The sequence below is a fragment of the Engystomops pustulosus genome, chromosome 2, assembly GCF_040894005.1.
Source record: "Engystomops pustulosus chromosome 2, aEngPut4.maternal, whole genome shotgun sequence".
Classification (NCBI taxonomy): domain Eukaryota; kingdom Metazoa; phylum Chordata; class Amphibia; order Anura; family Leptodactylidae; genus Engystomops; species Engystomops pustulosus.
Genome location: NC_092412.1, coordinates 174,361,436 through 174,505,614, shown reverse-complemented (window position 1 = coordinate 174,505,614; position 144,179 = coordinate 174,361,436). Strand labels below are relative to the sequence as shown.

The following is a 144,179-nucleotide window of genomic DNA, read 5'->3' as shown; positions in this document are numbered from 1 at the left end:
AATTTGTATGCAAGTCGAAACTGTATACTTTATAATTGTAGATCCAGAAAAAAAATGTTTTGCCACAGTAACAATTGGAGTTTCAAAATTTTTTGCTGTAATTGGACCAAGGATTACCAACAAAACTTCATTTCAGACACCTTACAGCTGATAATTGCCACCTGGGACTATAGTAAAGCATCCAGGGAGCTTCACCAGAGGTCACAGTGGGCTAAGGGGTCCGTCTTTAACTAGGGGTCATTTGTAAGTCGGTTGTCCTTAATTAGGGGATCGCCTGTACAGTGTTTGTTTTTTTGTTTTTTTTTATCAAAAGCTTGGCCTACTCAGGGCAGGGGCTGGAAGTCTATATACTACAGGGGAACTGGTTGGCTATATACTATGGGGCTAACAGGCTTTATACTACAGGGGGCCGGGAGGCTATATACAAGGGGGCTGGCAGGCTATATACTACAGGGGGCTGGCAGGCTATATACTACAGGTGCTGGTAGGCTACATACGAGAGGTGCTGGTAGGCTATATACGACAGGGGCTGACAGGCTATATATACTACAGGGGCTGGCAGGCTATATATACTACAAGGGCTGTCAGGCTATATACTGGGGGGGTGGCAGCCTATATACTACAGGGGCTGGCAAGCTATATGCTGGTGGGGAAGGGGCTGGAAGGCTATATACTGGGGGGGGCTAGCTATATACTGCAGGGACTGGCAGGCTATATACGGGGGGGCTGGCTGTCTATATACTGCAGGGGCTGGCAGGCTATATCCTGGGGGGCAGGGGCTGGCTATATACTGCAGGGGCTGGCAGGATATATCCTGGGGGGGGGGGGGGACTGAGATGAATTTCCCACCCTCGACTTATGCTTGAGCCAATAGGTTTTACCAGTTTTTTGTGTTAAATTTAGGTAACTCATCTTTGTATATACGGTATGTTATCTGTCTTTGTAATTTAGTACCTACCTGCATAATCTTGGTTGCTCTCCTCTGCACCCATTCCATTTCTTATATGTCCTTTTTATACACTGGTGCCCAAAACAGTACACAATATTCCATGTGTGGTCTGATCAGTGATTTGTGTATCTCTTGATGCACCCCATACTTTTATATGCTTTATTAGTAGCTGCCTGGCACTTGGCACCAAGTCTTCTTCAGTTGAAGTTTTACGAAGTAATTCAATGTTTAGAATATAATTGTACTTTTTTGTTTCCATGAGCCAAATGCATAACCTTACATTTGCAGCATCCCCCAGCCCTTTCTTGTGGCCTGGAGGCAGCTGGGGCCCAGAATACTGGAGTGGCTGGCTAGTGCAGGGCACGCTGTGTTCACGGTACAGGCGGTCCTCTACTTAAGGACACCCGACTTACAGACAACCCATAGTTACAGACAGACCCCTCTGACCTCTGGTCGAGCTTTCTGAATGCTTTACTATAGTCCCAGATTGCAATAATCAGCTGTAAGTTGTCTGTAATGAAGTTTTATTGATAATCCTTGGTCCCATTACAGCAAAAAATGTTTAAACTCGAATTGTCACTGGGGCCAAATTTTTTTTGGTCTGGATCTACAATTATAAAATATACAGTTCCTATTTACATACAAATTCAACTTTAGAACAAATCTCCGGACCCTATCTTGTACGTAACCAGGGGACTGCCTGTACTTGGTATGGGGATCGGAGGGCTCCAGCAGGTGGTGTGTGCAAGAAATAATGAGGGAGATGTTGATGCAGTGGTTTTTCCCTGGAGCAACCCATGAGGTGTCTTTAAGATGAATCTCTTGGTGATAGATGGAGAAGCCCTAGGTGGTAAGCAGCTGTATGCAGGGATCAGACGGAGGCAATGTTGTGTGGCTAAACTTGCAGTTCTTTATTGAACAGCAGGCAACGGCCAAAACCGGTAATAGCAGATTCTTAAGCTGGAAAGGTCATGGAGAGCCGGCCCGCAGGAGGGTACAATCAGCCCGATAGTAGATGCGGGCTGTGCTCATGCAAATTGAACTGAGTCTAAGTGGTGGAAGTCTTCGGACTTGCCCTGGATGCTAGGCAGTAGGCCTGAGGCACTTGAAGTTCCTGGGATTAGAGGCTGTGGCAGCACTGACTTGTGCTGCTCACTCTGGCTAACACAGACCTTCTGCTTCCGTCCAGCAAGGGTTATTTATTCCCCTGGTCAGGCCTGTAATTATTAATTACTTTACACAGCTGTCAGGAAACTAAAGCTGCTGCAACATGCTGTTGCAATTTATAATCACTGCTCAGCTCCTAAGGCTGGTGCCACACGTAGCGCTTTGTCTGCGCTTGCAAACGCAAACAAAGTTGCGGCCACCGGGGCGGGCCTCGGCCCGATCGCATAGGCGTTTCCATGGAAACGCCGATGCGATCGGGCCTAGGCCCGCCCCGGTGGGCGCGACTTTGTCTGCGTTTGCGTTTGCAAGCGCAGACAAAGCGCCACGTGTGGCGCCGGCCTAAGGCATGTTGTTACTTATGGCATTGAATTTTAACTTACAGTGCTACTTTAACCCTTTAAGGACCTTGCCCTTTTTTGTTTTTTCATTTTTATTTTTCACTCCCCACAATGAAAAATCTATAACTTTTTTTTACATCTAAAGAGTTCTGTGGCGGCTTGTTTTCTGCGTAACAAATTGAACTTCATAGTGATGGTATTTATTATTCCATGCCGTGTACTGGGAAGCGGGGAAAAAATTCTAAATGCAGTGAAATTGGTGAAAAAACGCATTTGCTGTGTTTTCTTGTGGGCTTGGAATTTACAGCTTTCAATGTGCATCCCAAATAACATGTCTACTTTATTCTTTGAGTGATCACGGGGATACCAAATTTGTATAGGTTTTATAATATATAAGGTTTTCATACATATACAAAAATTAAAAACTTGTGTAGAATTTTTTTTATCTTGCCATCTTCTGGCGCTAATAACTTTTTTATACTTCAGTGTACAGAGCTGTGGGTGGTATCTTTTTTGTGCGACTTTTGATGAAGTACGACCCTTGGCAAAAATGTGCTATTTTCGACTTTGGGTGCTATTTTCCATTACGGGTTAAACAAAGTGAAAAAACGTTATTATATTTTGATAGATCGGACATTTTCGGATGTGGCGATACCTAATGTGTTTGTGATTTTTACTATTTATTTATATTTATATCAGTTCTAGGGAAAGGGGGGTGATTTGAGTTTTTTTTATTATAATTTTTTTTACTTTTTTTAATTTTTACTTTTACTGTTTTTCAGACTCCCTAGGGTACTTTAACCCTCGGTTGTCTGATTGATGCTATCATATACTGTCATACTACAGTATTGCAGTATACGGGGATTTTCATGATGACGATCACGGGGATCGACGATCTCCAACAAGATGGCGGCACGTGCTAGCATCGATCGCGGGTGTTACTGGTAAATCTTTGCTGCGATATGCAGCAAAGACTTACCGGCTATTTAGAGGGTTCAGCCCGTGAGCCCTCTCCTTGCTATTATGTCACGGGTGGTGAAAGGGTTAATGGACAAAGTAAATTATGGATAAAGTTCACCTTTGTTCAATTACGAAAAGGATTAAAATGCTTCTATTTTTCATCCAGAATGTGTAAACCTATCCTACTGTCTCCTTCGAACTGCCCTGCAGAAATCACTTCTGGGAATCTGGGACAACAGGTAAGTATATATGTATATTAATTATATTTGTATGTATAATTAGAAAAAGTGTGTGATGCATTTGATGAAAATGTTTCAGTTGGCACCTAGAATCACTAATGGCATAATTAAGATATAGTGAACCTTGAAATAGCTGACATGTAACTCTGCCAAGCCTCCACCTACAGACAGGCCCCTTAAAATCTGCTTACTGATTGGACACGATTCTGAGGTGTGAATATGACCAAGAAAGATATCTTATCGGCTCAGCATACAGTGATAAGAGAAAACAGAGGGATGTAGATGATCCAGCTGGCTTCTGATCATGTCTACTTTTGGCAAAGCATACAAAATAAAAACAATCTAACAAAAATCAAACCTCATGTAATGCATTTTGCTACTCCAAAGTTCTGAAGTACAGAAACTGAAAGTTAAGCCATTGAGTCTTCTCCCGCATTCACAAGTGGCAATTTGGCTACTCCTGGTCCCAGTAGCCTCTGTAGTTAATTTACATATTTACTAAAATAAAGTTTTTAAGAAGTTAGGTTCTAAAATTATGAAATTACAGATATGGACAGAGGCAGGCAGGATAAACCTACCATTAGATCTACTTCTGATGGTAGATTTCTTTTAAATTAGTGTTCTCATGTTTAATATTTATGAAAAATCCAAAGGGGGAAAAAAGTTAAGCTAAGTTTTAAGGCCCCACAATGAAACTAATTTAAAGATACAGCCCCCGTCACCCACATGGAATAAGGCACAATTATAGCACATTATGAATGTATTGGGAAGACTCACTATGCAATTGTCAATTTTTATGGGAACAAATATGGTAGACCAGGGGAAAATGAGACAATATCCTAGACTGTGTGTGTGAACAATTAATACATATTTACTTTTACTCTGGCAATAAAACATTGTGTAATCTTGTCTGGGACATTGATTTATTTGTATCATCTGTGGACAACTTTCCTAGTACACAAGTTCCGGACGTGTCAAAGTCGTCGTGCGGGGGACGATCAATGCCTTGGATTGAATATCCCGCCCGATTTCCGTGCAGCTATCAGTACTGGACAGCTCACCGTCCCTGACCTTAGCGCTGTAGGACTACATTTCCCATGACACTTAGCGCAGTGACGTTGCATCCAAGATGGCGGAGACCTCAGTAGCTGTGGCCAGTTCTGGAAGCTCCAGCTCGGTAACGTTACATCTTCGTCATAACGGAGTTATGTTGGGCGGCACTGTTGTTTTATGAGTGAACCAGCTTTCATCGAGATTCTGAACTATTAGCATAGGAAATAGAACATGAAAAACTGCGATAGGCGGAAGCTAGTCACATGGTAGCGTGCTGCGGCTTCCTGATAACCCGGGATACACAGGGTTAATCGGTTTAGGTTGCGCGATTGTCCAGTTCATGGAGTCATTCAGCTGCGTGTTGTGTGACAATAGTGTATGCACAGGTGAAGGGTCAGAGGACATCTTCAGGATTTTATATGTTTTTTGTTGCGAAATCAGCACTATAAGTCTAAAATCAAGAGTGCAGTTCACACATTAGCTTCCATTAGGCTCTCTCATAACAAAAGAGCATAATGGAAACATAAGACCCCCATTGGGTTACATACATAGTCAGGTGATGTGGACAGCTGTGCTATTTTGACCAAGAAAGAAGCCCCCAAATGCAGATGTGAATTTAGCTTAAGACATGAATGTCTTAATCAATAAAAACTTAATCAATTGTTTTTTCTGGAAATTACTGAAAATCTCCTCCATAATACTATCGCTGTAGGTATGCATTCTTGAACTGAAAACAACACTCATGGCATGTGTTGTCATTGGTACACAAGGACTGCTCATAGACTTAGGCCAGTTACACACTTGCAAGTGTGATGCGAGTTCATCGCATCACACTCGAAAGTTTGGAACCGGCCTAAAAGTTTGCTGAGTAGGACCTGTTATAAAGTTGCCTCACACATTTATCAGACTCTTTTTTGCAATTTTTGATGACATTTCACAAAGTTAATTGTGTAGTTTTTTTTCAGTGGCGTACCTGATTTGTCATACGCTTACAGATGTAGACAGCTGAAAAAGTTGCAAATTTTGGTGAAAAGTTGCAATTTTGCACAAATCACAGCAGACGTAGGCAAAATATCCCAAAAGCTAGACGTGTTTCCAGACTAAAGATAAATGTCCCCCGTGGGGCCTCGTTAACCATGGCTGTGTGTGTTAACCCGTAGCTCTCACATGGTCTAAGACACGTCTAGCTTTTGGGATATTTTGCCTATGTCTGCTGTGATCTAGCGGATATTTGTGCAAAATTGCAACTTTTCACCGAAATTGTGACAAAATTGCGTGGACATTTAGCCCCAGAGATGAACCACACTCAGTAGGACCAGGTTTAGAGTGCACAGAATGCATTACAGTGGATAGAGCTACTAGACTCTTCACATTATTCATACAAAGCATATTCCTTGTTAAAAGCCAATACAAGTCCTGTCAATAAGTTATTCGGCAGTTATTGGGCGGTATGTACAAGACGGGTTCATATATGTCAGAACTGGTATACGTGTAACAACAGACAAAATATTTTTGTTGTCCTTATGACAATAGAATTTTCATAATTTTGGTTTGACATGGGAACAAGGACTAATAATAAAGAGTTCCTAGTGGCTACAGAGGTCAGTTTGTAACAAGGGATCATCTTTAAATCAGGTGTTCTTAAAGGGAACCTACCTATGACGCGTGGTGAGGCATTAATGCGACTTCTGTGGGGGCTCACTATACAGATACATTATGATCTCTCTAGTACTGTGAAATGCTGTGTGCTGACAATGTACTTGGAGTACAGGTTTATCTACACATTTATTTAGCTTCTGAACATTCACTAGTGTCTGAAAAATAGAAAAAGAGAGATGAGACAGATCAGAGTTGATGAGATCCATGAGATGGATATAAAACACAATGACACACTGAGCTCTGCTCTCTCACCTAATCAATAAAATACAGTCAACTCTGCTATAAAGACCTTATCTATCTATAGCTTGCTGGCAGGAAGTTGGTCTTGTAATGGAGGATGCAGTGAGCACTGCAGCGTGCAGAAAAGAGAAGCTATTCATGAGATAAATCCGACCATAGTCGGAAGATTTATGGTCTCACCTAGGGACAACCAGAATTATAAACACCAGGACTGAAAGAGACAGGTTGGAACTATGTTTGTGAAATGCTGTATTTTTGTTTATAAGAGTGAATAGGAGAATGTGTTATTCTGTTATCCTGAGTATATTTAAGAATCTTAAATCTTTGAAAGTTCTTTTGTGTGCAAATTGCATTGAACATGTGTTAAAAAACGTCTTGCAGGTGATGGTGAGCAGAGATACATGGCTTTAAGGGCTTCAGTCATATGATCTGGAAATTCACACTGCAGATCTATGCGACCCATATGGAGGCCATGAAAGACCTGAACAGTCCACATAGTTGAGGGGTGCAGTGCTCACCAAGACAACTAGTCATTGGTACAGCACAATGATAAAAATGTCACTTCTAACAGTGGATACTTTTAAGAAACTAGCTGCAGTTCTTTTCATCCTTGCATTACCCATTGGCCTGAAAAATACAATTATTAGTCATTGTAATAAAAGTTGAGCATTGACTGTTGTAAAAAAATAATCTCTTTCCTTTTTATCCTCAGCGTTCTTCTCGTGGTGCGTCCACCCCTGCTGATAACTACATTTTGGCGCGTCGAAGAACACTCCAGGTGGTTGTCAGCTCTTTGCTTACAGAAGCTGGGTTTGACAGTGCCGAGAAGGCGGCAGTGGAAACTCTAACCGAGATGTTACAAAGCTGTAAGTGTAGTCATGTGTGTCTGGGTTTTGCCATTGTCACAATACAAGAAATGTTTCCTATCTGAAACTTTGAGTATTCTCAAAGTTTCAGATAGGAAACATTTCTTGCAGGATATGGTACTTTTTTATTACTCTGGTCACAAGTCTTATTAGCAAGTGGTTATTACTTATAACTAGTGGTTTTCTATGCAGCAATCCCCTCATTTACATCAAAGATATGATCACGCTAGAAGATAAAATATTTATAGAGAAATACCATCACTGCCTCCACTGTTGACAATAGATACAGTCACAGCTTGCCTACACCTTTTTACACTGAGCATGCTCAATAAATGATGAATAGTTTCCTGAGAATTGCTGCACATGGGTTCATTTTCCAGATCTTAATAACAGCGACAGCCTCTGTAATCATGGACAGAAAATAACAGATTAAGGGTCATTTTGTAATCTGGTTTTCAGAGTGACAATTGGCAGCATATTGCTTGTAATCCGAGCTGTTGGTTCCCCACAGTTGACATTAATATTATGTGACATTTTATCCAATTATCCCAATGTCCCATGCAAGTCTACCAAAAGTATGTAAGATTTCTGTACGCCCCACAACAAATAATGGAATGTGCAGTGTACATTCGCCTCTATTTACTGCAGAATACAATAGACAATTCAACAGTTTATGAAGGAGTCCTTCTCAGAATCAGTGGTGCCCTGTGCATGCATCTATGATACATGTTGTGGGTGTGAAAGACTTGGATAAGGGTGCATATTTGTTCCACATATGTAGTCCCTTGATTTAATGCGAGTTTCCTGATTTTATTAGCTCATGTGGATTGTTATATAGTATTGTCTTGAAACAATGTATTTCAAGGCAATACTTCCAGCATGGTTGCTGGTGAACTTACATTGCTCTTGTTTTTACAGTGGGTACATTGTAATCTGCATTGACTCATTATACTACAAGTAAAAACATTATTATTGTTATTAAAAAAAACATTAGTTGGGCTAAATTGTCTTTTACACTGTATTTCTGTTGTGATATTGGTACAGAAAAATTGATATCATGATCTAGTGATGAAAATTTGATAAGCTTGTCTAAAGGTAAGTAACTGAAATGCTTTATGCTTTAACTGTAGATCTCACTGAAGTTGGTCGCAGTGCAAAATCCTACTGTGAACACACGGCACGTACACAGCCCACTTTACCGGACATTGTAGTTGCCCTGATAGAAATGGGTAAGTAACACATTTTCAGTTTCAGGTTACAACTTTCATCTTGCCACTGTATTCAGTTGCTTTTATTTTACAACTTGATTGCAGGATTCAATTTGGACACTTTACCTTTATATGCCAAGCGCTCTCAGAGGATGGTGATAACTGCACGTGAGTTTTATGTGTACGTTGTAATATGGCTTAACAGGCATATGACATTAATTGACGTGACCAGGTTTAATAGACTTCTATGGCAAGATGGCAGGTAGATTTGAAAACTTTATTTTTACGGAAACCACTCTGTGGTCTTTTTTTTTTTAAGAAGCTGTAATTAAGAAGCTAGGGGAACATGTCATTTGGCTAAAATATCAAAACCTGATGGCAGGTTTTCTTTACTCAGCTCTGTACACCAAAGTAAAGAAGCACTACACAGGAGAATTTTACCTGCAGAATCCAGTCGCTCATATGTCTCTTTATACAGAAAAATGAAAGGGGTTTTCCCACGAACACAAGTTGGGCCCTATCCATAGGATAGGGCCTAACTTGCTGATCGGTGGGTGTCTCAGTGATGAGCTCCCCACAGATCACGAAAGCGAGGGGTATGATGGGGACCCACGTCAGAGTAATGGAGAAGAACGGGCGTGCGTGACCGTTCTGCTCTATTAGTCTCTTTGGAACTGATGGAAATTGCTGGGCGCCGCTTTCATGGTCATACGTGGCCATCTGCTCCATTAGTCTGAAGGAGCAATGAGGAGTCCGATGGAGGTACGTGTGACCCCTTCGGACCCCTCATTTTCGTGATCTGTGGGGGTCTCATCACTGAGACCCCCACCGATCAGCAAGTTTGGCCCTATCCTGGGCTTTTATGTTCCTGGGAAAACCCCTTTTTAATTGATTATTGCATGTATTATAATGTAAACTCAAAAATGGAAATGGTTTGCGGCATTAAGGGGTTAACACTTCATCATAATTGTTAATACCTCAATGATGTTATAATTTTCAGATGCTTCTTTAAACCTTGTGAATGTACATATAATATTACATACTTTTTTCCCCTTTTTAGCCCCTGTGACAAATAATCCTGTTGCTCCAAAAGCATTAATTGCAGGGCAAAACAAGCCACATCCCGCACATATTCCAGGCCATCTTCCGGAATTTCCAGATCCTCATACATACATTAAGACACCGGTAAGAACAATGGCAAATTTAATGTTATTTCATTTTGTGCACAGTCCTGTGCTGTACACAGTTATGTCGTGTGAGATCCTGTACCTGTACCTTATTGCAATTGAGTGTAGTGCCAAAAGGGGCTTGTTACAGTGACATTGGAAAAGAAAAAAATAGAGACAATCACTCCCTAGTGCAAAGATTATCAGCTTTAAGCTGAGTATGAGATATAGTAAATAAGGGTAACTGCTCACCTTTTTGTGTTAAAGGGGTTGTCCGAGACTTATTAAAAAAACAAAAGGTGACTTAATAAGTCTCAGACAACCCCTTTAAGCTACAGCCACAACTGTTTCTAGTTTCTCACAACAAGCCGCTGTCTCTGTCCCATCCATGGGAAGCCATTTTCCTAGAGAAGAAATATTGCAGATTTGATTCCATGTTGGAAAACACTAGAAATTGGGGCTTATCTTGGTCACTGGCAGAAACATTTTCTTTTATTGCATAAAAAAGGGGTTGCGTTCCAGACTCTATGGAACATATGATTTCCGGCTTGTAAAACCCAAGGGCAGATTTAATTCTATAACAAAAAGGGAGATATGTGTCCAAAGGCTAAGGGCTTTCAGTCTACGGAAGCTTAGATGGGACATAATGAGAGTAAAAAATTTAATTGTTTATAAGCGTCTTGTGACCATAAGTAAAAATTTCTGGGCTATAATCACTAAATTAAGTGTCTTGCCAAAAATTGAATGGCTAGATTATGTGTAATAGATGAGTAAAGAGCCCAACTATAGGTTTTCTCCCATTCTAATTCCCTTATTCGCAACAGATGTTATGTATCTCTTAAAGGAGCTGGTCACGCTTTAACATAAATTACCTATGTGTCTTTACTGCCATAATATAAATCCCTGAATACTCATCATCCCTGATGCTTCATTGCTCTATGAAGACTCTCTGGCATAGACATGTAAACCAAGATCTACACTGGTAAATAGGAGGGACCTGCAGACGGATTGACTCATCCTGCTGCTCCCTCTACCTCCACCCTGTGTAAGTCAGTGAGACGCAGGGAGAGAAAATAGACACACTGGAGGCTGCCATGACAGACGTACTAAAAAAGTAAGAAACAGGAAGGTGCAGCATGTGGATAACAGGGAAAGGCTGAGGCAAAAACACAGCTACATATACATGCACAGACATGTCTAATGGAGCAGATTTATTGAAAAGTGGCCAACCCCTTCAAGAAACTCGTGGACACACAAGCCATGGGTTGAAGAAAATGGATGAACAAGTCTCTCCCCAGGGCTCCCCATCTCCGCTGCAGTAGTTCCTCTTATGAACCTTGTGGAGGGAGCGGAAGACATGGACAACTGGATCATTCATCATGAGAAAATCATGAGACAATAATAGAGACAAGACCACACATTGTACACATCTTATTAAAATCAAACGTGGCCTTCAATATGTGGACAGAACTTATTAAAATCAAAGGTGGCCTTCAATATGTGGGCAGAACTGTTTAAGCCGTAAATGGTCTTAGAGTGTCATGACTGTACAGTTTAGTTTACTTAGACCACTGAACCTTGCGCTCTCCTTTCCACACTCCAATTATAAAACCACTGCTACCACTAATTGAATTTACACTGAGATAAGTATCCACCGCTACATCCGCTCTTGCCTCTCAAGTAGACACCTTGTCATACCACTGGACATGCATGCTCAGCTCTCTAGCAGTCACACAGCTAACCACACTTTACAAGGCTATGGGTTTGTAGAGCATACAGGGACTAAAATTAATGTGAAAAGCTTTAATACAAAAGAGTTCAGTTCTTTCAAAAGGATGTTAAAAGTTACAAAAATAAAATGAGGTGGAGGTGGGAGAAATATGGAACACCCCAGCAGTAGTTCCGGCAGCCTCCATAAAGTGAACACTTTTTACCTGCATATCACAATGTTTTATGCATTTTCTATTTGGTTCAGGTTTCAGAACCTCCCAGTGATTAATTAAGTTAATTTTTTTTAAAATTGTCATGATTTAACAAATTGTTATTGAGAGGGAAAAGTCCAGGAATATGTCCGAGTCCTGATGGAGCGGAGGGGGGGGGGGGGATTGGGGTACCATGTGTTTTTTGAGGTCTGTACATAAGTCATCAGGTCAGAGTTTATCAAGCTGTAAAAACTGCCTGGACCCTTACAGTTGGGAGTCTATTCCTTCTGGAATAGATATACTGATTTGGCTTTAATCCCGCATCATGTCATAAGGCCTCTTGTAGGTCATGCTTGATGTCAAGGGAGCTGCCTTACAAGGTAGCTAAAAGAGGCGTGATTTTCCTTATCCCATCCTGGAAAACTGTGCATATTTTCCCTGGACCCTTCCAAAGATGCCAGTTGTCCTATAGTTCAACAATTCTACACTCTTACTACACTATTATTCCTATATATCTATCCACGATAGGTTTTAAACCTTATACAGATGTTGAAATATTTTGTATTTATAAACTAAATACTGAATAAGTCTGAAAGGTTAAAATGAGGTAACATAAACCATCGTATGGTCCCATCTTTTTTTAATATTTCATATCGTAATATACAAAATTGTATACATGGTTACTGGTACTAGTTCCCTATATCTCCTTTTCTCCTTCCAATATGTTTCCTCCCTATCAGTTATGTATCTTTTCATCATTTAGCATTGTGCACAAAGATCAAACTTATCCATATAGTAATGCAAAAGTAAATTATTTACAACACCAATATAATTTCAATTGATGAATACTTACTATCCTTATTCTCTGTTATTAGCCTTGCCCTTGAAGAGGTGTGTTAGGCCCTTTTTGTTAGGCCTCTTTCACACAGATGTATGCTTGCCCTCCCCTCTAACGATGCACGGCCTCCCCATAACGATGCACGGTGCCTGGCTGTAAACATAGAGCATGCTCAATCTTTATTCTATTCCCACTACAGTACTTGACACGTGTGTGTGTGTGTGTGTGTGTGTGTGTGTGTGTGTGTGTGTGGTCAGTGTACTGCAGCTGGGCGCCATAGGCGTCTATGGGAATTTATCTCAAAGATTAAAGCCCCCCCCCCCCCCCCAAAAAAAATAGGACTTTCTCACAGGCCTTTTTTTAGAATATTCGTGAAAAACACATATCATATGCGAACCAAAAAGCATAAGAGGAACAAGAAAAAGCAAATGCGGCTAACTAATCTTGTAAGGAGAGCAATGAGCGAGAAGGATAAGGAGTTTAAGGTGCTAAAACGCGAAGGTAGCTATGAGGCATTGCAGGATTAAAGAGATAAAAATAAATCCTGTAAAAAGCAGGTAAGGCCGGAAAAATAGAGGTGGTACTCCAGCAGAGGTGGCCGTTTCCACGGACACAGTCTTGTTTCTAAGGAACCATGAGACTAAATTTATGAGAAATTATCTTCACACAGGTAAAAAAAAATTTATAACATCTAATTGAAGAAATGTATATACATGGCAGTCCCCAGGTTACATACAAGATAGGGTCCATAGGTTTGTGCTTTAGTTGAATTTGTATTTAAGTCGAAACTGTATATTTTATAATTGTAGTTCCAGACAAAAAAAAATTTTTGTCCCAGTGACAATTGGAGTTTCAAAATTTTTTGTTGTAATTGGACCAGAGATTATCAATAAAGCTTCATTACAGACACCTCTCCGCTGGGATTATAGTAGAGCATCCAGAGAGCTTCACCAGAGGTCACGGTGGGCAGAGGGATCCTTCTTTAACTAGGGGTAGTCTGTAAGTTGGGTGTCCTTAAGTAGGGGACCACCTGTAATTATGTTCTAAACAGTCAATTACTTGGTAAAACTGGAGCTGATAAGGACTTGGGGGTATTGGTGGATGGTAAACTTAATTTTAGTGACTAGAGGCAGGTGGCTGCTGCTAAAGCAAATAAGATTATGGGATGTATCAAGAGAGGAATAGATTCTCATGATAAAGACATAGTTTTGCCCTTATACAAATCCCTGGTCAGACCACACATGGAATATTGTGTACAGTTTTGGGCACCAGTGTATAAAAAGGATATAGTAGAGCTGGAACAGGTGCAGAGGAGAGCAACCGAGATTATTAGGGGAATGGGGGTATTAGAATACAATGACAGATTGCAAAATTTGGGATTATTCAGTTTAGAAAAAAGACGACTAAGAGGAGACCTCATTACAATGTACAAATACCTGAACGGACAGTACAAGGATCTCTCCAAAGATCTTTTTATACCTAGGCCTGTGACCAGGACAAGGGGGCATCCTCTACGCCTAGAGGAGAGGCGATTCTGCCATCAACATAGACAAAGGTTCTTTACTGTAAGAGCAGTGAGACTATGGAACTCTCTGCCGCAGGAGGTTGTTATGGCCGACTCTATGTACATGTTCAAGAGAGGCCTGGATGACTTTCTGGAGAGAAAAAATATCACGGGTTATGATTGTTATAAACATTTATTTAAAGGTTGGACTTGATGGACTTGTTTTTTCCAGCCTTGTATACTATGATACTATGATATTACTATGATATATAAAATTAAATCCACCGTAGGCTTTTACAAGCCTGAAATCTTATGTTCTATTGAGTGTTGAACGCAACCACTTCCTGCTCTATTTATATTAGTTAAGATTTGGACTATAAATGAATTTATTAACTAACTTTCTAACTGTGCTTTTCTATTAACTTATGGGCAAGGTCATTACATCTCTTTTATGTTATTTTATCATGCCTTTTCTATGTTTTTATAACACTCTCTCTTCTCTCACACACAGCACAACACACACACACAAACAAAATTTATTAGTTTTTCATGTATAAATGCATACCTGTAAATGTAGTATGCTATGGCCTGATGAAGCCTCTGCTGGAAGACACAGATATGTTGTGTTTTATTTTATATGCTTTAAAACTTTCCTTTTATTCAATAAAATAATTTAATTCTACCAGCACCCAATTTTTACAGTTTGGATTTCCAACATGGAATTAATTCAGCAATTCATCTATATAGAGTATGATAAACAAATGTACATTTTCTATGTGATGTTACTTTATAGCTAAATTTTTCTTAAGTTTATTTACTAATCATTTTTTTTCTTCTTCAAGACTTGTCGTGAGCCAGTTGCTGATTACCAAGTCTTGAGGGAAAAAGCAGCATCTCAGCGTAGAGATGTTGAAAGGGCCCTTACTCGATTTATGGCTAAGACGGGCGAGACACAGAGTCTTTTCAAAGATGATACAAGCACCTTTCCATGTGAGAATTCCTGTTCAATGCCTACTATTGTCACAGTGATTATTATCTTGTCTTCTTCTACTTGCGCTTTTGTTTATGTAAATTAAAAGGACACTGTGACCATATTTTTACCGATTTAATTATGAGTCTCCTATAGGTAGGGTATGAAATTTCCTTTCTATAAAATTTCCTCAAAAGTCATGTGAAAATGAAAAGTTATATTTTGCCTGAGATAATTCAATTTTAAAAACTGCAATGGGAGTGTCACTCAGATGCCCCTATCTTTGGTGTGACAGTACCTAAAAACATGCTTTTAGTGCGGGGGCATGGCTAGGGTTATTAAAGATTCAGGGCGGAGGTTTAACCCCAAAACTAGTTTTCAGCTCAATGACCAGACTCGATTTTTCAAATCTGACATCTCACGATAATTGGTTATAACTTCGGAACCCTTTAACATATCATGGTGATTTTGAGAATGTTTTCTCGTGATACATTGTACTTCATGTTAGTTATAAAATTTAAGTGATAAGTTTTGCGATTCGTTCTGAAAAAAGTGAAAATTTGGCAAAAGTTTGTAAAAATTCTTCATTTTCCAAGTTTGAAATGTTCTGCTTTCCAGACAGGAAGTAAAACTACCCAAAAAGCTTGATAATTAACATTTACGGAATGTCTGCTTTATGTTGGGATGATATTTTATGCGTCCTGTCATTTTTCTAGGATGTTATGAGGCGCAGAACTTTAGGTGCGATTTTTCTCATTTTCATGAAAATTGCCAACACACACATTTTGAGGGACAACTCAGCTATCAAGTGACTTTGAGAGGCCTTAATAATAGTAAAACCCCATAAATTACCCCATTATAGAAACTTCACCCCTCAACGTTTGTAAAACAACTTCTATTAAGTCCATTGACCCTTTAAAGGGGTTGTCCGCGTTTAAAAAAAAATATATATGTGGCCGGGAGCAGGCTGACTAAAATAATAAAGCTGTACTTACCTACCGGTGCCCTCCCGTATCCAGCGCTGCTGTCGCTCCGGTCCCGGCGCCATGTAGCAAACATGGCCGCCGGAGCAGCGCTGCATTCAGCTTCCGGCCGCACACGACAACCTTCCGGCCCCCATACACAATGCTGTGTATAGGGACGGATAGCCGTGGCCGGGTACGCCTATCCGTCCCTATACGCTCCCGGCCACATATATATTTTTATCAAAACTCGGACAACCCCTTTAAGTGTTTCACATGGGTTAAAACAATATGGATCTGCGATTTAGAAACTATGGAATTTTTTTGGAAAATACATTCATTTAGGCCAAACTGACAGTTTCAGAATAAATTAAATAATGAAACGCACTGCAACGTTTGATGCCCAATTCCTCCCGAGTGTACTGATACCCCATATGTGGTGGTTACCTGCTGTATGGGCGCACGGCCGGGTATAGAATGAATGGAGGCAACATTGTGTATTGTCACATTGCACAACCTATAAATTTTTTTTTTGGTAATGCAAACATATGAGGGCTTATTTTTTACGGGATGAGATGCAATGTATAGATAATTCATTTTGGGGGTATATAGCTTATTCATGAGATTTTATTGACTATTTCAAGGGGGACACAAACAAAATCATCAATTATTTTTTTTCCCCCCTCGTAACATAAATAATATTTTATCTTTATTCTCTGGTTCACTACGATTGTGGTGATACCTCATTTATATAGTTTTTCTTATCTTTGCTCAATTTTCCTGAGCAAAACCAATATTGGAGAAAATCGCATTGTTTTTACTATTGACAACTTCTTAGGGACATAACTTCTGTATTTTTCTGTTGTCAGACCTCATTGAGGGCTTATTTTCTGCGAAAAGAGTTGTTCTTTTCAGTCGTATCATATTAGGGAACGTAACTTTTTTTGATCAGTTTTTAGAACATTTTTTGTGATGGTGTTTGATGAAAAATTGTATATTACGGAAAGTTTTTCGAGTTTTTTTTTACGTCGTTCACCGAGCGGGTTCAAGATTGACTTAGATTTATTGTACAGATTGATACGGACGCGGTGATACCAAATATGTACATTTTTCCTGTGTTTTTGTGTTTTATATACTTAATTTGCATTTTATGTGTAACTGGAGAGATTATGGGACTTTTATTTTATTTATTTAATTATATAATAAAATGATTTCATCTTTTTTTTTTTTTTTTTTTTTTTTTTACATTTTCTACTTCTTGGCTTGAACAAGCGATCGTCTGATCGCTTATTCAAGCCTTTACACTGCAATACACTTGTATTGCAGTGTATAGTGTATAACTTCGCATGCTCAGTTACTTACAGTCGGGTCCTGCCAGGAAGGCAGAACCCGGCGGGTAGAGGAGCAGGAAGCCCCGGGTCACTCGTCGGAACCCGGGGCTTCGGCAGAAGGGATCGGATCCCCCGGTAAGCACACAGGGGGGGTCCGATCCACATGAGACATGCTTACACGCCGCGGTCATGCTTGACCGCGGTGTGTAAGGGGTTAAACAGCCGGGATCGGAGGTTTTCAGATCCCGGATGTTAGTGCCGGTTCTGGGCTTTGATATCACACCCCGACACCAGCACTTGCAGGACCCGATGTCCCGAAATCTTCTTCTGACGCGCCGCTGTAGAAAGTTAGGTTATGTACATAACCCCCCACACATTTGCTTGTGGCAAAAACAACAGTACTTATCATATCATTTGTACCCCACAGCAAGTAATTTGAGCTGTTTTAAGCAGAAGACACGGTGTAATGTATCTCATGCTCTCTATAGTGCTCTCTATAGCTATCTATTTGGCTTCATCATAAAGTTAGGAATCTAATCTTGCTTCTGGTTGTGTGAGCTAGAGAAATGGAGTTAAAGGCAGTTAAAGAAATAGGCGGAAACTGGATCTTTATCTACAGATATTCCAACACCTGAGGGTACTAGTAGTTTTAAGTGATAACATCTGGTAACATTACCTTTTAAATTGAAATTATTGGCTAAATATAAACGAAAATAAACATGCACTTACCCAGCCGCAGTTTCTCCCAGTGTCCAGTGCTCTCTCCGTGTCATACTTGTTTGTTTACACGGGCTCCCACCGTCACCATATTCCTAATACAGTAATGGGACAGGGGCTGGGTGGGCATCCGGAAGCTGGTCTGAGCGCAGCTTCCGTGCCCCTGTGAACAAACAGGGGCTTGCCACAGAGAGAGTGCGGCGCGGGACATCGAGAGGGACCAAGGAGGTAAGTAGCTATTTTATTTTTTTAAGCAACCTCTCTGGCTATATTGCTCAGTTTTTTTATATCGCTCAGGCAACCCCTTTCATGATATTCGGTGATGTACTGTACATTACAGAATGTTGTCTGTTGGCTATTCTGTGCACCCTTAAAAACCCAGCCAATTAACAGGTATAAGAGCAAATGCACTTGTTCAGACAGCTTATTCTGTTTTGGATAGGCTTGTTAAGGCAGAGAAACTTGTTCTTGCTTGACTGATGTTCCACTTAACAGAACAAGCTATAGGACAGTGGATCCATGGACAGCCTGGAGCATTCTGGGTTTGTTCCATTGAGCCATAGTCGTCTGTCTACGAAATCTGCTTTCATACAGACCTTGTTTCCTGCCCTAACACTGCGCTCCAGTGGACAGATTCCCAGTGGATAAACCATGTATGTTTTAGGTAAAATATGTTTTTAAGTACTTCTGTAGGCCATATGTCCTGATTCTCATGTTTTGCTTCCTTCTTTCCATACTTCCAGTAATTGCTGCTCGTCCTATGTCCATTCCATATTTGAATGCTCTTCTACCATCGGAGCTGGAACTACAACAGGTTGAAGAAACTGATTCATCTGAGCAGGATGATCAGACTGATAATGAAAACCTTTCTATGCACCTTCAGGCGGTGTGTACAATGCTAAGGGTCATTTTTCATGTCCATATTGTTTGTATATTTTTGCACAACATTACATTTGTTTCTTATTCCTTGTATTACTCTTATGTATATTTATTTGAATTCTAGAAGTGCTGTGAGATTCAGACTACAAGTTTTTCTCAATAAATTAGAATATCAGCAAAAAGTTAAATTTTTTTCAGCAATTCAAAAAGTGAAACTGGGAAAGGGAATGAGTGAATTTGCTGTATAAACATTTCTGTTTTTAAAAAAAATTATACATAGTTTGTCTTAAAATTATCCGAATTTTGTTTTAGTTTTTTATTGTAATGTAAAATGAGTTTCACTGGATGAAAAAATGTTTTGTTTCTTGAGAAGCGCTATGTATGCCAGTTTATTTATAAAATTTCCAGGAAATTTCATAAATCAGACTTCCTTCTTCTGTGTGTATATTGGAGCAGATGTGGGAGAAAGAAAAACCTATTAATCCCATATCTTCCCTTGTACAACCTTCCAATAGCCCCTGGGTGTGATACAGTAGATGATACAGAGTATCATTTTATCAATCATGGAGGAAATTTAGGATGCATGTATATACAGGTAATCCCCGGGTTACGTACAAGATAGGTTCTGTAGGTTTGTTCTTAAGTTGAATTTGTATGCAAGTCGGAGCTGTATATTTTATAATTGTAACCCCAGCCAAATTTTTTTTGGTCTCTGTGACAATTGGATTTTAAAAATGTTGTCTTGTCATAAGAACAAGGATTAATAATAAAGCTTCATTACACCTGTGATAACTGTTCGAGCTGTTGATTGTAGCCTAGGGTTAAAGTACAGAAAATTAACAACATCCAGAGGTCCGTTTGTAACTAGGGGTCGTCTGTAAGTCAGGTGTTTTTAAGTAGGGGACCACCTGTATTTAGTAAATTTATTATATATATCATTTATAGTTTCCATCTAATATGTTCCATTTTCTTAGCATTTTTTCTTCTTAGCTTGTTCATGTTATTCTCTGTTTTAATATTTCAATTTGTGTTCTATCTTATAGGATGAGTCGGGTAATGAAAAAGAAAATTCCTCAGTTTTACAGCAAAATTCAATGAAGGGAAGTGAGGAGACACTGATAGATAATCCTTACCTAAGACCAGTGAAAAAGCCTAAATTGAGACGCAAAAAGTAACAACACAACAAGTTATAATATATATAGACTGATGGCAAAATGCTGAAAAGACTGAGCAGTGCTGCTCTTACTACCTCTCAGCAGTTGGTGTTCCACATTTATTTGGATTCTTGGAGATGGCTTTTCTATACTGTTCGGCAAAATGAAATTTATTGTTTAAAAAAAATAGACAGTCTCCCTTACATTGTGTCAAAGCATTTTTTTTAACTGGAGACCAACAATGATGTTCGTTTTTTTTTTTGTTTTTTTTTCCCCTTCTTATTTGTATTTAAATGTATATATATATTTGTCAGGTTTTTGCCACAATATACATTGTATGGAATTTCATAATAAAAGTAAAACGTAAAATTTCTTGCTGTGTTAAATATCAATAGGAATAAGAGAATTAGATGGCTAATAACTTTCTCTTGCCATAATCGTAGTTTGTTTGTCTTGCAAACTGTTACTAATGTACATCTATTTGTGTAAGTCAGTGTGTTGACACTCAGTTAGGAAATTGCTATTCTTCAGTGTTGAAACATCCTGATAGATACCGCAAGTAAACAATGCTGTAAATGCCATAATATCTTCTGTACACTACTAGATCCAGGAAGATCGCTTCAAGTATACTCATATATTTCAAGGAAGTAAAAAGGAATCTGTAAGCAGGCTTGATCATACAACCCTGCAGACAGTTTTAGATAAAAGCCATAGAGAGGTTTATAACCTTACCTTGTATGTTAGTAGCAGCAGAACTGTGAAAATTGATTTATAATACAGGATTGTAAATACACACCGGGGACTCTTATGCAATGAATAGAAACAAAAAGAATACTCATTTCAGCACTGCGGAGGTTAGGGAAATTTAAAAATTGTTATATTTTTAATATGTGTCTAATAAAAGTGATCACATCAAAAAGAGAAAAAACAGTAACATGTTTCATATGCCTTCATGTTTCTGTTCTATGCTTCTGTTTTGGAAATATGTTCTATCGCAGTGACAGTCATAGACCTGACTGAACCTGAGTGGAAGTTATTGAAATGAAGTGAAGCCGCACATATGTTATGGAGATAAGTGGAGATATAGTAGCGAATATGCTGGTGCAGTATGCTGCCTGTGCATAAGGAATACCAGGAATTGTGATTATTTCAAGGCTTGTACGCCAGAAAACTGGTGTATACACCTTGTTAAATTAACCCCTAGAGTTTGTGAGGAACATCCTATTTAAGAAAGATGACATTTGGTACACGGAACAAGATAAACTACTTTAGATGAATTCCAATACATGTATCGTCAAATGGGGTAAGTTTGATGAGAACGTAGTGCTCTTCTACATCTATAGACAGAGGTTACTTCTTCTACCACCACAGGGATAGTTTCCCTTGTATTGTAACCAAGTAGGAATGGTATGTTCAGAAGTGTATGGCCCAGTTAACACCTGCTTTTGAAGTTCTGCTATTATCTTCAATCACAAAAATTATAATGACAGAAGCCTAACAAATCCATTAAATGGTCCCGTGATGTCAAATGGAAGGCACTGCTTCCGTTAGGCTTTCTTATTTGAGTGAAAAATTGAATGTAACTGCATGACAATTTTATTCATCTAAAATATCAGAAGTCTAATGGAAGTTCTTCGGTGGACAATTGACATAAATTGAAATAAATAAAAAGCCAATGTTGATGCTAAATACAGAATGATAAAAAATAAGCAACCTCTAGGGCAGTGATGGCGAACCTATGGCACTAGTGCAGAGGTGGCACTTGGAGCCCTCTCTGTGGGCACCCAGGCCTTCACCCATCATGAAGTTCACCAGACAGGACTCAAAGAATCTTTCCACAGAATCTTCCTACAATGATATGTGAATTTGCCCTCCTTCTTTCAACTTTGTTGGTGTCTTTAGGAGGCTGAACAATTGAAAGTTGTCAAGGAACAAGGAGAAATAAATTACTGCTTCAATTGTTGTGCTGGCACTTTGCAATTAATAAGTGGCTTTTGGTTGAAGTTTGGGCACTCAGGCTCTAAAAGGTTCTCCATCACTGCTCTGGGATATATTATACGGACGATCCGACGGATTTAATATTTAAAATTGTGTCGCAAGCCAAGCACTGACATGCATCGGGAAGAAGGTGTACTCTGGCGGACCTGATCGGCAGATCAGAAGCGACAGATGCAGGATATCGGGCACACGCTGGTACTGAATCCCGGCAGACTTCATCCTCGTCAGACATTCCGGATCGGGGGTCGCGCAGGGACAGGTAAGTAAATGTGCCCGCAGTGCCATATAAAAGGAAGTAATACAATATCCCCTCATTACCCATAGAAACTAACTAAACCAATCTGAAGACAATAGGTAATATACATACTCAAAATAATTCTTACTACATATATAGTTTATCATAATGAATGTATAAAAATAACCAACCACATAAAATTAAAATGTGTGCCGGACAGAGAAGACACAAAAATAACGAGAAAAAGACATAAGGAAAAAAAATTGTAAGAGCATTTCATTTTAGCGTTTAAACCTAGAGGAGTCAGTGTTTTAATTCCTAAATCCAAAATCCCTTTCTTTTACTCAGTCTTAATAAAATTATCACCTCGCCGGTTATGTTAAATTGCCTTTAATACTAAGAACTGTGCGCCGTACAGATCTTTGTGAGATTTATTATAGTAGGCAGGTACTGAATGGTTTGTTTACCTTTCCTAATGTTTCTAAAATGTTAGTTGATTCTGGTTTTTCATTTTCGACATGTCCTTCCAGTAACTCAGGCATATTGGCATGTAAATGGCACCTATACTCAGGGGCGCACCTGCCATTAGGCGAGTTGAGAATCTTGCCTCAGGCGGCACGCCTCCTGCTGCACAATGGGGCGGCGTTGAGCTCCAGTGAAACTCATATTATATTACATTAAAAAACTAAGACAAAATTCGGATAATTTTAAGACAAACTGTGTATAATTTTTTTAAAAAAGAGAAATGTTTATACAGCAAATTCACTCATTCACTTTCCCAAGCTAAGAAGAAAAAATGCTAAGAAAATGGAACATATTAGATGGAAACTATAAATGATATATATAATAAATTTACTAAATACAGGTGGTCCCCTACTTAAAAACACCTGACTTACAGACGACCCCTAGTTACAAACGGACCTCTGGATGTTGTTAATTTTCTGTACTTTAACCCTAGGCTACAATCAACAGCTCGAACAGTTATCACAGGTGTAATGAAGCTTTATTATTAATCCTTGTTCTTATGACAAGACAACATTTTTAAAATCCAATTGTCACGGAGACCAAAAAAAATTTGGCTGGGGTTACAATTATAAAATATACAGCTCCGACTTGCATACAAATTCAACTTAAGAACAAACCTACAGAACCTATCTTGTACGTAACCCGGGGATTGCCTGTATATACATGCATCCTAAATATCCTCCATGATTGATAAAATGATACTCTGTATCATCTACTGTATCACACCCAGGGGCTATTGGAAGGTTGTACAAGGGAAGATATGGGATTAATAGGTTTTTCTTTCTCCCACATCTGCTCCAATATACACACAGAAGAAGGAAGTCTAATTTATGAAATTTCCTGGAAATTTAATAAATAAACTGGAATACATAGCGCTTCTCAAGAAACAAAACATTTTTTCATCCAGTGAAACTCATATTACATTAAAAAACTAAGACAAAATTTGGATAATTTTAAGACAAACTGTGTATAATTTTTTTAAAAAACAGAAATGTTTATACAGCAAATTCACTCATTCACTTTCCCAGTTTCACTTTTTGAATTGCTGAAAAAAATGTAACTTTTTGCTGATATTCTAATTTATTGAGAAAAACTTGTAGTCTGAATCTCACAGCACTTCTAGCATTCAAATAAATATACATAAGAGTAATACAAGGAATAAGAAACAAATGTAATGTTGTGCAAAAATATACAAACAATATGGACATGAAAAATGACCCTTAGCATTGTACACACCGCCTGAAGGTGCATAGAAAGGTTTTCATTATCAGTCTGATCATCCTGCTCAGATGAATCAGTTTCTTCAACCTGTTGTAGTTCCAGCTCCGATGGTAGAAGAGCATTCAAATATGGAATGGACATAGGACGAGCAGCAATTACTGGAATGATCCCGCCTGCTGGTCGGTACATTTCTCCTTTTCGACGCCCGGCACATAACCCCGCCCGCCGGTCAGCACATCCCCATTACCCCCGGCACAAGGACCTGCCCATCCCAGCCCATGTACAGTGCATCTACCTGCTTGCCGGCCAGCACATCCTCCTGCCCGCAAATCTACCCACTCGCCGACCGGAAAAATTTCCCCCCCTGGAGGCCGGAACATCTACCCCCCCACTTCCCGCATGCCCCCCTCTGCTCCCGGCTCCCTCCCCCCCCCCCCCCGCTCCGGCTAACCCTCTCCCCCCGCTCAGGCTAACCCTCTCCCCCCGCTACTGCTAACCCCCTTCCCCCTGGCTCCGGCATCCCCGCCGGAGGACAAGGCCGAACCTGCCAGGACTACATAGTGGTACGCTGTATGCATTGTATACTACATGGCGGTAGTGAGCGCCTCCTGGGCCGTGGTGGCACGAAGCACCCAGCACCCGGGTGGGTGGCAGACGAGACCTCCAGATGGTATGGTGACCCATGAGCAGTACGTCCCTCCACGTGGAGAGCCATAAGTCTGGGCAGGCATTTGCATCTTCATCGTGGATCTCCTTCACAGCGGCATAGGAGTCCGATTGAGGCGTAGTGGTGGCGAGTGACATCTGCGGTGGTAGCTGTCGTGAGCAATGTCCAGCAGGGTCTTCGGCATCCTCTCCATCAACCCATGTCGAGGGAAGGCTAGGCTGCGTCCGGTGGTCACCAGCTGCCGCTGGGGCCATCTCGTGATCACCGTAATGTATAGAGATCAAAATTTGTTAGTGTTAAATTATTCTTGTACCTACAGAAGATTGAAAGATAATCCAACACAATGCTTTAGTGATAAGCATTGTCACAATTATTCTTGCTACATCTCATTTCAAAGGATGATGACCCCACGCCAGGTCATGATCTGGGATGTGTTCAGCTGCTTGACAACAAACTGATACTGATACAGTTCCCGGGATCTAACAGATCTTGGATCTTACAGATCCGAGGATCTGTCCCCAAGGACAGTAAAAGCTCATTCAACCAGGACAATGGCTACATCATGAAGAGAGGAGCCTCAATTGATCAGATCTGATGGGCTGCTACCTGGTCTATTATTCTTACCTTTGTGAAACATTATAGACTGGACATTCAAAATACTAGTGATCTCTACTTTGGTAGAAAGATCTTACAGGCTGTGGCCCCTCCCTTATTTTGGATACCACATGACTTCACCAACCATGGATGCAACCGGATTTATTTGCATGTTAAATATCACATACAACTTGAACATGGTGTAGTCATTTGGTAACCTTTGGAATATGGATGCCGGGTTGGGGCATTTAACTTCTCTGCTTCCTGTCCCCACAGAGGTCATGGTGGTCTAATGGAAACAGAATTAACAGTAAGAATAATTCCCAATGTTTATGCATTCCCCAAATTGTATTATTACCTTTTGCACAGTGCAATTCTTTCTCCCCTTATCAAGCTCTTTTTCCTAAACAGGAATATTGAAATCTCTGCTAAAGTATGCCTTGATCTCCAAAGATGTACTGTCATCTCACAGAGGGATGAATATGTGTCAATAAAACTAGAGAAGGGGTCAGGAGCCTAGTGGGAAAGACACAGAGGCTGTTGCAGTTAATTGTGGGCATAGGCCTTTTTATGTATCCATCTGGCGGCCGCACCAGCAAGCAGAATTATTGCTTAAAGGAAACCTACCACTGCTGATGGTAGGTATTAGATGTAAACACCGGGCACCAGCTCAGGGTGAGCTGGTGCCGGAGCTTACCTTTGCTAGTGATTTAAACCGCTATATCGTGGTTTAAACACATTTTGATGAACAACCCCGAGGTAGCTTCATAGGAAGTGCCGGAGGCGTCACGCGCTGATGACGATACACTGTACCGCGATTCACTAAGATGGTGCACACAATATCCTGCATGTGTCGCTTCCCTGCTCAGGTCCAACAGAGTTCACCATCTTCACGCGCTCAGTTCCAATCAGTCAAAACCCGAAAACGTTATATTATTTTGACACATTGATGACACATGGACTGCAAAAATGGACCACAGATCATTTGTTTGCTGCCCTAGAAGAGCACAGTTAGTGTGAAGATAGCCTAAGGAGAAGGCACATACACTATCTTTTAAACAGTATTTGTACATATCAACAGTACATAAAAGGTAATGACTGTTTTCTCTTCTCATTATTAGTGATGGATCCATCAAAGTTTGGGTTTGGTGAGTTCAACCGAAATTTGTGAAAAAGTCTGGATTGGGCACCTGGACCTGACACAAATTTGAACCCCTTTAAAAATCAATGAGGACCCAAACTTTAAAGCCCCAAAATGGTGAGTAGTGACATCACAATTTCCCTCACAAAACAGACTAGGTAAAGTACTTAAAATGATGACAAGATAAAAAAATAAAAATAAAAAAAATAAATTGACAACAAATATAAAATGCTGTTGTTAATGTCAATGCACTATAAAATTCTATGGGTATCCAGAATTAGTTTTCTTCACTGGGTTATAAGCACCAAAAAGTGTTGGGAGTTGTACAGGAACGCAAAGGTGAGGGCTGAGAGCCTGGGACGGACTGGGAATTTAAAGTGGCCCTGGAAAAAACTGTAAAAGTGGCCCCATTCTGTGGACGGGGTCAAAACAAGTAGGTGTGGCCTTGTGATGTGGGTGGAGTTACTAAACTCCATACAAACTGTTTATAGATCAACATGTACACTACAGAGAAAGAGTAGGGGACCGCCTGTACTATAATACTGCCCCCTATGTACAGGAATATAACTACTATTACTAGTAGCCAGCCAACCACTCCTTTGCATATAGCCAGACAGCCCCTGCCCCTTTACATATAGCCAGACCGCCCCTGCTGAGAGCTGAGGAGTGAGATATCCGCTCTTGAAGTTACAAAAGGAAATAGAAAGCTGTACATCAAGATTTAAATATTTTGTACAAATTTAATGGTGAATATCTCTGGTTCTGTGAAGCATCCATAAAAGATATTTAAGATGACATTCTCCTGTTTAATATGACACCAGAATTGTGTTTCTAGGTGCAAGGATTCAGGAGATAAAGCTGTTTGAATTTAGCCACTGTCATGACATTTATAAATTTCCTTTCTGCATGGGGCTTGTGCAAATAGGACGTTTATAGCCATATGGTAGCCGTGAAGAGGTTAATCAACACAAAGATGTCTATGTTGGCTGTGGATGGGATGCTCTTGTCGATGATAATACCCACGACGGTGCTGAACACTTAATCTAACAGCACACTCTAAGACATAGAGGGAAAGCTGTGCCCATGTGTCCAATTTTCCGACCCAGAAATTAAACAGAGATGACACATTGTTCAGTACCAGTAGATGTGTTGACGGATACTCTTCCACCATATGAATCTCTGTCTGCCTTCTGGTACTACAGACTATATCCAATGGTGGTTGAAGAGAATTAAACATGATGCTCCACATTGTGGTCATGCTATCTCTCCCTCTTGAGCTGGTGTTGGAGCCCCTGGTGTGTTGGCACCTTCCTCCTGATTGGCCTCTTGCTGCCACTGAGCTCTCAATGTTAGGAAGACTGGCAGTAGTGCCTCCACTAAAGTGCGCTTGTACTCCCTGAATTTTTCTCATGTTCTAGGGGTGAAATGAATTCCATACTATCCTTGCCGTGTGGATGCAGCCACCCAGTAATTGGCACTGATGACTATCTGGGCAACTTGGTGGTTGTTGAGAAGACAATGCAGCAGGTATTGGCTCTTGTGAGCCAGGCTGCTCAGAGGCAAGAACAATCAGTCATAGATGGAAGCTTCTACTCCTCAAAATCCCCCAGCCACCCTCCAGTGACACCAGTGAACTCCCCCCTGCTGTGAGGAAAACTTCTCTTCCATTGTATCCTCCTCCAAAATAATACTCTGGTTGGACAGTGCAGTACCTGTCCACTGTTGGTCCAGCAAACCACCCTGTAGTTACTGTCTACAATCTCCACATAGCAGCTTCCTCGCTAATATGGCTGGCCCCAGTAGCCTCCCCTCCCTATTGTAATTACTACACACAAGAAGCTCCTCTAAAACTGCATCCTACTGCTGGTCTTCAGCAAGATGGCACTGGCCTTCACCTTCACTGGCATTGAGCAGTGCTTCGACTCTTACTGTGAACTGAGCATGCTATTATAGCACATTATAGAAGATAAAGTTGGGATCCGTCCATAGACTTCTAATTACTGGGGAAGCCACACTGCAAATGTGTATGTGTAAGACACATATACATTTCCTGTATGAACATGGCAACCCCCTATGTATTCTAATAAATTTTAAAGAATATGTATAATAATAAAAAAATTCACAGTATCCCTTTAAGGACCATGAACAGAGCACTGTGCCCTGCCTCCCATTATTATTTATCAGCGCCTCCTCTGGAGGCAGACCTCCCTTTTAAGATAAGGACATGACATGTAAAACTTTTTCTAAATACCTGGAATTTACAATTGCCCATAGCATAACCTTCACTACAGAACCCAATAGCTGTCAGATATTTATTAAAACATAAAACAAAACTCCTCGCCAACTGAGATAATCTGGTCTATTAGTGAGCAAGAGGCAAAGTCTACCCTTGAGTGGCCTCTGGCCTGGTGCTGCTCGTCGGGGCCTCAGCCAGCAATCTGTGGATTCAAGAGGATACGGGTGTTTGCTCTGATGCGCAGGAAAAAATTGCCAACCACCTGGTGAATTCCTTTATATACGGTTTACGCCTGTCAACTGAAACTCTTTAGCAGCACCTACTGTGGGATCCCCTTTTTCCTGGTGTACAACTTCCACAGTTAGATGAGACACAATATGCTGGGAGCAATAGTCCCACAATCTTGTAGCTGCACTTCATGCTAGGAGTTGTAGTCCTCCAGAAGCTAGCTTGCAGTTAATATAACTTTTAACAGCTTGTTACAATATGTGTACCAACTTCCAAGATCAATAAAACATGCTGCAATTGAGGATGCTTCAGTGTGAATCCTTGTCTACGTGTGATGATATAAGAGAACTCAAGATTTATATAATTTAATTTAAGATCATTCGAGCATGCTTTTTTAAACAAATAACTCAAGGAGTACTTATATTTGGAATGTCCATCCACCCCTCTTTCACTCCCTTCCCAGAATTCCCAAAGGGGATTTTCCCCAATTCTTCCTGGCGTTTTAATGCGAGACTAGGCCAGTGATGGTGAACCTTTTTGAGACCAAGTGCCCAGACTACAACCAAACCCAATATGGCAATTTAGACAGTGCCAATATGGCAATTTAGACAGTTACTACCTGTTTTGTAATGGCTTTTAATTGTATTGGCGTCCTGAGGACACCAATACAGTTGAAAGAAAGAGGAGAAATTCAGATTATTATTGTTGCTTCCTTCAAGGGTACCCTGAAGAGGAATAATTTTGGGGCCCTTAGCAGGAGTTCCAATAATAAAGCAGCCTTGTCTGCACCTCTTTGCTCCTCCTGTAGTCCTGGGCAGCTAACGATGTGATGTGATCACAGCACATCCTGAGTGGCCAGGGACTGCAGGAGGAGGTTTTGAGTCCTGTCTGGAAACTCTATGCTGGGGTGGTGGCCTGGGTGCCCACAGAGAGTCCTCAGAGTGCCACCTCTGGCACCTGTCCCATAGGTTTGCCACCACTGGACTAGGGGATTGGGTTGACTTCTACCTACAAACTATGGCTTGAGTGTCACCATGATATCTACAAGATAACAAAAACCGTCTTTAGGTTTAAAAGTAAAATGAGAGGAAACTATCAATTGGTCTCATTAAATTCCTCAATCCCCCTGACCTGGGGATATACTTTCTATGTAGACAACTTAGAGCAAGATTTTCCCCTCCATTTGCAAATATATATCACTCAGTGGGAGGAACTCATCTTTTTTGCCCAAAAAATCGATATTTAAAGTGGATCAAATGGTGGAAGATATTCATAGGCGACTGAATATGGTTTTGGATGGATGATGAACAGGAATTTGATTTGTTTGTATTATACCTCAATTAATATGAATCTACATTTAACCCATGGATTGGAAAAAAAAGTATAGTTTTCCTTGATATAAAGTCCATTGTGAACAATGACATTGTGGTATCAAGGGGTTGGATTATTAAACATTTTTAACAACAAGCTACTTTGGGAACGAGAAGTCTGTCATTTAATGTGGCGCAAGAAAAAATATATAATTTTCAATAATTACAATATTTAAAGGGAACCTACCACCCCGATTCTACCTATAAAGGTAGAAGGGGTGGTAGGTGGATGAATGGAACGTGAGGATAGCCCCAGTAGCCATATTACTCCGCCTACCATTGAATGTTCTGCATGCACAGAACGCAGGCCTTCGGCTGTGCGGCCGCGGCTCCGGGGACGGAGCTACTGCGCATGGCCAGAAGGCCGCAGAACGCAGGGGACTAGGACGAGGGCACGCAGCTACGAGGAGCTGCGGCCGAAGATTCAATGGTAGGTGGAGGAATGTGGCTACTGGGGCGTGGAGTAGCCGCGACTAGTAGCCTCATGTCCGGCTACTCCACGACCCAGTAGCCGCATAAATAAATTTGCATATGCCTGCAATAAAGTTTTCTAAAAGATAGCCGGGACGTGAGGATTAGCCCATTCATCCACCTACCACCCCTTCTACCTTTATAGGTAGAATCGGGGTGATAGGTGCCCTTTAATGTACATTATATTAACATTCTATTAATAAACCCTTTTAAATAAACCCTTTTATATCTAAAATTATTTAAATGAAGTGAAAGTATTCACTTATATATAGATGTATACATCCCCTCTACCCTTTTCCAAAAATGTTGTGTTAACTGCATACTGTAGATTTAGAAAATAGAACACATACAACACCAGAACCAAATGAAATATAGCACCAAAGTCAAAATCATACCTTAAACACAGCCTCATAACCAAGTTCTATAACTAGCTACAGCAGCGGAACCAAGCTCAATACTCAATACAAGTTTATAGATATTTACAGCACCAGAACTAAGTTCAGTCCATAAAAAAAATCTGAACTGTGATCAGAAGACCAAATACAGTACCAGAACCCAGTTCAGTAATAAATGCAGCACCAGAGCCCAGTTCAGTAAGTAAATGCAGCACTGGAAACCAGCTCAATACATAAAAATAGAACCAGACTCAGTGTACAAAATATTGACTACAGAATTGGGAACTCATGTGAACTGCCATTGTAAATCCAATGGCATCTGAGAAAACTTCTTCTTTACCTGGCTGCCATTACAGCTTCTTCCATAATGTGAGATGAGATGCAAAAAATGCACCTACTCTTGGACCAGAACTTTTGACCAGTCTATATACCAGTGAGGTCACAAGAAGAAATATGAAGACTTTCCAGGTAACTACAAATGTGGTCATCATCATTATAAGATGTGTGATAGATTAAAATGTGAGGATATGTTGACTTCATATGTTACACACAAAAGTTAACTGGTTAAAAGTTATATTGCTTGCAACACTCCCTTGCAGTGTACCTGGCTCCTTCCACATTTATTAAAGTGTCGTAATTTGCACTGAAAAGAATGTGCAAACTGTTTGCGCATGTATTTATGAGGTATTTGCATCAGTTTTGTTTCACGGCTGAACTACGTTAGACACGGCATAAACTTTTCACCTAAAGGGGATTCCTGTGCAGTCAGAGCCTGTGCCACATTTATTACTGCGACCCGGCAGAATTGATCAAATCCCCAAGGCTTTGTATGAAAAGGGATAGACTGGTTAAGCTTAAAAGTCCAGTGCTACAAGGCTACAAGGCTACATTCCCTTTAATTTTATCCATAAAACAATAGGAAGCTACTACATGGGCCTGTATAGGTGATTCCAATATAAGAGCTTGGATTGAGGAACTGACACCTGTGGGGCATAGTGGGATGGGATGTTTATTGTGTTTTGGTGGTAATCTTATCTTTCTTTGCTATTTCCTATATTTATAATGGTATATACCTAGGGCATCCCATTGATGTCCATGACAATTTCTGTCTAAGCATATAACATGTATATAGCTGTGAAAATGTAATAAAAATGAAAAATAAAATGTATTTTTGTTATAAAATCAGGATTTACATTAGAAAAAAATGAGGCAATAATTATTTGTCTTATGACTTATTTGTCATTTGGTCATGCTTTCCATGTACAGTATGTCATTATTATGTTCACAATTTTGCAACTTTTAGTTCCTTTATTTCTACACATATACATTTCCTTAAAGAAAATGTACTGGAAACAGAACAAGCAAAGGTTAAGGTATGTCTTTTGCTCACTGTGTATTATGACATTTTTTTTATTTATATAGTTTTTTTCTGCCTTCCTTTGTTTTCTTCTTCATACATGTATAAGCTTTACAAAATATGTAGGTATAGGAAGGTTTTGACAGTGTTCACTGCAGTTAATAAAATAGTTAGCATATTTATTGGGAGATATCCCCCTCTTGAACATGAGTCCAGTGTACCTCATTCTGCTTTGACACCATTACAAGGGGGAGGAAAATGGGTAGTCTTGACATCATATACACTTTCTCCATTATAGTCTGTGAGGGTTACGGACCTGTTTCTTTCTGAAACCTTATGTACTATAATACTAAAACTATTCCTGTCAGATTTTTGGCATATTCAATAAACTACCAAAATTAATTAAAATTAATACAAATGATGTGCTTTTCTGTTATTGTAACCCCCATAGACTATAAGTATCAAGAAATAGAATATTATCTGTATTTATTTGTGGATGATATAAAAGGACTTTAATATTTTAGATTTTAATTCTCTTACATATGTAGTAGGTAACATTCCTCTTGCTGCCCTGCCCTGGAATGAATAATATTACCCTACCTTTATCAGTCTTTAGAGTTCCAAAATATTTGCCAGTGTTCCTATTTAAACCCCCAGGTGCTTTACTTTTCCTGCCAAGAAGATGTTAAACATTTTTTGTATAAAATATGTGACTGAAGGTTTTCTTACTGTTGCCACCTGTCCAGCTCCCACACTGATAGAGGGCATTTCTTCCCTATAAAGTGCGATCAAACACATCTGAATAGTTCTGAGACAGACGGAAAAATGAGAAAGATGCTGCTTTGGGCAGGTAAGTGCCTTAAACAATGTTACTCTAATGTTCATTGATATGCTTTCTTTATTGATAGAGAATGCACTTAGTATGTCATTTTGGGGGTTATTGGGATGTTTCTTCTGTCCTCTGCTACAACTGTGATTTTGAGGGTTTGTGGATAAGTATTGTATTGTATGCAAATTATGTCTCTTTTTTCCTCTCTGACACAGGTCTATTCCTGCTGCTGCATGTTCAGCTAGGTAAGATATTACCATAATTAACATGTAGACATTTCAGTAGCCAAAAAAAGAACACCAAACCTAAAGTGGCAAATAGACTTTTTATAAGAAAGAAATATACCAAGGCAGTTATGGCTGTATTGAAATCTTCATCTACATTGTTTTACTCTGTTATAGGAGCCTAATACACAAAATGAAGGTGCTGCCAAATCTGTTATGTAACAGATACCAGTAGTCCCAGCAGATGCCATTGAATATGTATGAAGGGGTCTCTTTGCTTATTGTCATTTTGTTATAGTGGGCAAACAGAGCATCAAACCGTGTCCAGCATATTTAAAGTGGTATTTCCACAAAGACAAGATTCTTAAATATACTCAGGATAACAAAATAACACATTCTATAATTCAAATTTACAAAAATATAGCATTTAACAGATAATTCCAACCTGTCTTTATCAGTCCTGGTATATACAATTTCAGTTGCTTCGGGATCCAAATATAAATGAGAAGTCTAGGGTCAGGCAGGACAGATTCTTCTCCTGCCTGACACTGCAGTGAGCTGCTCTCAGCCCCTCCCCTTGCATTCCAAGACAAGCTCACACACACAGACTTTCTAACGGCAAACAGCAGTGTGAGTAAAGTAAATGCACAAGTTACTGGCAGATAAGGTCTTTATCTGGGGAGGGAGGCACAGCAGAGCTGACAGTGTATGTTATGGGTGAGATAACAGAACTGAGAATGTTATATGTGTTATATGCATCTCATGGATCTCATCATCTCTCAACTCTGATCTGTCTCATCTCTCTTTTTCTATTTTCTTTCATGGGCAAACATATACTCCTATAACTTTTGATGGAGATGTGATTACAGACTAAATAATTTTAATTTATATTATGGATATGTAACTACAGATGCAGATATTTGTAGATTTCTGTGACAAATGATTATATATTCCATATTCAGAATTAAATGAATGTTTCTATAATTTTTTCAGGTTCTACCTACAAGCTGGTTTGTTACTTCACAAACTGGTCACAGTATCGGCCTGACCTGGGAAAGTACATGCCTGGGAATGTTGACCCGCAGCTTTGCACTCATCTCATTTATGCCTTTGCCACCATGAATCAACATAAGATTGCGCCTTATGAGTGGAACGATGATGTCTTATACAAGCAGTTCAATGACCTAAAGAAGGCGTTAGTATTATATTTTACATATGCTTTCTGGAGTCACTTGCAAGCTTTAATTTTATTAAGCTCTTTAATATTTATGGCCAATGCTTAAGGTACTTCAGTTCTATGCGTGTCACTGCCACCTGCCAATCAGATTTTATTTAGGTTTCCATCAACCATCAGTGCTCATAAAACCATATGTTTCATGGTGGCCATTCTAGGTATTGCAGGTTTGTCCTATTTAGGTGGATTGGACAGTGCAGCAATACTCATAATTGCTACTATGGCAAGTAGGATATTCTAAATATTCTATTGCACAGCAGTGGTGTAACTATGAGCTGGGAGGGTTGGGTGGTAATGGCAGTAGGTCATTATATAGTAAAGTAACTGAGGCTATGGAGAAATGTGCTGCTTTACAGAATACAATTCTCCTTTTACTCCACTCTGCCTACATTGAAAGAAGAGGTCACAAGATGTAATAGGAGTACTATAACTTCTCACTGTATGTAGCTGGTATACAAGTCTGGTGTTGGGGGGGAGGGGATGGGGAGGCAAACTGGGGATTGGTTAGGCTCCCAACCCCCTAAAATATAGGACCTTTGTATTACCAATAATTTGAATGGTGTATCTCCACTGGTTACATTTGTAGTGAATCCTCTGCAGACAGTGAAAAGAATAAATAGGCAGATTATTGAATTCAAACCACCAGGCTATAATTGCATATAATCCATGTACCGATAAATACTTATAAGCAGGATACAGTTTTAAAATGTAACATTTAGTATTACTATTAAAAGTACATAGGAAAAAAAGTACACAGCCGCAATAAACTGTGTCCAGACAATATATGCTCAATTCAATTCTGAACAGGCATGATAACTCAATGTATAAACCCAAATCAAAGGGGTTACACAAGGTGTCAATACTTACGTAGAGACAGAGGGGGATATTTATCATACACCAGCGCTTGTGCACCACCATATGATAGCCCTGGCTATGCATTTTTACAGGGTGCTACACAGCGTTATGTAGATAAAAATGCAGTTGTGACTTTTCACATGTGAAAAGTCACCGGCAGCAGTGCATCGACGGGGTAAGTGCATCGTTGGGGTGACAGTAACGGATTGGGCCAAATAATCGCAACTGCTAGCAATAAGCACAGAGGCACTGATAAATATGCCCCAGAGACACGATCAGCTTCTTGCTAACATTGTAGGAATGGATCGCCCCGCCCCCCCCCCCACGCCCGACCCCCTGCCAGTGACAGTGTACAGCTTTACCCAATGGAAAGAGGAAGGAAGGTACAGGAGGCGGAGTCTTGGCTTTATAAAGGGAGAGTGGGCGTGCATACGGCGCACAAGCCATTGGCTATTAGCCCCTGCAACAGTATGTCTTAGTTTAGAGTGCAATGTACAGAGCCACAGACTAACGCTGCATATCACTACCCTGAGAAGCACTGCTGCAAAATACAGGACACTTTTTTCCCCCTGATGATTGCTAGAAGTGGTGAAAATGAAACAGACAGGGATGTCGCCTCCCTCACTTTTGCTGATGGGGTTTAATAGGATCATACAAGGGAGAGCTATGGGACCATCCTTGTAAGAGGTTAGGGTCTCTAAGGATAGGGTGTTATTGGTGTCTACAAACAAGAAATGGACGCCGACAGCCCTGGCCATATATTGGTGAGATCCAACCTGTTTTGTATATGAGCACTGGTATGATCCTTTGTCACTAAGTATTGATACCTTGTATCCCCTTTTATTGAGGTTATTCATGCCTGTTCAGAATTGAATTGAGCATATATTGTCTGGGCACACGTTTACTGGGGCATGTTTATATATGCATGTACCTGTAATTGTGTATAAATATGTGCTTGCATGTCTATATATATGTATTTCTATGCAACTGGAGGTTTGTGTGTGTATATATGCCATGCGTTGTATGTATATGTCTCTATAGGTATGTTTCTGTGTGTGTGAAATAGATTTAAGAATAGAAAAAAGTAGAAAAACAATTTACATGTGTTGTATTGTAAAGTGTTGTTACGACTTCTGTTTAAATTTCTGTGCAGATAATGTCTGTAAAGCATTGGTTCTCAACTGGACCCCAAACCATGTACAAGAATATAACGACTATAATACTGCCCCCTAGGTACAAGAATAGAACTACTTTAACACTGCCCACTATGTACAGGAATATAACTACTATAATACTGCCCCCTATGTACATGAATATAACTACTATAATACTGCCCCCTATGTACAAGACTATAATTACTATAATACTGCTCCCTATGTACAGGAATATAACTACTATAATACTGCCCCCTATGTACAAGAATATAACTACTATACTACTGCCCCCTATGTACAAGAATATAACTACTATAATACTGCTCCTATGTACAAGAATATAACTACCATAATACCGCCCCCTATGTACAAGAATATAACTACTATAATACTGCCCCATATGTACAAGAATATAACTACTATAATACTGCACCCTATGTACAAGAATATAACTACTATAATACTGCCCCCTATGTACAAGAATATAACTACTATAATACTGCCCCCTATGTACAAAGATATAACTACTATAATACTGTCCCCTAGTTCTAGTCCCCCCTCCTGCCCCCAGTTCTAGTCCCCCCTCCTACTCCCAGTTCTAGTTCCCCCTCTTTCCCCCAGTTTTCACCGTAGTTCACCGCTCGTGCCACCCGCTTCTAGTGCCCCTCCCCTCCTGCCCCAATTTTGCCCCCCCCCTGCTGACTCCAGTTTTGATTCCTCAGTTTGCTGCCCCAGTTGTAGTGCCCCTCTCCTGCCCCAGTTCCAACCGCGAATCACGGCAAAAACGTAATAGAGTTGCGACCCCTGTGTTTTGGTCGTTCGACCCCCAGGTTGAGAACCGCTGCTGTAAAGAATAAAACTACAGAAATTTCAAAGTCACTGTAACTTTTTAGGAATGTGGCTACTAGTCCTGCATTATTGAGTTATATAAGCCACTGACAGGTGGCATTAGGAAAAATTGCGTGGTGTGCCCACGATGAGGCCCATGAGCCATTTAGTGCACAGACATCCAATGTTAAGAATAAATAGGCTGCAATATTTGCATGACTTCTACAGCTACTTGAAACAACTGACCAAGATGGGTACTGGAGAGTCAGACTCCAACAATTTCTGTTATAATGGGATATTTATCAGAATTGTTTAAAGCAGAACTTGTCTGGCTTCTCATGGCAACCAGTCAACGCACAGCTTTAATTTTTCCACAGGACTTTATAAATTGAAATTCTTTTCTTGTTTTAGAAATCCAAAACTTGTGACAATCTTGGCAATTGGTGGTTGGAACTTTGGAACACAGAAGTAAGCACATGCATATACTTCAAAATATATGTACCTCAATCATATAAAACATATATACCTATAATACATGTATTTTTGGCACTTAGGTTCACAGATATGGTTGCTTCTGCTGGGAACCGGTCCATTTTCATTAAATCTGTCATTTCATATCTACGACAATATGACTTTGAAGGAATTGACCTTGATTTTGAGTATCCAGGATCTCGAGGTAGCCCTCCAGAGGATAAGCAGAGATTTACTATACTCATACAGGTAAAGGCTCTCAGTCAGAGATTCCTAGATTTAGATTCCTAACCTCATTTTCACTAAAGACAGATTGTAAAAGCCCATGACACCTGCAGTGCAAAAATTCCTCTCTGCCTTTTCTAAGCATTTGCATTACAATATAATTGTGTGTTGTAACTTACTCTTGCATCCTGACAAAATCCTGGGGTAGTCACAGAGGCTGGGCTTTGGTTTGGATCCATTTCAAAACAACATGTGACTTGCCTGAGCTGCAGTCTGCCTCCATCTTTGTGCTTCTGTACAGCTTTTCCTTCCCCCACTGATGTCAGGTTCACCAGGCTGTGATCTCTGAGAAGGAGCAGGAGGAGGAGCTGTACAGGAACACAAAGGTGGGGGCTAAGCTCTGAGGAGTGAGAAGCACAGGCAAGGCACATGTTGTTTTTTGGAATGCATCCAAACCAAAGTCCAGCCCCTGTGACTACCTTGGGATTTTGTCAAGGTGCAAAGTAAGATATAACACACAATTATACTGTAATGCATATCCTTAGAAAAGGCAGATGTGCACTGCAGGTGTGATGGGCTTTTGTAATCTGTCTTTAGTGAAAATGAGGTCCCTGGTGACAGGTTCCCTTTAACAGCTTTTTATTGCATGTACTACTCATTTACAACATAAACTCAGTTTTAGTTTTTAAAAAGTTGTAAAGAGTTGGAAAGAGTTATTTGGCTTTTTTTTTAAATTTTCATATCTTAAAACACTTTTAGTAATGGGTGAGACATTATTGTGTTTTGTTTAAATAAAAGGCAAAACACTCAGCCTGATATATTACAACACCAGCTTCCCCAGATGGACCACAAATGACTGGGAGAGCTGTTTGATTCTGCTGAGGTCATTTTCTGCTGAGAATATGAAGCTCCTAAGCCCACGACATAGATGTGAACAAAGCCGATTTTAAACCAAAACTTTTTTTTCACAAATCAATAGCTCTTGCCTACTGAATTATCTTATAATCCTTATGATTGTTAAATATTTGACCTCAAGGAAAGGAGGGCTACTGCTCCCTGCTCACAGAGTATGAAGAAGGACAAGGTCATGTAACACTGTGGGGCAGATTTTCTTACACGGTCCATTCGCGATCCAGCGGTGCGTTCTCTGCGGTGGATTCGGGTCCGGCCGGGATTCACTAAGGCAGTTCCTCCGACGTCCACCAGGTGTCGCTGCTGCACTGAAGACCATCGGAATGCACTGAAGTTCACTGTCCTATCGTGGGTAAAGGTTTTTTTAAAAAATGCGGCGGTTTTTCCGAATCCGTCGGGTCTTCGTCCGGCCACGCCCCCCGATTTCCGTCGCGTGCATGCCGGCGCCGATGCGCCACAATACCATCGCGTGCATGGTAAAAACGAATTGGCCCCTTAGTAAATGACCCCCTGTGTAGCTGAGACAAGTAACAGGGCTGAGTGTGTTGCTCTTTGGATGCAGAAGTCTCCTACACAGAATAGTGAGGTACAATATCTCCCTCTTCCCTATCAGTATCTCCATCCCAGTCTTTGATTCTACAGAGCTATTCTAGCTATTATCCCTTAGTGCTCACACAGCACTACTGCACTACTACTTATTACAGGCTGCATTCTTCTCCGTGTGAAGTAAGCTGCAAGGCTAGGTCATGTACGAGGCTCGTATGTACACTATGCAGTGTTTGAACACAACTTATCATGGGAAGTGAGGGCAAACTAAATTTGACTAAGCTTCAGGGCAGATATAGGAAGAGGTTAGTTTCTGTCCACTTAGTTTAGTAATATCCGATTATAAAATGTACCTGGTTCCCTGCCAGCTCGTGCATCATAGTCCTGGGGGCTGTCTGTCAAACGGGCGTCTGTTAATTTGAATCCTTCATATGCTTGTCCCCCCGCCCATTATTATTCACCCAAACCTCCTCCCACATCCTCCCTCTATTCTCCCTCCCACCCATGATGTGGGCTCTCCACACAAGCAAACCTCGAGCTTGTGCAGGGAGTAGTGAGGTGGTTTCCGTACCTCACTGTCACTGTGCTACCGTTGCTTTCTACTCCAGCTTTCTAGGCACTGAGGAGGTACGCTAACTCCCTACACAGTTTGCATATCTCCTCGGTGTCAGCTGTCAGCTCGAGGTTTGCTTGTACGGTGAGGTAGGTGGGGAAATAGATGTGGGAGGGGGTTTGGGGTGAATAATAATGAGCGGGGGGACGAGCGTATCAAGGATTCAAGTGAACAAGCGCCCATTGCAATTTGAAAGGCACAACCCACAGGACAATGTTGCGCAAACTGTCAGGGAACCAGTTACATTTTATAATCGGATATTACTAAAACTAAGTAACTAAGAGATATTGTAAAAACGTGTGATAAGGACTTTTCTGTCTCTATTGGAACCTGTCATCTTTGAAAAAGAGTGCTCTGGTGACAGGTTCCCGTTAATCTTATATTTATTATTTAACTTCTCTTGAACAACCAGTACAATCTCAGAAATAATAGTAAGAATTTGTAGTTTAATAGTTTTAGATATAGATCAAACCCCTTTCTATATGGTAAACATGGTGAAATGCATAGTACACATAATAAATGTGGTGGAAGGCTATTTTATTGTCTCGAATAATTTTTCCTTTATTTACTATTTACTAAGGAAATGCTTGATGCTTTTAATGAAGAAGCAAAATCCTCAGGTCTTCCACGACTTCTAATCACAGCAGCAGTATCAGCAGGAAAAGGAACCATCGATGCTGGCTATGAGATAGCTAAAATTGGACAGTAAGTCTAAAGGAATAATCAAAGAGATGTAGTAAAGGGAGAAGTTTTTAAAATTTTGTAATGCCCTGTATGGTATAGTCTGTCATTCTTTGAGTTTCATTGTGTATCTGGAGATCATAAGATTTTGTCAAGAAATAACTTTGCTGTGTTTCTTCTTAGATTACTAGATTTTATCAGCGTGATGACTTATGATTTCCATGGTGGGTGGGACACCCATTCTGGACACAACAGCCCTCTGTGCAAGGGTTCGAAAGACTACGGAGAATTAGAATACTTTAACATTGTAAGGCTAACATTCAGAATCATATTCCTTTATTTCTAGGTTCCTGTGGTGGTGTTTGGTGGCAGACATAATCTGCATCATAAAACTAGAGTTTGATTTTTATGCAAGTTTTGATATATTTCTTAGCATTTTTCAGTGTAAAAATCATTATGTCACATTTTAATCTCTTTAAATGGAAGTTTCGACTCTCTAAGAAAAAATGGGAGATCTCCTATTAAAATGAATGGGACACAGATTTGTTGGACCATTTTATATAGAGTACCATACTACCATCACAATTGTCATAAGTTTATATTGTGCCTAGAATTTTGCTATGAATTATTGGAAAAACAATGGAGCCCCTGCAGAGAAACTCCTTCTTGGATTCCCAACATATGGCCGAACATTCAGAAACCCAAATCCTAACAGCTGTGATGTGGGGATTCCAGTATCTGGCGCTGGATCTGCTGGACCATACACCAGAGAGGCTGGTTTCTGGGCCTACTATGAGGTGAAATTCAGAAGTATTATTTAATGTTTTACAAAGCAGCATGATAGCACAGAGGGTTACTGTTTTAGGGTGGTGTGAGTTTTTGTATTTAAATATGTGTTTTATTTGCATCTTATAAATCTATATAGCTGCTTGCTAAGTGGGACAATTATAAATAACAATTTTCAAGCAAATAGAAGTGAGAATAGTGCTAATGGCAAAAAATATATTGAGAAGAAAAACTGTATACAGGCGGTCCCCTACTTAAGGACACCCGACTTACAGACAACCCATAGTTACAGACAGACCCCTCTGACCTCTGGTGAAGCTCCCTGAATGCTTTACTTTAATCCCCGACTGCAATGATCAGCTGTAAGGTGTCTGTAATGAAGCTTTATTGATAATCCTTGGTCCCATTACAGCAAAAAATGTTTAAACTCCAATTGTCACTGGGGCCAAAATGTTTTTGTCTGGATCTACAATTATAAAATATACAGTTTTGACTTACATACAAATTCAACTTAAGAACAAACCTCCGGGCCCTATCTTGTACGTAACCCGGGGACTGCCTGTACAGTCAAAATATTGAGCTCTACATCTTTGTGTATGACTTAACTTTGTCATGGTTTAATGTTTTTTCCTTTTAAATATACTTAATTTAAAAGGAATGTCCAAAGTTTTTTTTACTATTTGCTATCATCAATCTTAAGAAGTATGGTTCCATTCCTACTAATGAATGGAGAGGTAGAAATGGCAAGAACTTCCAAAGAATATAAATAAGAGTGAGTTCTCTGCTCATCTATTTCAGTTACTTGTAACAGAGCTATGTAATGGCTCTTCTGCATTACAAATTGCACTTCATAGTGACGGTATTTAATATTCCATGCCGTATACTGGGATGCAGGAAAAAAATTCCAAATTCAGTGAAATTGGTGAAAAAACTAATTTGAGCCGTTTTCTTGTGGGCTTAGATTTTTACAGATTTCACTGTACGCCCCAAATGACATGTGTACTTTATAATTTGGGTCGGGGCGATTACAGGGGATACCAAATTTGTATAGGTTTTATAATGTTTTCCTACATTTACAAAAATGAAAACCTCCTGTACATAAAAAATTATAGATTTTAGATCTCCTGACGCTTATAACTTTTTTATACTTTAGTGTATGGAGCTGTGGGTTGTGTCATTTTTTTGTGACTTTTGATGATGTTTTCAAAGCTACCATTTTTAGGACTTTATGACCTTTTGATCACTTTTTATAGAATTTTTTAGATTTTTTAAAATGGCAAAAAAGTGCCATTTTCGAATTTGGGCGTTATTTTCCTTTACAGGGTTAAACGCAGTTAAAAAACGTTATTATATTTTGATAGATCGGGCATTTTTGGACGTGGTGATACCTAATGTGTTTATGATTTTTACTGTTTATTTATATTTATATAAGTTCTAGGGAAAGGAGGGTGATTTGAATTTTTATTTTTTTTTTAAACTTTTTTTATTTTTACTATTTTTCAGGCTCCCTAGGGTACTTTAACCCTAGGTTGTCTGATTGATCCTATCATAGTATGGCAGCTAATCGCACATTGTAATGAAAGGGTTAAAACGAGACAGCCTCAGGTTTTCGGAAGACCCAAAGCTGTCATGGTGACTGATCGCCGCTTCCCGATGACATCAAGGGGAGCGACGATCCTCGCCAAGATGGCAGCGCCCATGCGCCACCATTTTTTTTAAAGCCGCGCAGCTTTCCTGTAAGTGATCAGCACCGACTGTGGGTGTTACCAGTAAACCTTTGCAGCAAAGACTTGAGCCCAGCTATGGAGAGAGCTCAGCCCTTGAGTCCTCCCCCTACACCCGCACCCGGCGTGTGACGTACTATTACATCACATGTTGGTAAGGGGTTAAGGTCCCTAAAAAATTCAGACAGCTGAGACAGAGTTTTATGTTTAGCAGCTACAACAGAGATTTGCTTAAAATCTTTAAATAAGGGCCAGTTTACATTTGAATTATTTCTTCAGTTTTTTTTGCACCAGTGTAAGGGCTCATTTACCCAGTACTGTATACACATCTGTTTTTTAGGGTGGTTTGCAAAAATTAGATGTGTGGATGAGCCCACGTCAAGCTGCAAATCTGTACATTATGCCCTGCATCTGTGTATTTTACACCCTAGGGTTAGATTTATCAGGGCTACTGGTGCAAAATCCCTGATAAAGTTAAGCCATCTCTATGCCAAGTGGGTGTGGGTGTTGAGTAGGGTGTGCTGGACTGCAGAGTAGGCCAGTGGTGGGGGAGTTCCCAATTACCAAATGCATTTCCCAGTTTCATTCCATGTTAAGTACCAGCAACCTGGAAAAAAAATTCTATAAACAGTTCAACTGACAAAAAAAGCAGTTACTTAGGGGCTTCTTATTTATTTCCCTGTGTGTCCAAATGACACTTCTCCCTAGTTGCGGTCAGTACAGCCAAAAGTACATACTAAGTTTTTATAGTTTAAGTTAGATTTTATTGAATTCAAATTAAAACATTTCAAGGAAAATAACATTTTTATAATTCGTTGTATGTAGCTACATTAGTTGTAATTTCCTACAGGACAAACTGATGTTTTAAATTTTACCATTTTTGGGACTGTACGACCATTTGAATACTTTGTCTTAAAATTTGTTTGGTAAAAAAGTGGTGATTTGGACATTTTTATATTTTGATAGATCAGCATTTTGGGATGCACAATATAACATGTTTATGAAGTCTAACATGTTTATGATTGTATTTTTCATTTTTACATTTTCTTTTTACAAAACCCCCTAGGGTTCAGGTGGCAGATACAATATACTGCATTAAAACTGTATTGCATTTTGATTAGTTCTATATGGTGATAACATACTAAAACGTACCAATACTGCTTATGCCTTATGGGTATATATTGTTCAGATGATGGGTCATTAAAGGAAACAGAAAAGCGACCTTACACAAGTGTAAATGATATTGAAAACCTATACTGTTTTAAAATGGCAAAGCTGTTTGTATGTATTTTTATAATGCACTAAATGAAAATAAATAAAAATTTTCAGTTAAAAAAAAAACCTGTATTGCATATATTGGCTCATTGCTGGATGTGTATTAGACCTTGCCTTCTTGATCCTCAGTAAGGGTAGTACTTCATGAGTTGTTAAGGGGTAAAACTTTAAAGTTTATGCTGTGTAACGTGGCATTTTTTGTGGGAGCAGCTAAAATATTATTTATACTTTTTGAAGAACTGCATGATAAAAATTTAAAAGCACTTTTGGAATAAAAATTTTATGGATTTCATAGATTTATGTGATTTTTTTAAAAACTTATTTATATATGCCTTTGAATTCATATTGTTTATCTATATTACAAATTTTTTGGCATTCCAACAAAATTGTATCCAAAGTCATATTTAAATAAGCTGAAAAGAGACACTTTCTAGCTGAGATGAGGGTGATCATCACTTCAGACACCCCTACCTTGGGAACTATAGAACCTGAGGCTGGAACCATGTTAATGCTGTCATTTTAAAATGCTTTAACAGAACTGGAGATACATACACTTAATATTTATCTTCAAAATTTTTCCCAACTACTTCTTTATTTTTTGTGCAAAACCCCAGAATATTGATAAGTCAATTTGCTCCATACTGTGTAGTACATAAATAAGTGTGTTTTAGGACTGTAGGGCTGCATCAAAATGCTTAACAGGGAATGGATCTCAGTACTTTATTTCCAATTCAGCCATATGGTGTTCACTAATATAGGGTTTTTATATGGATTTGTTCTTGCGTTTACCTTAGATCTGCACTTGGCTCAAAGGGACCACCGTGAATTGGATTCCAGACCAGAGGGTGCCATATGCTTGCAAAAGCAATGAGTGGGTTGGATTTGACAATCAAGAAAGTTATGAATGCAAAGTAAGATGATGCTTATGAAGAATTGTTTTATTATAAGTATTCACTATGTAACTACTATGAAATCTTGAGTTTTCTATCTTTAGGGCAACCAATAAGAAATGGAATGATTTTCATAATTGTCTTCAAGAATAATCTACATATTTTCATGTGCTGTAGATAAAATTTATAGAATATTCATAAGTGCACTCTGCCATCAGTGGGAAATCTCTGCAGGGATTTCAGATGTAGTCTCCTCCGGTTTCCAACAAAAACTTTAGTAAATAGGTGGGCCTGGGGAAGGTGAGGGCAAGGACGCGGGACGGAAAACCAACGATAATGTCCGACATGGGGCTTTTTACATGCATGTAAAATTCCTCCTTTATATATTTGCTTAACTCCACTTCTACAACATGCTGCATAAACATAACACTGCATTTACACTTACACTGCACCAGTTAAGCTCTGTTCATTACAGTTTATGTGCCTGTTCCCGGACAGAAACATCACCTCCATTTCCAAGTTCTTTGTTGTCCCCTAGTCTAAGATTGAAAGTTCTGGTTAAATGTTTAAGGGATATTACCGACATTCACATTTAATTTAATTTATCTTCCATATACATAAATTTCAGTTAAATTATTATTAAACAAAATAGAACATTTTCCATAAATATAATCATATAGTTCATTACAAATAAAGGATAACCTTAGATACAACCTCCACTGCTGGAGTGATTGAGCAAAGAAACAAATAGTTTTTGCATATTCCTAGGCCGCCCTGTTGTAATGAATTTTGAATCCATGTGGTCAGACAGGTAACTATAATTCATGTGTAGCCATCGCTGCCAGAGTAAGGTGGTGGTCATATCCAAAGACAGCTATCTTGTTTTTAAAAGACAGCATGTCTACATTTATGAGAATTTATCTTCACACAGCTACAATAGTAATAACATACAACTGATGTATGTATACATACATCCCAACTTTTGTGACAGTAAAAGAGAGACAAAAGAGAAAGAGAAGCGTCCCTAAAGTCCCCCACTTAGTGAGCCCTTTTATTTATCTCCCCTCCCCATTGGTAATGCCCAAGATTTCACAGGACTTCAATCCCCATCTCAAATTGTGGCCCTTCTCCTCCTCTCATTGCTATATATTAAACAAAAAACAATTTCTCATCTCTCCGTATCTCTTCCCCTGCAACAGTCGTGCTTTTTACACTGCTGAAGTTGTGTGCAGTGACATCATCACTTTGCTTTATTGAATGAGCCTAGCAGTTTACAATCATATACACAACATACCATACATTTAGCATATACTGGGGCACATTTACTTAACCGGTCCAGTCGCGATCCCGCGGCGTGTTGTCCGACGAGGTTTCGGGTCTGCCGGGATTCACTAAGGTCGTGTGCCCAACATCCAGCAGGTGTCGCTGCTGCGCCGAGGTCCACCGGAGTTCACCTTCTTCTTCCTGGTGCATGTGAGTGCTTGATCTTGCGACACAAATCATTTTTTTAATTCTTACATTTACCATATCTCAGCTTTGTGTTTGCATAGTTTTATAAGTGCCTTTTTGTTTAATTACGATGCTGGAAAGATTGAAAATCGAACAGCACTTTATAAAACTTTCATGAAAATTTTACAATCAACTATTTTAGGGACCATTTTAGTTCTATAGGGGTTTTGGAAGGCCAGTCGCAACTGTGGAACGACCTGGTGGTACCCTGCCGCAGCAAGTTCATCCTGCTTTGCGGTGGGCTCTGCAGAAGACCAGGTGCCACTTAGACTCCAATGCCAGGTGTCGGCTAATACCACCTCCCGCGGTGGTCCAGTGGATCCACACATCCCAAATCCAGACATCCGGCCATGGATCCCGCCAAGGTTCCGCTTCTCAGTCGGCCTGACTTTGCCACCATCGTGGTCCAGCATTCCCGGGAGACTGCCACCCACTGCGAACAGCTGGAACAAGTTACCGCCATGCTGGAACAAGTTACCGCCATGCTGCCAACCAGCAACAGGTTCCTGAGACTGCTCCAGCGGCTTCCGCTTCCCTGTCTTGTCTTCCTCCCGCTGAAAGGCTGTGGCTGTCTATGCCAGGAAAGTATGATGGCGATCCCAAGATGTGTAGGGACTTTATAACCCAGTGCTTCCTGCACATAGCACTCATGCCATCTCAATTCGTCACGGAGTGATCCAAGGTGGCATTCATCATCAGCCTCCTCTCTGAAAAAAGCCCTGGTCTGGGCTACCCCTCTTTTGGACAGAAACGACCCGGTCACGGCTAATCTCACGGCGTTCCTGGCGGAGTTCCGGTCTGTGTTTAAAGAACCTGCACGGCCTCCTCGGGTGAGACTGAGCTGTCGAATCTGTGCCAAGGGAACACTTCTGTGGGCAAATATGCTGTCCAGTTCTGTACCCTGGCCTCGGAACTTTCCTGGAATGACGCGGCCCTGTCCGCAGCTTTCAAAAAGGGTCTCTCCTCTCATGTTAAGGATGCTCTGGCCGCTTGTGATCTGCCGTCTACTCTGAATGGTCTAATCACCGTGTCCACCTGGATTGATGTGCGGTTTATGGAGCATGCTGAAGAGTCACGCCTCCAGAAACCCCAAGTCCGTCCACAACTCCTTCCTCGCCTGGCTCCTGCTTTCCAAAGACTCCCTCTGGTTGTACCATCTGCAGAAGAGCCTGTGGAGGTGGACAGAGCCAAACTCTCTTCCCAGGAATGCATCAGAAGAAGAAACCTCTGGGAAACCTCTGCCTTTATTGTGCCAGTCCAGAGCACTTCATTGGGACTTGTCCAGTCCGTCCTCAGCATCCGGGAAACGCCTTGGGAGAAGCGTCCCTAGGTGTAAGCAAAGCTTCTCCACGCCTGATGATTCCGGTGCTTCTCAGCATTTGCATCGGCACCCTGATCCAGGTCTCTGCTTTCTTGGACTCCGGTTCTGCAGGGAACTTCATGGATGCCGCTCTGGTCTCCCAGCATTAAATCCCAGTGGTTCGCCTCGAGAAGCCGTTGGTCATCTCCTCTGTAAGTTGCCAAATTCTCTCTGACCCGGTCCAGTACTGTACTGAGCCTCTGTTCTTGTATGTCGGTGGGCTGGAGGAGAGACTGTCCTTTTATGTACTACCTCAGTCCATATCCTCAATCCTGTTGGGCATTCCGTGGCTGCAGCTCCATGCACCAATACTCAACTGGAAAACAGGGGATATTCTTCGTTGGGGTCCAGAGTGCCAGTCCCGCTGTATGGTGGTGCCTCTACCAGTACCCGTATTGGTCTCCTCCATGTCTCCCAAGCCCTTCGAAGGTCTACCAACTTGCTACCAGGACTTGTCTGATGTGTTCTCCAAGAAGCAGGTAGAGACATTGCCCCCTCATCGTCCCTACGACTGCCCTATTGAGTTGTTGCCGGGTACCTCTCCTCCCCGAGGTCGGGTGTACCCGTTCTCCGTTCCTGAGACCACAGCCATGTCAGAGTATATCAAGGAGAACCTGCAAAGAGGTTTCATATGGAAGTCCTCCTCTCCTTCGGGAGCAGGATTCTTCTTTGTTACCAAGATTTGCTCTAAGCTGGACCTTCGTGGGGCCTACAATCTCATCCAAATGGTAGACAGCCTTTAACACCCGAGATGGACATTTCGAGTACCTTGTGATACCATTTGGACTGTGTAATGCTCCAGCTGTCTTCTTTAGTTCGGTAATTACATCTTCAGAGATCTGCTGTATACGCAGGGCCGGATTAAAGGAGGGGCTCCCAGGGCTCAAGCCCCGGGGCCCCCACCACTTTCACTGTTAAAGGGGCCCCCACCAGTTTCCGACTGAGCCTGGCAGGTTATATACTACAGGAGCTGGAAGGCTATATACGGAGGCTGGCAGGCTATATACTACAGGGGCTGGCTATATACTTCCAAAAACGTTGTTGGAAGTGCTCCCACCAGTTTGCGCCCAGGGGCCCCCTCCACCCTTGATCCGGCCCTGTGTATACGAGTGTCGTGGTCTACCTAGATGACATCTTGGTGTTTTCTCTAGACCTTGAGACCCACCAGTCTCACGTACGACATATTCTTGGCCGCATACAGGCTAATTGTCTGTACGCTAAGCTCAAGAAGTGTCTGTTTCACCAACGAAGTCTTCCTTTACTTGTCTACATAATCTCCGACAAAGGTCTCCAGATGGATCCTGCTAAACTATCTGCAGTTCTGCAGTGGCCGCGTCCAGAAGGTCTTCAAGCCATTCAGAGGTTCCTGGGCTTCGTGAAATAATCGACAGTTTATCCCACATTTCTCTACTCTGGTCTCTCTCATCGTGGTGCTCACCAAGAAGGGCGCTTATCCACACCTCTGGTCTTTGGCGGCTGAAGATGCCTTCACTAAGTTAAAGTCGGCCTTTTCCATGGCTCCGGTTCTCTCTAGACCCGATACGGAGAAACCTTTTATTCTGGAGGTGGATGCCACTTCTGTAGGTGCAGGGGCGGTGCTCACCCAGAAGGGGCCTAAGGGCCGAACGCTCTCGTGCGGCTTCTTTTCCAAAACCTTTTCTCCCGCAGAGAAGAACTACTCTATAGGGCAGTGATGGCGAACCTATGGCACGGGTGCCAGAGGTGGCACTCGGAGCCCTCTTTGTGGGCACCCAGGCCATCACCCAGCACAGAGTTCACAATTCAGGACTCAAGACCTCGTCCTGCAGTCACAGACTGCCCAGGATGTGCCACGTTCAGCGTTATTTTAAAGTGACTTAAAGTGCAGGAGTAGCCAACTTGGTGAGAAACTACAATAATAATCCGAATTTCTCCTTCTTTCTGCTGTATTGGTGTCCTCAGGACGGCAATACGTTTGAAACCTGTGAAACTGTGGCACTTTGTGAAAAATATGTGGCTTTTGGTTGTAGTTTCGGCACTCAGTCCCTAAAAGGTTTGCCATCACTGCTATAGGGGATAGAGAACTTTTGGCCATCTAACTTGCCCTGGAAGAATGGCGATATCTTTTGGAGGGCAATACCAAATATGGTTGGTGACGGACCGGTTTTCGAAGATGTCTCATTTTGTCCCTCTTCCAGGTCTACCGTCTGCTCCACGTCTTGCCAGCCTCTTCTTCCAACATATCTTACGGCTACATGGTATTCCTCTACACTTCGTCTCTGATTGGGGAGTTCAGTTTGTTTCCCACTTCTGGCGTTCTCTCTGCAGCCAACTGCAGGTAAAGTTGGATTTCTCCTCAGCTTACCACCCTCAGTCCAATGGACAAGTGGAGAGGATTAACCAGGGATGTTACCTCCTTCATATTTTTTCTGCCTGTCAAGACGACTGGTCCGTTCTGTTGTTGTGGGCGTAATTCTCATATAATTCCCTGGATTCCGAATCCTCCGCTCCCTTCTTCATTGTTTATGGACAGCATCCACGCCCTCCTCTTCCTCTGCCTGTGTCCTCGGATGTCCCTGCTGTTGAGGAGTTGGTACGAGATCTGAAGTCCATCTGGGAGCAGACACGTCTTTCGTTGTTACAGGCTTCTGTCTGTACCAAGCTCCAGGCTGACGAGACGAAGATCTCATCCTGTCTTCTCTCCTGGTGACAAGGTCAGTTTACCCTCTAGGTACATCAGGCTGAAGATACCTGGGTACAAGCTTGGTCCACGATTCTTTGGTCCTTTCGAGGACTCGTATCAATCCGACAAGTTGCACCTTCCTCCCACCATGCGCATCCCGAACTCCTTCCATGTCCCCCTGCTCATGCCTGTCATCCTAAACCGCTTCTCCCAGCATGTACCTCCTCGCGCTCCTGTGGTTGACTCTACCGACACCTATGAGGTAAAGGAGATCCTTGACATGAAGACGGTTAGGGCGAAGCAGTTCTTCTTGTTCAACTGGAAGAGGTTCGGGCTGGAAGAGAGGTTGTGGGAGCTGGAGGACAATATCCTGGACCGTGATCTCCTGCAGAAATTCTTCCAACCCAAGAAGAGGGGGAGACCGAAGGGGTGGGGGGTACTGTCATGGCCGGTCCCGTGACATATTAACGGGTCGTGGGCTCACCCGTGCCCCTAGCTCCCCGCAGGCGCAGCTCCAGTGCCTCTCACCTGTCCCCGCCCCCGACTCCCGGCCTCGCTCCGCGCGCATGTCCCCGTGTCCTAGGGCGCATGCTATTTAAACCTGCCTCTCCCATCACACCCTGCCGCATCTTTGTGCCTCACAGCCTTAGAGAAAGCTCTCTAGTGATTATCCTGCGTTCCTGTGTCTCCTGCATTCCTGTGCCCCCAGCGTTCCAGTGTGATCCTTCTCCTGTGTCCTATGTTGCCATGTTCCTGTGTTACCAGAGTCCCTCTGTGTGCCTGTGTTACCAGAGTCCCTCTGTGTTCCTGTGTTACCCGTGTTCCTCCGTGCTGCTGTGTTCCTGTGTCTCATGTGCCTGTGTTCCCGTTCCCATCTTCCTCGACCTCCCGTTGCTGACCTCAGAATGTACTGGACCCTGCATCTCTGCCGCCTGCCCTGACCCTTTGCCTGGACCCGACCACAAGACTATCTTCTGTTACGGTACCTCGACCTCGGCTTCTACCGCGGGCTAGTTGCAAGTAGAAAATGCATCCATGAATATGAGGACACCCCACATGTGGATGTAAGCTGCTGTCTGGCCACATGGCTGGACGCAGAAGGGAAGGAGCACCATCAATCTTTTGCAGCACAGACGTTTGCAGAGCCCCTGAGGCAACGTTCACATGTAGCGTTTCGGGTGCAATCCAAAGGCGCCACCTGCAATCACATGTTGATGTGATATTGCATGTCCTTCACATTTAGTTAATGCATTAGAAACATAATGGGGCACATTTACTTACCCGGCCCATTCGCGATCCAGCGGCGCGTTCTCTGCACAGGATTCGGGTCCGGCTGGGATTTAAGATGGTAGTTCCTCCGCCGTCCACCAGGTGGCGCTGCAGCGCCGAAAATAATCTTAACGCCCCGGAATGCACCATCCCATAGAAGGTGAAGGTGAGCGCTCCCCAAGCGACACATTTTCGGTTTTTAAATGCGGCGGTTTTTCCGAATACGTCGGGTTTTCGTTCGGCCACGCCCCCCCGATTTCTGTCGCGCGCATGCCGGCCCCGATGCGCCACAATCCGATCGCGTGCGCCAAAAACCCGGGGCAATTCATGTACAAGCGGCGCAAATCGGAAATATTCGGGTAACACGTCGGGAAAACGCGAATCGGGCCCTTAGTAAATGACCCCCAATGTGATCTCAAAATGTGATCATGGTTGAAGCCTTTGGATTTCTTTTCAAAACGCAACCAAAATCCATTTTGTGGTGCGGTCTCAAGTACAACAAACCCGTTATCCCAGAGGAAGTGGGTAGAAAGGGTGGAGAGTTCATAGGCCCAAAGCTTTATTTAAAAATGAGTCTAGAAAGGGTCTAATTATGGGTCCCAGACCATGTCACAGGGAGGGTCCTACAGGCTCACAGATGGGGGGCTATCAAGTTGGTATTGACCTGTACTTCTTTAACGGATGCACTGTTGAAGAACATCGCTATTACGCTGCATGTGCAGTAACTGTTAGATTAGCAGATCCTTCTCTACCTTCAGTGTGCAGTAATTGGGAGATAAGTAGGTATGGCTCAAGTTGTACCAAATGTACCAAAAATGCACCAAAAGTTTTCAGAGCAAAGTTCTTGCATAAACATTTAATATTACAGTTGTTGGAGGTGCAACACATTTCTAACATCCAGCATCTGTGAAACTATGAAAAATCTGACATAACTTTGCAATACAAAGTTTATTGGAAAGTCATATTCACCTAATAGAAAGGTATTTTATTTACATGTCTCCAGTCATACAATAGCTTCCCAAAGCTTTAAAGAAGTACGTAGTGTATATAAAATGATGGACTTGTGATAGTTATTAGACTTTCTCTGTTTCTTTGCTTTAAGGTGCGGTTCTTGAAAGAAAGTGGGTTTGGTGGTGCCATGGTATGGGCCATAGATTTGGATGATTTCCAGGGAAGCTTTTGCAATGAAGGGAAATATCCACTGATCAACCACCTGAAGTCCCTGCTAGAAGGTATGCTGCCATTTTATAGTATAGATATACTGTATATCATTAACTGAGAGAATAATTTCTATAAATTACTAACATTACTAACATTCAGCAACTTGCATATTGAAATAGTAAAATAAAACAATTAGCCATAGCATAATAATAAAATATCCATTAACCAACCGATTTAAGGGAAGCTGGCAACAGGTTAACCTATACACTGTCCAATGTTAGGTAACAGCCCTGCAGCGCTGTGTAGTTTTAAGTATGTTAGTATGGTTTAAGTAGAATAAGCTTTAATAGAAATTCCATCTAACTTGGGTGCCTTGCCACCCTCAGAAGCAACCACGGCTTCTCTCACCTCCACATCCTCTATAACAGTGGTGGCGAACCTATGGCCATTTCTGTGGGCACTCAGGTAATCACCCCAGGACAGAGTTCACCAGACAGGAACAAATTCACTGCATCTTCCTGCAGTCCAAGGCAACTTAAGAGATGCTGCTCTCAGTGCTATTTTAAAGCGCTGTTTGGAACTGTGGGAAAAGTGAGAAGGTGTGGACAGGGCTGCATTATCTTTGAAGGTCATAGTGCTGGACCCTTCGATCTTCCTCTACAGAGAGACCCTGGAGGGAAGCTACAATGAGAGTGTGAATTTGCCCACCTCCTTTCAACTGTATTAGTGGCCTCAGGGGCTGATACGATTGAAAGATGTAGAAAAACAGGTAGCAGTAAGTTATTGCTTAAAATGCCATGTTGGCACTTCACGGTAAAAAAGGGGATTTTGGTTGTAGCTTGGGCACTCGGTCACTAAAAGGCTCGCCATCACTGCTCTATAAGATGGTCCAACTATTCATGCCTTCCTTCTGAAAGGACAATATGTCCTGAAGTCACAAAAAAATCTGCTTCAGAGTATTATTAAATAAATATAATGATGCATTTACTTCTGAGAAGGACTCAAAAAAATATTTCCTTAACCCTGTCTGTTCCCGCTACTAACTTAGTACTCACAATATACGTATATATACTCAAGTATTTACCCCTCCCCCAATTTTCATAATATGTCCCTTATGTAGCACTTGTGTGCGTCCCAACAGACTATTGGGTTGGATACAAACTCAGGTTAGAGGAGTAGTGTGTCAGTTCTCTTGTGACTTCCTGGACATATAGGGTATCTTGTAAGAGGGAATGATTTAGAATCACTTGTACCCATCGAGTAAGAGGGAGGGACCAGACTCATTGTGATGCAGATAGGGGAATGGTCGGATAACTGGTATAACGGGGAAGTGGGAATCTGAACATCCACCAGGTGGAAGTCCTCCAAAAGGAAGTAATCAATTCTGGAGAACATGTCATGTGTGGAGGAGTATTACGTGTAGTCACGTGAGCTTGGGAAAAGGGAACGCCAAACATCTGATCAGATGACTCAAGTGGAGCAAATCTCTGACTCTATGAAGCTGGGCTCGTGAGAAGTTCAGGGCGAAGTTCAGGTCGACCCCTAGTATCAATATCCCTTCCTGAAAGAAGCTCAGAAACCTGCTGCTCCAAAAATTCCCCCAGAGCAGAAGGTTGCCCACTATTAGGCAGGTAAATGTTTGCGAAGATGAAGGTCTGAGAGAAGATACTTCCCCTGCCTCTCCTTGTTACATCACTGCTTCAGCCTATACTCCTCATAATTTCTTTTTTTAATCTCCTAAAAAAAGGATTTAAAGGTGACCTATAAAGCTTGACAGGAAACCGTGTTTTTATGAGTTAATAAATATTCCAAAAGCCTGTCTCTTATAGTATCCAAAGATCCTATTATTTTCAAACAGCACCCATGATTAATCCTAAAAAGTTTTATATTCACATGACCGATAATGATGCAGGATCTGATGTACCCTTACCTTCGTATTTAAATTTATGTACCACTTCCAAACTTATTGCTGAAACAAAAATCACTAAGTGAAAATACTTTAAATCTGCTAAAAACATGAATATTCTTGCATATCTGGGGGACACTCATACCATACATCTATCCAACCAACCAAATTCATTAAAGGGGTTGTCCGAGAGTATGAAAATACAGCGAGTTGGCCTGGGAGGGGTTGCATATAAAAATAACCATGTACTTACCACTCGGAACTACCACACAGCTAGGCGCCCGTCTCCTGTTCTAGCGCTGTATCAGATGCAGGGACACAACGACAGGTAGGCATGCATGGCCACATGGAAGTTGTCCAAGTGGGCCTTCCGTGCCCCTGTAAACAGCACTGAGAGACAAGTTTATTTTTTTATGCAGCCCCTCCCTGGCACCCTTACAGTTTTTTCATACACCTTGACAACCCCTTAAAGTAACAGAGAAAATGGGGGATATTTATCAGGACCTCTGCGCACCACCACTGGTGCAGAGGCCCTGAAATAATCGCAAATGCTAGCTTATTGCTAGCTTTTGAGATTATTTTCCCCAATCCGCCACCTTCACGCCAGTGGGGCGTGAAGGAGCGTGAAGGGGGGGGGGGCGCGGCTGGACGGGAGTGGACAGCGTTACTGTCCCCGCGCCTGCGCACTCGCTGCTGCTGGCGACTTTTCATACGTGAGAAGTCGCCGGCTGCGTTTTTTCTACGCCAGGCCTTGCGTAGGTTAAACGCTGCGCTGCTGGCAGCCCGATACATCAAGAGGCAGAAGCCTCTTGATGTAATGGGCTGCGAATTTGCAGCGCCGCGGCATCCCCCAATATATTATTCCCATTACTATCTTTTTTTTCTTATGTCTACCCAACTTGTCCTCTCTATGATCAAATACATTATTAAAATCTTCCACTATGAACAAAACTGCATCTTGCTTATACACCAAATAAACCTAATATTTTGTAAAGGATCTGAGTGTTATAAGCAGGCAGAATATAGATCTTCTTATCATACAGATAAGTATGTACAAAGGTATGTATACAATACATTAAAACTTTATTCATCCCTGAGGAAATAGCAATGCACATAGCTTCCGCTTGCTATCATGGGATAATGAAGGTCACAAACATAGGTTAGAGATACAAGAAATGGTGGTTAGTGGGGGAGATATAGACCCGCAGCTAGGCTAACATGTAAGTAGGAGAACGTTTAGAATATTAATGATATTTTAGAATACTAATGTGTACCACAGTCTGAGCTATGTTTAGTGGGGGCCTCCAACAGTTTTTGTGCACAGGGGCCTCAACCTACCTTAATTCGGCATGGTGAATGAGCAACACCTGAGAAAACCAATGGCTGATTTTAGAGTGAGAGGTGAGGCAGGTTTGGATAGAGACTGAAATTTTGGCTTAGTGCTAGATGAAATGTGCTGCATCATGTCTGTATAGCCCTTTATACACTGCCTGGATATTATGTTATGCATTTTACTTTACTTACTTCTCTTCTCCTTATTTCTGGTCTCTGGTATAACAGTTTGTTTCTTACTGCCATCTGTATCTAATCTCAGTTTTATTGCAGCTACAGAACATGGTAATCTACTTGTGTTATTGTATGCCCCAAATCTTAAACTCCAGCAGTGGGTTGTACCTATTTCCACTGGGGTTTACCCCGGGTATGTGTGGAGTTAGGCCTCAGTCACACGACCACATTGGGGATGGTGATACGGCAGCACAATTTGTAGCCAGATCACGGCCCCTAAAGAGGTCTATGGCACTTGACGATGTCACTTGACTATGTCACCTGACGATGTCTAAACGCTCTGTGACTGAGCCGGGCCACCACTGGGCAACATATTGGAAATGTCATATATTTTGCCAAATTACTGTGGCTGACGATTATCTCTTATCCTTCCTCTCTCCTGCACACAGCCATGTGCTTGCCCAGGTAAATACTCTTTATGAGGAAGGGGCGTTTATAAAGGAGAAATTTTTTGGGAAACATTTTATTGTATGGTCCTATATGCTTATTGCTTTTGTTCCTCTGTAAGATCGACCAGTCTCCTCTGGCAGCTATGGATCTCATCCCCTAATTTGGTAATTTCTCTGGGCTATGCATAAACTGGAATAAAACTGTATGAAACTATAGATTTAAGAAACTGTTTGGAATGGTTACTGTCCCCATTTGAGATCATTGTTTTGAAATAAAATTACCTAAATATTATAGGAACTTCTTGAACTGTTTCAGTAATACAGGTTTACCTATGGATAGTAAAATATTTCATAGAATGTTTTCTATAATATTTTCAGGGTCAACTGTAAACTGTCCAGGGGAGATATGCGGGGGCAGTACTACTCCGACTATTCCAGGTACAACAACCACCACTACAACAACCACTACAACCACCACAACAGCCAATCCTGGAGGCCCTACACAAGAACCACCAGTTACTCCTCCACCTAATCCTCCTGTTGATGATGTAGACAATAATTTTTGTGTGGGTAAAAATGATGGCCTTCATGTAAACCCACTAAATGCAAACAAATTTTACATTTGTTCATATGGAATTACCTATTCAATGAAATGTGCTGATGGTTTAGTATTTAAGGCTAGCTGCAACTGTTGTGATTGGCCATGAATATTTATTTGCTATTAGCTCAGAAGCTAGCAGTGCATTCTTCCAAATAAATTTTCAGTTCATTATGCCTTTGTGGTATGTAGATATGTGTGTTTTTTTCTACAAAATTGGGGGCATTGGTGGACAGTGAGCTTATCATTAGTGAACAATGCAAGGTAGCTGGTGCAAAGGCTACATTCAGATCTTGTTTTCTGCATACTGGTGGTTTACACGTTTTTCACACAAAAAAAGGATCGTGTGCAAGGGCATATGCATTCATCTTTACAGGGCCAATTCTAGCCTTTTTGCTGCCTGAGGCAAAAATTTTAATACGGCCCATTCCCCCAGTAGTCTACTCCTAATCCCTGCTATGTACAGCCACAGGAGTCTTGATAGAGTCCTAAGAGATCTGGTGTACAGGCCCCAATTCATATTCATATATGCAGTGTCCAATCTTGTACATAACCCCAGACAAACATATGTGTTTGTGCCAAAAAGAACTGTACTTATATCCAGCTGCAGAAAACACAGGAGAAATCCCCATCTATTCCATCCAATGACTGATGACAAGTCCTCGGATTTTAGTTGTTCTATATTGTTTTCTATCAGGTCCATCATTGCCATGTCTCTTCCAGTCAGACATTGTGCATGTGGAGTTTACCACACAGATATCATATGTGCTTCAGAGTTATCCTGCTGATACAGGATAGCACTAACTTTGTCCCTCCAATACTGTAGTATAGAGGTACACAACATTTAACTCTCAAAGGGCCGCCTTGCTCTATTTGCTCAGATTGCTCAACTTCAGGGGGCAGCACTAGTAACCAGAATCCTAGGTGCACTAAATACCACAGTACAGCACAAGTGGCACCCCAGAGACAAAATACTGCATAATGCTGCATTTGTACAATAACTAATAGATACAAGAACAGACTACAATACAGTGGTCAAACTAGATGATAGTAAAGACACTGGGGGTCATTTACTAAGGGCCCGATACGCGTTTTCCCGATGTGTTACCCGAATATTTCTGATTTGCGACGATTTTCCTTGAATTGCCCCGGGATTTTGGCGCACGCGATGGGATTGTGGCGCATCGGCGCCGGCATGCACGCGACGGAAATCGGGGGGCGTGGCCGAACGAAAACCCGTCGGATTCGGAAAAACCGCCGCATTAAAAAAAAAAAAGCGTCACGAAAATTGAGCCCGGCTCGGTGTATTCCAGAACGTTCCGATGCTCTTCAGCGCAGCAGCGCTGAGGAACTACCTTAATAAATCCCGGCCGGTCCCGAATCCAGCCCAGAGAACGCGCCGCTGGATCGCGAATGGGCCGGGTACGTAAATCTGCCCCATTGTCTGCAGTTCCAGAGTGGACAGTAGAAATTATTCTGTTGATGTTCATCATAGTGTCTATGATACTGTTTATGATTTGGGTTTCCCATAGTGGTCAGAGATTTGCGGTGATCGGCCCTGGCCACATGGGTAATTGCCTTTATGTTATAGCCATGTGTGAACAGAGGCAGACTCTGAGGGAAAAATATTGGGAGATAACCTACTACCCAAGGTAGTGGCTCTTTTTGCCACAAATCTGCAATTATTGTTTAAAATTTGAGCAGTAATGTTGTCTTGTTTTAGAAAAGGCAAATAATTACATATGATGGAAACAATTTTACTGTACTGTAAGTGGTACCAAATGAACTTTTAATGCTGTTCACACTTAGAAGATGAATGGCTGTTAGAATTATCAAAAATATAATTTTGAAGAGATTTGTCGGATACAATTGATTTGGCATGATGTAATATAGGTTTGTGGCAGCCTCTATGTGTGAGTCTGGTATTTGTCATATGAACTACATTTTGTCATATGAACTACAGGAGCGTTTAGTGCTTAAATATTCACCTATAAGTAATTTTTTTGTAGTATGTTTATTATGGCAACTAGCAGCATGTTGTGTAGAATTGCCAGCGGTGGATTTTCTGAACAAAGATGTTTCAATTTTGTGTGACAGAGTGTTGCCAGTTAATAGGATCTCCAAAAAGGGTAATTGTACAAGATTGCATTCAAAAGTGAAGGACAGATTACAGAAATTCAAATTATTTATGTAGGAAAGGACATTGGTGACAGGACTTTGCCAAATTAACAGGCACCTTCCGTACAATTTTAATGATGAAAGAAAAGGATGGTTGGCGGTACATAAAAAAGTTCTTCCCACGTTTTTTTTCTTTTTTCTATTAAAGTGTCTAGTTTCTTTGGAGGTCGTAAATCGAGGCGTCGGCATCCGTTGATAACCCTCTGAGTCTGTGGGGACAGTTTCTTTTGATAGTATTGTAACTGTAGATGTTTTATGATGGGTAGTGAACAGAGTAAGGTGACTGAAGGGCACTGCGGACCAAAAAAAGGAAACTCAGATTATGTCTCACATGAAGGGATAGGCTAATTGCGTATAATATGTTGTTAAAATGCAATAGTAGAAAATCTCAGTGACGTTGTTGAGGGTGAGAGTTATGTAGAAATGATGGAAAAGTGCAAAGTTGACATGATGGAACATGAAGGCTTGTAGCATGTGGTGAAAGAAAAAGCAGGTGCATAGAAAGAACTGGCTTTTGTTGTATCTCAATATCCTGAAGTGTTCAGATGTGCATAGAAAGATTTTTTTGTTGTATTTGAACACCTTGAAGAACCTTGATAGATGTCTGGAATAAAAGCCGGCAGAAGGTGAATATTTCCTTCTATTGAAAGAATTCTCGGAGTTGGAAGTTTCGTTGTTTGTTTTGCTCATGATTCAGTTAAAGGAAACCTACCATTTGATTTGATGCATTATGAACTAAACATACCTTGAGAATGCTGCAGCAACACTGATGCAGGATCATATCTTGGTTAATCCATGAGCTAAGTTGTTTTGCTAAAAAAACAATTATAACATTCAGGACCTTGGGAAAGGTGGATCAGCATGGCTGCATCGATCAACACATTACACAAGGGAGCTTGGAATTACAAATGGCAGTTAGTCAAGCATGACTAATCAATCTGAGCTGGATCACTCATACACAGCAGTTGGGGGGTGGTGCAGCAATTGATTATTTTGTCTGGCAGGGAGAAAAGTGATTGCATCATCATCTCCTGCAGAGAAAAACTCACATGCTAGTAGACGCACCGAAGCAGAGCCATAGAAGGGACAGAGCTTCATTATCATAATGTTATATCTGTTTTATCAGCAAAACCACTTAGCACAGGGATCCCCTCCAAAGTTTCTCTTCAGTTCCTTGGACAGTGCTGCAATCTTCTCAAGGGCGTGAGTGATGGATGTATTGGATGTACGTGCAACAGGCCGCACCCACCATCTTACAGACTCCTCCCTTCTTGGCCACGATCATGCCCAGATCCATGTGGTTCTGGAACAACATGTTGGATGTTACATCCAACTGTTTAGCAACACCTTTAAAAGCATCTTGGGTATAATTCACAAATCTCTATTGGTTACAATAACAGTTAACCCAATCAACATTTTGGTTTATAGCTATCTGGGGAATAATGGGCTCTAGACCTGCCCATATTTGATTGTGGGCATTTTACTCATCTGGGACCCACCTTGGTACTCCTATTGCATCTCTATAATTTATTTATTTATTTACTTAGATCTTTCTATTCAGTTTATAAATGCACTTTTACACTGATTATGTTGCACCATATTTTATGTTATTAATTGTTTATGCCTTTGGCGCTAGTGCTTGATACTGGTGTGAATAGCTTTTACATACCTGCGATTTCTAGCCGGGCATGCGCAAGCGTTGCTATGTAATACAACAACAACCGCGACACCGGAAGTGACGTCTTCCTTCACTTCCGGTGTTTTCCACGCACTGCGAACTGCTACTTGCAGTTTACAATTTCCGGTGCTGGACACGCACGCAGATGCCCCAAATCTCCCTGGGTCAGCAAGACATTTGTCCTGCTGCCTGGGCATCCTCTCCTTTCTCATCATGATCCGTATCCTCTGGACATAGATCGTGATGAGAGTGCACACTGCTTCCTCTGCAGGACCTGTGATGTGATGATGTCACGATCACATGACCTGCAGGGGGAAGCAGTGCACAGATCTGCACGAGTGAGGTGAGAGGGATAACTGTATGGACACATTACAGGGCTGCTGTGTGTGGGGACATTACTGGGAACATTACAGGGGGACTGTGTGTGGGGACATTACTGAGGGACATTACAGGGGGGGCTGTGTGTGGGGACATTACAGGGGGGACTGTGTGGACATTACTGAGGGACATTACAGGGGGGGCTGTATGTGGGGACATTACTGAGGTACATTACAGGGGTGGCTGTGTGGGGGGACATTACTGAGGTACATTACAGGGGTGGCTGTGTGGAGGGACATTACTGAGGGACATTACAAGGGGGCTGTGTGTGGGGACATTACTGGGAACATTACAGGGGGCTGTGTGTGGGGACATTGCAGTAGGGCTTGGTGGGGACATTACTGGGAACATTACAGGGGGGCTGTGTGTGGGGACATTGCTGGGAACATTACAGGGGGGCTGTGTGTGGGGGCATTGCTGGGAACATTACAGGGGGGCTGTGTGTGGGGACATTACAGGGGGATCTGTGTGTGGGGACATTACTAAGGTACATTATAGGGGGGCTGTGTGGGAACATTACTTAGAACATTACAGGAGGGCTGTGTGTGGGGACATTACTGAGGGACATTACAGGGGTGCTGTGTGTGGGGACATTACTGGGAACATTACAGGGGGACTGTGTGTGGGGACATTACAGGGGGACTGTGTGTGGGGACATTACTGGAAACATTACGGGGGGACTGTGTGTGGGGACATTACTGGGGGCATTATGGGGGGGCTGTCTGTGGGGACATTAATGGGGACATTACAGGGAGGGCTGTATGGGGGACATTACAGGTGGGCTGTGGGGACATTTCCTGGGGCTTGTTCGCACGTGGCAGTAGGATGGGGCCTCGGTTTGCTCACATATGAGTTTCCAGTGATGGTTATGTGATGGATAACGAGCACCTGGTGTCTTGTGTTTGTTTAGATGCAAACGTGTGAGCGCAGCCTTACAGTCATTTGGAAGAGTGTTAGGGCAACAGCAGGATAACACTGTTAGGGTGCAGTCACAAGTTGCAGTTACAATCATCTTTGAGGTGGTTTTAGGTTCAGTTTTGTTAATTTAACAGGTGAAAGACCTGATCTGAACGGGTGAATTTGAGTTTGAAGAGAAACCTGTTCCACAAATGTTGTTTACTTAAAATAACAACTTCACCTAAAACCACCTTAAAACTGCAGCTTGTGAACGTGTCTTGAGAGAACCAAGATATTGTGACAATGAAAGACATAAGGGGGCACATTTACTTAACTGTCCCGTTGACGCTGCAAATCCAGAATGTCCGACGAGGATTTTGCCGTGATTCACTAAGGTGAGGTCTGCCGGAGTTCACCATCTTCTTCCCGGTGCATGTGAATCAGTCGGGTTGTCCGACAGCCACGCCCCCCGATTTGTGTCACATGAAAGCCGCTGCAGATGCGCCACACTCCAATCGCGTGCGCCAAAATCCCGGGGCAATTCAGCACAAAACGGAAACATTCGGGAAACCCGACAGAAATGCGTCGGATGGACCCTTAGTAAATGTGCCCCAAGATGTCTGTGTGGTGAACTCCACAGGAAGGAGACGTGGTGATGCCTAATAGTGAAGTGGCCATGTAACCAGCAGTCATGTATGTAACACGTAGGGATTTCTCCTGTGTTTCTGTAGCTGTATATACCCTCAGTAATGTTGTTATTGGCACAACCAAATGTGAGAGGGTTATATACAGGAGGGGGTATAACTGAAAGTGCGATACACATGCATTGGGGCCCGTGCCCCATATTTTTTACCACCCTTGCAACGCCCCTGCATAAGACACTGCTAATACATGGTTCCATGTGCTGTCAATGTTAAAGAAGATCTTGTTGCACCAACTGTGGGTAAAGTTCCCTGTTCTGGTGGCATTCTGGTCTGCTCTATAGATACAGAGATAGTCATGGTTGGGGCGTCCCAGAGCATAGAGTCATTCACAAGAAGAACATCTATGGGACTTACCCTGCTGGGTACAGGGCCTCTGGGCAGGCAAACCCTCTATCCCACATCCAGGTCCTGTCGGCTTGCATCTGAGCTCCAAATTTTCTCCACACCTCCTTCTCTTCTGATGAAACTAGAAGCCACCAGGGACTGGAACATCTGTGAATTAAACTTTTTAGGCTCAATACTCACCAATACTCTTTTTAATGAGAGTGCCATGCTTAAGGGAGGTCCCTAAATAGGCGAGGAGATCTCTAGCATGGGATCATAGCCATGTTTAGATGCCAAAACTATACCTAGAGCCTTTTATCTTCTGCCAGCTGTAGCGCTTTCTTGAGTGCCGTCAAGTCTGCCTCCCGTGCTGACCTGTGCTGACCTGCTTTACTGACTCATGTGTGCCACTGACCATTGCATATCCAGTTTAGAACCGTCCGTCTTCTCCCGTTGACCTGGAGTCATCCACAAAAAACTCAACATCTAGGTTAAGCAATCAACATCTGGGTTAAACAGTTCCTTATCTGAGAGGCTGTTCCAAAACAAGGACCCTCTTTCCACCCTTCTGAATCCGGTAAGGCTGGCAACAAAATGGCAGGATTCAGAGTGGTGCACCTTTTCAGTGTGACAATCTGGGGCATCAGGAGTACACACTGGAGTCTGAACTGTCTGGCTATGCTCAGATGCTTGGGTGAGGATGCTGTGTAAGTCATCTGGGGTTTGCACAGTGACTGGGTGATCTAGTATCAACTCACTGGCTTTGCTGAGTGGTGACTGCAGCTACTGCTCTGACACATGAGGGGCTTCCCTCACGACTGAGTCTAGCCAGGCTGAATAGGTCCCATCTGCGGAGGCCACCATATTCCTGGACAAGGACACCTCTGGCACAGTGCAAAACTGAGCCATTGCAAAACAAAACAAAAGGTTTGGTGTGCCTAGGGCCGGGGCAAACGGATTGCCAACTTAAGGCTGTGGAATGCATCAACTGCCTTTTGACTGAGGGCTAATGGGGAAGAGGCAACTCAGTCATAAAGGAGCTGCATCAGGCTGGAGGCAGCAGACCTTGTCCCAGGCCTGCAGTAGGTGGTCAGTCCTAGAAACATGTGAAGAGGCTTAGGGCCTCGGGACAGGGGTATATTTTTGGACTGCCAGCTTTCTTTCCATTGTCAGGTGTCTGCCTGTGGCTGAGAGGCAGTAGCCTAGGAAGACCTTCTCCTGATACCAGGCAGTACTGGAGTTTGTCTCTGGAAGCTTTGCCACCCTTCTGGAACAGAAAACAAATAAGGTCAAAAGATGCTTCCTGGCAAACCTGTAAAGTGGAGGCACACAACAGTAGGATTTAGGATACATATCTCGGCAATTTTTGCATTAATAGCTGTGTGTCAACTTTGCTGCGCCCCTGCTAGTTGGTGGGCGTGGCTAGCATCCGGGGACGATGTCACCTCTGGCCTGCTTCCTCCACCCGATCTACAGCATCTATGAAACGCACATGTTCAATATCCAAGGGTATCCCTTTAGAAAGCCTGTATACCAGGCGATACTCGTGGGGTTTTTCCACTCCCTTATAGTATGGCTACTTTCAGCAGGATAATGCGCCTTGTCATAAAGCTGGAATCATCTCAGACTGGTTTCTTGAACATGACAATGAGTTCACTGTACTCAAATGGCCTCCACAGTCACCAGATCTCAATCCACTAGAGCATCTTTGGGATGTGGTGGAACTGGAGATTCGCATCATGGATGTGCAGCCGACAAATCTGCGGCAACTGTGTGATGCCATCATGTCAATATGGACCAAAATCTCTGAGGAATGCTTCCAGCACCTTGTTGAATCTATGCCACGAAGAATTGAGGCAGTTCTGAAGGCAAAAGGGGGTCCAACCCTTTACTAGCATGGTGTACCTAATAAAGTGGCCGGTGAGTGTAAATGAGCAAGTTTCAAGGCTGTGGGCAATTGACAATATGGAGCGAAGTTTGCTGCTCCTGGAGCACAAACTCTCTGGGGAAGATGGGTGTGGGGATGGAGGTATGGAGGTGCAGAGTGAGGGGGCAGCTAGTTGGGTAACATGTAGAAGGCGGGGTAGAGGGAAGAGTTGCAGGGATTCTAGTCCTGATCTGGTGCACCCCAATAAGTTTGCCAGGCTGGTGGATGAGGGGGATATCAGCTCTGGGGTAGCAATGCTGCAGCAAGACGTGGCCTCAAGCAACCAGGGGACTGTCTGCTCCAGTAAGAAGGGTAATGGGAGCACAGGCCAGGACAGACAGGTGCTGGTAGTGGGAGATTCGATTATTAGGGGAACAGACAGGGCAATCTGTCACAAAGACAGTTCATACCGAACAGTGTGTTGTTTGCCGGGTGCTCGAGTTCGGCATGTTGCGGATCGGGTTGATAGATTACTGGGAGGAGCAGGTGAGAAACCAACGGTCATGGTCCACATTGGCACTAATGACAAAGTAAGAGGTAGGTGGAAGGTCCTTAAAGTAGAGACCTGGGGGGAGGGAAACTATACTTGTGCAGGGCAAATAGACAGTGTAGATGGGAGGAGTCACAGTCCATAGGGGAAGAAAGGGGCTGGATTAAGATTGGGGAATAACAACAAAAGGAATAGGGATAGGGAAAGCCATATAAAGTGTATGTACATAAATGCCAGAAGCCTCACAAACAAAATGGAGGAACTGGAACTCTTAATGTTGGAGCGCAAATATGATATAGTGGGTATAGCGAGACATGGCTGGACAGTAGCTGTGACTGGGCTGTTACTATAGATGGTTATAGTCTTTTTAGAAATGATCGTACAAATAAAAAGGGGGAGGGGTTTGTTTATATGTGAATTCTTGCCTCAAGCCTGTCCTGCGAGATGACATCAGTGACGCAAATGCAAATGTGGAGTCGCTATGGGTGGAGATAAGGGGAGGGAAAAAGAATAATAAAATATTACTAGTGGTTTGTTATAAGGCTCCAAATACAATGGAGGCAGCAGAGGAAATGTTGATAAGTGAAATGGATGCGGTTTCAAAGCATGGTGAAGTGCTTATCATGGGGGACTTCAATTACCCAGATATTGACTGGGGGGCAGAAACCTGCAGGTCATTCAAAGGCAGCAGATTCGTGTCAACAACAAAAGACAATTACCTGTCGCAACTAGTCCTGGAGCCAACAAGAGGTGGGGCACTGCTGGACCTTATCCTTACCAACAGACCTGATAGAGTATCAAAACTACAGGTTGGGTGGAACCTGGGTAATAGTGATCATAATATCATTGTTTTTGTATTACGCTTTACTAAGAGCATTAGTGGAGAGGCAATGAACACTCTAAACTTCAGGAGGGCAAATTATCAGCAACTAAGGGAAGACCTTAAAGGCATAGACTGGGACAATGTTCTCAAAGGCAAAAGCCCCCCCCCCCCAAAAAAAAAATGGGACTATTTCTCATATATTCTAAAAAAGTCCTGTGAGAAACACATACTATATGGGAAAAGGCATAAGGGGAACAAGAAAAAGCCAATGTGGTTAACTAGTCTTGTAAGGAAAGCAATAAGCGAGAAAGATAAGGCGTTTAAGGTGCTAAAACGTGAAGGTAGCTATGAGGCATTACAGGATTATAGAGAGAAAAATAAATCCTGTAAAAAGCATATAAAGGACGCAAAAATAGAGACTAAGAGAAATATTGCCAGGGAGAGCAAAAGTAATCCTAAATGATTTTTCAAGTATATTAATGATAAGAATTTAAAAACGGAGAGAGTGTGAGCCCTCTTAGGAATAACATGGGGGTCATGGTGGAAAGAGATGAGGAAAGGGCCAATCTACTGAATGTCACCTTCTCGACTGTCTTTACCCAGGAAAATCCCCTGGTGGAAGACACAATGAGGAATAATGTAAATTCTCTTTGGAGTGTCAACAGTTTAACGCAGGAAGAGGTACGGCGCCGCCTAAAAACCACTAAGATAGATAAATCACCAGGGCCAGATGGCATACACCCCCGGGTTCTGCATGAACTATGTACCCCGATAGACAAAACGTTATTTTTAATATTTGAAGATTCACTGAGGACTGGTTATGTTCCACAGGACTGGCGCATAACAAATGTGGTATCTATATACAAAAAAGGATCAAAAAGCGATCCTGGAAGCTACAGACCTGTGAGTCTAACTCCTGTGGTGGGGAAAATATTTGAGGGGTTTGTTAGAGATGCTATCCTGAAGTATCTCACTGTGCATATTCTTATAACACAACATCACCATGGGTTTATGAGAGATCAGTCATGTCAGACTAATCTGATGGCTTCTATGAGGAAGTAAGTTCCAGACTGGACCTGGGGGACGCTGTAGATGTTGTATATCTGGACTTTTCAAAGGCATTTGACACCGTGCCGCATAAAAGGTTGGTATATAAAATGAGACTGCTGAAACTAGGGGAAAATCTGTGTATTTGGGTAAGTAATTGGCTTATTGATAGAAAACAGAGGGTCGTCATTTATGGCACATTTTCAGATAGGGTTGACGTTACCAGTGGAGTGCCACAAGGGTCAGTATTGGGGCAACTTCTTTTTAATATTTTTTTTATTAATGACCTTGTAGTGGGTTTACACAGTCAAGTTTCAATATTTGCAGATGATACTAAGCTGTGTAAAGTAATAAATACTGAGGTTGATAGTTTAGCATTACAGAGGAATCTGTGGAAGCTTGAGGAGTGGGCAGAGAAATGGTTGATGAGGTTTAATGTAGATAAATGTAAAGTTATGCACTTGGGCCATGGAAACAAAAAGTATAATTATGTTCTAATCTAAACAGTCAATTACTTGGTAAAACTGGAGCTGAAAAGGACTTGGGGGTATTGGTAGATGGTAAACTTAATTTTAGTGACCAGAGCCAGACGGCTGCTGCTAAAGCAAATAAAATAATGGGATGTATCAAGAGAGGAATAGATTCTCATGATAAAGACATAGTTTTGCCCTTATACAAATCACAGGTCAGACCACCCATGGAATATTGTGTACAGTTTTGGGCACCAGTGTATAAAAAGGACATAGTAGAGCTGGAACGGGTGCAGAGGAGAGCAAACAAGATTATTAGGGGAATGGGGGGATTAGAATACAATGACAGATTATAAAATTTGGGATTATTCAGTTTAGAAAAAAGACGACTGAGGGGAGACATGATTATAATGTGCAAATACCTGAACGGACAGTACAAGGATCTCTCCAAAGATCTTTTTATACCTAGGCCGGTGATAAGAACAAGGGGGCATCCTCTACGCCTAGAGGAGAGGTGATTCTACAATCAACATAGACAAAGGTTCTTTACTGTAAGAGCAGTGAGACTATGGAACTCTCTGCCACAGGAGGTAGTTATGGTGGACTCTATGTACATGTTCAAGAGAGGCCTGGATGCCTTTCTGGAGAGAAAAAAATATCACGTGTTATGGGGATAAAACATTTATTTAATTAAAGGTTGGACTTGCGTCTTTTTCCGGCCTTATATACTATGATACTATGAAATGGCCTCTTAGGAATCTGGTGCATCCTTAAGAAGTCCAGCAGGTGAGGGATTAGCCCACCAGAAGGTATCTAAAGTTTGAGGTGGTTAATTGGGGAGGTTACAGGTCATGCAGGATTCAACAGAGGGGAATATGATGTGATGGATATCATATTTCTCTCCAAGCGCCATTTTGTTCACTATCTTCCATTTCATGTTGAGCTGTCATTTTAAGTAATCTGCCCAGTGATAACTTGTTTTCGCAGCCTCTGCTTTTGTTGTTGTTGTTGTTTTTAGTTTCTGGCGAACCTTTAAAAGTACATTTGTGGGAGGGATAGCGATAAGCTTATTTTCTGAAGTAGAAGTATTTGATATTCATACCGTTTTACATGTGCATAGGTGGATTAAATCAGAGATAAAGTAGAAGAGTTCTGTAACGCTGTGACAGCAGAAAAGCTAAGGATGCAGAGCTGTTGTATGATTTTATTTCTTCACATTTTTAAATCCACTCAATTGTAATATAGTCCGAGATATGCCACTCGATTTCTAGTTTTACGAAATTCTTGGTCTGTCATAAGCTGTAAAAGGAAGGAAAGAAAACAGTAAAAAGCTGGTTGCTTACAAACCTAAAAAACTATATCGACAATGCAAACACTCTTTTTCCCTTTAACCCCTTAAGGCTGCAGCGATTTTCCATTTCTCACTACCCATCTTCAAATATCTATAACTTTTTCACTGAACAATTGAACAATCATTGAACAATCCACATAGAGGTGTGAACATAGGAGTGTTCTTTGTCTGCCACTACCCTGGATTAGGAATAGTTTCCTGGCTTTCTGGCCAGTTTCCTGGCTTTCAAATATAAGAATTTATTATTAAATGCCTTGTACTGGGAAGTGGGAAAAAATTCCAAATGCATTGATATTGGTGAAAAAATGCATTTGCATGTTTTTTTTAAGATTTTCACTTTGCGCTCTAAATAACACCTCAATTTTATTCTTTGGTACGGTATGATCACAGGGATACAAAATCTATACAGGTTTCATTGTGTTTTAATAAACAAAATTAAAGCCTTAAAAAATTTCTGTTCTCAATCTTTTGAAGCTAATAACTTTTTCATACTTAAGTGTAAAGTGTCACTCTTGCAAGGTGACCTGGCGTTTCCATTGCTTGCGGACTGTATGACCTTTTGATCACTTTTTGTTAAATGTTTTATATTTTGCAAAATGGTGAAAAAGTAATTTTTTTTTTTAAATATTTTTCAGACCTCCTAGGGAACTTTAACCCCAGGGTGTTTGATTAATCAGACTATATACTACCATAGTACAGTATGACATTATATGTGATTTTTTTTCACCGCATCTATGACAATTGTAAATTGCACATTGCATTATATCTGCTAAAATGAGACAGCCTTCGGCCTTATAAAGCCCCAAGGCTGTCATGGAAAAAGGGTCATCACTTCCCGTGACATCACAGGAACGACAATCAAAACAAAGATGGCGGTGCCTTGCTGTAAAAACCCAGCACAGTCTGTATTCAGATTTTGGAAGCATGTAAGGGTTTTCACAGACGACAGTGGTTGGTACATTAATCACAGACAGTGTCCTGTTTGATGAACCAACCACAGTGTCCAGGACAAGACTCCTTGCATCATAGTTAAAGGGGTATTCCCATCTGGGCATTAACATTAAATTTAATTCATTTGCCATATGTAAACATTTCTTCAATTGGATGTTATTAAAAAAATGTTCCTGTGTGAAGATAATTTCTCATAAATGTAGCCTTGTTGCCCCATAGAAACAAGATAGGTTCCTCGGATATGACCACCCTGCACTACAGCAGTGGTGACTAGACATGCACTATTGAGTCCTGTCTGACCTCCTGGATTCTGCGATCATTACCACAGGACAGCTGTCGGATATGCAGTAACTTCCGGACATTTCATATATAAAAACTTTATGTTTTTTTGTGAAATCCCTCCAGATTTCCTTGGTCGTATCCAAGGACACAGTCTTGTTTCTAAGGGACCATTTGACTAAATTTGTGATAAATTATCTTCACACAGGTAAAATTTTTTTAATAACATCTAACTGAAAAATTGTATGCATATGACAGATTAGTTAAATTAAATGTGAATGCCGAGATGAGAATACCCCTTTAAATATGATGCAAAAAGTCTCCAATTGCTGATGGAATCATGACTACAGTTTACTGCTGCTGTTTTGTGAGGAAGAAGGGACTCGGTGCATAATATATCACTCAGATACAAGTAATACTGTGTGGGGAATGCTGAAAGAGTTTTATTGTAGAAATAATAGTGCAGATGAGGAAACTTAAAGTTTAAAACAGATATGTTTCTTGTCTTGTTCCTCTCTTTCCTCCTTCCTTCTTGTACTCACACTGACATATGAAAAATAAACTTGATAAAGATTATAATAACATTAATCTTTAGAGTTGGTCACTCAATGGTCTCATCTGCTTACAGAGCTGAGTTATCAAATAAAACATTCTCTGTGTAAAAGTTGAATCTTTAGTCTTTTGTTTATCTGTTGTGTACTGACTGGAGAAGGCTTTCAGAATCACTGTTTACATGAAGAGAAGAAAGGAGCAAAAAAGGATATACAGTGGTTGCACTATTTTTTTCAAGCAGATTAAAAATACTCCTTTCAACATTTTTGATGAGTATTTTAGTCAAGGAAGAGTACAAAATTTGTAACAATATGACTGATCTATTAAATTTATTATGAGTACACCCATCAAGAACTCCATCATAGAAAACTGCCTTGAGTCACATGACAGTAAAAAATGGACAAGTGGTATTCGTATTTTTCCTCATAGGGCATACGCATGAAAACAATACAATACTTTTTAAAAGGTTTGGCCACTTTACCTAGTGTTTTTTGTAATGTGAGTAAGTGTAAAGTAATAAATACTGAGGTCGATAGTTTAGCATTACAGAGGGATTTGTGGAAGCTTGAGGGATGGGCAGAGAAATGGTTGATGAGGTTTAATGTAGATAAATGTAAAGTTATGCACTTGGGCCATGGAAACAAAAAGTATAATTATGTTCTAAACGGTCAATTACTTAGTAAAACTGAAGCTGAAAAGGACTTGGGCGTATTGGTGGATGGTAAACTTAATTTTAGTGACCAGAGCCAGGCGGCTGCTGCTACAGCAAAAAAATAATGGGATGTATCAAGAGAGGAATAGATTCTCATGATAAAGACATAGTTCTGCCCTTATACAAATCCCTGGTCAGACCACACATGGAATATTGTGTACAGTTTTGGGCACCAGTGTATAAAAAGGATATAGTAGAGCTGGAACGGGTGCAGAGGAGAGCAACCAGGATTATTAGGGGAATGGGGGGACTAGAATACAATGACAGATTATAAAATTTGGGATTATTCAGTTTAGAAAAAAGACGACTGAGGGGAGACCTCATTACAATGTACAAATACCTGAACGGACAGTACAAGGATCTCTCCAAAGATCTTTTTATACCTAGGCCTGTGACCAGGACAAGGGGGCATCCTCTACGCCTAGAGGAGAGGCGATTCTACCATCACCATAGACAAAGGTTCTTTACTGTAAGAGCAGTGAGACTATGGAACTCTCTGCCGCAGGAGGTTGTTATGGCGGACTCTATGTACATGTTCAAGAGAGGCCTGGATGACTTTCTGGAGAGAAAAAATATCACGGGTTATGGGGATAAAACATTTATTTAATTCTTGAAGGTTGGACTTGATGGACTTGCGTCTCCTTCCAGCCTTATATACTATGAAGTGTAGGGGGCAGAATATGAGACAATTTACCAATATAATATTAAAAGATCTGCACCACTGTGTGTCTGTTCTTTCTTCACAGATGAGTCTCACTACAGTTCATGAAATTCAGTGAAAAATGGATGGCAGGTGGATGCAGACTGGCCAAAAGGAACCAAATTGTGGGCAATTAATTGTGGGCAATTCTAATGTGGATAACCTGAAACCAAACTGACCCATGTGTTTCCTGGCCTAGTGCTGCACTCACATGGTATGGTTGCACAACGCTTTGTACAGCAGTATGCGTTGCAAACACAATGGGGCACATTTACTAGAAGCAGCGAAAACTAATTGTGGCACCCGTTCTTCATCAATCTTGCACTCCATGCACTGCCCTGACAGAGTGCACTAAAAAAAGAGTTGTAAATGTGAGATGTTAAATGTGGCACATGCTCCAACTTTGCCCCGGAACACCCCAACTGAAGGTCTTGAATTACATGACTACACCAGCTGGGAGAAAGACAAATCCCCACCCATACATGCGGGTGGTGCGGTCCCACAGCTAGAATCCAAAAACAATAAAAACTGTGTATCATTTGTAATTTTATACAGACACATAAAAACAAATGCACAGTATAGATCAAGATGGCATATTCATTCCAGTATTATTCAAAAGGACTTCTAGAGTATAACCAAATATCTAGGCAATATATCAAAATATCAACATTGGTATGTTACAAATAATAAATTAGTGTATTCGTATTAGTGTACTCACCTAATCTAGATATATAACAAGGGCGGTATAAAAACTCACTCTGATAATTTATAATCTGTTTTACAGCTAATGAAATGGTTTACCTGAGTGGTAATGCTGCCAATTCTTATACTTTTCATTTAAAAGTGAAACCTGTGAATGTCACAAATTAATTGAGAAAATCTACTTTGAAGTGATATATAAATTGGTTTTATAAAGTCAAGGAGGCATAGATTTTAACACTGAAGTCAAGCTCTCTCTTCCACAGAAAGCCCCCTTCACTGTAATTGATAATCCTGCATCCTGCAATATACATTGTGACGATACAAATCTGCTGTGAATAGCGCTGCTTTCATTCTATGGCCGGCCGTGTGCCCATACAGAAGTTTATCACTACACTTGGGAGAAATTGGGGATCAAACGTTGAGGAGCGTTCCATCATTTAACTTATAACGGAACCGTCAGTTTTGGCCTAAATGAATATATTTTCCAAAAAAATTCTAAAGTTTCTAAATCGCAGGTCCATATTGTCTTAACCCATGTGAAACACTTAAAGCGTTAATAGACTCAATAGAAGTTGTTTTGCATACGTTGAGGGGTGAAGTTTTTAAAATGGGGTAATTTATGGGATTTTACTACTATTTAAGCCTTTCAAAGTCACCTGACAGCTGAGTTGTCCTTCAAAATGTGAGTTTTGGCAATTTTCATGAAAATGAGAAAAATCGCACCTAAAGTTCTGCGCCTCATAACATCCCATAAAAAAAATGAGAGGACGCATAAAATATCATCTCAACATAAAGCAGACATTCCGTAAATGTTAATTATCAAGCTTTTTGGGTAGTTTTACTTCCTGTCTGGAAAGCAGAACATTTCAAACTTGGAAAATGAAGAATTTTTACAAACTTTTGCAAAATTTTTACTTTTTTTCAGAATGAAACGCAAAACTTATCACTTAAATTTTAGAAAACAATCTCAAAATCACCTGGATATGTTAAAGCGTTCCAAAGTTATAACCATTTATTGTGACACATGCCCAATTTAAAAAATCGAGTCTAGTCATAAAGCTGAAAACTAGTGTCTGTGATAAGGGGGCCGGTTCCAGAAGTGGCGGTTGTGGGCTGTATATTATAGCCAAAACCCTCCTCTCACACCTGCTATTGGAGATTCCCCCGTGTAAGGGGCATCACAAGTGAATTGGGCCCCCCCCCTGAGGCGCTTACCAGGGGGTCCGCTGCCCTGGGGCTGCGCGATCATCTCCTGGGAGGTATGTCCTGCCTTCTAGAAGGACCTGGCTATAACACACTGAGCATTCGCGCTGTGTTACATAACACAGTGTATATCACTGTCTTATATGAATGGCGGCTTGAACACGCGATTAAAGCATCGCTTGTTCAAGCCAAACTATTAAAAATTAAAAAAAAAAAAAAAACTTAAAACACTCAATAAAAATGATCAATTAAATAAAGTAAAAGTCCCCTACAAACAAATATCCCAATACACATCTAATAAAGTAAAAAAAAAACCACAAAATCACCAAACCCCCCCCCCCAAATATTTGGTATTGATGCATATCTGTAACAATCTGTACAATAACTCAGAAATATTATTAGACATGCTTGGTGAGTGCCGCAAAAACAAAACCCGAAAAACTTGCCAAAAATATACATTTTTCATAAAATCCTTTCACAAAAATGTTCCAAAAAGTGATAAAAAAAAGTCATGTGCACCAAAATAGTACCACTGAAAAGGTCAAGTTAACACGTAAAAAATAAGCCCTAAACCGAGGCTCTAAACCATAAAAGTTATGTCTCCGAAAAGATAATGATACGAAAACAAATAAGCTTTGCTTTATACTGTATTAGTTTTTTCCAGTAAAACTGTAAAAATATACAAAAAAACGATATAAATGGGGTATCACCGTAATCATAGTGATCTGTAGAATAAAGATAATATAGTAATTTTAGTGTAGGGTGTACGACCCCCCAAAAAATACAAAAAGAAAGGAGACCAAAATTGACAGTTTTCTTTTCCTCCAAACATTCAAGAGCTAATAAAATCTCTTCAATAAGCTACAGACCCACTAAAATGAAGTATTTGTAAAGTCCAAATTCCATGTAATGTCCAAATTGCCAAAAAACTAAAGATTGTATAGCCAATAAAAACTGACAAAGCATAATATGCTCATTCCCTTTGATGCCCTAGCGCAGTGATGGCAAACCTTTTAGAGACCGAGTGCCCAAACTACAACAAAGACCCGCTTATTTATCGCAAAGTGCCAAACAGAAATTTAATTTGTGATTTATACTCCATTCTCTGTCACAGTTTTCATTGATACCAGCACCTGAGGACACCAATAAAGCAGAAAATAGTCCCAAGTAGAGCTGTCACTTTAAAATAGCTCTGTGCACAGCAAGTCCTGGGCTGTATGGGACTGCAGGAAGATACCTGGAGTCATCTCTGGTGATGGCCTGAGTGCCCACAGAAAGGGCTCTGAGTGCCACCTCTGGCACCAGTGCCATAGGTTAGCCATCACTGCCCTAGCGTGTGCTATGCAGCAGGTTACCACCACATATGGGGTATTGTTATACTCGGAAGAGATAGGGTATCAAACTTTGTGGAGCTTTTTGGTATTTTATCCACTGAGAATGTGTATATTTTATGAAATACACATTCATTTAGCCAAAAATATTTAAATTTCAAAATTGTATCCGATTTAGTTTTAAACCCTGTAAAACAATTAAAGGGTTAACAAACTTCATAAAAGTTGTTGAGGGATGTAGTTTCTATAATGGGGTAATTTATGGGGTTTTACTTTCATTTAGGCCTCTCAAAGGTACAGGCGGTCCCCTACTTAAGGACACCCGACTTACAGACAACCCATAGTTACAGACGGACCCCTCTGCCCCATGTGACCTCTGGTGAAGCTCTCTGGATGCTTTACTATAGTCCCAGACTGCAATGATCAGCTGTAAGATGTCTGTAATGAAGCTTTATTGATAATTCTTGGTCCAATTACACCAAAAATATTGAAACTCCAATTGTCACTGGGGCAAAAGAAAAAAAATTGTCTAAAACTTCCATTATAAAATATACAGTTTCGACTTACATACAAATTCAACTTAAGAACAAACCTCCAGACCCTATCTTGTATGTAACCCGGGGACTGCCTGTACTCTCATTTAGGTCAAAAGCATGATTTAGCATTTTTTATGAAAATATGAAAAATCACACCTAAAGTTCAAAGCCCCATAACATCCTACAAAAATAAGAGTATGCATAAAAAAACCATGTCCACATAAAGTAAACATTCAGTGATTGTTCATTTTTAAGTTTTCTTGCTGTTATGACTACGTGTGGAAAACCTAGAACATTGTGAATTTCAATAATCAAGAATTGTTCTAAATTTTCACCAAATATCTGATTTTCTCATAAATAAATGCATAACATACCACAAAAATTTTTAAACTTACATTACGTACAAAGTGTCATGGGAAAACAATTTCAAAATCACTTAGATATGTTAAAGCGTTCCAAAGATATAACCATTTATAGTGACACAGGGTGGATTTGAAAAAATGGGCTGTGTCAGGAAGGTGAAAAGTGGCTTCGGCGTTAAGGGGTGAATATCCTTAGGTGGGGGGGCCAACTTCACTCAGGTGAGAATAGAGGGGAAGAGAATGGAATTCTAACATCCACCCATTCTTTCATAAAAAAAAATCTGTTGTACTTTCTGCTAATGCATATTTGTGGAAAAAAAACACATCTCAGGTAACATCTTATGGTTCTTTGTGACTCTTACCTCTGACCTAAGTGTTCTCTTTTCCAGTGATGGAATCTCAGGGGATCCAAACCTTCCAGGCCAAGACACCTTCCTACCCTGATTTGTAGCATGTTCATATGTGCCCGGACTAGGAAGACATAAAATTATGTTAATCTACTGTAAAAAACTACAGTTATAAGTTTTATGGAGCATTTTTAGACTTGCTCTGTGCTCTGTGTAATTAAATCTTGACTACATCTGTTTTCAGTATTAATCTTATAATGGTGTTTTCCGTTAATATGTCATCTTTCATTATAATCCTATCTGTTTTGTATGTTATGTAAATAATGTGACAGCTGAACAGAAAATGCTTATCCAACAAGGAATGTTAGTCTCAAAAAAGATTAAACAATTCAGAGGAGATGATGGTACTAGCCGACACCTGAGACCAGAGTCTAAGTGGCACCTGGCCTTCACCAGAGCCTGTCACAAAGCGGGTGAACACCAGGTTGTTCCACGAGTGTGACTAGGCCCACGGTGGCAGCCAAGGCAGTACGGAGATGCAGGACATCTCGAGTCTGGGGTGACAGCAGGAGAACAGCTTGGAAGGATAAGCTGAAACTCACAGCAAGAACACAGGAGCTGGCGTGCAGTTCAGGCAGGCAAGGACGGACTGGCACACGAAACTCCAGGCAGGAACGGATGACGGGAACACAGCAGGCACGGGAATGACAGGAACATGGAGGAACACTGGAATCACAGGAACATGGAGGAACACTTGGAACACTGGAGGGCTTTCACTTAGCAGGAAAAATGCTGAAGATCCAGCAATGCAGGAAGGGAGGTGCCGGATTATAAGGCCGAGCCGGATTAACCAGCACCAGTCAGGAGGACGCTGGCCCTTCAAGTCTTGAAGAGCCGGGGCACGTGCGCCCTAAGAGCAGGGATGCGCGTGGCCTAGTTGGATGGGAAGCAGGCTTGTGGAGAGGTAAGTCCGGACCGGAGGCAGCGGGGGCCGTGACACAAAGTGGAACACAGGCAATATGGTAATGTCCCTCCCCCACACATCACCCCCAGGAATGTCCCCCACACATCCCCCGAGTAATGTCCCCTACACAGCCCCCCAGTAATGCCCCCACACAGTCCCCCCCGGTAATGTTCCCACACAGCTACCCCCAGTAATGTCCCCATGCATCCCCTTAGTAATATCCCCACACAGCCCCACAGGAATGTCCCCCACACAGCCCCCCAGTAATGTCCCCTGCACAGCCCTCCATTAAGTAATGTACCCACAAATCCCCCCAGTAAGCAATGTGCCCACACATCCCCCCAGTAAGTAATGTGCCCACAAAGCCCCCCAATAATGTCCCTCACACAGACCCCCAGAAAGTAATGTGCCCACACAGCCCCCCCCAGTAATTTCCCCACACAGCTACCCCCAGTAATGTCCTCACGCATCCCCTTACTAATATCCCCACACAGCCCCCCAGGAATGTCGCCGACACAGCCCCCTAGTAATGTCCCCCGCACAGCCCCCCGTAACTAATGTTCCCACACATCCCCCAGTACGTAATGTGCCCACAAAACCCCCCAGTAATGTCCCTCACGCAGACTCCCAGAAAGTGATGTGCTCACACAGCCCCCCTGTATTGTCCCCCATACATCCCCCATTAATGTCCCCACACAAAGTCCCAGTAATGTCCCCACACAGCTACCCCCAGTAATGCCTGCATCCCCTTAGTAATATTCCCACACAGCCCCCCCCCCAGGAATGTCCCCCACACAGCCCCACTGTAACTAATGTGCCCACACATACCCCAATAAGTAATGTGCCCACACATACCCCAGTAAGTAATGTGCCCACACAGCCCCCCAGTAATGTCCCTCACACAGACCCCCAGTAAGTAATGTGCCCACACAGCCAACCTGTAAGTAATGTTCCCACACAGCCTCCCAATAATGTCCCCCACACATGCCCCCAGTAATTAAGTGCCCACATTGCCCCCAGTAAGTAATGTGCCCACACAGCCCCCAGTAATTTCCCGCACACAGACCCAGTACCCCAGTAAGTAATGTGCCCACACAGTTACCCACCTTGTTCTCCCCCTTCCCCTGATATTATGTTTCCTCCTCACCTCACAGATGCAGCTCTGTGCATTACTTTCCCCTGCGGATCATGTGATCATGACATCATCACAGGTCCTTCAGCCTCCAGGAGTATTATTTTCCTGGAGGCTAGGACCTGCAGGGGAAAGTAATGAACTCGTTCTCATCACTATCCATGTCCTGAGGACACGGATCGTGATGAGAGAGGGGAGGATTGCCCTGGCAGCGGGACAAATATCCTGCTGACCTGGGGAGATCCGGGGCCCCTAACGACGCCCCTGACCACTCCTTCTGATCTAACCAACTAATCTTCCAATTACCAACTCTGAGAATGTGGACTGCTCAGATTGCAGGTTCGTTTCTCTCAGTTCACCTTAGGGAAGGAGATTGTTCTTGAAGGCTGCCCTGCTTCTGGTACCCCATTAATTGTCGAGCTAAGCTGCTGTGGTGCTGTCGGTTTGCACCCACCCAGGGCGGTTCTTGAGAAGGGAGTTAAAAAATAGTTGAAGGGAGAAGTGCTAGAAAGATAGCCCTCAGTTCCAGGATGCTGATTGGTAGCAAGGTTCCCTGTGTCGTTAGATTCTGGAACACCACTCCCCATTCAGAGAGGCTGGCATTCGTGATTACCCTCTCTTAATGAAGGGGGAAGGACTTCCCCAAGTAAATTACCAGAGAGGAAACCCACCAGTTCAAAGCCCCGAAAACAAAGGAGGGAGGGAGGATTGGTTGGTCAAGGGACAGGGGGGGTCTGAAACAATCCTTCCCAGAACTCTCATGAATCTGCCTTGGGGCACGCAAAAGTGATATATCCATCTTGTCCTCCTGGAGAAAGACTTTCCCTAATTTAGGGTTGAGTACCATGCCCAGCAATTGCAGATGCTGTTTTGGGAGAAACAAGGTAGTTGAAGTGCTGATGTGACAACTGGATGTGGAAATATAGGTGTCGCAAATGTCAACAAAAGGAAATCTCTAAACTCTAGGGATGCCACTACCAGGTGCAGGGGTTCCACCCAGAATTGTTGGACTTGGAGGAAACAATTCAAGCTTTTGAGATCCAGGATGGAGCTGGGGGGACCAGTAAAAAGATTAGAATAGAATCCTTGAAAAAGTTCTAAAGCTGGTACAGGCGCAATAACCCCTTTTAGGACAAGGGTTAGAGGTGGGCCTTGGTGGTGTTGACAGGAATAAACAGCCTGGGGACAGACTGAGCTAAGGTCTCAGATGCAGGCAGGCCCTTGGGCCATAGTGGGCCTGGAGGTTTGGGTTCAAGGCGTTTTGGTGCAGGCCTGACCTTAAATGATCTTGAGAAGTGGAGCCATGAAAACCCTGTAAAGTGTCTCAGGTGAGTGGGTGAAGGAGCTTGGCTACCTCTAAGATGAGTCTGGGGAAGAAGCTGCTCCAGCCCCATCTGGCAATGAATAGTGACTGTGTTGGCTACTTCTCTGCTAGCAGCTGTCCCGCCTCCAGGGAAGCATCACTGAGGAAGATGGAAAAAGACTGGGGGTGAATTAAGGGTTCTGGAAGATACCCCATAAGGTAAGAAAAGGGAAAAAAGAGGCAAGCTGAAAAAAACTGATTAAGAAATGCTTAAGAGGGCCAGCCCAAGGGATCCAACTTAACCCAGATAGGGAGAGGAAGAGATTGCACATACATCTCTGGCATCTTGAGGTGCCATGGGATCACCCCACAGAGACCTCACACTGTAGTGGGGCACTGGAATTTTCTCTGCCAAGGCAGGACAATACCTGCTACAAAAGCTAAGCTTTTGCACATAAAAAGGTAAAAAAAGTAAATAACAGAAAAGCAGCGGACCTATTTGCAGATCATGGCTGCCTCCTACAGACACTAGGCTAAAAACGGATCAGTATAAGGCCTGTGGAAAGAGAATAGCCCATCGAGGCAGAGCCAATACCTTCTTTTTCAACCTAGTGTCAGCCTCCTGGCAGGCCTATACCCATGGTACTGTGTCCCCCAATATGAAAATTTGGGTCTTCCTAACCCTTAAATAGTGTTTTCCTTAGAAATATTCCAAAAATTGAAAACAAGAATCTTCATTTAACAGCCCAAAGGGGAAAAATGTTTGTGTGTTGGGCACTTGCAGCAAGAGTGAGTAATTGCAGAACCAACATAGCAAAGTAGTAGTAGTCATACTAATCTCTGCTGCATAAACATGGGGGCACATTTACTTACCCGGTCCTGTCGCGATCCAGTGGTGCATTCTCTGTTGAGGATTCGGGTCTTCCGGCGATTCACTAAGGTAGTGCGGTGCACCCAATGTCCACCAGGTGTCGCTGTTGCGCCGACGTCCGTCGAGTTTCGCCAGAGTTCACCAACTTATTCCCGATGCATGTAAGCGCGTGTCATGCCACACATTTTTGCTTTTTAAATACCGCAGTTTTTCCGAATCCGTCGAGTTTTCCGACGGCCACGCCCCCGATTTCTGTCGCATGCATGCCTGAGCCGATATGCCACAATCCGATCGCGTGTGCCAAAAACCCGGGGCAATACGGCGCACACCCGACGAAAAAGAGCGATTCAGAGCCTTAGTAAATGTGCCCCATGGTCTTCCTATGTTTCACGGACCTGCATTTGTATTTACTATCAGATTTATGCACAAATCACTTGACCTACCTGAGTCTTTGTCAGATACCAAGATGAGAAACCCAAACCCATGTATTGATTTTACCACTCATTTACATACGGTCAGAGCTCTCAAGTCTGACAGCGATCACCCTATTTGTAACTAAGACTGCCACATGTTGTGCTAATAGGGGAGGTGCTGAGCAGCGGCTTTTGCGTGCACTTTACTGTCCCTGGATTAAAGGTACTTTCCATTATGTTGTATGGCGGTTTGTGTACTACCAATTACTTGAGATATACCAATACTTTTTCATCTTATGTTCAGTTTCATGCACTTTAGCACTTTGCACATTATGCTCCTACTTATTGAACAGTTCACTGAACTTTTTCTGCTGCTCAGCACCTTATGCTTGCTGCGTAATCACTCTGTTTTTGTTGTATGTTACCCCCCTTTTTTAATTATAGCTAATAAAATTGTGATTTTATTGATACCATCGGTGCTCATCTTTCTTTGTTCGGTATTGTATTCATTAACGAGTGGATGGTTGTACACTATTGTGCCCGTTTTACGTGTGGCACATGTCCACCATTTTTTGAGACAGGTCCTTTTTCTGTGATAGGTTTTGTGAACTCAATAAGGTGAGCAATTGTGTTCTAATTTTAGCAAGTACACATCTAAGGTACTACACATGAGTTATCTATCAGTTTTTTTTCTTTTATAAATTGTTTCAGTACTTAACAGTAATCTAGTGAGGTCTAAAAAAGTATCCCTCCAGAGAAACTGGTGACTGAGAACCACAAGTCAGATATTTAAAGTGTCCTGCTAAATAGGGAGAAATAGTTCTGGGATGGCCATGCCCACCAAACAGGGCACTGACGTTTGAAAGTTTTCTTAGTTATCATTTTCTTTTAGACAAAAAAAAAAAATATTACCTAGGGTTTAAGATATCATCTGTCTTCCTGTCTGGAAATCGTACAGCTTTTAAGTTAAAAGGTGCATAACTGGGTGAGAAAGTGCGCTCTCGGGACCAAAATGACTGATATTCTGCTGGGCTAGGTGTCTGCATCTAGAGAATAAATAAAAATATAAGTGAGGAGGGTTCCATAATGTCAGACATCTTCAAGGCGAAAGTCATTTATTTCAAGTAATTTCCTATTTACAAGATAGGAAATAACATTCTCATCAGTTGAGATCTGACTGCTGAGTCCCTTACAAATCATCATAAAATCTACTTTTGCTACTTTAGATGTTGCTGCTCTATTACTTCTGTGGGACTCACAGAGATAGCTGAACCCATACTCAAAAACAAAAAAGCAAATATGATTATGTCTGGAATTGGGTGAATTTGTTGAAATTCGTTTCAACCCGATTCGCCAAATTTTTCGAAAAAATTTGTTTTGACCCAAATAGATGTGGAATCACGTTAAAAAACAGGTATTTCCTGGCTGCAGAGAGCCTGTAGGATGTTGTAGAACGTTGTGTCATGCTCAAATATGCATAGGGAGCATGGTTTGGTGTTCAAACAATGCTGTATTTTAGTATGACATGCACATGACAGCCGCCGCTCTTAAAATCACTTCACTCTTCAATTCCATGTGCACTTACATAGGCCAACTTCACCAAATAAGCGAAGCGGGAATGCAGCCTGACAAGGTAACATTTGTGCCAGCTCTATAACAGAGATCCCACTATAACATCAAAGAGGGCACTCTTTTTACACTGACATCAGATAATTCCTTAGATTATGACACAACCTGTTCTGTTAAACGCGGATACTTGTAAAAACCCCCCAAAAGAGTGGAGAGGGTGTCGGCAGTAATTTTGCATTGATGTCACTGATCATTTTGCCCTTCATTTCATCCATCAGTGTCTGCTTTCAATCGGTCAATAATCCATCATCAGTATTGCTAAAGCCAAAAACAAACAGGAGTGTATCCTAAACAGAGATGACCAGTAAATGGGATCTTTGCATGTCCTCTGTGTTCTGTATCCACTCCTGTTTTTGGCTATAAATCCTGAGGCTTATCATTCCTTCTGACAGATGAAATGAAGGGGAAAACCAAACATAGTGACTTGCTGCCTGCTTTTCTGCCTGACGCGCAAGCTGACACCCTCTTCTCCCGACAATGATGATGAATCCCTGGCTTCACCTGGCTGCCAAATGCGATCGGCTACATCATCATCGATTTGTGTTTCCCTGTCACTGCTATTCTCCTCAACGGTCTCAGTATGCACAGCCCGACTACTTGCAAGTGCAATATAACCTCCCGTGCCACTCTCCTTATCTCTACTTTCCCGCCTATTGCACAAAGCAGCGGATGTCTGCCCCACCTCTTCACTGCCAAGCAGCTGCTGACTGTCCGCAAAGAATTCATCCTCATTGTAGAGTGGCGCTGAGCCTAGACCACCTAGTAGATCTCTGGCTGAGGGAAATGAACAGGACAGAGGCTGGTTGTGGACAGGTGAGCGCCGCTGACCTGCTCCTGGGCCATGCCAACTAAGGGTTGTATCTGACGAACCCACGGACTCTTGGCTGGGGTTGTCAGATGTCATTTGGGAGAAAGTGGATGACCTAGTCAACCAATCGACAACCTTTGGGTTGATTATCAACACACTGCCGCTAGATGACACCGGCAGTTCTGGCCTCACAGAGTCACCCCTGCTGCGACGTCCCCTTACTGTGCTGCGAGCTGTGTCTGCTCCACCTGCCAACTCTCTGTCTGACATATTGGTTAATCAACTATGTAGATTTAACACGGATCTACTTAATCTACCAAAAAAACTTGAAATATGGTGTGTACAAAAGCACAAGAACTGACACCCTGGAATAGGAGCAGAAATTACTACAGAAACTATGTTGAGTTTACACAGATTTCTTCCTATTCACTTCAGCAACAAAAAAGAACTGCTATTTGAGGTATACAGATCCCCTAAAATGGACACCCTGGGATAGGAGCAGAAATCACTCCAGAAACTATTTGGATTTTACACAGATTTCTTCCTATTCACTTCAGCAACAAAAAACCCCTGCAATTTGGGGTTATACAGATCCCCCAAAATGGACACCCTGGGATAGGAGCAGAAATCACTCCAGAAACTATGTGGATTTTACACAGATTTCTTCCTATTCACTTCATTAACGAAAAAGAACTGCTACTTGGGGTATACAGGGATTGGAGCAGAAATTGCTACAGCACAGTACAGAACCAGCAGTTAGACGCTGGAGACAACACATGCAGTGTGAAATGCCGCGATTGGAAATGGCTGACAGTTTTTATAGGGCTGTGTGACACCACATAAGCTTGCCGGTCGCTGATTGGCTTACAGGTCTGCAGATGTGATCAAGGGTGTTCCTTTCTTCTTCCCAGAGTTCTCTGCAACATGTAACATGTTGTGCTCACGCCCATTTTGGTAATAAAGGAGAGAAAAAAAAACTTTGTTCACACGAATCATCTTAAACTTCGGATTTGTGACTAATCGAATTTTCCCTGAAATTTTCCCTCTAATTATGTCTTATCCCAGGAGAGAGAAAGACCCTCAACAATTCAAAAACAGTATGCAGTACTTCACTAATGAGTGAAAAAATGAATTTATTGAACCATGCAGTACTCAGTACTAAGCTATTTCCTGTGTGAATAGAGATATGCATTTGATATTACGAAAATATCCTGTAAAAAAAATCTCATTTATACTGGAATCACAAATAGTATATATTACTCCATTTTGCAAACACTTAAATTAATAGGTGCCACATACCAGCTTACCTAAAACAATTCCAACTACATCCCAGGCCTTCTAATTAAAGATTAAGTACATAGTTGGGAACTAACTTTATACTGACCCAGGATTTTCTTACAGACCACAACCAGAACCATCCTAACAGACCCAGACCATAAACCATGTAAATGGATTTTACCCTTTCATGTTTGCATCCTTTGACTGACTTCTGTTGAATAGAATAGCATAATGGCTTATATTGTAGACAGGCCATATACTCCTTACAACTAAAGTTACTATATAAGGGAAGTTATTGTTGGGTCCTAGGGCATTTTAAAAAATAAGCCATTGATCACCAATGCTTAAGAAACTTTAGGCTTAATGTACCAGCTCCTCACCTCTACCCATTTTGTGCTCCCCACAGCTCTTGGATGCTGCTTCAAGCAACATTGTAATGTGGTGAACTGTTAATGTCATTCTGTGTTAGCAGTTGAAATGGTCCCATGGGGCTAACTACAGTGGTAGCTGTAATACTGCTGCTATAGGGCTCATAGTGTCAGGGGGCCCTGGCATTTGACCTCTCTCATCTCCAATTGCCTCTGCCTACTTCCCTGTGTGATCAGAAGCTCTTGGGACAGATCTGTGTAAGTATATAAATGTATATATAAGTTCATAAATGTCTGTTCATAAGTGTATAAATGTGTACAAATATATATATTTCCTGATGAGGAAGGGGGGCCCATTCTGAAATCTGCTAGGGGCCCTGCCTCTCCTAGTTAAGCCCCTGAATAGTCCATTTAAGGGCAAATTGCAGGGACCCAAGGAGGTGCCGCCATAAAATGTACCAGCTGTAGAAAAAGGAACGACTGCCTCTCAGTTTTAATGTTACCCCACTTGGCAGCAGTGTGCAGAAGCAATGAGCTCTTACCTTATTGTCTTTGGGAAAGCGTGGTGCTGTCCTGGCTCCCATTATGTATCCTTTCTTACTCATAGGTCTTCTTTCCAGCTGATGTTCTAGGCAGGTAACCTAGATGTTAAAAAACTTGATAAATAGTCAAATTAAGGTAGAATAGATTAGAAAAGGTAAAAAAGTTCATGTTTTACCAGTTTCACTATTGCAGTGGTTTAGAATGAATAAATCCAGATCGAAGGCAGATCTGTGAAATCTGTGAAATATTGATCTTCAGTAGTGTGAAGCTATACCTCTATTTTACAAGATCAATTAGAAGAATTTTGAATGTGATTTTTGTATGTTAATATGCTGAAGAATATCAGGGATGACAATCCTCCATGTATAATAGCTAGAGATGAGCGAACACACTCGTCCGAGCTTGATGCTCGTTCGAGCATTAGCGTACTCGAAACTGCTCGTTGCTTGGACGAATATTTTGGCAGCTCGAGAAAATGGCATCTCCCGCCGTTTTGATTTTTAGCGACCAGAAACAGAGCCAATCACAAGCCAGGAGACTTTGCACTCCACCCAGCATGACGTGGTACACTTACACGTCGATAGCAGTGGTTGGCTGGCCTGATCAGGTGACCCTGGAATAGACTAGCCCAGTGGTGGCGAACCTATGGCACGGGTGCCAGAGGCGGCACTCGGAGCCCTTTTTGTGGGCACCCGGGCCATTGCCCCAGCGCACCAGACAGGAAGAATCTAAGAATCAAAGAATCTTCCTGCAGTTCCAAGCAACTTAAAAGATGCTGCTTTCACTCATATATTGATACTTACTTTGCTACTTGGGGCTGTAGGAAGAGGGAGAATGAATAGACAGGGCCAAATTATTTTTGGAGGACCTCTTGCTAACCCCACGATTCTCTGTGTACAGAGGGACACTGGAAAGAAGCTAACATTTTCTATCTTTCTACTGTGTTGCTGTCCTCAGGAGGCCAATATGATTGAAAGTTGTTGCAGAGCAGGGAGCAATAAGTTACTGCTTTAATTTTTGGTTGGCACCTCACAATAAATAAGTTGGGTTTTGGGTTGCTTTTTGGGCACTCAGCTGCTAAAAGGTTCGCCACCACTGGACTAGCCCCTGCCCGCGCTGCTCGCATCATTCTCTGTCTGGATGCCGTTAGGGAAAGAGCTGCTGCTTCTGCAGGGATAGCGTTAGGGTGTTATATTAGCTTACTGTTAGGCAGGAGTAAGTCTACAAGAACCCAACAGCCCTTGTTAGGGCTAGAATATTTTTTTTTTCTTTGCTTGTGGCTGGGCTGGCTGGCACTAGTAGTGCAGCTAGTACCATATTGTGACAAATTTGCAGGGAGACTTGCGAACGTTCTATTTAGCTCTTAGTGACACACATATCCATCTCAAACACCTAAGTGGGACAATTTATTAGGGGTTTGATTGAATTAGGCACAGTCTGCCGATTTTTTTTTTTTTCAAAACTTAAAGTGACATGCACACCACAAAATCCAGTTGTGTGCTGTCAGTGTAGGTTAGAAACTAGGCATACAAGAACCCAACCGGCTTTCTTAGGGCTACAATAGCGTTATATATATATATATTTTGTTGATTTGCTTGTGGCTGGCCTTGCTGGCACTAGTAGTGCAGCTAGTACCATATTGTGACGAATTTGCAGGGAGACTTGCGAACGTTCTATTTAGCTCTTAGTGACACACATATCCATCTCAAACACATAAGTGGGACAATTTATTAGGGGTTTGATTGAATTAGGCACAGTCTAATTTTTTTTTTTCAAAACTTAAAGTGACAGGCACACCACAAAATCCAGTTGTGTGCTGTCAGTGTAGGTCAGAAACTAGCCATAGCAATCATCATCATCTTTTGTGGTTTCTGTGTGATTTCTTCTGATTGTTTTGTTAAAAAAAAAACACAAAAAAACACAAAAAAATTTTACAGTTTACACTTTAATTTTGAAAATGTTGAACCCAAGGGCTAGGGGTAGAGGACGAGGGCATGGGCGTCCAACTACTGCAGGGGTCAGAGCCCATGGTCCTGGGCGGGGTGAGACACAACCTGCTGATGAGGGAGCAGGGAAACGCCGCAGAGCTACACTCCCTAGATTCATGTCTCAAGTTACTGGGACTCGTGGTAGAGCACTGTTGAGGCCAGAACAGTGCGAACAGGTGATGTCGTGGATTGCGGACAATGCTTCTAGCCATTTGTCCACCAGTCAGTCTTCCACGCAGTCCACCCATGTCACCGAAATCAGCACTCCTCCAGCTCCTCCACCTCAGCCTCCTTCCCCCCAGTCTGCCCCCTCCCAGTCAAATTTGGCATTTGAACCGGCATACTCTGAGGAACTGTTTTCTGGACCCTTCCCAGAGTCACAAACCACTTGTCCGGTTGCTGCTGAGCTCTTTCCCAATGCCCAGGTTTTCCACCGGTCGCAGTCTGTGGGTGATAATGACATTGTTGACGTAGTGGAAGAAGTGTGTAAAGAGGTGTCGGACGATGAGGAGACACGGTTGTCAGACAGTGGTGAAGTTGTTGTCAGGGAAGGAAGTCCGAGGGGGGAGCAGACTGAGGGATCGGAGGATGATGAGGTGACAGACCCAAGCTGGGTTGATAGGCCGGGTGAACACAGTGCTTCTGAGACGGAGGAGAGTCCTCAACCAGAACAGGTTTGAAGAGGCAGTGGTGGGGCCAGACGGAGAGGCAGGGCCAGAGCAGGTGCACCAGCGCCAAAAGTTTCACGTAGTGAAGCTCCCGTGGCGAGGGCTAGATTTTCGGAAGTCTGGAGGTTCTTTAAAGAAACACTGGATGACCGACGGACTGTGGTGTGCAACCTGTGCCACACCAGGATCAGCAGGGGTTCCACCACTACCAGCTTAACCACCACCAGTATGCACAGGCATATGAATGCTAAACACCCCACTCAATGGAACCAAGGCCGTTCACCTCCGGCCGGGCACACCATTGCTCCTTCCCCTGTGTCATCTGCTTCCTCTGCTAGTCAGCCCCCTGCCCAGGACCCCGGCCCAAACACCTCCCGTGCGAAAACCACACCTTCGCCTCCACGATCCTCCAAAGCATCCACCAATGTCTCCATGCGCAGTGTCCAGCTCTCTATACCCCAGACGCTGGAGCGCAAGAGGAAATACAGTGCAACTCACCCACAAGCCAGAGCCCTCAACATCCACATCTCCAAATTACTGAGCCTGGAGATGCTGCCCTATAGGCTGGTAGAGACCGAGGCCTTTCGCAACCTCATGGCGGCGGCCGCCCCTCGGTATTCGGTCCCCAGTCGCCACTACTTTTCCAGATGTGCCGTCCCAGCCCTGCACCAGCACGTGTCAGACAACATCATTTGTGCCCTGACCAACGCCGTTTCTGACAAGGTCCACCTGACCATGGACACGTGGACGAGTGCTGCCGGGCAGAGCCGCTATATATCGCTGACGGCACATTGGGTTAACTTGGTGGAGGCTGGGACCGAGTCTGATCCTGGGGCTGGTCCTATACTGCCGACGCCGAGGATTGCGCGGCCTACCTCGGTCCAGGTCTCTTAGGCCTACTATGCCTCCTCCTCTTCCCACCCCTCTTCCACCTCCTCCTCCGAATTACCATCCGTGGGCATGGCGCCATCAGTCGGTAGCTCTAGGCACAACAGCAGTGCTGTCGCTAAGCAACAGCAGGCCGTGCTAAAACTGCTGAGCCTAGGCGATAAAAGGCACACCGCCCAAGAGCTATTACAGGGCATCACGGCGCAGACTGATCTGTGGCTGGCACCGCTGAACCTGAAGCCAGGCATAGTTTTGTGTGTAAACGGCCGTAACCTGGTGGTGGCTCTGCAACTCGGCAGACTGACACATGTGCCATGCCTGGCCCATGTGTTAAATCTCATAGTTCAGCGGTTCCTCAAGACATACCCCAATCTGTCTGATTTGCTCACGAAGGTGTGCCGCATCTGTGCGCATTTCAGGAAGTCCAGCACAGTTGCTGCCACTCTCAGGGCAGCGCAGCGCCGCCTCCAACTGCCCGCTCACCGACTGTTGTGCGACGTGCCCACGAGGTGGAATTCAACATTAACCATGTTATCCAGAGTTTACCAGCAGCGCAGAGCGATTGTAGACTGCCAGATGTCAACTTCCACCAGAACTGGTAGTCAGGTCAGTCAGCTTCCTCAAGTCTACAATGAGGAGTGGACGTGGATGTCTGATATCTGTCAGGTGCTGAGTAACTTTGAGGAGTCAACACAGATGGTCAGTGGCGATGCCGCCATCATCAGCCTCACCATCCCGCTGCTTGGCTTGTTGAAAAACTCTCTAGTCAGCATGAAGTCAGAAGCTTTGCACTCGTCACAAGAGACGGGGGAAGAAGATTCCCTTGTTGATAGACAAAGCACCCTCAGGTCTGTTTCTCAGCGTATATCGGAGGAGGTGGAGGAGGATGAGGAGGAAGAGGAGGAGAATGTTGGCGAGACAGAAGAGGGGAGCATTGCTCAGTCCTTCACTGTTCAGCGTGTATGGGCAGAAGAAGAGGAGTTGGAGGAGGAGGAAATGGACAGTCAGGCCAGTGAGGGGAGTGAATTCTTGCTAGTTGGGACTCTGGCGCATATGGCAGATTTCATGCTAGGCTGCCTATCCTGTGACCCTCGTGTTCAAAAAATAAAAGCAAAATCTTTACACTCTCATCCCTGGAGAGGAAAGGAGTGTGAGAATGCATGAATACCAGCAGGCCCTGGTGCACAAGCTGAAACAGTATTTCCCTTCTGACAGCGCTAGAGGCAGAGGGCGTACTTCTGCGGGACAAGTAGCGAGGGAGAGTAGGCGAGCAGGCAGCTTGTCCAGCACTGGCAGGGGTACGCTTTACAAGGCCTTTGCCAGTTTTATGTCACCCCAGCAAGACACTGTCACCTGTCCCCAGTCTCAGCAGAGTAGGGCTGATCTTTACAGAAAGATGGTGAGGGAGTACGTAGCTGACCATACCATGGTCCTAAATGATCACACAGCTCCCTACAACTACTAGGTTTCAAAGCTGTACATGTGGCACGAACTAGCGCTGTACGCCTTGGAGGTTCTTGCCTGCCCTGCCGCTAGCGTGTTGTCTGAGCGGGCCAACTGGCCAACTGGCTCTAGCTATAGTACTCTATGTATTTAATTTTTCTAGGACCCACTTGGTCCTCTGTTTTAAACAATTTTTGGGAGTGCCACATACAGGCACTCAATCTATTTAATTTTTATGGAGGACCACCTAACTGCTCCTCTGGTTTGAAAACGTTTTTGGACTGCCACATACAGGCACTATCCAAATTTAATTGTCTCCATAGCAGCCTCCACACATCGTCTTTTTAGCTGCCTACACACGTTGTCTCCATTGCTACCTCCACACATCATCTCCATAGCTGCCTCCCAAAGTTGTCCATATAGCTGCCTCCATACATCGTCCCCTTAACAAACGAGCTGTGTCAGGCAGAATTTTGGGTTGTTTTCATGGCTTCCACATCAAACTTGTTAACTTTGTCGCCACCCTGCTGTGTTATCCACAAAATATACTGGCAAACTTTTATCATTTACTGATATTATTTCAGCGCTTCTTGCGCATCTGTTTACATTCCCCTCACCCACCATAACCAAAACTTATAAGAACAGTACTACACTTGATCTTATACAAAAGGTTTTTAGAAGTGCTGTTTGTAGCCCCCGCGTGCTTTGAAAATTATAATTTTTTCAAAGTAAACGCTTCTGGCCCCCAGGCACATTTCGGGTGGGGAGGAGCCGAGAGACAGGGGCTTGGACAGGCAATCATAGCAGCGCAATATGGATGCCCCATACTGTAGCTCTTAATCATGGAACCATTTCCGAAAAAACTATTAAAAATAGAACCACTATGCTATTCCATTATTCCTAGATGAAATATTCAAACGACCCCACCTGCTTTGAAAATTATAATTTTTTCAAAGTAAACGCTTCTGGCCCCCAGGCCCATTTTGGGTGGGGAGGAGCCGAGAGACAGGGGCTTGGACAGACGAAAGCTCGCCTGGCAGCGGACCACCAGCTCCATCCCAAGATTAGGCAGCCTCAGAGGCATCCATGCATACTGCCCCTGCTGTTTCCTGTCCATTTTGCCTTCACGATCCTCCACAGCGTCCACCAATGTCTCCATGCGCAACTTTCAACTGTCTATACCCCAGACGCTGGAGCGCGAGAGGATATACAGCACATCATCCCCTTATCAAACAAGCTGTGTCAGGCAGAATTTACAGGTGTTTCACCAGATACATAATGGAAGTCGGAGCATCTGTCGCCGCCATGCTGGAGACCTGAAGTTTCAATCATAGCAGCGCAATATGGATGCTCCATACTGTAGCTCTTAATCATGGAACCATTTCCGAAAAAACAATTAAAAACAAAACTGCTATGCTATTCCATTATTCCTAGATGAAATATTCAAACGACCCCACCTGCTTTGAAAATTATAATTTTTTCAAAGTAAACGCTTCTGGCCCCCAGGCCCATTTTGGGTGGGGAGGAGGCGAGAGACAGGGGCTTGGACAGGCGAAAGCTCGCCTGGCAGCGGACCACCAGCTCCATCCCAAGATTACAGCCTCAGAGGCATCCATGCATACTGCCCCTGCTGTTTCCTGTCTATTTCGCCTCCACGATCCTCCACAGCGTCCACTAATGTCTCCATGCGCAACTTTCAACTGTCTATACCCCAGACGCTGGAGCGCGAGAGGATATACAGCACATCATCCCCTTATCAAACAAGCTGTGTCAGGCAGAATTTTCAGGTGTTTCACCAGATACATAATGGAACTTGGTGCATCTGTCACCGCCATGCTGAAGACCTGAAGTTTCAATCACAGCAGCGCAATATGGATGCCCCATACTGTCACTCTTAATCATGGAAGTCATCTCCATGGCTGCCTCCACATGTCGTCCCCTTATCAAACGAGCTGTGTCATTTTTCGGGTGTTTCACCAGATACGTTATGGAACTTGGTCACTATGTCGCCACCATGCTGTGTTATCGACTAAATATACCGTCAACCTTTTGTTCACATAGGAAATCATTTCAGTGCTTCTTGCTCACCTCCTTTGGTTACTCTCTGCCGCCTTAACCAGGCAAAATACTGATACATACAGTGCTACACGTTATCCTCGCCAAAAGGAATTTTTTAAATTGGTTTGAAGCCTGAGTCCATTTGGGGTATGTCGCTATGCCACTCTCTAGCCTGCTGCTGTTGCCACTGCCTCTGCATGCCGTCTTCTATAGTGTCAGGGTCAATTATTGGATGTTTTAGATGCTATCTAGCCTCATTCGGTCACTCTGTCATCGCCATGCTGTTGCCCATAATTTTGGCATAATGGTGCGATTAAGCAGCCTCAGAGGCATCCATGCATGCTGTTTCTTGTCCATTTCCGTGGTGTGTCCATCATTTTCTGAGGTTTCCAGGTGTTTGGCCAAGCTTCCTTGTGCAGAGCCTTGGTCCCCTTGAAAAATGCTTGAGTCTCCCATTGACTTCAATGGGGTTTGTTATTCGAGATGAGCACTCGAGCATCGGGAAAAGTTCGTCTCGAATAACAAGCACCCGACCATTTTAGTGCTCGCTCATCTCTAATAATAGCACATGCAGGGATAGCAGGAATCACTGAATCTTTTCCCACAAAATAATATTTCAATCTACTCCTGCTGTATATCCTGATGCATACACATTCCATTCAGTTCCATTAACAGCCCCACACACAAAATTCTATCCTTCAACATCCCACCTACTAACTAAAGACTCAGGGGGACATTAATAAGGGCTTCTATGTCATTAAACTGACCTACAAGCCCTGATATAATCGCAACTGCTAGTGCAGTTGGCATTGTTTTTGATAAATATGGGCCATTCCCATAAATGCCCCCATGTTGTCCTTAAAACAAGATTGCTGTCATTTACATTATGTAAATTCACATTGGGGGACATGTGCAATGGGTTTCTGCCTTTTTTAGTTACTCCCACCGCCTGTTATTCCTTTCCCATCCATCTATTAGTGGTTAGTACCAGAAAAAAATGGATTTTCCTTCTCCTCCCACAAGGTTGGTTTTTGTGGCACTGGAAAGTGGTGGAGAGTATACCAAACGAAAATTGGTCCATCCTGCTCAGCAAATTCTTAGACTGCTACACACATTTGTGGCGATAGAAAATGGTCTGGGGAGAGAAATATTGGGGCACATTTACTTACCCATCCGAGTCGCGATCCCCGATCCTAAGTGTCCGACGATGATGCACTGTGCTGTGATCCACGTAGATCCTGCGCCCGATATCCTGCATGTGTCGCTCCATGCTCAGGTCCGCCGGAGATCACCTTTTTCTTCCTGGTGTATGGCTTGCGACACAATTGTAAAGGTAAATCCTGTGGTTTGTGTTGCATTAAAGCCGGCGCGGACACAATGCCCTTCCAAATTCCTGTCCCGGCGACCTGATCTCCGAAAAGTCGGAAAACACAACGGGAATGCGGCCGCGCCACCCTTAGTAAATAAGCCCCAATATCTGCAAATTAAATATGTACCTCATTACCAACAGGTAGTCGGAAACCAAACTGGTGGAGGTAACGACACTTTCTATCCCCCATTGTGTTTACTTAAATGTGGTGTTACTGTAATGTTAAAGGACATCTACCACCAGATAACTGGTGCTAGAGTGTGCTAATTAGGCTGCTCATTCTGTAGGGGATGGGGGGACCGCATAAAGACCAATGAGTGCTGTCATCAATGTGCTCTGTCATTGGTACATGGACAGGACAGCTCACACTGCTGTCCTGCACACAGAGCAGTTGGGAAACTTCCTGTGCTGTTTACATGCTCTGTACGACTTTTTGGGGCTCATTTACTTACCCAGTCCCTGCGAGATCCCCGATCTGGACTGTCCAACGAGGATGAACTCTGCCTTGATTCATGAAGACTTCCTGCATGTGTCGCTTCCCCGATCAGGTTCACCTTCTTCTTCCTGGTGCATGTAAGTGCAAGGCTTGCGACACACATTTAAATGTTAAATCCCGTGCGTAGTTCGAATCCGTCGGATCGTCTGTGAAAGCTGGCGCCATTGTAGCACAAAACGATCGCGTGCGGCACAATCCCCGGAGCGATCCCCGAAGAGTCGTGAAAACCACCGAAAATGCGGCCGTGGGACCCTTAGTAAATAAGCCCCTTTATGTCTGATGCTTAGAGGGGTATTCGCATTTCAAGAAGTAATTGATATTGTTTGAATAATGAAAGTTATACAAATTTTCAATATACTTTCTGTACCAATTCCTCACAGTTTTCTGGATCTCAGCTTGATATCAATCTATAGGAAGCTTCATTAGGAAGTTTATTTCCAGTGGACAGAAATCTGACCCTGGTCACACAGGTGCACAACTCATTATAGCACACAGGTTTCATACTAACGAGCTGTACTAGTTTGTGACTACTTCTGTCCATTGGAACTAAACATAGAAGTTTTCTATAGATTGACAGCAAGCACAGAGACAAAAAACTGTGAGAAATTGATACAGAAAGTTTATTGGAAAATTGGATTATTTTTCATCATACAAACAATAACATTAATTTCACATGTACCGTATATACTTGAGTTTAACCCCTTCCCGCCGCAGCCCTTTTTCGTTTTTGCGTTTTTGCGTTTTCATTTTTCACTCCCCACATTAAAAAATCTGTAACTTTTTTAGTTTTCCATGTACAGAGCTATGTGACAGCTTATTTTCTGCGTAACAAATTACACTTCAAAATAAACAAATTTATATAGGTTTTATAATGTTTTCATACATTTAAAAAAAATTAAAACATCCTGTACATAAATTTTTGGGGGGATTTTGCCATCTTCTGGCACCAATAACTTTTTTATACTTTGGTGTACGGAGGTGTGGGTGGTGTCATTTTTTATGGATTTTGATGAAGTTTACAATGTTATCATTTTTAGGACTGTACGACCTTTTGATGACTTTTTATAGAATTTTAAATTTTTTTTAAAATGGCAAGAAAGTGGCATTTTCGACTTTGGGCGCGATTTTCCATTATGGGGGTAAACGCAGTGAAAAACTGTTATCATATTTTGATCTGGCATTTTCGGATGCGGCGATACCTAATGTGTTTCTGATTTTCACAGTTTATTTATATTTATATCAGTTCTAGGGAAAGGGGGGTGATTTGAATTTTTAGGTTTTTATATTATCATTTTTTTTTAAACTTTTTTTTATTTTTACTATTTTTTCAGACTCCCTAGGATACTTTAACCCTAGCGTGTCTGTACGATCCTATCATATACTGCCATATTACAGTATATTTTACTCCTCATACATTACAATGTGCTGATTGTAATGAATGGGTTAACCCAAAGTAGCTTCGGGTCTTCGTGAGACCCGATGCTACCATGGCGACGGATCACCACTTCCCGATGACGCCATGGGGAGCGACGGTTCCCATACGCCGCCATCTTTTTGAAGCCGGCGGCAATCAGCAGTATGCAGCAAAGACTTACTGGCTATGGAGAGGGCTTGGCCCGCGAGCCATCTCCATGCACCGGGACCCGGCATGTGACTTACTAATTTTACCACCAAAAACTGGGAAAACCTATTGACTCGAGTACAATGGGTAATGCATTGGTCATAGTCCCCCCAGTATATAGCCAGCAAGCCCCCAGTAGTATATAGCCAGCCAGCTCTCAGTGTTATACAGCCAGCCACATACTATGATGCGGCAGCTGATGACGTCAGAGTATGTGCCGGCCGGCTGATAACACATGGCCGCATTTCTGCCGGCTGTTACAGAATACCGAGGAAAGAAGAGGAGCCGCGGGGAAGACAGAAGAGGAGCTGTGCCGACATTGGGGAGCCGCGCTGAGCATCAGGAGCACCGGAGGGTAACTATGTAAGTTTATTTTTTTAACTGACTCATGTGTAAGCCAAGGTGAGGTTTTTCAGCACATTTTTTGTGCTGAAAGACTCGGCTTATACACTAGTATATACGGTACTTTATAATGTGTATTTCAAGTATTTTTGGTGTGTAGCATTAGGATTTATTTTAACCTCTTCAAACTCTATGCCCTCTCTAGCACAGACCACGGTTATTAACCCTTCTGATGCATTTAAAAGACAGCTACGCTGTCTTTGTTCTGATCGTCACTCCACGGGACATCATTGGGGAGCGGCTACCGGTTGCCATGACAGCCTCTGGTCTTTGTCAGAAGTCGGGTCCACATGTCAGGTATTGCCAGACTTGAGAGAAACTGCACATACTGGGTTTTCCCATTTTATCCTGCGTGAACATGTAAATCAGAAAATTTCGTATATACCTCCATTTTGTTTTTCTCATTTTTGATGTTTAAATGGTTAACAAAGCTTAACAACATGTTTTAAATAGTTTGAGCAATTTAAATATGGGATACTATGTGGAGAGTATTTAATAAATAGAACTTTTAAAACCCCTATAAATATGAATAGGCCTCTAAAATAATTGAATCTTAAAGCGTAACTGTAAAGCTATACTGATTTTATCAAATTATTATATGTGATTTCCCCCTTTGAAAACAAACAGAAACGTTGCCTACTTTGTGCTGCTCACCCTTTTCTTTCCAAAGTTATGGCATTTTCTGTTCTCAAAGTGTTTGACAAAAATCTTTCTTAGCAGAGGTGAAGTTGGCGGAGACTAATGTCTATCAGTTAACGGAGACCAGTTTGCTTGCCCACAGATCCCATGAAGCCTTGTGTATTGCAACACTGGGATAATATGAGGGCTATAGCAAGGAAATTTCTGCATATAGCAGCTAAGAAGGATAATAGGCAAAGTTGTTTACATCCCAAGAGCTAGTGATTTTCAGAAAAAAAACCTTTACAGCTAATCTTTAAATTTTTCGTGAAATCTGAAAAGTTGCTTATCGATTTGTAAGCCTCCTAACATCCTAATAAAATAAATAATATATTATACAGTATTATAAATAAAATAAAAAAATTATGTCAAGATAAGGCATACATATGGTTAATGTTAGTAAGTTAACTATTGGGGAGGATAGACTAACTATGTGATGTGCATAACATTTAGAAATCAGAAAATCGCAGATTTTTCTAAATTTTCACCAATTTTAAAATTTTTTTCATGAATAAATGCAAAACATTTAAACCAAAATATACCACTGAGATGAAGTACAACATGTCACAAAATCACCCTGGTAAGTTAAAGTGTTCTAAAGTTATACAAGCATATAATGACACATGGCAGATTTGAAAAATCAGGCAGGGTCCTTAAGGTGAAAATGAGATGGGTCCTTAAAGGATTAAATCAGTGCAATGTTCACTCTATGCAGATGCAACATATAAATGCAACATCACTTTCATATCTTGTTCACGTAAATATTAGAGATGAGCGAGCACTAAAATGCTCGGGTACTCGTTATTCGAGACGAACTTTTCCAGATGCTCGAGTGCTCGTCTCGAATAACGAGCCCCATTGAAGTCAATGGGAGACTCGAGCATTTTTCTAGGGGACCAAGGCTCTGCACAGGGAAGCTTGGCCAAACACCTGGGAATCTCAGAAAAGGATGGAAACACCACGGAAATGGACAGGAAACAGCAGGGGCAGCATGCATGGATGCCTCTGAGGCTGCTTAATCGCACCATTATGCCAAAATTATGGGCAACAGCATGGCCATGACAGAGTGACAGAATGAAGCTAGATAGCATCTAAAACATCCAATAATTGACCCTGACACTATAGGGGACTTCATGCAGAGGCAGCGGCAGCAGCGGCAGGCTAGAGAGTGGCATGGCGACATACCCTAAATGGACTCAGGCTTCAAACCAATGGGTGGCAGAGAGGAACCAAAGGAGGTGAGCAAGAAGCGCTCAAATAATATCGGTACATGATAAAAGTTTGCCAGTATATTTTGTGGATTACACAGCAGGGTGGCGACAAAGTTAACATGGAAGCCATGAAAACAACCCAAAATTCTGCCTGACACAGCTCGTTTGATAAGGGGACCATGTATGGAGGCAGTGAACTAGTAGTAGATTAAAGGTGCTGCAGTTAAAACTATGTTAGTTGGATCTTGGCATGGAGCTGGCGCTCCGCTGCCAGGCGAGCTTTCGCCAATCCAAGCCTCTGTCTCTAGGCTACTCCCCAAACAGCACTTCTAAGAACCTTTTGTATAAGATCAAGTGTAATAGCGTTCTTATAAGTTTAGGATATGGCGGGTGAGGGGAATGGAAACAGATGCGCAAGAAGCGCTGAAATAATATCGGTAAATGATAAAAGTTTGCCAGTATCTTTTGTGGATTACACAGCAGGGTGGCGAGAAAGTTAACAAGTTTGATGTGGAATGCCCTGTAATAGCTCTTGGGCGGTGTGCCTTTTATTGGCTAGGCTCAGCAGTTTGAGTACCGCCTGCTGTCGCTTAGCGACGGCACTGCTGCTGTGCCTAGAGCTACCGACTGATGGCGCCATGGCCACGGATGGTAATTCGGAGGAGGAGGAGGTGGAGGAGGGGTGGGAGGAGTAGGAGGTATAGTAGGCCTTTGAGACCTGGACCGAGGTAGGCCCCGCAATCCTCTGCGTCGGCAGTATATCACCAGCCCCAGGGTCAGACTCGGTCCCAGCGTGCACCAAGTTAAGTGTAGTAGCGTTCTTATAAGTTTGGGATATGGCGGGTGAGGGGAATGTAAACAGATGCGCAAGAAGCGCTGAAATAATATTGGTAAATGATAAAAGTTTGCCAGTATATTTTGTGGATAACACAGCAGGGTGGCGACAAAGTTAACAAATTTGTTGTGGAAGCCATGAAAACAACCCAAAATTCTGCCTGACAAAGCTCGTTTGATAAGGGGACCATGTATGGAGGCAGTGAACTAGTAGTAGATTAAAGGTGCTGCAGTTAAAACTATGTTAGTTGGATCTTGGCATGGAGCTGGCGCTCCGCTGCCAGGCGAGCTTTCGCCAATCCAAGCCCGTGGTCTCTAGGCTACTCCCCAAACAGCACTTCTAAGAACCTTTTGTATAAGATCAAGTGTAGTAGCGTTCTTATAAGTTTAGGATATGGCGGGTGAGGGGAATGTAAACAGAAGCGCAAGAAGCGCTGAAATAATATTGGTAAATGATAAAAGTTTGCCAGTATATTTTGTGGATAACACAGCTGGGTGGCGACAAAGTTAACAACTTTGATGTGGAATCCATGAAAACAACCCAAATTTCTGCCTGACACACCTCGTTTGATAAAGGGACGATGTATGGAGGCAGCTATATGGACGACTTTTGGAGGTAGCAATGGAGACAACGTGTGGAGGCTGCTATGGAGACAATTTAATTTGGATAGTGCCTGTATGTGGCAGTCCAAAAAAGTTTTCAAACCAGAGGAGCAGGTAGGTGGCCCTCCAGAAAAATGGAATAGATTGAGTGCCTGTATGTGGCAGTCCAAAAAAGTTTTCAAACCAGAGGAGCAGGTAGGTGGCCCTCCAGAAAAATGGAATAGATTGAGTGCCTGTATGTGGCAGTCCAAAAAAGTTTTCAAACCAGAGGAGCAGGTAGGTGGTCCTCCAGAAAAATGGAATAGATTGAGTGCCTGTATGTGGCAGTCCAAAAAAGTTTTCAAACCAGAGGAGCAGGTAGGTGGCCCTCCAGAAAAATGGAATAGATTGAGTGCCTGTATGTGGCAGTCCAAAAAAGTTTTCAAACCAGAGGAGCAGGTAGGTGGCCCTCCAGAAAAATGGAATAGATTGAGTGCCTGTATGTGGCAGTCCAAAAAAGTTTTCAAACCAGAGGAGCAGGTAGGTGGCCCTCCAGAAAAATGGAATAGATTGAGTGCCTGTATGTGGCAGTCCAAAAAAGTTTTCAAACCAGAGGAGCAGGTAGGTGGCCCTCCAGAAAAATGGAATAGATTGAGTGCCTGTATGTGGCAGTCCAAAAAAGTTTTCAAACCAGAGGAGCAGGTAGGTGGCCCTCCAGAAAAATGGAATAGATTGAGTGCCTGTATGTGGCAGTCCAAAAAAGTTTTCAAACCAGAGGAGCAGGTAGGTGGCCCTCCAGAAAAATGGAATAGATTGAGTGCCTGTATGTGGCAGTCCAAAAAAGTTTTCAAACCAGAGGAGCAGGTAGGTGGCCCTCCAGAAAAATTGAATAGATTGAGTGCCTGTATGTGGCACTCCCAAAAATTGTTTAAAACAGAGGACCGGGTCGGTGGCCCTCCAGAAAAATTAAATGCATAAAGTACTATAGCTAGAGCCAGTGGGCCCTGTCAAAAAATAGCCAGTTTCCTCTGCTTTACTGTACAAAGAGGAGGAGAAGGAGGAAAATGAGGAGGAGGAGGAGTGGATAAATTATTCAGGTTGAGCTTCCTTCACCTGGTGGAGATTGGAAATTATGAGAAATCCAGGCTTTATTCATCTTAATAAGCGTCAGCCTGTCAGCGCTGTCAGTCGACAGGCGTGTACGCTTATCGGTGATGATGCCACCAGCTGCACTGAAAACCCGCTCGGACAAGACGCTAGCGGCAGGGCAGGCAAGAACCTCCAAGGTGTACAGCGCCAGTTCGTGCCACATGTCCAGCTTTGAAACCCAGTAGTTGTAGGGAGCTGTGTGATCATTTAGGACGATGGTATGGTCAGCTACGTACTCCCTCACCATCTTTCTGTAAAGATCAGCCCTACTCTGCCGAGACTGGGGACAGGTGACAGTGTCTTGCTGGGGTGACATAAAGCTGGCAAAAGCCTTGTAAAGCGTACCCTTGCCAGTGCTGGACAAGCTGCCTGCTCGCCTACTCTCCCTCGCTACTTGTCCCGCAGAACTACGCACTCTGCCGCTAGCGCTGTCAGAAGGGAAATACTGTTTCAGCTTGTGCATCAGGGCCTGCTGGTATTCATGCATTCTCACACTCCTTTCCTCTCCAGGGACGAGAGTGGAAAGATTTTGCTTGTACCGTGGGTCCAGGAGAGTGAACACCCAGTAATCGGTGCTGGAATAAATTCTTTGAACGCGAGGGTCACGGGATAGGCAGCCTAGCATGAAATCTGCCATATGCGCCAGAGTACCAACGCGTAAGAATTCACTCCCCTCACTGGCCTGACTGTCCATTTCCTCCTCCTCCAACTCCTCCAACTCCTCTTCTTCTGCCCATACACGCTGAACAGTAAAGGACTCAACAATGGTCCCCTCTTGTGTCTCGCCAACATTCTCCTCCTCTTCCTCCTCATCCTCCTCCACCTCCTCCGATATGCGCTGAGAAACAGACCTAAGGGTGCTTTGGCTATCAACAAGGGAATCTTCTTCCCCCGTCTCTTGTGACGAGCGCAAAGCTTCCGACTTCATGCTGATCAGAGATTTTTTCAACAGGCCAAGCAGCGGGATGGTGAGGCTGATGATGGCGGCATCGCCACTGACCATCTGTGTTGACTCCTCAAAGTTACTCAGCACCTGACAGATATCAGACATCCACGTCCACTCCTCATTGTAGACTTGAGGAAGCTGACTGACCTGACTACCAGTTCTGGTGGAAGTTGACATCTGGCAGTCTACAATCGCTCGGCGCTGCTGGTAAACTCTGGATAACATGGTCAGTGTTGAATTCCACCTCGTGGGCACGTCGCACAACAGTCGGTGAGCGGGCAGTTGGAGGCGGCGCTGCGCTGCCCTGAGAGTGGCAGCATCTGTGCTGGACTTCCTGAAATGCACACAGATGCGGCGCACCTTCGTGAGCAAATCAGACAGATTGGGGTATGTCTTGAGGAAACACTGAACTATCAGATTTAACACATGGGCCAGGCATGGCACATGTGTCAGTCTGCCGAGTTGCAGAGCCGCCACCAGGTTACGGCCGTTGTCACACACAACCATGCCTGGCTTCAGGTTCAGCGGTGCCAGCCACAGATCAGTCTGCGCCGTGATGCCCTGTAATAGTTCTTGGGCGGTGTGCCTTTTATCGCCTAGGCTCAGCAGTTTGAGCACCGCCTGCTGTCGCTTAGCGACGGCACTGCTGCTGTGCCTAGAGCTACCGACTGATGGCGCCATGCCCACGGATGGTAGTTCGGAGGAGGAGGTGGAGGAGGGGTGGGAGGAGGAGGAGGCATAGTAGGCCTGAAACACCTGGACCGAGGTAGGCCCCGCAATCCTTGGCGTCGGCAGTATATGACCAGCCGCAGGGTCAGACTCGGTCCCAGGCTGCACCAAGTTAACCCAATGTGCCTGGACCGATATATAGTGGCCCTGCCCGGCAGCACTCGTCCACGTGTCCGTGGTCAGGTGGACCTTGTCAGAAACGGCGTTGGTCAGGGCACGGATGATGTTGTCTGACACGTGCTGGTGCAGGGCTGGGACGGCACATCGGGAAAAGTAGTGGCGGCTGGGGACCGAATACCGAGGGGCGGCCGCCGCCATGAGGTTGCGAAAGGCCTCGGTCTCTACTAGCCTATAGGGCAGCATCTCCAGGCTGAGCAATCTGGAGATGTGGACATTAAGGGCTTGGGCGTGCGGGTGGGTTGCACTATATTTGCGTTTCCGCTCCAGCGTCTGGGGTATGGAGAGTTGAACGCTGGTGGATGCTGTGGAGGATCGTGGAGGCGACGATGGGGTTTTTGTGGCAGGGTCCTGGGCAGGGGGCTGACTATCAGCTGACACAGGGGAAGGAGCAGTGGTGTGCACGGCCGGAGGTGAACGGGCTTGTTGCCACTGAGTGGGGTGTTTAGCATTCATATGCCTGCGCATACTGGTGGTAGTTAAGCTATTAGTGGTGGAACCCCTGCTGATCCTGGTTTGGCAAATGTTGCACACCACAGTCCGTCGGTCATCCGATGTTTCCTTAAAGAACCTCCAGACTTCTGAAAATCTAGCCCTCGCCGCGGGAGCCCTCGCCACGGGAGCTTCACTAGTTGACACATTTGGCGCTGATGCACCAGGTCTGGCCCTGCCTCTCCGTCTGGCCCCACCACTGCCTCTTCCAACCTGTTCTGGTCGAGGACTCTCCTCCGTCTCAGAAGCACTGTGTTCACCCGGCCTATCAACCCAGCTTGGGTCTGTCACCTCATCATCCTCCGATCCCTCAGTCTGCTCCCCCCTCGGACTTCCTGCCCTGACAACAACTTCCCCACTGTCTGACAACCGTGTCTCCTCATCGTCGGACACCTCTTTACACACTTCTTCCACTACGTCAAGAAGGTCATCATCACCCACAGACTGCGACTGGTGGAAAACCTGGGCATCGGAAAATTGCTCAGCAGCAACCGGACAAGTGGTTTGTGACTGTGGGAAGGGTCCAGAAAACAGTTCCTCAGAGTATGCCGGTTCAAATGCCAAATTTTCCTGGGAGGGGGCAGACTGGGGGGGAGGAGGCTGAGGTGCAGGAGCTGGAGGAGTGCCGATTTCGGTGACATGGGTGGACTGCGTGGAAGACTGACTGGTGGACAAATTGCTCGAAGCATTGTCGGCAATCCACGACATCACCTGTTCGCACTGTTCTGGCCTCAACAGTGCTCTACCACGAGTCCCAGTAACTTCAGACATGAACCTAGGGAGTGTAGCTCTGCGGCGTTCCCCTGCTCCCTCATCAGCAGGTGGTGTCTCACCCCGCCCAGGACCACGGCCTTTGATTCCTGCAGTAGTTGGACGCCCACGTCCCCGCCCTCGTCCTCTACCCCTAGCCCTCGGGTTAAACATTTTGAAAATGAAAGTTATAACTTTAATTTTTTTTTTACTTTTTTTTGTGTTTTTTTGTGTTTTTTAGTTTTTTTTTGTGTTTTTTAGTTTTTAAAACCAAACAATTCTATCCTATTGCTATGGCTATTTTCTAGCCAAGTATGAAAGCACACTGCTATGCCAGATGAGATGACGCTGAGTTATGAAAAAATAAACGTAAAATAAAAAGGAAATGGCAGACTGTGCCTAATTGAAATCCAACCCCTAATAAATTTTCCCACTTCGGTCTTTGCGATGGATATGTGCGTCACTAAGCGCTAAACACAGCGGTCGCAAGTCTCACTCCAAATTCCTGACAATTGGCTAGTATATGCACTGCAGCAAGGACAGCCACCAGCAGATCAACCAGAAATAAAATATATATAACGCTATTGTAGGCGTAAGTAAGCTGTTTGGATTCTCCTTTGGCTATTTTCTAGCCAAGTATGAAAGCACACTGATGAGATGACGCTGAGTTATGAAAAAATAAACGTAAAATAAAAAGAAACTGCCAGACTGTGCCTAATTGAAATCCAACCCCTAATAAATTTTCCCACTTCAGTCTTTGCGATGGATATGTGCGTCACTAAGCGCAAAACACAGCGGTCGCAAGTCTCACTACAAATTGCTCACAATTTGCTAGTAGATGCACTGCAGCAAGGACAGCCACCAGCAGATCAACCAGAAATCAAATATATATAACGCTACTGTAGGCGTAAGTAAGCCGTTTGGATTCTCCTATGGCTATTTTCTAGCCAAGTATGAAAGCACACTGCTATGCCAGATGAGATGACGCTGAGTTATTAAAAAAATAAACGTAAAATAAAAAAGGAAATGGCAGACTGTGCCTAATTGAAATCCAACCCCTAATAAATTTTCCCACTTCGGTCTTTGCGATGGATATGTGCGTCACTAAGCGCAAAACACAGCGGTCGCAAGTCTCACTACAAATTGCTCACAATTTGCTAGTAGATGCACTGCAGCAAGGACAGCCACCAGCAGATCAACCAGAAATCAAATATATATAACGCTACTGTAGGCGTAAGTAAGCCGTTTGGATTCTCCTATGGCTATTTTCTAGCCAAGTATGAAAGCACACTGCTATGCCAGATGAGATGACGCTGAGTTATTAAAAAAATAAACGTAAAATAAAAACGGAAATGGCAGACTGTGCCTAATTGAAATCCAACCCCTAATAAATTTTCCCACTTCGGTCTTTGCAATGGATATGTGCGTCACTAAGCGCAAAACACAGCGGTCGCAAGTCTCACTACAAATTGCTCACAATTTGCTAGTAGATGCACTGCAGCAAGGACAGCCACCAGCAGATCAACCAGAAATCAAATATATATAACGCTACTGTAGGCGTAAGTAAGCCGTTTGGATTCTCCTATGGCTATTTTCTAGCCAAGTATGAAAGCACACTGCTATGCCAGATGAGATGACGCTGAGTTATTAAAAAAATAAACGTAAAATAAAAAAGGAAATGGCAGACTGTGCCTAATTGAAATCCAACCCCTAATAAATTTTCCCACTTCGGTCTTTGCGATGGATATGTGCGTCACTAAGCGCAAAACACAGCGGTCGCAACTCTCACTACAAATTGCTCACAATTTGCTAGTAGATGCACTGCAGCAAGGACAGCCACCAGCAGATCAACCAGAAATCAAATATATATAACGCTACTGTAGGCGTAAGTAAGCCGTTTGGATTCTCCTATGGCTATTTTCTAGCCAAGTATGAAAGCACACTGATGAGATGACGCTGAGTTATGAAAAAATAAACGTAAAATAAAAAGTAAATGGCAGACTGTGCCTAATTGAAATCAAACCCCTAATAAATTTTCCCACTTTGGTGTTTGAGGTGGATATGTGTGTCACTAAGAGCTAAACACAACGGTAGCAAGTCCCCCTGCAAATTCCTCACAATATGGTACTAGCTGCACTACTAGTGCCAGCAAGCCCAGCCACAAGCAAACAAAAAAAAAAAGTATAACGTTATTGTAGCCCTAAGAAGGGCTGTTGGGTTCTTGTTGAATCACTCCTGCCTAACACTATTCTAATAGAACACCCTAACGCTTTCCCTGACCAGCAGCAGCTCTCTCCCTAGCGGCATCCAGACACAGAATGATCCGAGCAGCGCGGGCAGCGGCTAGTCTATCCCAGGGTCACCTGATCTGGCCAGCCAACCACTGCTATCGACGTGTAAGGGTACCACGTCATGCTGGGTGGAGTGCAGAGTCTCCTGGCTTGTGATTGGCTCTGTTTCTGGCCGCCAAAAAGCAAAACGGCGGGAGCTGCCATTTTCTCGAGCGGGCGAAGTATTCGTCCGAGCAACGAGCAGTTCGAGTACGCTAATGCTCGAACGAGCATCAAGCTCGGACGAGTATGTTCGCTCATCTCTAGTAAATATGGTTTGCATCAGCGTGTAAACTTGAGTAAACTTGAACTTATAAAATTGAGAAACCAGTGAAGCAATAAAATTATGGTCTGGATGGATAGGGTCACCGACTGGTATATAAAGTGGGTACAGAAAGTATTCAGACCCTTTTAGATTTTTCACTCTTTGTTTCATTGCAGCCAATTGGGAAAATCAAAAGGTAGTTTTTTTTACTCATTAATGTACACTCCAATGTACCATTGTACACATTAATGTGCAACCCATTTTAACAGAAAAAACTGAAATGTAAATATTGCTAATTTATTAAACAAGGAAAATTGAAATATCACATAGTATCATCATAATATCATAGTTTATACGGTTGAAAAAAAGACACTTGTCCATCAAGTTCAACCAAGGAAGGATTTGGAAACAATGCTACATAACATAACATACATAAGTATTCAAGGCCTTTGCTGTGACTCATTTTTTTAACTCACATGCTGTCTATTCTGTCTAACTTCTGATCCTCCTTGAGATGGTTCTGCTCCTTCTTTGGAGCCCAGCTGTGTTTAATTTAACTGATTGGAATTGATTAGGAAATGCACACACCTGTCTATATAGGACCTCACAGCTCACAGTGCATGTCAGAGCACATGAGAATCATGAGGTCTAAGGAACTGCACAAGAAGCTCAGAGACAGAGTTGTGGCAATTTCTGCAGCGCTCAAGGTTCCAGAGAGCACAGTAGCCTCCATTAATCCTTAAGTGGAAGACATTTGGGACAGCCACAACCCTTCCTTGACCTGGTCTTCCAGCCAAACTAAGCAATCGTGGGAGAAAAGCCTTGGTGAGAGAAGTAAAGAAGAATCCCAAAATCAAAATGACTGAGCACTAGAGATGCTTTAGGGAGAAGGGCAGAAGTTCAAAAAAGTCAACTATCACTGCAGCCATCCATCAGTATGGCTTTCTGGCATCCATCAGTCTCCCGACAGAAGCCTCTCCTCAGTGCAAAACATATGAAAGCACTGATACAGTTCTGATTCTCTGGTCTGATGAGACAAAAATTGAACTTTCTGGTGTTGCCGGTATGTGTGGCAAAAACCAGGCCTTCAAACACAATCCCAACAGTGAAACATGTGCAAGCATCATGCTATGGGGTTCTTTTTCAGCTGCAGGGACAGGACGACTGGTTGCAATTGAAGGAAAGATGAATGCAGCCAAGTGCAGAGAAAACCTGGATAAAAACTTCATCTAGAGTGCTCTGGACCTCAGATTGGTCCGAAGGTTCACCTCCCAACAAGACAATGACCCTAAGCACACAGCTAAAATAACAAAGCAGTGGCTTCAGAACAACTCTGTGACCACGCTTGACTGGCCCAGCCAGAGTCCTGATCTAAAATTAATTGAGCATCTCTGGAGAAACTTGAAAATGGCTGTCCACCAATGTTCAGCATCCAGCCTGATGGAACTGGAGAGGATCTGCAAGGAAGAATGGCAGAGGATCCTTAAATCCAGGTGTGAAAAACCTGTTGCATTATTCCCAAGAAGACTCATGGCTGTACTAGCTCAAAAGGTGCTCCTACTCTATAGGGATCAAAGGGTCTGCTTTCACCATCCAACCTAAGGGAACTGGAGAGGATCTGCTAGGAAGCCTCATGGCTGTACTAGCTCAAAAAGTAATAGAACATATTGAAAGATAAAACAGGCACCATCTCTTTACTGAAAACGGATATGACACATTATTTTTATATCACATAAATATATTGTATCTACAGAAAGTATCATAAAATATAAAAAAATAAGCAAAATAAAAAATCCAAATATATAAATGATAACATAGGCCAATAGGTCCTTGATAAAAATACACCAAATTGGATAAAAAACAAAAAACTGAAACTGTGCATTACCTCTCCATAGAAGGTCAGCTGACCAGGATGCTGGCAGCAGCCGAATCAACACACGCCGAGCGACCATAATCTCACCAACCGCAAGAGCAGTAATATGCAGTGGTGAAACACAGCTTATGGATGGATGGCGTTTAATGTGTAAAGGAAAGTGGATATTCTCACATATACAAGTTTTTAAAATGTACCCAGGATAACAAAATAACACATTTTATAATTCACTGTTATTAACAAAAATACAGCAATTCACTGATATAATTCCAACCTGTCTCTCTCAGTTCTGCTGTATACAATTTCAGTTGCCCCTTGTTTCCGACCTTCTGACTATAGTGTTGGCAGCCATCTTGGTTTTCTGTCTGACTCTGACTGCTCTCTCTGCATTTAGCCCCCTCCATGTGCATTTCAGGACAGAGATCTCACACTGATACACAGACACTGACTTCCTGCCAGCAGCATCGTGAAGAGTGTAAAGCTACAGACAGATAAGTTCTTTATCTGGGCAGGGGGAGGAAGGCAAATCAGATCTAGCAGTGTGGGGAATAGCAGAGATGTAGGAAAGCTGACTGTGTCATTCTGTGTAATAGGCATCTCATGGATCTCATCATCTGTGATCTGTCTCATCTCTCTTTCTATGTGTCAGATACTAATAAAATGTTCAGAAACTAAATGAAAGGGTATATACACCTTATATTAAAAGGGGTCTGAATACTTTTTTTGTACCCTCTGTAGATTATCCCCCGCAGTTTACAGTGGTCTGGGCCAGACTATACCCAGCAGGGCCACATCTGCCATGAGGCGAGATGAGCATTTTACCTCAGGTGGCAGATGCCCGATGCCCCAATAGGGCGGCAACCTGGGCATGTGTAATGTGGGTGATTTGGGCGCCCATTGGTCCCTGAATCACCCACCATGAAATTAAGCGTGTCTGTGTTATTAAAGAAACAAACAAGATTAATTTAATGGTGGGTGATTCGTTGGCTGTGCCGCTCTGTTGTTATGGAAGACACAGACAGCATGTGATGATGTCACGCCGCCTGCGTCCTGGCACAGAGCATTCGGCGGAAGAAGTGACGAGGATGCCAGTGGCTTTGTGGTGATTTATTATTTTTAATTCTTCAAGTATACTGGGGGAGGCTGTGTATACTAGGAGGTGGGGGGCGCACTGCATACTGGGGGCTTTGCATACTGGGGGGCCTGTGCATACTGGGAGGTGGCTTAGCATATTAGGGGGTGGCTGTGCATAGTGGGGATGGCTGTGCATACTGGGGGGGCTGTGCATACTGGGGGATTGTGCATAGTGGGGAGGGCTGTGCATACTGGATGGAGGATGTGCATACTGGGTGGGGTCGCTGGCGGGGTGGCTGTGCATACTGGGGACTGTGCATACTGGGATATTGTGCATACTGGGGGTGGGCTGTGCATACTGGGAGGGTGGCTGTGCATACTGGGGGGGCTGTGCATACTGCGGGAGGGGCTGTGCATACTGGAGGGTGGCTGTGCATACTGGGAGGGTGGCTGTGCATACTGGGGGGTGGCTGTGCATACTAGGGGGGTGGCTGTGCATACTGGGGTAGGGGATGTGTATACTGGGGGATTGTGAATACTGGGGGGCTGTGCATACTGGAGGGGGGTGGCTGTGCATACTGAGGTGGCTGTGCATCCTGGGCGGGCTATGCATACTGTGCGGGCTGTGCATAGTCTGCATGGCTGTCCATAGTGGGCAGGGCTGTGCATTCTGGGGGGCTGTGCATACAGGGGGGCTGTGCATACTGGGGGGGAGGAAGGTGCATACTGTGCCGGACTGTTCATACTGAGCGGGGCTGTGCATACTGGGGAGGTTGTGCATACTGAGTGGGGCTGTGCATACTGGGCGAGGTTGTGCATACTTGGGTGCTGTGCATACTGGAGGGGGCTGTGCATATTGGGGGGCTGTGCATACTGGGTGGGGCAGTGCATACTGGGGGGCTGTGCATGCTGGGGGGTGCTGTGCATACTGGGGGGGGGGGTGGCTGTGCGTACTGGGGGGGTGGTAGTGTATACTGGGGGGGTTGTGCATACTGGGGGGGTTGTGCATACTGGGGGTGGCTGTGCATACTGGGGGTGGCTGTGCATACTGGGGGGTGGCTGTGCATACTGGGGGATGTCTGTGCACACTTGGGGGGCTGGCTGTGCATACTAGGGGGGTGGCTGTATGCATGGGGGAGGTTGTGTTCGCTGGGGAGGCTTGGTCCTGTGCATGCTGGGGGGGGGGGCTGTGCATATTGGGAGGGGTGGCTGTGCATACTGGGGGAGTGGCAGTGTATACTGGGGGGGCTGTGCATACTGGGGGTGGCTGTGCATACTAAGGGGTGGCTGTGCATACCAGGGGGAGGTGCTGTGCATACCATGGGGGAGGGTCTGTGCACTCTTGGGGGGCTGGTTGTGCATACTAGGGGGGGGGTGGCTGTATGCATGGGGGAGGTTTGCTGGGGAGGCTTGGTCCTGTATACTGTTATGGGATTTGTATATAGGGGCTGGATTTTAATTAAACTGGGTGCCCTTATATGGAGTACTGTATATAACTTACTTGTGAGTGTGTATATGGTGACTGTTATAAATAAATTAGGGGAAGTGTAAATAAAAAGGGGGGGTGGATATAAATAACCTGAGTGCTGTAGTTCTGGGTGTTGTACATACTATAATTTATTTGAGGGACAATATAAAGGATGTTTTATGGTTTTCATGTAGTGAATAGTGGATAATATGTATTTAGGAACACACTCCATAATACTGTAAGTGACTTTTGGTTTTTTAGGAGCTGGAATTGTGCTTCATGGAGGTGACATTTAAGTGTTAATTCAGATAAACCATGGCCGGGAGAAATCATAAAGAAGTCCTCTTCCTGGTGGAGCAGATCATCACCTGTAAGGTACTAGATGTCACAAATGTCTGTGTCACTGACTGACTACTAGTGTGTGAGGTAGCATTTTTTGGTGTGGGAGGGGGGGCAGTAAGCAAAAGTGCTAGAATAGGCCCTGATACCCAGGCTCCATGTTAGAGGGTTATATTCTGGACTGGAGACTTGTAGTTTGGCCTAGGCTATTTTATACCCGGGGTATACTCAGGCCTAGGATATTTTCTCTCCCGGGGTATACTATGGCCAAGGCTAGAGTATGCCTGCATATAATCTGGGACAGCCTTATTCTGACCTTCTACACTAGAACCCCTTCAATGTTTATTTTAACCCCTTAACACTCTGCGCTGTAGCTCTACGGTGCAGAGGTACAGGGAATGTATGTAGAGGGCTCACGGGCTGAGTCCTCTTCATACAAGGGAGGGGGTTGTTGCATATTGTAGCAAACCCCCACCGCTAATAACCGCAGTCGGTGCTTGCCGGCGACTTTGCCGGCGGCATTTAAAAGACGGCGCGTGGGCACCACCATCTTTATTACGATCGTCGCTTGGTTTGACCCGAGGCTACCTGGCTTCTGCAGATTCGTGTAATGAGCCACTGGCTCATTACAATGAGCCAGTGGCTCATTGTAATGAATGAGCTGCAAAAATGCCATATACTGCAATACAGAAGTATTGCAGTATATGGTAGGAGCGATCTGACCATCTAGGGTTAATGTACCCTAGATGGTCTAAGAAATAGTGAAAAAAAAGAAAAAAAAAGTTTCAAAAAGAAAAAAAATTAATAAAATATAAAAAATTCAAATCACCCCCCTTTCCCTAGAACTGATATAAAACATAATAAACAGTAAAAATCACAGACACAATAGGTATCACCGCGTCCCAAAATGCCCGATCTATCAAAATATAAAAACGGTTATGGCCGGCGGTGACCTCCGAGACGGGAAATGGCGCCCAAATGTCTGAAATGCGACTTTTACACCTTTTTACATCACATAAAAAATCGAATAAAAAATGAGCAAAATGTCACACAGACCTCAAAATGGTAGCAATGAAAATGTTGGCTCATTTTGCAAAATATGACATATTACACAGCTCCATACACCAAAGTATGAAAAAGTTATTAGCGTCAGAAGATAGCAAAACATTTTTTTTTCTTTTTTGTACACATTCGTTTAATTTTTGAAAATGTATTAAAACACAATACAACCTGTATAAATTTGGTATCACCTCGATCGTACCAAACCGAAGAATAAAGCTGCGGTGTTATTTGGAGCGCACAGTCAAAGTCGTAAAAACTGAGCCCACAAGAACGTGACGGACGTGCAGGTTTTTTAAAATTTTTACACATTTGCAATTTATTTTCAGTACACGACATGTTAAAATAAATAACATTACGGAAAAGTAAAATCTGTGACGCACAAAATAAGCCCTCACACAGGTCTGTACACGTAAAAATGAAAAAGTTATGGATTTTTGAAGGTGGAGAGCGAGAAATGAGCGAAAAAACCCTGCGTCCTTAAGGGGTTAACATCCAAGACCTTAAAACAGTGATATAGTAATAAAATATAAAAAACATTGAAACAAGAAACATTGTACTGTTTTGCATATTTTGTTGGGTGCAGTTAACTATGTTTTCTTATGTAGTTGATAAAGAGGTAGACTGCTCCATACTAACAGGCAAACATAAAAGGGCAATCTTTGTCTAGTTCATGATAGACAACATTCATTCAGCGGCCAAATGCAGATACAGGCCATCCCCTACTTAATAACACCTGACTTACAGACGGACCTCTGGATGTTGGTAATTTACTCCAGTGATTTTCAACCAGTGTGCCGTGGCACACTAGTGTGCTGCGACAAATGGTCTGGTGTGTTGTGGGGAAAGTTCCCCAAACTATGGTGCCCCCTGTGTTTTGTTTCCCGGCAATGCGCAGCGATGCACAGTCACGGCTTCTTACAATGTAGGAGACGTGTACAATAACACATGCGCAAGCTTTGAACCTCGCGCAACAAAATGACATCACGAGGCCGGCGCATCATCCTGAGAGCGGAGAGACTCTTGCATTTGCCCACCGCCAAGGTAATGCCCACCAATAATGCTGACTATATGAGCTTTTGCCTGAGTATATGAACTGTTGGCAGAATACTCAGCATATGAGCTGGTACTTTTAGTACTTCAGCAATATACTGCATACAACAATGAGAAATGTCAAATGAGAAACACTATAGTCATGAGGCTGGAGTACTACAAGTACCAGCTCATATGCTGAGTATATGAGCTGGCACTTGTACTCTGGCCTCATGGCCATAGTACTTCTCATTGTACCCCTTTATTTTGCAGTATATGAGCCACATAATAATCAGCACCATATACTAAAAACAGGGAGAAACTGAGAACTGTTGCGGAAGAACTTCGTGTGTGTCTTTCCACCATTCCTGCCAGGATATCCCTTTTGTGTTTATCGTAACAGGCCCAGGTTTCACACTGAGTGAGTAAAATAAATTTAGAATCTATATTATTAGCTATATGTATAATATGACTATTTTAGTGTCATTGTGTGCTATTTTGGTTGGTGGTGTGCCCCAGGATTTTGTAAGTATAAAAAGTGTGCCGCGGCTCAAAAAAGGTTGAAAATCACTGATTTACTCTACTTCAGCCCTGGGCTACAATAAACAGCTATAACAGTTATTAAAGATATCTGCAATTAATATTTATTGTTAATCCTGGTTCTTATAACAACCCAACATTTTTAAAATGCAATTGTCACCAAAAATAAAATTAAGACCAAAAAAATTTTGGCTGGGGTTACAATTATAAAATATATAGTTCCGACTTACATTTACAAATTCAACTTAAGGACAAACCTACAGAACCTATCTTGTAAGTGACCCTGGGACTGCCTGTATATACTATGTGGGAACTTGAAAGCTAAACTAAAAATTATATTTACCTACCTGCTCATAATTGTAACACCCAGGTCCACGATTCGGAGCTCCTCTGATAGGAGCTAGATCATTACCAAGGCGGTCTGGAGCACAATAATGCGGGAAATGTTTTCTTTCTTGTGTACTGCCAAAGCAGACAATCTTCAAGTCGTCTAAATTGCCAAAAGAAATAACGGAAAACAGACACAAGCTAATAAAACTATATGACAAAATAAAATATGCACATTTACTTCCCTCATTTACTTTCTTTATAGGATCTTCCATGGTTAACTAGATCATGTCTTGATAAAGCATTACCTGGTTCATGCTCCATGCTCTCTTCCAGCCTGTGTACATTATGTTTCTATGGTCACAGAGCCTCTGCTTGGGACTATTTTAAGTTTTGGCTCCCCCTGCTGGTCACAGGCAGCAGATGCCAGCCATATTTGCTTTCAATTGTAAAAGATGAGTGCAATATTATTCATGAAAAACATTTCCATAAACAATTATCTATTCACTTCAATGTAAGTCAAGCCAAAAAGTTAGCACAAAATTCAGTCGTATCATTTGTTCGTAAATTTATGCGAACCCACTCTATTAAACCTTAACACCTTAGAAAAGCACATGAGTGAAATCTGGTTCATAGAAATCTCATTATCCTGTTTATTTAAAATTTAATTCATTTTATTTAATCATTACACTTATTTAAAAACAACAGTATGACAATATGATTTGTGAAATACAAGCAAAAGTTAAATTATCCTCGGGAGTTCCACTGAAGCGTCCACACTCCACAGAAACACAGGAATATATCCAGGTTACTGTCCACATATAAATTAATCAAAAAAAGTATTATAAAGTGCCAGTGCCCTGATATCCATACATAAATTTGTCACAAGAAGTATTGTAAAGTGCCAGTGCACTTCTGTGGAGTGTGGACGCTTCAGTGGAACTCCCGAGGATAATTTAACTTTTGCTTGTATTTCACAAATCATATTGTCATACTGTTGTTTTTAAATAAGTGTAATGATTAAATAAAATGAATTAAAATTTAACTAAACGGTATAATGAGATTTCTATGAACCAGATTTCACTTCAATGTAAGTGTAGCCAGCAGTCATGGCTCATGGTCTCTATGCAGAGTAAGGAGCCATCTAAGTGTAAACAGCAGGTAAGTGTGGGGGACAGATGTCTACTTAATAGCACAGAAATTGATGAAGGCACACACTATATCCACCCTTTGATTATAAAAACCTTTTGTTTATATACTGTATTTTTCGGCCTATAAGGCGCACCAAAAATCCTTTAATTTTCTCAGAAATCGGTGCGCCTTATATATGAACTTATACAGAAATGTACTACAGACAAGATGTACTGTACATTTACCAGTGTTTAAAAGCTCCATCCCCAGAAATGTCCTGCACCTTCCCACACAGTATACAGGGTCCCTAGCTCCTGAAGTGCCCTGGCACCACAACTAACATTGTGCCCATCCTGCCCTCCCCTAGCACGGAGAGACCAGAGCTGCCATAGTGCCGACCACGAGGCAATCATCATCATCAGTAAACAATCCCCCATACCTGCCACCCCTGTAACAGGGGAAAGAGAAGGAGCCACAGGGAACCCCACAGGAATAACACCCTGGCTGAGGAGTGAAGGAGAAGGGGCAGAGGGAGACCCTTGACCCCTGCTGCATCACCCTGCATTAACCCCCAGCAGCCCATACCTCTGAGATCGGAGCTCTCTGACATGCTGAAGACAAGTTTCCCGGGAAGTGTAGCTGGCTAGAACTGTGCACAGGTCTGCCACCTGCTGGTCGTTTTTAGGTACTGCATTTGATCCTGCGCCTTATACTCCAGTGCGCCTTATATATGAACCTAGATGTCTAAGCAGGCATTTATTAGAGGTGCGCCTTATACTCCAGTGCCTTATAGGCTGAAAAATACGGTAATATTTTTAAATTTTTGAGTGAGTTTTATTTATTTTTACCTTCTTAAAGACTATCTTATAGACGGTGACAATTACTAAGGCCCCTTTCAGGCCCCTTCTCCACTGGCGTTTTTCACGCGCGAGTTCTGCGCGTGCATTTGACGCTCAGAACTCGCATTGCACTCTGTCCCATAGTATTCAATGGGTCTTTCTCCATTTGCGTGGTTTTCAACGCGCGTGCTTGCGTTCGTTTGCACGCGCGTCAAAATCGCAGCATGCTCTATTTTTGCGAGTCACGCGCAATTTTCACGCCCCATTCAAGTCTATGGAGATGCATCAAGAACGCATTGCACTCGCAATCATTGCAAGTGCAATGCGAGTGCAATGCGTTTTAAACGTAAGGGTTGCTAGGTGACCAGAATAACAGTATTTCCCCTGCTCGCGAACGATCATTTAATTAAAAAAACACAATGAAGAACAGTGAAGAATAGAATAAAACCAGTGAACACAGTGAAAACAGTGACCACAGGATCATTTAAGAGAAAAACACAGTGCAGAACACAGTGCAGAATAGATTACAGATCTGCTTACTTGTCGGGAGATACGCGCGGAACGGTGCGGCCAAAATAGCATGTGCAGAACAATATATATGTGTGTAAAGAACACATTGCAGATGTTTCCATACATCTGCAATGTCTTCTTCACACATATATATTGTTCTTCACATGCTATTTTGTTCGCACCGCTCCGCGCGTATCTCCCGACAAGTAAGCAGATGTGCCGAACATCTGTAATCTATTCTGCACTGTGTTCTGCACTGTGTTTTTCTCTTAAATGATCCTGTGGTCACTGTTTTCACTGTGTTCACTGGTTTTATTCTATTCTTCACTGTTCTTCACATCTGCTAACTTGTCGGGAGATAATATACGCGCGGGAACAGTGAAGAATAGATCGCAGATGTTTGCAACTTATCAGAAGACATTATTTTTCAATTAAATAAAACATTTTATTCCCGAACCTTGGTCCCTTTGAAAAAGTCCCATTGACTTAAAAAAACGCGCGTGAAAAACGCACCGAAAACGCAAAAAAACGCGAACAAAAATGAAACAAAAACGCAGCAAAAACGTCAGTTTTTCACGCATTGCACCCTGACGTGAAACGCAACGCTAGTGTGCAAGAGGCCTCACACTTGCGTTTTTCACGCGCGTTTTCTGCGCGTGCTTTTGACGCGCAGAACTTGCATTGCACTCTGACCCATTGTAATTTGCATTTTTTTTCACGCACACACGCGCGTTTTTTTTAACGCGCGTTTAAATCTCGACATGCTCTACTTTTGCAAGTCACGCGCGTGAAAAACGCACCATACAAGTCTATGGAGATGCATCAAAAACGCATTGCACTCTGAGACACTTGCAAGTGCAATGCAAGTGCAATGCGTTTTTCACGCATCAATTGCCATAGAAAAGATAGAGCTCAGTCCTGAGTCCATTTCACGCGCGTTTTCTGCGCGTGAAAAACGCATTGAAATTGCATCAAAAACGCGCGTGAAAAACTGAGACACTGAACAAACTCTGACTGAAAACTGATTGCACTCTGATGCAAAATGCGCGTTTTTCACTGACCAAAAACTGATCGCACCCTGATCAAACTCTGACGTGAAATGCAACGCGAGTGTGGAAGGGGCCTAAGGCTGGAGCTTAGTGTTAGCACCAGATAATTACCCTGGCATCCACAGTCACCAGGGGTATCGGGAAGAGCCGGGCAACCCCAGGAACAGACCATCTACACAGCTGATCTGGCCCCGAGGCAGCAGTAGGCTGGTTTTTCTAGGCCGGGAAGGGCCAATAACAGAGGCTCATCCTGCCCTGGTACAGCTAGGCTGCTGCTGCTGGTTGTATCTGGCTGGAGAAGGAAAAATATGGGGGGGCTACATCATTTTTTTTAATCCCCCGATTCATTGGTGTAAATGTAGCCTTAGAGAATGCTAGTTGTGCATGCTTAACCCTTAGAGCACCGCTGGTATTCGAAAGGTTATCAAAGGCAGCAATGAAGAACCCTGCCCCACTGGAGGTGCCTTCCTGTCACAGGCACTTTCAGTGGGGCAGATATACCCACTTCTGCCTTCTACACAAGTGCTCTAAGGGTTAAAAAAAAAAAAAAAGCTTTTGCGCCATTTACTTGTGTTTTTTTTAACAGCTTTCACTGTGCTCTCCAAAAATATTTTTTTGTTACGCCATCTTCTGGCACTAATAACTTTTTCATACTTTGTTGTATGCAGCTGTGTGAGGTGTAATTTTTTGTGGAATGAGCTGAGATCTTCTTTGCTACCATTTTACCACTTTTGATCACATTTTATTAAAATTTTTTGTTGCAAAAATGGAAAAAAAAGTGGCATTGCAGACATTTGCCACTATTTTCCGGGATTAAACTCTGAGAATAACCGTTATTATATTTTGATCGGATATTTTGGGACATTGGGATATTGTGCATAATGTGTATGATTTTTACTGTTTATTTTGATATCAGTTCTCGGGAATGGGGGTGATTTGAAATGTTTTTAAATTTTAAAGAACATGTACCCCCAGATTAGCAGTGATAGACTGTCAATTAATGCTCGTTATCTCTAGGGGATGAAGCAAGAGTCTCCAGCTTAATCCAGGTTGCTCGTAGTCTAGAAAATAAGGCCCCTTCCACACTCGCGTTGCATTTCACGTCAGAGTTTGATCAGGGTGCGATCAGAGTTTGGTCAGTGAAAAACGCACATTTTGCATCAGAGTGCAATCAGTTTTCAGTCAGAGTTTGTTCAGTGTCTCAGTTTTTCACGCGCGTTTTCAATGCAATTTCAATGCAATTTCAATGCGTTTTTCACGCGCAGAAAATGCGCGTGAAATGGACTCAGGTCTGAGCTCTATCTTTTCTATGGCAATTGATGCGTGAAAAACGCATTGCACTTGCATTGCACTTGCATGTGTCTCAGAGTGCAATGCGTTTTTGATGCGTCTCCATAGACTTGTATGGTGCGTTTTTCACGCGCGTGACTTGCAAAAGTAGAGCATGTCGAGATTTAAACGCGCGTAAAAAAAACGCGCGTGTGTGCGTGAAAAAAAATGCAAGTCTGAAAAGACCCATTGGTTACAATGGATCAGAGTGCAATGCAAGTTCTGCGCGTCAAAAGCACGCGCAGAAAACACGCATGAAAAACGCAAGTGTGAAAGGGGCCTAAGATTTAAAAAATATGTAAATTAGCCTGAGGCGCTCAAGCTCACCTCACCTGAGCCCTCATGGCTCCTCTGCTCCTTAATTATGTACACCCCCGGTTCATTAATATTCACTTCCTCTGTCCGCTCGAGAAGTTATCCCTTGTGTTGTCGCACTGGTAAGCCGTGGGCTGCGCAAGGGAGACGTCCGGCTGTTTGTTCTCAATCGAGTGGGCAGAGGGGGTGAATATTATTATTTTTTTTTTAAATCGTTTATATTTTTATTTCATAATAACAATAAAACAATATAATTCCATTATACATATTTATCAGTATTACAATTTAACATGCAAAAAAAAATAATAATAAAAAAAAAAAATATACACACTTTCAGTCTAGCTTCCATTGGTCCCACAAATCGTTTAGTTTTCTACCCACTCTGTATCTTTTTTCATATGCACACTCATATTGTCTAATACACTCTACTAGATTATCCCATTCTCTCACTCTCGGAGGATTACGGTCTTTCCAATCTTGCTAAAAACAAGACTTTCAGAATCAAATCTCTCTTAGATCTTACCCCTAGGTAGGTGAGATTGAGCCTAAAAGACCCTGTTCGTAGAAGGACACATCCTGTCCTGGCCTCAATAGTCTCAAAAATCTCTATCCAATATTTCATAATCCCTGGGCAATCCCATAATACATGGAGGATGTCAGCATTGGGTCTATCACACCTCATACATTTAGAGTTATCCTTTAACCCAATCTTTAACATTAGTTGTGGTGAAAAATAGATTCTATATAAAATATGTAATTGAGTGCATCTGTGATTCAAATTAATAGTACTTCTAACCACATTCTTATAGACCTCCCCCCATTGTGATACAGAAATATCTCCAAGTTGATTCCTCCACTTAATTTGACTACTGTGACTTAAATTACAATCAATATTTTTACATAAAAACCGATACCATTTAGATAAATTATTAGGGACCACCCCTAATTCCAAAAATTTTGTGAGTTTACTACTCCCTTTAGTCATCAAACCAACCTTATTCTTTTCACTTCTATGTGCATGTGATAATTTCCAATATCTAAATAAATCCCCGTCTTTAAGAACACCCGTGTCTACCCAATATTGAAAAGAGGGTAATTCCCCATTTGTTGCCAATTGCTCCAATGAGACGATTCCTCTTTTTTTTCCCAAAATTCGACATCCTCCAGTTTAAACAATTCTGGCAAATTATGGTTTACCCATATGGGTGTGAATTTAAATCTGCCCTCAATCTTTAACAGGTTATTCACCTCCCTCCAGGTATTTTGCAGTAAAGTGGCCAGGGACAGTTTTCTCAATTCACAGGTCCCCAGAAGACCCGACTCAAGTAGTGCAAAAATTGAGTCGTATCTCTTCCGGGCCCGATTAGATAGTATATCGAAGAGGGGACTTTCCCTATTTATTATAAGTAGTTGCATCTGAGCTGCCAGAAAATAATGAAAGAAGGACGGAAGAGAGAGACCCCCCTTATCCTTATCTCTCATTAATATTTCCTGCTTGATACGTACCCTTTTCCTCCCCCATAAAATAATAATAATAATAGCACGGATGAGTGCAAACCATTTCTTATTAATCCAAAGTGGGCAATTACACAATACGTAGAGAATATAATAGTTTTAACCAAAACAACCCTCTCTGCTCGATTTAAAGGGAGAGAACTCCAGGTGTTCACTTTATGTTTTAGTTTCGTCAAAAGGGGGACCAGGTTCAATACGATGTAGTCACTTACCTTAGAACTAACCCTTAAACCCAAATATTCCACTGATTGAGAGACCTTTAAGTCTTGATGTTTCAAATTGACCAATGAGTCTTCATCTAAAGGTACCAGAACCAATTTCCGTACATTAATCTCAAAGCCACAATATCTTCCAAACTCATTAATCATACTAAGGACCATTGGTACGGATGTTCCCGAGTTTTTAAGGCAAAGCAGGATATCATCGGCATATAACATGATTTTATCCATAGGGCCTTCAACCCCTGCTCCTCCAATCCCTGTACTGGCCCTAACCTTAATTGCCAGCGGCTCAATAAACAAGGCAAACAGCAAAGGAGACAGGGGGCAGTCCTGTCTAGTACCTCGTGTCAAAGAAAAAAAGAATAAAAATCGCCATTTATCTTAATGCAGGCTTTGGGGTCGATATAGAACAATCTAACCCATTTCACAAACCTCCTGCCCAGTCCAAATCTTGCAAACACTTCCCAGAGGAAGTCCCACTCCACCCTGTCGAAGGCCTTAGCGGCGTCCAACGACAGGATGGAGCGGGACCCCCCCTCCCCCAGCTGCAGCCCCATGAAGAGCCGCCTCAAGTTAGTGCTAATATGTCGGCCTCCCACAAAGCCACATTGATTTTGGTAGACCAGATCTGGGACTATTAACTTCAATCTATTGCTCAATAATTTGGCCATCAGCTTAGCATCCGCATTCAACAGCGAGATTGGGCGATATGAATCACCCTCCACTGGATCATTATTTTTTTTCTTAATCAAAGCAATACCTGCCTCATACCATGAGTCGGGGAGTCTACTGGCCACCTGTGCCTTATACCATACCTCAACCATCAAAGGGAGGAGAAGGGAACTAAATCTGTCATAAATCTCCAGTGGTAACCCATCTAAGCCCGGAGACACGTTACGTCTGGAAGAAGACAGTGTCTCTTCCAACTCCTTTACCGAGATTGGACGAGAGAGCTGCGTTCTCCTATCTTCCGTCAATACCGGAATACTGATACCATCCAGATAGCACTTAATATTCTCTACGGTAACGGTAACATCTAGATCTGAAGAATAAATACCTTGGAACAACTGCAAAAATACATCTTTAATTTCCCTCTGAGTATGTACAATTTCTCCAAAATTGTTTTTGATTGCGTGGATTAAAATACAGAGTTAAAATCACCAAGAAGCAAAACAGGGCCTTCCCCTACCTTCTCAAGGAACCGAAGTAGAGCTAACAACACATCATATCTAAAGGGAGGGGGTATATATACCCCTGCGACAACACATTTGGTACCTTCCAATATACCATAAAGAAAAACAAATTTGCCGTCGGTGTCGCATTGACACTCGAGCAATTTAAAATTAATAGCATTATGGATCAAGATTGAAACCCCCCTAGAGAAAGATGAGAAAACGGAACTATAAATCTGATTTGCCCATCTTCTTTGTATTAAATACAAGGAGTCCTTTACCAAGTGGGTTTCGAGCAAGATTACAATTGAGGAAGAGAAGAAAAAATTGTGAGGGATTTGTCTAGAGCCAGGCGCCAAAGGTATGCACAAAATGGGGGAGAGAGATAATGGAGTGGAGTTGCAGCGTCGAAACCCCGGGGCTGGATGTGGATCCAGATATGTTGTGTAGAAATAGTTGTGTAGAAATGTTGTGTTGAAGTAGTTAATAGGTTAGTAAACATAAACATAGACATAAACATAAAATGAGAATTTAAAACACAAAAATGAATGTAAAAGGGTTAAAACAAGAGCTCATCTATCTCATATAATTATTTATTTGTTCATATATTTATATTTACTACTATTACCATTATGCTCATTACTAACCAACTATTTGACCAAATACCTGTCCAATCTCAAACTAGACTCCCGGTTTACATTTTACATTTTACACATACACACCTCCTTCATCCTAACCCTGGCTTTAACTCTTGTTTTAACCCTTTTACATTCATTTTTGTGTTTTAAATTCGCATTTTATGTTTATGTCTATGTTTATGTTTACTAACCTATTAACTACTAACTACTAACTATGATATTTTATGTTCTTTACTATGCAACCCCACAGTGTTTGACCTGATGAAGACGCCATTACGGCGTTGAAACGCGTAGTCACATTTCCAATAAAAATAATCAACAATACACCTCGGATGTAGCGCGTCTAACTCTTTGACCCAGTTTTTTCTCTAAGATTACAATTGAGGAGAGTTGTTTACATATATAGTTGAAGATAATACACCGTTTCAAACGATCCTTCAACCCTCTTACATTCCAAGAAACAAGCCTAATCATCCCCATCACTTAAGAATCAAGAAGAAGAAAAATAGAGAAAAAAAACCCCAGCTCCAGCAGCCCCCCTTCTCCCGCATCCCCCCTTCTACATGTCCTACCATTGTAGAACTCTTCCTACTAGAGCCACTTGCTCCCCCCCCCCTCCCCACTCCCCCCCCAATTGCTGGCCAGCAAGAAAATTTTCATCAACTAATCTTGGCCATAAATCAGAGCCCCTTTGAGTCCAACCAATCAGAAGCTTGCTCAGGAGTATTAAAGAAATGAGATTGGTTCTGATATAATACTCTTAATTTCACAGGATGCAATAGGGAATAAATAATACCTTTTTCTCTCAACCTTTTTTTTACTTCAATAAAGCCCCTTGAATTGTAAGATCTTTTTGATCACGGGCATACTGCAAAATCGTGTCTCTATCTCTAGAGAGAAGAGTTTTACAAATAATTGTTCGGGGAGAGTTGCCAGGTACTTTTAGCACCGCAGGAATTCTATGGGCTCGTTCAATTTCAGAATTAGATGAAAGATGTTCTCTGCCTATTTTCTCCAAAAGCCATTCTTTAACAAAGTTCACAATGTTTTCTCCTTCAGCTTTCTCTGGGACTCCAATTAATCTCAGGTTGGCTCTCCTCGATCTATCTTCCATATCGGCTAATCTATTCCTAAGGGTTTCGTTTTCCTTTTCTAGAGTAGTGGTAGTTTTTTTTCACCCCTCCAATCTCCTTTTCAATTTTTGACATTTTTCCCTCAGCCATTTTCTGTTTGTCTCTAACCTTGTTAAGATCTTCTCTAAGGAGGGAGACATCCCCTCTCAAAGCACCCATCTGGTCTGTTAATTCCTCAATTGCATTACTGCAAACCTTAATGGAGGCAAGGATTTAATTTAACACCTCACTATCCCCGCCAACTACAGGTTCCTCGCCTTCCGGCTCTTCACTATCTAAAGCAGAGAACCTTGAGCCCAGGGATTTAATTTTAGGGTCCTGACCATCAGGACCTTGATTTTTCGACCCTATACGTGTTTTGGTAGGTGGTGACTTCCAGAGTTTGTCTAACTTTGCTGTATTATCCCCTTTGCTAGCGCCCCCTTTCTCTTTTGGGGAAGAAGAGCCTAGGGATTTCCTTGATTAATTTTTGGGAGGCATGGTAGGATCCTGCACCTTCCTCTCACTTAACTAGACTCAGACCGTATATAAGATGATAGCAAATAATCAATATTGATGTTCAAACAATTCCTAGAGTGGGAGAGCTGACTTTACCCCTAAGTTTGCCAGGGATTAGAACGAAGCCAACCACATAAGTAAGGAAATTCTATCCCAAACACAGCATATTAAAAAAGACCATTATCATTATCAATCAAATAAGCTGCTAATAGGTGTACTTTACGCTGCAAAGAAAAAAAAAACATATACACACAGCAGATGAGATACAGCGTTAGTAGGCAGAATCCTGCATTAAGCCCAAATGACATAACATCTCAAATAATCGGTTAAGCAGCAAGCTAGTAGAAAAAAAATAGGCAAGTTAGTCATAGCACATCCTAGAGAGTCAGAGTTAGTGCATAGTTAGTGCGTAAAATCCTGCAGTGGGCTCCTATGGGAAGCAACAGGATAAGCGAAGCAGGGAAAAAAATAGTGTCATAATAGAGTCATAGCACGATGGATATGTATATATATCACTATTAATGAATCATCTCCTGTCGGTTTGCCGATTACAAAAGTAAGCCACTCTATGTTAGTGAGCAATGTCCTGCAAAAGAACATACAGCAATAAGACAATAAGCTGCGGTGGCAAAAATCAGCAATGAAGCAGTGAGTGAAGCCTACATCAGGGTATAGCAGGGTCTCAGAGGGAAAGCTGTGCTGAAGCAGATGGAAGTTGCCGCAATCTTAAAAAGTCAAAGCAGTCAATCCAGCTCAGTCGATTCTGACCTATGTAGTTAGCTTGAGCACTTAAAGAGCTTAAAGGTTAGGGGGCTGCCTCAGCCGGATTAATATTCAGCATGCCAGTTAACAGTTAAGAAAGCCATAAAATAAGTAGCTCAGCCAGACATTCACACCACATGGTCAGGACAAAAAAAGAGGAAAAACCTGATGGACACCAGCAGACTCCAGATATCAGGTCCAACGGAGGTCTAACATCCCTCAGAGGTTCGGAGTTGTATCCTCAGGTCCAGCCGCGCCATTCTCGTGGAGGCTGCTCCAGGAGCGTTGCTCCCACGCTGCGCCAGAATCTTCCTCCCTCCAGGTGGCGATATCCTGAACCAAAAGGTTGGTACCCCACTGCACTTCGGATCTTCGATCTTCGTAGTGAAGCCCCAGGAAACGCTGCTTCCTTTAAGTATAGATACGGCTCACCCGCTCTTCACACCAGCAGCACCGCAGCAGCCCGCGCCAGAAAGCCTGATTACGTAGGTTTTGGAAGCCACAAACATCCCTGCCCCGAGAGACACGGCCAGCACCAGGGGGTTTGAGGAGGAGGGCGGGAGCCGCTGCGTCATGCCGTTACGCTCCGTGAACCCAGGCCGAGGGTGAATATTAATGAACCCGGAGGGAATACATAATTACGGAGCGGAGGAGCCATGAGGCGCTCTGGTGACGTGAGCCTGAATGCCTAAGGCTAATTTACTAATTTACATAAATTTAAAAACTCATTTTCTCTGGACCACGGGCACCCTGGAGACACTTGCATCATCCCCTAGAGGTAATAAGCATCAATTACAGGACAGTTTACCACCGATAATCTGGTGGAAGATGTCCTTTAACTTATCTTCAGCAAATACACACACTCATACAGATCTTATAAAGACCCAAGGCTGTCATGTCGAAATTTCCATGATTGGTTATAACTTTGGAGCGCTTTAACATATCCATGTGATTTTGAAATAGTTTTCTCGTGACACATTGAACTTCATGTTAGTACAATTTAAGTGATAAGATTTGCGTATTATTCTGAAAAAAAGAAGAATTTTTCAGAATGTTTTCCAAATTTTCCATTTTTAAAGTTTTTAATGTTTTGCTTTCTAGATATTTAGTTAGACCACCCAAATAGCTTGATAACTAACATTTCTGGAATGTCTGCTTTATGATAACATGTTTTTTTTATACATCCTCTCATTTTTCTAGGTTATGAGGCTTAGAAATTTAGGTGTGAGTTTTCTAATTTTCACGAAAATCGCCAAGACTCTCATTTTGAGGGACAACTCAGCTTTCAAGTGAATTTGGAAGGCCAAAATATATTATACACTATACACATAGAAACTACACCCCTTAACTTATGTAAAACAACACTTACGAAGTCTGTTAACCCTTTAAGTGTTTTACAGGGGTTAAAACAATATGCACATGCAAAATTTTCGAATTGTTTTTGGAAAGTACATTTATTTGGGCCAAAAATGACACTTTCACAACAAATTAAATGATGAAATGTTTTGCAAAGTTTGATACCCGAGTGTACTGATACCGGGCATTGAATGGAAGCAGCGCCATTCACAGCAGATTTGTATTGTCACTTTACACAGGCTATAAATTTTTTATTGTTTTTGGTAATGAAAACATATGAGGGTTTATTATTTGTGGGATGAGATACAAATTTCTAAAGGTATAACTTCTTTTGATCGCTTTGCGGAACATTTTTTGTGAGGGTGTTTGATGAAAAATTATATATCACGGAAAGTTTTTTGTGTTTTTTTATGCCTTTTACAATGCAAGTTCAATATTGCTTTAGATTTATTGTACAGATTGATGCAGACACCAAATATGTATATTTTATTTATGTACCAAATATGTATGTTTTGTGTTTTATACACTTTATTTGGTTTTTATATGCAACTGAGGTGATTAGGGGACTTTAATTTTATTTATTTACTTTTTAATATAAAATTATTTTTACTTTTCATAAAAAACTTTTTAAACTTATTCCACATTTTGGCTTAAACAAGCGTTCGTCTGATCATGTGTGTTGCAGTGTATAATGTAAGTTACTGAGCATGCTGAGCATACTCAGTTAGTTACAGCTGGGTCCTGCCAGGAGACACTGTATGGAGCAAGGGGCGGAGGCTTACTCCATGACCCGAGGGCAATAGCATCCCGCTTTCATGATTTTTACGCCAAATTATACTCCCTACCAGACACCTTGCCCCGTGATGAGAATCGTAGGAAAACAGCTTTGGTTGATTTTTTAGAATCGTGCTCCCTTCCAGGGTTACCTCGGGAGGCGACTGAGGCCCTCAACTCAGAACTAACATCAGATGAGATAGGAGAGGTAATAAAGGATATGCCCAATGGGAAGTCCCCTGGCCCGGATGGACTCACATACTTATATTATCAGGTCTTCTCGGATGGGTTGCTGCCCGAATTACAAAGTTATTTAACACCTTCCTTAAAGGCGAACCCCTGCCTGAGACCCTCACTCACTCATACATTACTCTTATCCCTAAACCTGGGAAAGATGCGACTGATTGTGCCAATTATAGACCAATAGCACTCTTGAATACGGATTTGAAAATTTTCACGAAATTATTGGCCAATCGTCTGATTCAGTGGATCCCCCATTTGATCCATAAAGATCAGGTGGGATTCGTCCCTGGTCGGCAGGGGGGCGACAACACTAGGAGAACGATTGATCTTATCGATCTGGTTAATAAACGGGGCGATCAAGCATTGGTCTTGAGCTTAGACGCTAAGAAGACGTTTGATCGCCTTAGTTGGCCCTTTATGTTTTAGGTCCTAGAACAAATCGGCATACAGGGCCCCTTCCTTCAAGCATTGAAAGGGCTATACTTAAATCCCACAGCCCAAATTAAGCTCCCACATGCGTCTTCCCCACCTCTGCAGATTCGAAATGGTACGCAACAGGGTTGCCCACTATCCCCTCTTCTGATCATACTGTGCATAGAGCCCCTGGCCTCCATTATCAGGCAAGACCCCAATACACACGGTATTGCACTTTGAGACAAGGAATTTAAATTGGCGTTGTTTGCGGACGATATCTTGCTTACTGTAGCCCAACCCCTTATTTCTCTGCCCAATTTGCAAGCACGGTTACTACAGTATGGGCGCTTATCTGGATATAAGGTCAACACTTCCAAGACGGACCTTAAATTGACCTTTAAATATAACTGGAAAACGGACGCTATCAAATATCTGGGGATACTACTTACTCCTTCTTATGGCTTCCTTTATACACAGAATTTCCCTGGTCTCTTCCGGGAGATAAGAACCCTGCTGGACAAATGGAACCCCCTCCCCCTGTCTCTTTTTGGCAGGATAGCAGCGGTCAAAATGACGATCTTGCCCAAGCTGCTCTACGGTTTCGAGATGCTACTGGTGTCGATTCCGTTGAGCACCCTGCGATCTCTGCAGGCGATGATTTTGCAATTTATATGGGCCAAAAAGAGACATAGGATTTCCAAATCAGTTTTGCTATCCCATAAGTCTAGGGGAGGCTTGTCAGTGCCAGATATAACTAAGTACTATTGGGCGACCCACCCACTAAGTACTATTGGGCGGCCCACCTTGTGGGCTTTCTCCAAATGGATGGAGATTGAAAAATTGTGGTTAGCCCCATTTCACCCCAACTCCTACCTCTGGTCCGAGAAACCACCCCCGATACCTAGCTCCCTACTAGGTCCCATTGCCTTTACATTTAAAATCTGGAAAGCCTGTATGAACAAATTCTCCTTGGTGTCACAGTGTTCTCCAATGCAGTCCTTTTTACATACTCCTTCCTTGCAGTGTGCTGGGGCCACGCAGGATTTCAAGTCCTGGCATGAGAAGGGATTATTCAGATTTGCAGACATTGTGGACTACCGAGATAGGAAGGTTTTACCCTTTGAGGTCTTGCGAGATAAGTTCAATCTCCCGCCCTCCGCCAACTTATACTACATGCGGGTTAGGCACCTGTTGCAATCCCTGGAGAGCACTGAGACGGTCTCGATACCCACGGTATTTGAGCACATTTGTAAAAACGCTACCCACACGGCTGGTCTTATCTCAGACATTTACATGGTGTTATTGCACCCAGACCAAGTGGGAGGCCATAGTGGGGGAGACGATAACACAGGAGTCTTGGCAGTTGATTTGGCGGAGGGCAGCGGAGACATCTCATTGTGCCACGTATAAGGAGAACCAGTACAAGCTAATGATGCAGTGGTACCATACACCCTCCTTACTACATAGACTGTTTCCGGACACACCCGACATCTGCTGGCGCTGTGGTCTCGCTGGCGGGACCCTTCAGCATATTTTCTGGAGCTGCCCATGCATACAGCCCTTCTGGCAAGAGGTGAAGACCCTTATCCAAGCAGTCACAGCGGTAGACGCCCCACTTTCTCCTCTATTCTACCTACTGAATGTTTCTCCCCAGCCCCTGGCCAAGATAACCACCAAGATGTGCCTACACATACTTACTGCAGCCAGATGTCTGATATCACAATTCTGGAAGAGGCAGGCCCCCCCTTCCCGCCTTGACCTTCTCTCCAGAGTGAGGGGCATTCGCACAATGGAATCCCTAACTGCCTCCCTGGATAACCGCATTCCGGCTTTTGATAAGGTGTGGGACCAGTGGGACCGCTTTTGGGCAGAGGAGTTGGGGCGTGGGGAAGAGTGAGTGGGCACCCAACTGTCTGCGGAGGTTCTTCCTCTGGGTTTATATGTTTTTTGTCGTTGTTGTGGGTATGATTGATATCCCTGTGTCTCTACTACTGGTTGTTTTCTTCTTTTTTTGTTTATCAGGATTTCTGCTGGGAAGGTGTTAACGCATAGGCGGGTGTGTCTAATTGCAAGCCTTAGCAGTGAGGCCAACAACTTCTGACGCCATAGATGGTTCTTGGTTGCCTATATTTAGGCCTCAGTACTGTTTAGATTCTATATAGTATGGTTCCTCACCTTAGAATCGTTGTATAATTATTATGCTTGATGAAGGGTTAGTCCCTAGTCAAAGTGGCAGACTCTTGCAAACTTTTGCTCTTAGATCCGATAAATCCTGTCTTTCTTTATATGTTTACCGTATATACTCGAGTATAAGCCGACCCGAGTATAAGCCGAAACCCCTAATTTCAACACAAAAAACTGGGAAAACCTATTGACTCGAGTATAGGCCGATGGTGGGAAATGCATTGGTTACAGCCTCCCAGTATATAGTCTGCCAGCCCCTGTAGCATACAGCCTGCCCAACCCCTGTAGCATACAGCCTGCCCAGCCCCTGTAGCATACAGCCTGCCCAGCCCCTGTAGTAGGAAAAAAAATAACACTGTACTCATCTTTCCGACGTCCTCCATAGGTCCTCTTCTGTCTCAGACAGAAGAGGACCTATGATGTCAGATGATGTCAGAAAGGTGAGGTTTGACTTTATTTTTTTAGTTGACTCGAGTATAAGCCGAGTTAGGGTTTTTGAGCACAAATTATGTGTTGAAAAACTAGGCTTATACTCGAGTATATAAGATATATTGAAAAATTTTGACTGCATGTTTATATGCTGACATGTGTCACCACATTGTTTGTTAAACTTTTAATAAATATACAATTATATATATATAAAAAAAAACACAATCTGCAGGCGCTAATCTCAGATCAGCTTCTAGCAACCAATCACAGCTCAGTTTCTATTTTGCCACAGGTCATTAATATGAGCTCTGAGCTTTGATTGGTTACTATGGGCAATGAGTATAATAACGCTTATGTGTAAGGTAATATGTGAGGTAATATGCAAGGTCATATGTGAGGTGATAAGTGGTACTACATGAGGTGAGATGAGGTAATATGCAAGGTAATATGTGAGGTAATATGTACAGTGATATGAGGTAATATGTGAAGTAATATGCAAAGTGATTTGAGGTATGTGAGATAATGGGGCAGATTTATCAATCAGTCTGAAAGTCAGAATATTTCCAGTTGCCCATGGCAACCAATCACAGCTCAGCTTTCATTTTACCAGTGCTCATGAATATTTTAAAGAGGAGCTGTGATTGGTTTCCATGGGCAACTAGAAATATTCTGACTTTCAGACTGCTTGATAAATCTTCCCCAATATGTTTTCAATTACGATGCTTATATCATTTGTGATACTTTAGTTACATCAAGAGCTTCAATCATTTATCTACCATTAGATCATCTCAAATGCCTACAGCTGAGGCTGTGCCTTGATAATCCATCTGCCATTATCATTGTTAGTAGCTTTTTTTTTTTTTTTTTATTGTTAATAGAATATATATATTGGGTGTCTACTTATATAAATATACAAATTAGCATCATATACAGATACATCAATCCAATAAATATTTATTCTATAATTTCATCCCTTCCAGCGCCACCCCCACCCCTCATCCCTTCTTATATTCTGCTCTCGTGTCTAGAACCCACTAAAACGTTTCACTACAATCTTTCTTACTAAATTATGTCAAAGAAAACAGCCCTTTCTTCCTGGGAAAAGATGCGATTTACAATTGGCAACCAGTTACGTTTCTACTTAGTCTCATTCTCTCTTTTGTGCCTCCTATTTTTACTCAACCATTGAAAGTACAAATATTCCATCCACCCTGTACATTTCCTATAAACAATAATAAATCATCGGCAAACAAAGTCATTTTAACTTCTTTACTGCCCAACCTTATACCCATTACATTCTTATCATTATAAATCTTCCTGGATAGTGGTTCTAAAGTTAAATTAAATAGTAATGGCAAGAGGGGACAGCCTTGCCGTGTACCCCTCCCTAATAAAAACTGTTGTGAAATAACCCCCTGTGTTATTACTTGTGCTAGTGGCTTACTGTACATCATTTCAATAGCTCTATAGAAATAGCCCCCTATTCCCATTTTAAGCATAACTTTCTTGAGCCAGGGCAAGGCCACGCTGTCAAATGCTTTTTCGGCATCGACTGAAATTATTGCTTTATTTTTCTTTCCCGTTGACCTTGCCCTGGCAGTCCAGTACCGCCATAACTGTGCGCACGTTTTTTACTCCGTGATGACCCTTCACAAAGCCATTCTGGCAGGAATGTATTAATCCTGGGATCATTTCGGCTAGCCTATTTGCCAAGATTCTTATACAGGCGGTCCCCTACTTAAGAACACTCGACTTACATACGACCCCTAGTTACAAACGGACCTCTGGATTTTGGTATTTTGCTGTACTGTAGTCCTAGGCTACAATAAACAGCTGTAACAGTTATCAGAGGTGTCTGCTATTAAGATTTATTGTTAATCCTGGTTCTTATGAGAACCCAACATTTTTAAAATCCAAGTGTCACAGAGACCAAAAAAGTTCTGGCTGGGATTATACAATTATAAAATATACAGTTCCGACTTACATACAAATTCGACTTAAAGAGAACCCGTCATGCAAAATAACCCCCTAAACTAAATATATTTTCATAAACTGCCATTAGAGAGCACTGCCTCTATCCCTTCATTGTTCCTCTACTAGCCTGTAAACCTAAGCAATGAGGTCCTAAAGCTGTATGCAAATGACCTGTGAAATGTCCAATGAAGCATTAGCATATTCAAGCTGTCCACTCTATTCATGAGTGGGAGGCACAGCCACACCCCCAGTACATGACTGACAGCCTGTATAATGGTGTGAGGCTGTATAATGATGTGCTTCCTGGTGCTGGCGCCCCCTGCATCCTGTGTGTGTTTAGGAGAGATACAGCAGCTCCATGCAGCCATGTTACAGCAGAACATGTCAGATTCATGTGTAGCTGATGTCTGTGTCTCTCACCTGTATATTAGGAGGATGCAGCATGTCAGCAGATGACATACACACACTAGCCATGCTTTACTATACATTACACACAGACATGAGCAGGGGGAGGAGAAGGGAGGGGGAACAGGGGTGACATCACTGCCTCTGACCATGTGACCAACCCTTATTTACATGATAAAAAATATGTGATTTTACAATGATTAATGTATGAAATAACTAGATAAAGGCTGGGATGGGATCCTTGTGAGCTGCTCCAACAGGTAGTAGTGACAGGACTAGTGACACAGACCTGATGACAGGTGTCCTTTAAGAACAAATCCACAGACCCTATCTTGTATGTAACCCGGGGACTGCCTGTATATATTTTCATATCAATATTTATCAGAGAAATAGGTCTATATGAGCGTGGGTCTTTGGGGTCACCTTTGTTTTTAGGTATAATTTTAATATGGGCCAGGTTGCCTGTCTTAAATTCTGCCCCTTCTAAAGCTAATTGGGGATACATTATTTTATAATAATCAGAGGAGTAACCATCTGGTCCCGGGGCTTTGTTTTTGGCCAGATACCTAATTACCTTAGTAACTTCATCTAATTGTATAGGGAGTGATAGCTTTTCTTGTTGCTCGGGGGTTAATACATTCAACTCCACATCTTCTAAAAAGATGTCCATTTGTTGTTCATCCTCCCTCCTTTCTTTATATAATTTGTCATAATACTCTGCCATTATCTGGTTTATCCTGTTCCTGTCACTTGTCAATTCTCCCTAACCATCTCTCATTACGCCAATATAGTCTCTCCCTTTTTCCTTCTTTATCAAATTAGAAAGCATTTTTCGTGTTTTATTGCCATTATTAAACAAATTCCTTTCCTTAGCTCTCCGAAAACTCTTCTGAGTCAAATCTATATGATGTTCTAATAGTTCTTTTTTATCATACATTGATCTACGATTACTAACATTGGGAGCTGCCCTAAAAGCTAACACTGCTTCTCTATACTTCTTTTCTAGGTCTTTCTGTTTTATTGCATCTTTTTTCCTTATTCCTGCAACATATGATCTATTTTTCCCCCTTATAACTGTTTTGGCCTCTTCCTAATATAAAATTGGATGTGTTTTTTGTTCAACATTATCCTGGCAATAATTTTCCCATTCTCTTAACAGCATTTGTTTAAATTCTTTATCACGGGGGGGGCGTGTCCTAGCTGCCAATGTGACCGCACGTGTGGGGAGAGAGCTCTGGCCCAGCATCCTGACTATACAGTGTGGAGGTGCGCTGTGACCCCCAAAAAACACCTGATCCGGAGGCCTAGGAGTGTCGGAGGGCGCCGGTATTTGAATTCGGCTCCGGTATGGGCCCCAAGCGGCAGAGTGTTGCCGGTAAAACGGCTGATCGGTCCGGCCAAGATGGCGCCCGGAGCGGAGGCGGCGCGCGTCCTGCTGCGGGCCTGAGAGTGGAGACGGCGGCAAGGCTGGGAAGCTTCGCTAGAAGCCAGCATGGCGCTGCAGCACCGCGGCAGCCTCCTTCCCCGAGCGCTGCAAGGCAGGAACAGCACCCCACGGGCTCCAGGTATGCTGTGCTGGGGGAGGAGAGCAGTGGGGAGGAAGATGTGGAGGACTCCCAGCCAGAGCCTGTAGCAGCTGGGGAGGATGTGGGGGAGGACATGGATCCTGGCAGCAGCCCTGACAGGGGCCCTCAAGACCCTGAACATGAACCAACTCTGGCTGAAGTGCTGAGAGCTGTGCAGGGAAACTCTTCTGTATTACGCAAGCTGGCTGGTCAAGTAGGTGGCTTAAAGGAGGATATTCTGCTGCTTAGACATGATATGCAAAGAATGTCAGAAAGGGCGACTGCCATTGAAGGACGTGTACATGAGGTGGAAGAGGTTATCCCTCCTATGCGGCAGGATGTCCGAGAGCATACACGTGCAATAGCTGCCCTACAAGCTAAGGCAGACGACCTGGAAAACAGGTTGCGCAGAAATAATGTCCGCTTGGTAGGGGTGCCAGAGAGAATTGAAGGCGCACGACCGGATGAATACTTTGAAAATTGGCTGAAAGATGTGTTTGGCAGTGATAATTTAACGCCGCTATTTGCTGTGGAAAGAGCGCACAGAGTACCAACCCGGCCGGGACCACCGGGTCGCCCGCCGCGTCCTGTCTTGATCAAATTACTGCATTATAAAGATAGAGATCGAATATTGCGGCTGGCAAGGGAGCGGCAGGATATAACCATCAACGGGGCACGGATTGCCTTCTTCCAGGACTTTTCGGCCGAAGTTCAGAGGAAAAGGATGCGCTTTACAGATATCAAACGACGCCTGAGGGATGTTGCTGTACAGTATTCTATGATGTATCCGGCAAAATTAAGAGTGGTGGCGTTTGAGAGTACCCATTTCTTTGATGACCCCCAATCAGTGCTACATTGGCTGGACGCTAACGAGCAGAGACTGCGTAGACCAGCCGAAGACGGAGGAGCGGAGTGATTCCTTTCTAGGACTGCCGGCCCGGGAGGTTGTATGATTCTGCTGTGATGGGCCTATGCTGAATGCCGTTTTAAGGTTATAGTTGGGGGTGTTTTCTAGGTTATGCTCCTGTGTTATGTGTGTATATAGGGGTGTATATGTGTATACATGTATATATATATATATATAATGTATATTGCTATATGCTTATATGTTTCATGATACCTCCGACCATTATTATATACTGTGGAGCCAGAGCTCCTTATGTGATACCCAGTGTTTTTGCTAAGTGTGAGATAGGATGCGCGTTGATCGTGTGTTCCCTATTATTTGGGGGCTCGGACGAGATGTAGTAGCCCCGACTCTGGTTACAGAGGAGGTTAACATTTGTTCTGTTTCTGGTTGGGGGGGTGGGGGTGGGATAGGGAACTCCTTGGTCTGCCTGATAGGAGGTGTGAATGATTTATTCCGGCCTAGTCACGCTTTGGAAATTGTATGTGCATTAAAGAAGGGAGGGGGTGTGGTGAGCATTAAGGATACCAATGGGTGAGAGTTTTAAATGCATGACTTGGAATGTCAGGGGGCTAGCGGAGGCAAGGAAACGTAGAGCAGTATTTGCGTACATGAAAGAGCAGACAGCACTGGTGATGGGATTACAGGAAACACATCTGACAAGGGATACAGTACATCTATTACAAGGTTCATGGGTGGGTTATGGGGTACATTCCTTTCATACTTCATATTCTAGGGGGGTTAGTCTCCTTATACATAAGTCGCTTCCATTTCAATGCTTTAGCTCCTTTACCGATGCGGAGGGAAGGTTTGTAGGAGTACATTGCAGAATATTTCATTGGGTTTGTATTTTGGTGGTAGTGTACATACCTCCTCCATTTTCGAATGTGGTGCTTCGCAAGATACTGGAGAATTTGGCTCTACTGCCAGAGGTGCCTATAATATTGATGGGAGATTTTAATATGGTGTGGGATAGGGATATGGATAGGTTCTCCAGCAGAGGGGAAGGAGGGGCTGTAGGAAGAGGACTATCGCCTTTAGCCCGCTGGTGTGAGGAGGTAGGTTTTCACGATATGTGGAGAAATAGGAATCCTGGAGTGAGACAATATTCCTGTGCCTCTCAAACTCATGGCACGCTTTTAGACATGGTGCTGGGCACTAGTGGGGTTTTGCCAATGTTGAAGGGAGTGACCTATTTACCTAGGATGTTGTCTGATCATTCTCCGATTCTTTTACATATTGAAGGTAGGGTGGTGTCCAGGGATGAGAGAAGGATGCCGTGGAGAATGAATGCGTTCTGGCTTAAATTAGTGGATAAGGGAAAGGTCGCGGCCCAATTGCGGGAGTATATAGAGATTAATAAGGATGAGGTCCCCAGAGATGTGTTGTGGGATGGCATGAAGGCGTTCCTGCGGGGTGTGTTTAGAGGGGAGATTGCTTGGGTGAAGAATAGGTCGCACCAGGTGGGAGTGTCCTTAAGATCCATGGTGGTGGATAAAGAAGAACAATATATCTTGTTGGGTACAGAGGAGGCTGCGGCCGAATGGAGGGAGGCGCAAGAGCAATTGTCTAAACACTACATAGAACAGGTGGATAATAAACGCATGTTCCTGAAGCAACAATTTTATGCGGAAGGGGAACAGACAGGGCGACTATTGGCCAGAATGGCGCGGGCTAGAGCTGATAGCAATTTTGTGCATGCTATTAGAGATTCACAGGGTCACTTGATAACAGACACAATGGGAGTGGTGCAACAGTTTGTAGACTTCTATAAGAGCTTGTACTCCTCTAGGGCAACTCATACCCAAACACAATTAGCAGAGTTTTTGGAGAATATTGCAATCCCACGGTTAACGGTGGATGAGAAGGGGACGTTAGAGGCACCCATAACATTGGAGGAGTTAGAGCAGGCAGTGGTGGGTATGGCTAATGACAAAGCGCCCGGTATGGATGGACTCCCTATAGAGGTATACAAGGAGTATGCGGACATATTATTACCACAGTTACATGAGATGTTGCAGAATAGTTATGAACGAAAGAGATTGCCAACCTCCTGTTATGAGGCTTTAATAGTTGCACTGATTAAAGATGGTAAGGACCCTCAACTTGTGGATTCGTATAGACCAATCTCCTTGTTAACGTCAGATGTGAAAGTTCTAGCTAAAGTGCTGTCTAATAGGGTGTCTAAAGTAATAGGGTCGGTAGTACATGCTGACCAATCAGGCTTTATGCCATCTAAATCGACAGCCCAGAATTTGAGGCGTCTTATGCTGAATCTACAGATAGACCCTGATAATGCTGTGGGAAGAGCTATACTGTCATTACATGCTGCCAAAGCATTTGACAGTGTTGAATGGGAATACCTTTGGGCGGTCTTAAGAAGAATGGGGTTCGGTCCGGTATTTATTAGATGGGTACGGTTACTGTACTTGGTGCCGGTGGCATGTATTAGGGTCAATGGAGTAATTTCAGACAACTTTTATCTCAAGAGAGAGGAACTAGACAGGGGTGTCCGTTGTCGCCACTCCTGTTTGCACTGGCGATTGAGCCCCTAGCCTGTATGGTACGTCAAAGTGAGGAGTTGTCGGGATTTCAGTATGGGGCAAAGGAAGACCGCATAGCGTTGTATGCGGATGACATATTACTGTTCCTGACGAAAACGGACTGTACCTTGCCAGTGGTGCTGGATTTGATTGTACGATTTGGGAGATATTCTGGACTGATGATCAACTGGACTAAGTCCGCTCTTATGAAGATTGATCAGGTGACTTTGCCGGCCCTTCTTGTGGGAGATATTCCTATAGTAACGGAATTTAGGTATTTGGGTATCCGGATTACCGGGAGGGTAGAGGAATATACCGAATTAAATTTGCAACCGTTACTGGGGATTTTTAAAAATAAGATATTAGTCTGGAATAGGTTACCCTTATCAGCCCTTGGGAGAACTAACCTAATTAAAATGATTCTAATGCCACAGTTGCTTTATATTCTGCACAATGCCCCGGTGTGGATTCCCAAATACTGGTTCCGCCGATTTCACAATTTGTTTCGGGACTTGGTGTGGAAGAAGGGGGTTCCACGCATTAGACTAGAAAAACTGCAGCTCCCCAAACACCAGGGCGGTCTGGCATTGCCGAACACGTGGGTGTATTATTTAGCGGCCCAGTGCCAGCATATGAGTGGTTGGGCCAGAGAGGAAAGGGTGACTGACTGCCCGAAAACACTGTTACACTTGGGAGGCGACATGGGCCCGTTAGCCGCTTTGGAAGCAAGGAGGTTTCAGGGGATGGCTAGGGCTAGACCAACGTTGGGGTTGCTGCAGAAGGTGTGGAAAGTATATAAAGACTTACTGGGAGTAGAAACTACACTAAATACACGCCTCTATGGGACAACCCCGTCTTAGGGGAAGTGTTTATGCTGGAGGATATGCAAAGGTGGGGTAGTAAAGGGGTGTGTTATCTATATCAGCTGTACTCTGATGAGGTATTGAAGTCTTTCCAGCAATTAAAAGATGAGTTTGGATTGCCGCAGTCTTGGTTTTTTCAGTACTTGAGGTTGAGACATGCTTTACAGACACAAGCCCGGTCCGGTTCATTAGAAATTAGCTCTATGGTAGTGTTGGAGAGCGTAGTAAAAACTCAAGGGACTAGAGGGGTGATTTCCTTGATGTATGGTTTCCTTCTCTCCAAAGTATTAGGAGATCCTATGGCTGAGACCAAAAGGAGGTGGGAGGAGGAAGTTGGGGAACTGTCGGAGGAAGAGTGGGCGGAGGCGACGGGTTCTCCTAGTGTCTTATCTATGAATGTCGCACAAAGGAGGTCTCAGCTGTTTTTACTGCACAGAGTATATAGGACGCCTTATGTCCTATGGAAAATGGGGCTGAGGGAGAATGCACGGTGTCCCAGGTGTCAAGAAGAGAGGGCAGATGGATGGCATATGTTTTGGTCGTGTGCAGCATTAGAGAGCTTGTGGAAGGAGGCAGAGGACTTGATGGATCGGATATATAACATAAGGCTTCCTCATGATCCTAAGGTTGGTCTACTGAGCTGTATGGATGGACAACAGGGGACTCAGAATGAACGCTTGGCTGTGGCAAAGTTTCTATACCAAGTTAGGAAAAGCATTGCGAGGCACTGGTTAGATGCGGATCCTCCAGGGTTGGGAGAGGTGATAGCTATGACAAACAAAACTGTGTGGATGGAAATGAAGGTGTACCAGAAAAGAGGTAACCTTAAACAATTTGAGAAACAGTGGCTTGACTGGGTGGAGTTTCCAGGATTAGCAACTGAGGAACTACGGAGAGGTTGGTCCAGGTTAAATTTGGGGAGTATACTGGGGCAGTAAGAGTTATCTAAATCTATTGAGGGCTACAATGGTTGCGTGATGACTGTATGGATCAAGGAAAGGGGGCAGACCAGGGAGCTGTTGGGTGGGGGGGGGGTATGGGGATTGTTATATTTGTTTATACTGAATGTATATTTATATTATTGCACATTGACTACTGACAATTTTGTATTGTGCATATTCATGTTATAAAGGAAAAGCAATAAAAGTTTTTGATTTAAAAAAAAAATTCTTTATCACGGCTAACCCCCCTAGGAAATTTCCAAAATCCCCATCCCTGGTTCTTTCCTGGTAACCGCAGTGACAGTTGTATGGGTGCGTGGTCAGATATCACAATATCTAGTATTTCTGTGTGAAAGATCTCTCTTCCTAGAGAAGAGGAAAGAAACAAATAATCAATCCTTGACCATACATTGTGTACCCCTGAAAAATAAGCATATTCCTCCCCCGTGGGATTTCTAGTTCTCCATGAATCAATTACTCCGGTGAGTTGCAACAAATTTAACATTACAGGGTCTTCCAGGTAATTTTCATTCTTCTTTGTAGCTCCTTCTGTTCTATCCAGCATATGATTAATTATTCTATTAAAGTCTCCTCCTATTATTTTATACTCTGTATCATCTTTAACAATCCAATTTACTAGCTGGGATATAGAGTTTTCATTCTCTTTCCTGTCATTAGGGGCATAAATATTATAGATCATAATAGAATAGGACTCATAATTTAATAGAATTCTCATTGCTCTACCCTCAATACCATATTCTACAGAAACAGTCTCAGCTGTCAAATATTTATTCACCAAAACGATCACCCCTTGTTTCCTTTTCCTTACTCCTTGTCCTATAGCCTTTCCTACCCATCCCCTTTCTAATATCTGAATTTCTTTATCGACTAAATAAGTCTCCTGGAGTAGTACTATATCAGAATCTAATCTCTTTAAATGGTTTAACATTTTTTGCCTTTTGGCTGGGGTTGTAATACCTCTCACATTCCATGATGTCACTCTTAAATTTGGTGGACTCATTTTAGTGCTGAATTTTTATAAATTATTACGAAAGAGCTTTCTGACACCAGAGCAGATTCCCTCCAACATTACCCTCCTACTTCCATAAGGACTTCCTTTTTTCCCTAATGGTCTCTTTATCTTCATCATCGACTATCCAACCTCCCTCCTCTACATCTTAGCAAATGGCAGTGAGGAAAAAATAAATAAATAAATAAATAAATAAGTAAATACATTTTGTTTTAGCTGTCCTCATAATCTTACTTGGTGATATCATCCCTACTCCAAATATATCTCCTGCAAGCTAATTAAACTTATTTGTCCAAATTGGAGATCTCCTTATCGGTACAAAAGTCAATTGCATACCACCCAGCAACAGATGTTCTGTCCCTAAATTAATATAACCAAATTTGAAAGGAGGAAAACAAAAACACAAAAAAAGGGAAAAGGAGAAAGGAAAAGGGAAAAAAAAATCCTCTCTCCCCCCATCTTCCATTTGCTTCTACCTTTGTCGCAATTTTCTCTTCAATCCATGTTCAGATGCTTCTTACAGTACTCCTCTGCTTCTTTAAAATCAGAAAAAGATTTGACTTCATCACCTTCTTGAAAGATCTTTAATGTTGCTGGTACTTGTAATCTAAATTTGATCCCCTTTCTATATGATCTGGAGCATAAGGGAGCGAATAATTTTCTCTTTGAACTGGTATCTGCAGAATAATCAGGGAACAATAATACTTTAGAGTCTTCTACCTTCCGTTCTTTTTTCTGTCTATATAATCTCATAACATCCATCTTGTCGCTGTAGCCCAAGATCTTCGCAATGACGACTCTTGGCCTCTGTTGTGTCTCGCTCTTTGGTCCCAGTCGATGTGCTCTTTCGACTTTAACAATTCTACCCAGGCCTAATTGCTCTGGTATGTCCTTAGAGATAATTTTTTTTAGTTCTTCAGAGGGTACTATCCTAATATTATTTAATCTTGAACGATTTTCAAGGTCTGTTAACTTTTCTCGAATTTGCTCCTTCTCTTTATGCATCTCGCTTAGTTGAAAATGGAGGTTCTCCACTTCATCCTCTATAGTCGACAGCTTCTGTTCCAGATATTCAATTCTCTCATTATGTTGATCCACTTCCACATTCACCTTTTGCATAGCCTTCTTCACGGCGGAGTCAATGGCAGAATATAAAGTTGGTAAGATTTCCTT

At 42.7% G+C, this 144,179-nt stretch overlaps 3 protein-coding genes across 4 annotated transcripts; 2 read left to right on the top strand and 1 right to left on the bottom strand.

The window, feature by feature from the left end:
- The first annotated feature begins 4,681 nt into the window (after positions 1 to 4,681).
- On the top strand, positions 4,682 to 20,494 carry TAF8 (TATA-box binding protein associated factor 8). Its single transcript, XM_072137324.1, has 8 exons — positions 4,682 to 4,830; positions 7,318 to 7,471; positions 8,602 to 8,700; positions 8,785 to 8,847; positions 9,740 to 9,864; positions 14,952 to 15,099; positions 18,833 to 18,975; positions 20,012 to 20,494. The coding sequence occupies exons 1-8, from the start codon at positions 4,783 to 4,785 to the stop codon at positions 20,141 to 20,143; spliced, it is 912 nt and encodes a 303-aa protein (XP_071993425.1). The 5' UTR covers positions 4,682 to 4,782; the 3' UTR covers positions 20,144 to 20,494.
- A 12,849-nt stretch (positions 20,495 to 33,343) lies between these two features.
- LOC140118894 (acidic mammalian chitinase-like) lies at positions 33,344 to 58,403 on the top strand. Its single transcript, XM_072137323.1, has 11 exons — positions 33,344 to 33,410; positions 33,605 to 33,634; positions 34,607 to 34,808; positions 38,096 to 38,152; positions 38,239 to 38,404; positions 41,032 to 41,156; positions 41,316 to 41,439; positions 41,744 to 41,929; positions 45,712 to 45,828; positions 53,710 to 53,839; positions 58,008 to 58,403. The coding sequence occupies exons 1-11, from the start codon at positions 33,386 to 33,388 to the stop codon at positions 58,334 to 58,336; spliced, it is 1,491 nt and encodes a 496-aa protein (XP_071993424.1). The 5' UTR covers positions 33,344 to 33,385; the 3' UTR covers positions 58,337 to 58,403.
- Positions 58,404 to 69,808: 11,405 nt separating this feature from the next.
- On the bottom strand, positions 69,809 to 116,681 carry CIMAP3 (ciliary microtubule associated protein 3). 2 transcript variants are annotated; one of them, XM_072137321.1, is made up of 7 exons: positions 116,575 to 116,681; positions 116,287 to 116,429; positions 87,478 to 87,576; positions 83,765 to 83,898; positions 78,185 to 78,293; positions 74,490 to 74,538; positions 69,809 to 70,442 (listed from the first exon to the last, which is right to left on the bottom strand). In XM_072137321.1, the coding sequence occupies exons 1-7, from the start codon at positions 116,588 to 116,590 to the stop codon at positions 70,417 to 70,419; spliced, it is 576 nt and encodes a 191-aa protein (XP_071993422.1). In that variant the 5' UTR covers positions 116,591 to 116,681; the 3' UTR covers positions 69,809 to 70,416. The 2 variants fall into 2 exon arrangements, with proteins under 2 accessions (XP_071993422.1, XP_071993423.1); XM_072137322.1 differs by lacking the exon at positions 74,490 to 74,538.
- Between the last annotated feature and the right edge of the window lie 27,498 nt (positions 116,682 to 144,179).

Coding starts and splice junctions, on each gene's coding strand:
- LOC140118894 (XM_072137323.1), top strand. CDS start 33,386: ATGAGAAAGATGCTGCTTTGGGCAG. Junction 33,635..34,606: donor GCTGCTGCATGTTCAGCTAG/GTAAGATATTAC, acceptor TAATTTTTTCAG/GTTCTACCTACAAGCTGGTT. Junction 41,440..41,743: donor AATTAGAATACTTTAACATT/GTAAGGCTAACA, acceptor TATTGTGCCTAG/AATTTTGCTATGAATTATTG.
- TAF8 (XM_072137324.1), top strand. CDS start 4,783: ATGGCGGAGACCTCAGTAGCTGTGGCCAGTTCTGGAAGCTCCAGCTCG. Junction 4,831..7,317: donor GTTCTGGAAGCTCCAGCTCG/GTAACGTTACAT, acceptor TTTTATCCTCAG/CGTTCTTCTCGTGGTGCGTC. Junction 8,701..8,784: donor AGTTGCCCTGATAGAAATGG/GTAAGTAACACA, acceptor ACTTGATTGCAG/GATTCAATTTGGACACTTTA.
- CIMAP3 (XM_072137321.1), bottom strand. Junction 87,577..116,286: donor GGTGTTACAATTATGAGCAG/GTAGGTAAATAT, acceptor TTTAACATCTAG/GTTACCTGCCTAGAACATCA. Junction 70,443..74,489: donor TTGGCAGCATTACCACTCAG/GTAAACCATTTC, acceptor TTCCTTTTACAG/CTTATGACAGACCAAGAATT.